General features: G+C 40.5%; 10 protein-coding genes and 4 pseudogenes across 21 annotated transcripts in view; 11 read left to right on the forward strand and 3 right to left on the reverse strand.

Moving 5' to 3' along the window:
• Positions 1–18, forward strand: part of LOC115664545 (pheromone-processing carboxypeptidase KEX1-like) — a 2,930-nt gene extending 2,912 nt beyond the window's left edge. For all 3 annotated transcript variants that reach the window (XM_056311168.1, XM_056311170.1, XM_056311169.1), the window contains exon 4: positions 1–18. This exon is cut by the window's left edge and continues 423 nt beyond it. The gene's annotated coding sequence lies outside the window, so the exon portion shown is untranslated.
• Positions 19–556: 538 nt separating this feature from the next.
• Positions 557–3,860, reverse strand: LOC115678334 (uncharacterized). 2 transcript variants are annotated; one of them, XM_030601696.2, is made up of 7 exons: positions 3,566–3,860; positions 3,181–3,264; positions 2,945–3,069; positions 2,758–2,854; positions 2,048–2,157; positions 1,676–1,750; positions 557–927 (listed from the first exon to the last, which is right to left on the reverse strand). In XM_030601696.2, the coding sequence occupies exons 2-7, from the start codon at positions 3,236–3,238 to the stop codon at positions 877–879; spliced, it is 516 nt and encodes a 171-aa protein (XP_030457556.1). In that variant the 5' UTR covers positions 3,239–3,264; positions 3,566–3,860; the 3' UTR covers positions 557–876. The 2 variants fall into 2 exon arrangements, with proteins under 2 accessions (XP_030457556.1, XP_030457554.1); XM_030601694.2 differs by having other exon boundaries at positions 3,169–3,264; positions 3,566–3,852.
• Positions 3,861–7,274: 3,414 nt separating this feature from the next.
• Positions 7,275–9,860, forward strand: LOC115678333 (protein SRG1-like). Of its 3 annotated transcripts, none has more exons than XM_030601693.2 (5): positions 7,275–7,430; positions 7,620–7,945; positions 8,138–8,382; positions 8,920–9,241; positions 9,373–9,860. In XM_030601693.2, the coding sequence occupies exons 2-5, from the start codon at positions 7,661–7,663 to the stop codon at positions 9,607–9,609; spliced, it is 1,089 nt and encodes a 362-aa protein (XP_030457553.1). In that variant the 5' UTR covers positions 7,275–7,430; positions 7,620–7,660; the 3' UTR covers positions 9,610–9,860. The 3 variants fall into 3 exon arrangements, with proteins under 3 accessions (XP_030457553.1, XP_056167565.1, XP_056167566.1); XM_056311590.1 differs by having other exon boundaries at positions 7,284–7,430; positions 7,539–7,945; XM_056311591.1 differs by lacking the exon at positions 7,275–7,430 and having other exon boundaries at positions 7,437–7,945.
• A 510-nt stretch (positions 9,861–10,370) lies between these two features.
• Positions 10,371–16,520, reverse strand: LOC115678336 (pyrophosphate-energized vacuolar membrane proton pump-like; annotated as a pseudogene).
• A 5,147-nt stretch (positions 16,521–21,667) lies between these two features.
• On the reverse strand, positions 21,668–35,367 carry LOC115678516 (flotillin-like protein 2; annotated as a pseudogene).
• Positions 35,368–44,408: 9,041 nt separating this feature from the next.
• Positions 44,409–51,531, forward strand: LOC115678433 (disease resistance protein RUN1-like). Of its 3 annotated transcripts, none has more exons than XM_056311841.1 (5): positions 44,409–44,620; positions 46,468–47,030; positions 48,025–49,138; positions 49,485–49,766; positions 49,867–51,531. In XM_056311841.1, exons 2-5 carry the CDS (start codon positions 46,513–46,515, stop codon positions 51,394–51,396), a joined length of 3,444 nt encoding a protein of 1,147 aa, XP_056167816.1. In that variant the 5' UTR covers positions 44,409–44,620; positions 46,468–46,512; the 3' UTR covers positions 51,397–51,531. The 3 variants fall into 3 exon arrangements, with proteins under 3 accessions (XP_056167816.1, XP_030457691.1, XP_056167817.1); XM_056311842.1 differs by lacking the exon at positions 44,409–44,620 and having other exon boundaries at positions 46,582–46,723; positions 46,947–47,030; XM_030601831.2 differs by lacking the exon at positions 44,409–44,620 and having other exon boundaries at positions 45,181–47,030.
• Positions 51,532–64,572: 13,041 nt separating this feature from the next.
• LOC115678432 (disease resistance protein RPV1-like) lies at positions 64,573–70,651 on the forward strand. The gene is made up of 4 exons (XM_030601827.2): positions 64,573–65,277; positions 66,878–67,991; positions 68,380–68,661; positions 68,753–70,651. The coding sequence occupies exons 1-4, from the start codon at positions 64,760–64,762 to the stop codon at positions 70,304–70,306; spliced, it is 3,468 nt and encodes a 1,155-aa protein (XP_030457687.1). The 5' UTR covers positions 64,573–64,759; the 3' UTR covers positions 70,307–70,651.
• Positions 70,652–72,566: 1,915 nt separating this feature from the next.
• LOC115678515 (disease resistance protein Roq1-like) lies at positions 72,567–75,131 on the forward strand. The gene is made up of 3 exons (XM_030601910.2): positions 72,567–73,355; positions 74,091–74,890; positions 75,091–75,131. Exons 1-3 carry the CDS (start codon positions 72,838–72,840, stop codon positions 75,129–75,131), a joined length of 1,359 nt encoding a protein of 452 aa, XP_030457770.2. The 5' UTR covers positions 72,567–72,837.
• An 828-nt stretch (positions 75,132–75,959) lies between these two features.
• Positions 75,960–77,496, forward strand: LOC115678514 (uncharacterized). The gene has a single exon (XM_030601909.2). The coding sequence runs from the start codon at positions 75,985–75,987 to the stop codon at positions 77,494–77,496; it is 1,512 nt and encodes a 503-aa protein (XP_030457769.2). The 5' UTR covers positions 75,960–75,984.
• Positions 77,497–80,866: 3,370 nt separating this feature from the next.
• On the forward strand, positions 80,867–86,319 carry LOC115678437 (disease resistance protein L6-like). 5 transcript variants are annotated; one of them, XM_030601839.2, is made up of 4 exons: positions 80,867–81,551; positions 82,549–83,356; positions 83,557–83,662; positions 85,988–86,319. In XM_030601839.2, exons 1-3 carry the CDS (start codon positions 81,034–81,036, stop codon positions 83,611–83,613), a joined length of 1,383 nt encoding a protein of 460 aa, XP_030457699.1. In that variant the 5' UTR covers positions 80,867–81,033; the 3' UTR covers positions 83,614–83,662; positions 85,988–86,319. The 5 variants fall into 5 exon arrangements, with proteins under 5 accessions (XP_030457699.1, XP_030457694.1, XP_056167819.1 ...); XM_056311844.1 differs by lacking the exon at positions 80,867–81,551 and adding an exon at positions 84,112–84,393 and having other exon boundaries at positions 83,215–83,356; positions 84,486–86,319; XM_030601834.2 differs by lacking the exon at positions 85,988–86,319 and having other exon boundaries at positions 83,557–84,048.
• Positions 86,320–92,611: 6,292 nt separating this feature from the next.
• Positions 92,612–93,955, forward strand: LOC115678513 (disease resistance protein RPV1-like). The gene has a single exon (XM_030601908.2). It carries the CDS (start codon positions 92,612–92,614, stop codon positions 93,518–93,520), a length of 909 nt encoding a protein of 302 aa, XP_030457768.2. The 3' UTR covers positions 93,521–93,955.
• An 8,017-nt stretch (positions 93,956–101,972) lies between these two features.
• On the forward strand, positions 101,973–104,439 carry LOC115678512 (disease resistance protein L6-like). Its single transcript, XM_030601907.2, has 3 exons — positions 101,973–102,490; positions 103,405–104,209; positions 104,410–104,439. The coding sequence occupies exons 1-3, from the start codon at positions 101,973–101,975 to the stop codon at positions 104,437–104,439; spliced, it is 1,353 nt and encodes a 450-aa protein (XP_030457767.2).
• A 991-nt stretch (positions 104,440–105,430) lies between these two features.
• Positions 105,431–106,843, forward strand: LOC115678434 (plant intracellular Ras-group-related LRR protein 4-like; annotated as a pseudogene).
• A 3,720-nt stretch (positions 106,844–110,563) lies between these two features.
• LOC115678511 (uncharacterized) lies at positions 110,564–111,933 on the forward strand (annotated as a pseudogene).
• The last annotated feature ends 9,963 nt before the right edge of the window (positions 111,934–121,896 follow it).

The following is a 121,896-nucleotide window of genomic DNA, read 5'->3' on the forward strand; positions in this document are numbered from 1 at the left end:
GGTCTCAGAAATTATATACATGGATTTATCTGAGATATCTCCAGTTGTTCTTTACCTTTTTGACCAACCATTCAAGCGGTTCTTTCTTTTCATAAAGTAGACTTGCATATACATTCCCCAGTCTCCATCCAAAGACGATCGTCCTTTATCTATGTTTGACCATGGAATTTCATAAATTACCATCATGACCATTTAACATAAAAGTTTTCTGGCTTAGCTTTCATTTTCGTAAGATGTCGTACCACGCAAATGACTATTCTCGAAAATTTTCAAGTACTTTGTGTGTATGATTTGACACTAAAGAAGTTGGGTGATGCGCGGTGGTGGCAAGAAATGAAGACCACAGATGGGCCCTAGCATTCATACTCTTGATGATGCTCATTCTTATGTTTAACTAGAAGGGTTTCTGACAAATTCGAATTGCTTCCGTCGACCTCTCATGCCCAAAAGACCATCATGGATAAGGAAAGAACGAAAATGACATCAAGAACAGTACACGCTCAAACAATGCAGAAATGAGAATGCCACCAAGAGTAGTAAGAAGGTGCCAACCCAATAAACAAACAAAAATTGCAGCATTAACTTGTAGCTATCCGAATCTGTTTCTGGATTGGATCAACCCATGTCCATACATGAGAGAGGAGCAAAATCTAGAGACAAAATATTTGTTGTTTTGTCCAATATTACATTCTAAGGGAGCAGATTTTATTTCAATATACATCTTTCCTATTTGCTTATTCCCCACTCTGGGCACAAGCAGAGAGAGAAATGAAGCGCCATCTCTTCCTGGTTCATGTTTGCTATTCCCATGGGAACCTCGACGGGTGGCATTTTGGTGTAGCATATTTTCCAGAGCAGGATGACATGTACCGCCCCTCAGTCAACTGGTACTTCGACCTCCATTTTTAGTTCGGAGTTTCCAAAAACCTGAATCATGTCAAAGAGAAGTGATATATTGGTGATGACAGAGATCAAATGCAACACGAAAAAAAAGAAGAGCATCAAAGTTTAGTTCAAAGTTTGTCAAGCATGGATCAGCTGACGTGCTAAGAATATCCATGCTTAAGCCATCATAAAGAAGATAAAGATACAGAAAAGGATTCCCAGTATGATGGGCAATTGGGCAATAATGTTCGACCGCTCGTTTGTCCATCACGGGGCAGGTAAGTACATCACGATATCCAATACTATATCTTGATCATTAGAAGGCACAAAACCATGAGTCGATGCAATCAATTTGAAATTGGATATGCATTCTTACAGACTTTCAATACACAATTAAGGATATTTCATTAGGATTGCATCAAAATTGCAAGCATCACTTCTATGAAGATGGTACGGGAGAAACTATGCAACAAATACTCTTTTCTCGAGAAAAATAGAGTATCCTAGAACTTCCACCGTTCTTTTAGTTAACTCCAGTGATGACAGACGAGACTCAATTATTTGCTTTGAGAAAAATCATGCATACAATATTTTGACATTAAATTATCATGTAGAAACAACTTAGCCGTATCTCAATCCATTTCGATGATGATTTTATCTTCTTTAGAATGGAAGGGGTCAAAACTTATCACTGGTCCATAGTACTATAATGATCAATGCGAAGCCACACTATCAATTGGTTGTTTCTAGCATTAACCTTCACCATCAGTATAAAAGGAGCGACTCATACCTTAACGAAGTCATCCAACAATAAATAGGATTCCCTTGTGTAACCAGCTTCCTTCAACACTTGAACCAAGACTTGCTATAGAAAATGTTTAAGGCACCAATTAGCTCAAAAGTACACAAGCAAGTAGATGAGAGCCATAAAGCCATCAACCTTACAAAAGAATAAGCAAGATGCACTATAAAATGTTGCTTTGGACACTATCCAAATCCACAGGGACAATCACAAATGAGAAGTGGACGTATGAGGTTTGACCAACACATCTATACCATATTGGAGGATGCCTAAATACAAGCTAACAATGTCCTATACAAAATCTTGTCATAGACAGACTGACAATATTGAAGTGAGAACCTCCAGTCCATTGGTAAGTACCTCTCTTTGTCCATCTGACATAAATGGACCCGATAAATCCCGCAAAACTTCCAAAATGTCATTGAAAGACACCTTTCCATTACAGTCTGAATCGTACACCTTGAAAATCACTGCAGGAAGGGAAAATTCACAACATGAGAGAGAGAGAGAGAGAGAGAGAGAGAGAGAGAGAGAGAGAGATTACGGATTTACAATACGATACTAGAACTGATTACGGATTTACAATACGATACTAGAACTGATTACGGATTTACAATACAATACTAGAACTGATAATATAATTTCAACCACAGACAATGCGGAGCAAACAGATGCTCTCAACCACCTGATTCGTTTCCTTATGCGGGTTCAAAACAGTTCGATTCTAATTGAACTCATTTACTGGTCTCGCCTCCAATTGGTTTCATTATTCCCACATCTAAAGAATTATTATACTTCCATGATTCAGTATCTCTAACTTACGAGGCACACCATTGCTGGTTTCCAACTTTTAGATTACTCAAATCTGAATATAATGCTAAGAGCTGCTTAAATAAGCCAATCAATATCGTTTACATGGATACCAACACCGCCTTGCTTCTCATCTTCTATGATTTTCAAAGAGTGGGGAAGTTTTTTCACAAATTAAACTGGTCCGACAAAGCTCCATCCAGAACAAAGTGTCGAAAGATGACAACTTTCACACAGGGTCACAATCTGAGTAAACTCACATTCAATCTTCTGCTGTTTGCTAGCTTTGGCACTAAAAGCGGACAAGAATGCCACAAAATCCTTAAAATTCAAGCCATCCACCATCTTAAGCAGCCTCTGTGTCAATAAAAAAAGAACGCATTATGAGCATCCCACTCAGAAATGAAATCTAACGCGTCTCCTCATAGCAACAATTATAGACACCACCTGAGAAAGTGGATTCATCGCAAACTCCGGAACCGATAAGAATTCATCGGCCGAGATAAACCCTTTTGCATTCCGGTCGAGTTGGCAAAATCTCTCGTACAATGACACAATCTCTTGCTGGGAAACTGAACCAACACCAAAAACAACATCGGTCGATGAATCCCGATTAATTAGAAAAGAACCAACTGAAGACGGATAAAACCATAATAGAAACAGAAACTCACAAAGATTATTACAGTGGTCTTGAACTTCTTCAATATCATACTGAGTCAGCATGGACGATGCATTCCCCATTGAATCCGCCAACGACAGCAAAGCACCTGAACGACGCAGACGATGAACATCGATAAATTCCTCAAACTATCAAGACCCATCAACCAAATCTCAATACTACAATTCACGCCCTGTTTGATCGCCGAGCAACTCTTTCATTTGTCTATAACTGATCGCCCATGGCGAGCTTCAGTAGACAATGCATCAGCGACAGCAAAGAGCCAGATTTACTAAAACTGCTCGAAATCTCCAGGGCACGTTAGAAACGAAATTCCTCAGGATTTCCTCCCACCGTAAAGCGCGGAAAAAGGGAAAGACGAGAGATGGGAAGAGAGACGAAAGACAGACCTGACAATCTAAGCCAAAGAGGGAAGACAGCGTGGGAGCGAATGCCGGGTGAGATGACGGATTGTAGCGAGCCGATCTCACCTCGTCATCATCGAAAGCATTTTCCGAGCGACGCTGTCGGATTTAGGATCCACGGAAGCAACCTATGCACTTCTTGTTTATTAAAATCAATTTCTTTTGCTAAAATTCTCTTTTTTTTTTTGTTCACTTAATTACACGATGATAACGCCAACATGGGCCGCCTGGAAGCGAATCGGAGGTTGGCCCAGGAAAAAGTACGAATGGGCTTGCTCCAGTTTTCTTTCTCTTTGTTCCCCCCCCCCCCCCCACGACGCCGGTAAGCGAATTGGAACCTCGACCAAGCCTGCTAAGCGCGCGGAACCGGGCTTCGATTCCAAGATTTTCGAACTGCGAATTTGACCGATTCGTTTGAAAATCAGTTCCATCGCTTGCGGTCGCTGTACCCTTTAGCACAAAAGCAATGAAATTTCCATCTCCAAGCGAATCGAGCCAAGAATCACAGGCGGGGGGACTCGATCCAACACGAAAACTACCGGATGATTACCAAGACAATGGAATAGGACGACCCAGAATTCCGTACTTTCGTTGCCATGATGATAGACCCAGAAGCAAGAGGAGGCGAAACTCTTAACAATTTATGACTACGATGGGCGACATCAGCTAAATTTCTGGGGCAGGGCAGGGCACGTTCATCTTCTGGCGAGCGAGAATGGAAAGTGATGAGAAGGCGTGAAGATATGGGTGGGGAGATGACACAAGAACGAGAGAGAGAGGGAGCCAGAGAAGCGAATGCTCCGTTGCGAGAGATGTTTGAGGGAGGGAGAGAGAGAGAGACAGAGAGAGAGAGACAGAGAGAGACCGAGGTACGAAATTAGCCGCTTAGTTTTAAGCTCTAACAATCACCTGCCTAGTGCCTACACCATTGAAAATTCGACCAAAATGAGAAGGACCCAATGCAATCTCAGGCCCCTAGAGACCACATATTCAGCGAGACAACTGATAGGGAACAATGTACTTGAGAGAGAGAGAGAGAGAGAGAGAGAGAGAGAGAGACGACGAACATAGCCTTACTTGACGACTGATCGGCGACGATCTTCACCGCCGGAGATGGCAGCGGCGAATGCGGTGGGGGCGTGAATGGAGCGTCTTGAGACTGGAAGTGGCGAGAGTCACGGAGAGTGAGGCTAAAGAGTGGTGAGGCGAAGAACTGAAGGAGAATTAAGAAGAAGATGGCCGTGCGTGAGAAGTGAGAACATAAATGATCCACAAACGTTATCCAACGTGCAATATGGTCCTGGACGTTTAATTTAATTAACATGGTCTCTGAATTTTAGCATAATAAGTAATATTATCCTTGAACTTTAACATTATTTAAGGTAGTCTTTGGACTTTTGGTATATGTTCAATTTAGTTCTGAACTATATTCAATGACTAAATTGAATATTTTCAGGGACTAAATTGAATATGAACCAAAAGTCCATGGATCACACTAAACAATTTTAAAGTTGGGACGATATTACATATTAAGTTAAAGTTCAGAGATTACGCTCATTAAATTAAAAGTTCAAGTACTATATTGCATATTGGGTTAAAGTTCATGAACTATTTATGTCATTTTCCCTTTAATTATAAATGGGTTAGGTGGGTTGTAATGGACCCATAAGGTCTCTTTATTTTGTAAATCCTTCATGCTGGCCGGCGAAATTTAGTATGGCCCATTTAAATAATTTTGCGTTATTAAATAGATTTTGGACCATAGGTCTACGATGAGAACGCACTTGGTCCTATAAGGGATAATGACACATATAGCCCTTGAATTTTGATCAAATATGCAATGTGGTTCCTGAACTTTTAATTTGTTCAATATAGTCCATAAACTTTAGCTTAATGTTCATTGTGGCCCATGAACTTTTAATTTGTTCAATGTGGTCCCTGAACTTTTGGTACATGTTCAATTTAATCCCTGAACTATATGAAAATATTCAATGTAGTCCCCGAACTTGAATTAATTGAAGGATTACATTAAACATCAGTGACCAAATTGAAGATGTACAAAAAATTCATGGACTACATTCAACAAATTAAAAGTTCAGGGACCACATTAGATTAAAGTTTAGGGATTACATTGAACAAATTAAAAGTTCAAGGACTATATTGCACATTGAGCAAAAGTTTATGGACTGTTTGTGTCATTTTCCCGTCCTGTAATATGTTTGAACATCCTCTTGGTAATTTAAACAGAATTTAATAAAGCTTATTTTTTGCCTGCCGAGATTAAAATAGTATCATTTTAAATGAAGTTTCGAAGAATACAATAGCATGTCCACCACAAAGAAAGAAATCAGCCAGCGAGTGACAATTTGATGGGTACCCCAGTCATAAATATACACGATCTTCATCTTCCACAAGGAAAGAAAGTTTATCATCCCCCAGCCATCAGGAAATTGAGATGGAAAGCATGAACTTGCACTCGTGTCTACCGAGTGATAAAACCGTAAACAGTAGTCTCAAGAAATTGAACGAGAGAAGAAAACAGCCGCAACAATGATACCCAAATGATGAATTTAGTGTCTCAGATAGTCGGATGTACCTGACCTTTTGCATCCAGAAAGTACATTGAGAAAGAGTTGTGTGAATTGGGTAGTAGTACAAAACTATCTCTAGAAAGGCTTTTTATCGAATGAATGGTATCGTGTTGTGTAACGTGATATCTCATGTAGACTTTCGCGTACAAAAACAAGTTTAGCTGTTTTAAAGACGATCCACGACGGATTGCTCACGCGGAGTCTCGAAGATTCTCTGCAAAGAATACCGTCCCGGTGTCCTGACTCCGAGAGATTATAGTGAATTGACAACCGAAACACTTTCACACTTCTAAAGATACGAAATGCTTGTCTTTTTACTATCTTATTCTTTTATCTATAATCCTGGATTCAAACCTCCACTTGTTGCATTACACAGATTCGGCATAATATTCAACGAGTACCTGCTGATAAGCATGTACAATTAAAAAAAGGAAAGTAGTCCAGAAATGACAGCTGAACAACAATCTGTTGTGGTCGATGATGCCCTCCTAACAAAACAATAAATCAAAGACGTTTCACGCTTGAGGCAATAGCACTCGTCGCCGACGACGCCCCAAGATACCACATCGCTTTCATGGTCATCAGCTTCCACCATGAAAGGCACCTCCATAGAAAAATCCACGAGGAAGTCGGCGGATCATACAAGTCAGCGACGAAGACACTCGTTCATGAGAGCTACTCATGCCATTCAAGAATATTCTGTTACCTCATGCCTCGGTAGCGCGGGTACAATCGATTGCCATAAGGTTTCATATCCGCTACAAAATGTTTGGTCTGAATCATAGGTACTCCGCATCACTGGCGACCTAGTGTCGAGGTTGGCAAGCTGTCACTGCAGCCCCATCAAGATCCCATTGGTCAGGATGTTTCTTCGCTCAAGATATACAGTAGCTAGTAATATGGTCTGAGTCATTCGAAGGAACGCTCAAGATGTGAATCGAACTTGTAACATCATGGAAGACAAGTAGCCGCTTTCTCACCAGGCCAACCACTTTGGGAGAAAGGCTCGTATCTGTTCACGAGAAAGTTATCCTAACCAAGCTTCAAAAATTAAAGATGAATAGTTGAGTGAATTATCGAGCGTAGAAGATATAGTTTCCCCCTCCAAAATGAGCATGGGTGGTCATGGTTTGATCCGTGCAGAATTACTCTCAAGATATCGACAAAATTCGATTGTGCGGGTATATGTAAGTGGCCATTTCTATGTCTTTGTCGATCATAGCAGCCTTCAATAATCAGACTCAAGATCACTTACTCTCGTAAGCCTCCCTCCCTCTCTCTCTCTCTCTCTCTTCGATAGCCACAGAATTCCTTGTATATGCAATCCAATTATTGCTCTGTATCATACAATTCAGCTGTTGTGACAGTATAAGTAAGCAATAAGTATATGCACGAGAAGAGTTCAGCACCAGCAACTATCAAAGTGCTTCTCTTGGTCATTCTTCCAGTTAAACAAAGACCCGAATCGAGCTCCGGAGACATACAAAACATGGCTGAAGCTGCCGACTCACTCCCGCCTGCGGAGGTCTTGCTTTCCAAACGTGTGCAAGAAATGGTGATCAACCAAGAAGAGCCGCCCCATCTCTACATCTGCAGGAAAAGTGGTGAAGCGGCTGGCGAAGAGCAAGAAGAAGGAGATGTTTCTTCTGATCCGCTATCTCAAATTCCTCTGATAGACCTTTCCATCCTCTCATCATCATCATCTCCATCGTCCGAACACGACGGAGAGCTACAGAAGCTCAGATTAGCCCTTTCCTCATGGGGCTGCTTCCTGGTCTGATTGAAAATCTTTCTCGTTTTCCTTTTCAGAGCAGATCTCTGACCTTTTCGGCTTTAGTTTCATTCAACTAGATGTTTCCTGATGCAAAAAGAAAAGAAATGTTTAGCTTGATGCAACAAGGAGATTCAGTTAACGTGTTCGCTACTCCAAACTCATTTATCTATTTTAATGATTATGTATTTGCAGGCAACAGGCCATGGAATCCCAAGTTCTTTCCTGGATGAAATAGTTCGAGTCTCGCGAGAATTTTTCGAACAACCGATGGAAGAGAAGAGGAAATATGAGAAAGGAGTGGAGGAGTTTGAAGGGTATGGTGCTGATCCTGTTCCTGATAAAGGCCAGCCCTTGGACTGGTCCGACCGGCTTTTCCTCGATGTATATCCAGAGGATCGGAGGAAGCTGAAATTCTGGCCAGAAAATCCATCTTTCAGGTTTTCCAACATCCCTCTCCCGTGCTATTGAACCTCTCTCTCTCTCTCTCTCTCTCTGACACTTCCTGCATGTCCATCCAACTCTTACGTCACATGTGGATAGTGTTGATCTCCCTTATCTTCGAATTCTTCTAGATATTTGTATAATGGTGGGTATGCTAATGATTCACAAAATTGATATACCGCATCCAACATTATCTTATTGATACAGCAATACCTGCAAAAGTTATCCTTATCGACAGTGTATGATTAAAGACATGTACACATTCGAAGTCTAGACAGAGAGAAGTGTACTGTGGGGACCATCTATGGAGATAAGATAACTGTTCGTCTGGGAGAGCGAATTTGCTATCGAATTATGGCTTAAATCTCTCCAGATTTAAAATTTAATATACATAATTACAGTCAAAAGATCACATGAACAATCAAAATGCTGTGGCCTTGACCCTTCTCATGTTTTAGCTTCAATGTAAGTTGCAGTCATTGAAGCCACAGAGAAATCTTTCTTTCTCAAACGATTGGCCAAATAAAATGCAGAGATGTTCTGCAAGAGTACACCGTGAAGATGAGGATGATGACAGAAGCCGTTTCAAAGGGCATGGCAAAGTCACTGGACTTACAAGAGGACTGCTTCCTAAATCAGTTTGGCAAAAAAGCGCCTCTTCAGGCGAGATTCAATTACTATTCCAGGTGTCTGAGACCCGATCTCGTCCTTGGCTTGAAACCGCATGCAGATGGATCAGGGTATACCATAATCTTGCAAGATGTTGAAGGTCTTCAGGTTCTCAAAGGCGACAAGTGGTTCACAGTACCAACCATGTCCGGTGCTCTTCTTGTCCTCATGGCTGATCAAATGGAGGTACACTGATAAATCAATATTTACAGTCATTTTGCAAGTTATTTGCGCACTTCTAAAACACAATGTCGCTTTTTTCATGCTACACCTGGTTTCATTCTGTTCATGGCTATTATATTATGTATGATTAACAGATAATGACCAATGGAGTGTTCAAGAGTCCAGTGCACAGGGTGCTCAGCAGTTCAGAGAGAGACAGAATCTCTGTGGCTGTTTTCTACACACCAGAAGCCAACAAAGAGATAGGACCAGAAGAGGATTTGATCAGTGAGGAAAGACCAAAAGCTTACAAGACAGTGAAAGATTACGCCAAAGTGCACTGGGACTACTACCAACAAGGCTCGAGAGCCATTCATGTAGCTAAAGTTTAGAAGCTCTTGCAGCTTTCTTGATCAGCTATACTTAAATACCAGAAGTACCTGAACAATGGTGAATTGTCGAGGTGCGACTGTCTGTTAGGTCCCAAAACTTTTGAGTTCAGAATGGCTTGTGACTGAACAGCTTGCCTTGATATATAAGCTCCTGCTCTTTTTAAAGCTGCCAAAGAACTCTGTCCCTTGCTTTGTTAAACCATCCCAGAATATCCCTCACCACTTCAATAAAGATTACAGTTAAGTCAGCATTGAATGAGTGTAGGATGGAATGGTTCCATACTCTACCGGACTCACATCCTCACCTGATGCTCTTGCTCAGCCTTATTTTGATATGTGGTCCAATTCTGGTTTTGTGTTTTAGGTTTAAACATTTCAAATGGTGCCAATATCAAAACCGTATCAATTAAAATACAGAAGAAACTGAACATACTAGGTTTTCAAGAAGCAAATTCTGAAAATGCGAGAGACATCTTTATGTGGTGTCCAAAGAGAAAGTTCTTTAGATGTTGCGACCTGATCAAGTTGCATGTTGATTTTAGTTTCAACGGGGCTTTGCTCATGCCAAAAGAAAACAACTTCAAGAATATTACAACATAAACTGTTAAAAGCCATTTCTTATATTTACCTCTGCAAAATCAAATAAAAAAGAAAAGCTTTCTCAATACAAAAGATATTAATGATCAAAATAAGGCAATGCATGCAACATAACTAGTCAGAAATGCGTTCTGTAGGTAAGGCAAAAAAGTACCCGAATGATGTTTGTTGCCAAATCCAAGAAATTTGGAGATTTAACAAAATACCGGCAGATATACATTCAACCAGCATTCTGCCAATTTGTCGAGTTCTTTAACATCTAACTGTCCAAACTATCATCACAATCCACCAAAATCTAAGCTTGCTAAGCTACCAGTTTGAAACCCCACAATGTGGGATTTTTGAGGAGGTGCAGTCAAAAGTTGATTGGATATATATAATGCTAGGCTGCTAGAAAAGGAGGACCTCAGAAAATCTTGAAAAGAAGGCCGCCATGAGTGGCAAAGAAGAGCACAAACATGAGTGACTCCACTGCCATAAGCTTGATGAAGATGTTCAGAGATGGGCCTGAGGTATCTTTAAGAGGGTCACCAATGGTATCTCCGATAACAGCTGCCTTGTGCGGCTCCGAACCCTTTGGACCGAGAGTCCTTGCATGCTCAGAAGCACCGGCCTAACGTAAAGAGCACATTACAAAACACCTTTTTAAAAAAAGAATACACAGTCCTGTAGATATTAGGGTGTATTCAGAAAATTGCACAGATATAGCCAGTATATTGAGGTACCTCGATATACTGCTTGGCATTGTCCCACGCACCACCTGTATTTGATGCGGATATAGCTATCTGTGACGAGAAAATGACATCATCAGCTTATCTCTAACAGACTCTGCTCTTGAAGATTTTCCTTAATCTTTTTTCAAGAAATGAACAGGCATCCTAAAAAAAATCACCTGAACACCAGAAACAAGAGAGCCAGCAAGAACACCGGACAAAGTTTCCACACCAAGAAACATCCCTACAATGAGTGGGGTGAGCATGACAAGGGCATCGGGTGGAATCATCTCTCTGATTGACGCATCAGTGGAGATTTTGACGCAAGTAGCATAGTCAGGTTTTGCACGGCCATCCATGGGGCCAGGGATGGTGTTGAACTGTCTGCGAACCTCCTCAACCATCTTCAGCACTGCGCTTCCAACACTCTTCATGGTCATGGCAGAAACCAGTAAGGAAGCATCGCACCCACAATGAGACCAATGAAAGCCTTTGGGGTCAAGACATCAACAGTAGAAATTGCTGCACGGCTCACAAAAGCTCCAAACAGGGCCAGAGACCCAAGAGCTGCCGATTTAATGGCAAATCCCTTCAAATATAGATAATTAAGTCATATTAGTCCAACAATTGGCAAAAGTTGACAGCAATTTTACTTTTTGGCCCTTTTCCAGAAGCAAAAGAGTGGCTAAGCATTGAAATCAGAAAGGAAACACCACGAAAGAAATGGTACTATTGTTTTACTTTTCCAATTGCAGCAATTGTGTTCCCAGCAGCATCGAGCGCGTCGGTTCTCTCACGAATACGTTGACCCATTCCAGCCATCTCGGCAATACCTCCAGCATTGTCGCTGATAGGACCATAAGCATCGATGGCTAATCCAGTAGCAATAGTACTCAGCATTCCCAGAGCAGCCACTGCAATACCGTACAGTGCAGCAAAACTGAAACTAACATAAATGCTTATTGCAATAGCAAAAAATCGAAATAATAACTGATTTATATCCCAAGGCAAGACCGAAGATAACATTGGTAGCAGCTCCAGTTCTGCAGGAATCAGCAACATCTTGCACAGGACTGCAAAATAATTATTGGCAATCAGTGTTTTTCTGTTAAGAAGAAACCAACTGTACCATTCTCGCTTATACCTGTAGGCATTGCTGGTGAAATATTCAGTAACAAACCCAATTATCAGTCCAGCCCAAAGGCCAACACTGACGCACAAGAATAGCTGCCTGCAAAGCCACAGCATCAGAGCAACTCCCTCAACCCCAGTATACCTGGGAGCAATGAAGACTTACAGCCCAGCTATGGGACAACCACGGTAGTAATTCATGTCACATGAAATTTAACGTTTACATCTTATTCCATCAACTCAAGGTACAAACTAATTATGGAATCACAAAACCACGGAACAAGAAAGTCCATGATCCTTGATAGTTAGTTGAGTAGCTAAAGCGTGAGAGGAAGAAAGGATAACTACAGGATACCCAAAACAGAGGTGCCTCCAGAACCTCAAACAGGAGCAAGACACAACACCAGAATTAAAATCACTCGCTTCCTAAAAGTGCCAGTACAAAAATAACAACGTAAGAATGGATGATGCAGCGCATTTCAAGCATTAAGTATAAAATGATAAAAAAAGCTTACCAATTCTTCACAACTTTCTGTTCCCCAAAGTTGAAAATCGTGAAAGATGATGGAAGTGCAATCCAAGAGACTATAGCAATTCCCACAGTCATCATGGCAGTCGAGATGATGAGTTGCCTCTTCAATGCTGGCTCAATTTCTTTCACAGACTTAATTTCATAAAAGTCGGTGGCAAAAAATGTCGTGACCAAGTAGACAAGGATGCCTACAGAACTAATTAACAGGGGATAATACACTGCAGTAAAATCGTGGTTAATCCGAAAAGAGGAGATGGACGCAACAACAAGTGCAGCACAGGAAGATTCAGCATATGAGCCAAAAAGATCAGACCCCATTCCAGCAATATCGCCAACGTTATCACCAACATTGTCAGCAATTACCTACATAGAAAAATTGCTTCACTTTACAATTTTAGAACTGGATCTGGAACGCAAACTTCTATATAGACCTAGACCTGACAACCAGACTGATAGCCCTACCAGAACCCAAATAAGTGATATGACTTACATCTGGGTTTCTTGGATCTTCTTCGGGTATGTTTCTCCCAACCTTCCCAACAAGATCAGCGCCAACATCGGCAGCCTTGGTGTAAATGCCACCACCAACTCTTCCAAATAGAGCCATGGAAGATCCACCAAGACCGTAGCCAGTAATAGCCTCAAAAAGACCTTCCCAATCATCACCATAATACAGCTTGAAGAGATTGATGGTGACAAGAAGGACCAAAAGACCATTGGAAGCAAGTAGAAAGCCCATTACTGCACCAGACCTGAAAGCGGTAATAAAGGCTTTCCCAACACCTTTTCTTGCTTCCAAAGTCGTCCTTGCATTTAGAATAAGTCGCAATCTTCATTCCAAGGAAGCCAGATAGGATTGAGGTGAAAGCACCAAGCAAGAACGATACTGTACTGAAGATGGTAGTGTTTAGTGCAGGCTTGCACATCCTCGATGGGTCAAGAGTGCAAGGCTGGCTCTTAGTACTGAAGCCCTCAACAGAACCAAGAAACAGGAAGATCAAAATTGCAAAGGCAATCATGAAAACTCCAACATACTGATACTCGGTAAAAAGAAAAGAAGTTACACCTGTAACATCCACATGCCCAAAAGTCTATCATTTTTCAGTTGCATTTGCTTAGAAATGTCCTTTTAATGATCGAGTTGATAATACCAATGTATCTCCATCAAAAAAGAGGAAAAGGCAGGATAGCAGAGATGGAGAAGACAAACAAAGATCTAAAAGCATGACATATGTGATGATTAGAATGGCTAGCTCCCACATAATAACTGCTCATAGTGATCATTGTGGATTTATGCCATCGCGGCGTCAAAATACGTATATAAGAATTCTTCGTCATTTCTTCCTGGCACAAGCGGCTGCGTTGGCTTGCGCTCTTGTCCCCCCACGAAGGGATCAGAGTTCGAACCTCAGCGTAGTCGTTAGGGATTCTTAAGTGTGGCGCCGTGATGGTGGGTCCTACGCTAGCGTCACCCCAGGTTTACTCCTCCGGCTGTCGGCCGTGCGGGGGTTCCTGGGTTATCCAAAAAAAAAAAAAAAAATCAAAAAAAAAAAAAGATTTGCAGAAGCTTTGAAAGACGCTCGCGAAATTCTCAAACAACAACAAATAATGGTAAGGACTATACAGAACCATTTTTGGCATTGGAAAGGACTATAAAGTATAAGTACCAAGAATTTTCTCCTATGTAACTGTGAAGAAAAATGGATCAACTATGAAAGCATTTCCTTCATGTTCTAAATATAGACAATACTTTAAACACCAAAAAAGCCGTAATGCAGCAAAGTCTAAAAGCTAAGTAAGCATTACCTAAAGAATTCTTCGAAGTAGATTGTACACAGGCAGATTCAGATAAGATATGATTTCTCCTTATAGAAATTTAACTCTTGCAATGGCCTTAACCTATCTTGGTGTACCAACCGTGGCTTTCTATTTTACTTCATTTCAAAGGTAAGAGCCACGTATTACACACTGGATTTTGATTTAAAGCATGTGAAGCGACTAACACTTTAGGCTTACTTCATTTTAGCCCGAAATCTGCATAGCTTTCTTGTTTGGAGATCAGCCCCTTCAGTATTGTAGTTTAGACTGTTCACACAGGAAATTCGTCAAGAGCAGCAATTACATCCTCGAAAGCATGTATAGTGCACATTGTATACTCATGGTCGCCACTTTTCTCGTGATAAAGACCACCCGTGTTTGATGTGAGAAATTTACGCATCTTCAAAGCTAGGAGGTGAGTCGACATCCCGTGCACATCAACACATTCCATAATTTTGAGAGGGGAAACATCGTAATGGTTCGTTTTATAAAGATCGTTCTGTTATGCAACAAACTTTACATAAACAACTTAGAGAATTCTAATGAGACCATTTTGACAATTCTGCTAAGAAGGGAACCAAAGTTAAACAGAGTCATCAAGGTGGCTTCCAACCAAGTTGGTGAGCTGATCGAGTTTTGGAAAATGACTAAGTTGTAGCTGAAGCCATTTCCTGAACCTGTAGCATTCACGTGCAAGTCACGTGCATTCAGTTCTACAGAGATAAGAACGACTTCATAAGACGAAAATGATAAACGCCAGCCCATTTTTCTATGCCCAGAAGAAATAAATAAAAAGGGCTACACTACACCGCTTGGCGCTTGCTACGGTGTTCCATTTGCTTTTCAAAAAAGGGTCGATAAAAATAGGGATAACGACATAAACAGTCCCTGAACTTTGACCCAATATGCAATTTGGTCCATGAACTTTTAATTTGTTCAATGTAGTCCCTGAACTTTAGCCTAATGTTCAATTTGGTCCTTGAACTTTTAATCTGTTCAATGTGGTCCCTGAACTTTTAGCACATGTTCAATTTAGTCCCTGAACTATATGAAAATGTTCAATGTAGTCCTTGCACTTGAATTAATAGAAGGACTACATTGAACATTTTCAAATAGTTCAGGGACTAAATTGAACACATACTAAAAGTTCAGGGACCACATTGAACAAATTAAAAGTTCAGGGACCAAATTGAATATCAGACTAAAGTTCAGGGACTACATTGAATAAATTAAAAGTTCAGGGATCAAATTGCACATTGGGTCAAAGTTCAGGGACTGTTTGTGTCATTTTCCCATAAAAATATTCAGCACTAGCCTTATCTTATGTATAAAAAAAATCAAAACCTCAAAAATCATGTTTTCTGCAGCTTGAGCGGCTCCAAAAACCCTAACGAAAACTCTCCGAGGCTGTAAAAGCCCGACCTTTGGCACGAGTCGGTCGCTAAAAGGCGTTAAAGACTGAAACTTTTCGTTTCGCCCATATCATTTGTTCACCTCAAAGTCTCAATCATTTTCGAATTAGAACACAATCTGAGTTAGTCTAAAAGAACACCCACAAGAACACACTTCCTTCTTTTACGCTTCCATCGTTCAAGAAACCAAACATAAGCTGAGAGTCTCGACTCAAACAGAGGACAGAAACTATAAGCTTCAGGAATTTTTTAGAGCAGAGCACTAAAATTTTCAACTTTCAATGTAACAAGAGAATAGAAAACGCACGACCAGAGAATCTCAAAAGAGGCTAGAAGATGAAATAAAAAAAGAACGGCACGTAAAACCAGACAGCAAGCACCTTGACCGAGCTAGAAAAACAAAGAAGACCCAACAACCGAAAAGCCTCAATCTCACCTTCCGAGATGGCACTCTGTATGGCAGCGCACCTGGAGACTACGTTGTGCTCGTTGATGCTCTCTTCTTCTTCAATGAGGCTGCCGCCGAAGTCATTCTTCCGGACGTCACTGTCGCTGGGCGGTGTGCGCCACGCGGGACACCAGGAACCACTGGACCAAAGAGAACACTATCCCAACGACGGCACAGGCAGGGATGACTATCTCCGTCGCCGGTGCCGAGAGCAACGCCATTCCTTCTTGCTATCTCGTCGCAACAGCCGATGTGGAGAGACACAGAGAGACAGAGGGTGATGGGTTTTAGTGCGATTTATGTTTGCTCTTGTAGTGTACGAAGTACGAGAGGATGAAACGTGCACAGATGAATCGGCGAAGAAGACCAAAGAGGCGCCACCGGAGGTCTTAAGTACGAGAGATCAGTCTAGGACGGTTGACCGTTGTTAGTTAGTTGCTCTCGTTCTTGCTTATCAAATTATGTAATGAGAGGAGAATTATATATGTTAGAAAGGATCAAACCAATCACTTTTGCAAGAAGGACAGAAATTCAAGTTGGATTTAATTATAAGATAACTGGGATTCTTTGATACGTCAAGTGTGCAAAATAGACAATACATGAAGTAAATAAGGTGCAATCTAAATATAATTAAGAGCATGAAAAGAAATTTATGTTACTATGAAATTTGACAATGCAAAACCCATGCAAAGCACGATTATATTACTCGTGTTATAGTATGCAAAGGGGAAAAGTGCCAAAAAAGTCTTAAAACTGTTGCATTGATGTCAATTTAGTCCTAAACCTTTTTTTTGTGCCAATTCAGTTTAAAACCTTTTGCATTAGGGCCAATTTAGTCCTAAACTTTTTTTTGGTGCCAATTCAGTCTTAAACCTTTTGCATTGGTACCAATTCAATCCTAAACCTTTTGTCTTTGTGCCAATTCAGTCATTTCGACTAATTTTGGTCGGATTTTGCTGACGTGGACGCCGGTCGATCACCGGCGCTGATGTGGACAACTTTAATAATATTTTAATATATATATTTCTTTTTTTTTTCCCTTCCCTTTCTCCTTCCTTCAGGTCCGGCGACCGGCCAGAGGCTAGAGGCCGGCGCTGGCGAGGCTCGCCCTCGCCGGCCATTGGCGAGGTCGACCTCGCCGACCACTAGTGAGGCTCGTCCTCGCTAGCGACGGCGAAGGCGAGCCTCGCCATGGCTGGGCAAGGCCTGACCTCGCCAGATCTGGCGAGGTCGTGCCACCCATTGGCGAGGCTCGAGCCCTCGCTAGCAGCCTCCGGTGAGGGCTCGAGCCTCGCCATGGCTGGGCGAGGTCCGACCTCGCCGGATCTGGCGAGATCATGTCAAATATCTAAATTCGATTTTATCAACGATGCAAGAAAGTAATGGAAAATCGCACAATACAAGAATTTACGTGGTTCAGCAGGGGAGATGTTCCGCCTACCTACGTCCACGGGGAGAAGAGATCCGTTTCACTAATAACGTAGAAAAGTGTACAGCCACTCTTTCTCACCCCCTGCCTCTATTCTAGAGACCCGTTTCGCCCTAGATATATATAACGAAACCCTACATGGCACAAATTACAAAATTGCCCACATAGCCTAAAATATTTAGCTTTCCCATATAAATCCTTCTATGACTGAACATAAAACCCCGTGCTGTCCAGTTGTCAGGGGACCTTTCGGAATCGCCTCATAATCTCTTGGATAACAGAATACAAGACATCAACCTCAACAGGTCGAGGCTCGCCAGCGGTTGGGCGAGGCTCGCCTTCGTAGTTGCTGGCGAGGGCGAGCCTCACCAGCGGTTGGGCGAGGCTGCCCTCGCCAGTGGCCTGTCGCCGGTCCGGCGATCGGCTGGAGGAAGGAGGAAGGGGAGGGGGAAAAAAAGAAAAGAAAAAAAGAAAAAAAAGTCAAAAAAATATTAAAATATTATTAAAGTTGTCCACGTCTGGCCGGTCGGCGTCCACGTTAGCAAAATCCGGCTTAAATTAATCGGAAGGACTGAATTGGCACAAAAATAAAAAGTTTACGATTGAATTGGCACCAATACAAAAAATTTAGGATTGAATTGACACCATAAAAAGGTTTAGGACTGAATTGGCACCAATGCAAAAGGTTTAGGACTGAATTGACACAAAAAAAAGGTTTAGGACTAAATTGGCACCAATACAAAAAGTTTAGGATTTTTTTGGCACCTTTCCTGTACACAAAGGTTTTATAGCATAATGACAGCAAAACTTTCTGGAATTTATAGTATAATACATCGATGAATAAATTGCAGATCAAACTAATGATGACCATTTCAATCACCAGATTTCAAATCTCGAGCGTGCGAAGTGCTCTTGCAAGATGGTTTGCAGGGATTCAAGTTATCTTGTTTCAAAGGATAGCGGGTGCGTTTGGTTCGGTTTAACCATATCCATGGTGCCTATACTTGGTTTGAGACTCAAAATTATATCTCTACTTTTTTTAAAAAAAATTTAAAATAGTCATTGATTCTTTTGAAAAATGTCATCGTTCATCGTTACGTTGTTTCGGTGAAATTTTTTTTTGATGTGGGTATGGCGCCATTAAAAATAGCTGATGTGGTTATATCATTTTAAAGAAATGCTGCGTGGATTGGATATGGGGATCTTTTTTTTTACATTTTTGAAAGTGGTCTCTATATTGGCAAAAAACAGAGTGGTCTCTCACACACAAATTATGTACTAGAGCAAGCAATAGTGGTATGTTTCTTGCTAGGCCATGAGATAAGTGAGGTTCCCAAAAAGAAAAGTAGCCGAGCGACAATCTTAAGGGTCACCGGTCCAAGTCAACATCTGAATAGGCTGTTAACTTCAATGTAGAATGAGCAGAAAGTGAAGGCAATGAAACAACGTACCCTAAACATAGAGAAGAATACGAAGAACTGCAGAAAAGTGAGTCATACGGGGTGCGATCATATACTGACTGACAATATAAACAGCATAAGCAACCTTAGGGCAAGTAAATTTGAGATATAAAAGACTTTTGAATAGCTGTCGATAGAGGATAGGATTCGAAAGAAGGGTCTCATCACTGGTATCAAATTTGGCATTGGTCTTAAGAGGAGTCGTAGTTGTCGCGACCTAACCCCGAGAGGCCGCCCTCGAGGAATAAATTTAGAGGTAATTGTCCAAGAGACTTTTCACATTGCGCATCCCAAAAAGACGGCTCGAACACATCATCTTTAAGGTCGTCCGTCAATCGAGGACGTGGACTCTCCCAAGTCCATATCTCGCGTGACACGGGATTTGTAAATTCAGATTTATCCTAAAAATTCTGTGCAAGGAGTTGCCATTAGCCATTTGAGTTGCCTAGAAACCAAGTTAGGTATGGGAGGATACCTCACTTCCTATGGAACCAGAGATTTAGGGTTAGAGACTTGATTACACTAATTGTCTAACTAATGCCAATCTAAACTTGATCGTTTGTTTACTAAAGTGACTGGGCAATCTTTTTATCAATTACAAGTCTTAAAGTTTCCATCCACTAAGTGTCCATGCAATGTTTTAGTCCACTATGATCCTAATGATTTAACCTAACCATGCTAAAAATGAAAATAACAATCAATGTATTGAAAATGCGCAATCAAGTAAAATCGAAATAGAATTATGCAAACAACGACCTAATTTTTGTCTCTAAAAGAAAACGGCATTAAAAAATTCTTATGGTAAAGCCCTAAGAGTTTATTCAATTTCGAATAAAATTTTTGCCATAAACCTAAAATGTTTATAAAAATCCTAAACTATGTGAATTCTAATTATGAGAATCTAAAACTAATTCTAAACTAAAAAATCTAACAAAACTAATCAAAATCTAATGTTTGACTTTTTTTTACTTCATCAAATTTTTTTCTGATTATTTTTTATTTTTTATTCTGTAAAATGGGACTCGGATTGGATTGGATCGTATCAGGGGCTCAGTCCAAATCCGGATTAAGCTTGCAATTCGGACTGGCCGCTAGGCCCAGACCATCCTTAGGTAAAAGTCTCTACGGTGGCAGCACTAGGAGATGGACGAGGAAGAGGACCTTGGTTGCGAGGCTGATTAGCCGATCCCGTGGATTGCGTGGATCGTAGCCGATAACAATTAGATGACAGATGATTATGCTGGGGATAATGGTTGCCAAATGGTTTGCGCAAGGAGGAAGAACTCGACGTGGCAAGTACCGCATTTGTAGGTGTGGAGACGACAGAGTGCATTGCACTTTAAAGGTAGCCAGTTGAGTCTCCTTAGTTAATTATTTTGATACAAACGTTTCAATAAAAGGAAAAGGATGTCCATATAGAAGGGAGGCCCTCGTGGGTTCAAACTTATCATTCAGGGCCATAAAAAATTACATGACACGAATACGATCACGATATTCAGTAGCTTTGCGAGCATCCAAGCGTGATTGACAAGGTTAACTGATCCCAAATATCATGCATAAATTATAGAAAATCATTAATGGATTGAATTGACTCTTGAGAGCCAATACTTATGGGAAACATCCAAATTGGAATAACAATGGGCAACATCCAAACAGGAATTGGAGTGAAAGCAAGGCTCTCATTTGGGAATACGGGGAAGAAGAGGGGGGAGAATGAAATGTGTTACTGCCTTTTTGCACTGCGGTCAATTATTATTAGTGCCCTGCTTGTTTGTTTGATGGTTGTTTCGTATGTCTAAATTGCATGTCTAATTTTGTGGGATCAAGTCCAAGCAGGGCATGAGTGAAACCGCAAATGGAAGTACATGGGACAAGATGCGATCAAGGTTTCTGTTGGTAAGAACTAAAAATGAAAATCCAACGTCGCGCGAGGTGTAGGTTTGAAAGAGCCTGCGCCTAATTGAGTGCTGTCGACCTGTCATTAGGCAATACCCCTAAACCTCGTTAGGCAATACCTCGAGGTCGTGACACTTCCCTGTTTCGTTTAATTGGAGAACTCTTTTAGTTGCATTTTATTGGTGAATTTATCTGCCCACTTCTGCTCGTTTTCATCAAAAACTAAAAAGGACATTGTCTTCTCAAGCAATGTTAACAAACAAAATCCATAAAGCTATAAGGTATTTGCGATAAGCCGGATTTTCTTAAAATTATTAGTGTTTTGGGTTCGACAATATGCTTGGAACCATGCCTAAATCAATTCTTGGCTAATTTATGAGGTGGTCATTTTGGTAGGACACTATCAAGATCTTAAATGACCTCACCGCCAAGAAAAACCTATTAAGGGGGAATTAGCAGGACAAGTTTCATTGGTCCAACAAAAGAAAACAAAAGATGCAATCATAACTTTGGGGGAGAAATGAGTGAACGCGCGCAACTCGTTGCACGTGGTCCGCACGTTTCTCGTCTTCATCCATGTTTTATTCATTTTGCAATCCGCCGGATAGAAAGAAAGTGCTAGTTAACCAGTAGCAACAGCATCAGTCAAAGTGTCGAGCACAGCACGTGAAAGCAGTCCCACCTGTTCATGCAGAGCCTCGAACGTTGGCGGCAACATTCCACTCCCACCAGCCACATCCTTCTTCCCGCCACCTACACCTCCTCCCTTCCTCAATGGCTTTCCAGCTTGACCAGATGCTGACTTCGGCACAGGCCCCTTCTCAGCTCCTGGACTGAACTTGGGCAGCTCTTGCAACCCACCTGGTCTGAGCATCAGGTAGTCCTTCATTGCTCCATAGTCGCCACGGAATTGCTTCACAAGCATCGCCAGGTACTCGCCCTCTGCCTGTGCTAGAGCCTTTCCTACTTGCTGGCGCGTATATGAGGTTGCGTCAGCTGTTGCCTTTTGCGCTTCGGCCTTCTTCAAGTTCTCATAGAGGACTGCATCGGCAGCTTTTTGTTTATTGTAGAGTTCGCCATTTGCTGCTTGCATCTACAATGAAGAAAAGCTTTTTTTATGAAGGAGAAATTAAGGCCAATCATTAACGATACAAATGCTCTGTTGTCGGCTATGTTCGCATACTAGAAATTGAAATCAAATGTCAAGGAAACTAACCTGAAAGCAGTGCAAACAAATAAGCAAAATGTTGATCCGAGCCCAACGAAATAACGTCGTGTCCTTAAGACGAATTTGACCCCTCAATCAGTACCCGAGGATATTGAACAATCGTCTCCCAGGATAGAACGGATCTCGTTCCTCCGAAGCGGTACGTATCCGGAGGACTCCTTCGAACGCAATTTTGCAGAACAATCGCACAAAATGATGAAGTGAAAAATGTCTAGAGTGCGTCGTGAAAATGTCTCGCGGGAATATATAAAATGCCACGAAGAGTCACTTTCCAAACTAACTGTTCTGTCATATCTTACTGGCGAAAATGAAGAGTTACGAGAGTTCGTGAACAACAACGAAGGTTCACTTGAACCGGTTAGGTTCGTGAACAGTCGCGAAGGGCTTCGGTTTTCGTTCGGGCGAACCGAACCTCACGAACAGACATGTTTGTTTTTCCAAAAATAAATAAATAAATAATTTCTAAACAATGTGTTTGTTCGGAAAAAATAAAAACCGATAGAGGGTGGACCCCGAACCGAACCGAGCCGGACGGCGGCGGCGCGCGCGCGGGGACCGACCTAGCTTGGCGTAGGTCCTCTCTCTTCCACAAAAGTGGGGTACCCCTTGGGGCCCAAACCCATTTGTGAGGCTCAACTATTTGAACCCATCTCCCATCTCTCTTCTATTCAATGTGGGACACTTTCAACCACACACTTTTCATTCAATTCTATGGGATTTAGATGCCAAAATCCCAATAATCCCCCACATGAATGAAAAGTTCTGATATCATGACTCTTCGTGTATGCATGAGATGCAAAGTGCGATTATTCCATGAGAAAACGTTGCATCAGGATAAGTAGTCTGAGACTTTGAACTTTCCTTAGTGAAATCTATCGGACTTACTCAGTCAATCAGTAGGCTTGATGTCTTTGAACTGTCGACCTTTGGTGTAAGCCTAGACAATAGAAATCACACAACTGTTTCTCGAACAAAATTGGTTCTCACTGTTGTGTTCGTTTTGGCCATGAACACCGCCTGGTCTCATGAGTGTTTTAGAGAATTCGACCTTTTCAATTCTCACAGAAGCGGCCCTCACTTCACACTCACATAGGTGATTTCTGAACATATAGTATATCACATACTCAAGTCAGAATCATTAAAAGCTTTTGCTTAACCTTTACATATTAGTACTGTCTTCATCCGGGAATGAGTAAAAAATTTGACAGTACTCTACACTGTCTTCATAACTTAGTTGTCCCTTTGAACCTAGATCTTGGGATCTCCAGTCAACTAGGTAGGGTTTCCGCTATGATGACTTGTTTATAGGCCTTAAACCCATTCCCTTTGATGTTTTCGCAACCATCTCTCTAGTTAGGCCTTTTGTTAATGGATCCGCAATATTATCTTTTGACTTCACATAGTCAATGGTGATAATTCCACTAGAGAGAAGTTGTCTTACTGTGTCATGTCTTCGACGTATGTGTCGAGACTTACCGTTATACATGACATTCCTTGCTCTTCCTATTGCCGCTTGACTGTCACAATGTATACATACATCGGGCACTGGTTTAGGCCAATTAGGAATATCTTCCAAGAAATTTCGAAGCCACTCTGCTTCTTCACCGGCTTTATCCAAAGCAATGAATTCTGATTCCATAATGGATCTAGCAATACAAGTTTGTTTGGATGATTTCCAAGACACTGCTACTCCCCCAAGTGTGAATACATATCCACTTGTCGATTTTGTGTCTTTAGTGCCGGTTATCCAATTTGCATCACAATATCCTTCAAGTACCGCTGGATATTCTGTGTAATGCAAAGCATAATCTTGAGTATGCTTTAAGTAGCCCAATAAACGTTTCATTGCTTTCCAATGATTTTCATTTGGACTAACTGTAAATCGACTTAGCTTGCTCACAGCACAAGCTATGTCCGGCCTAGTATAGTTCATGACATACATTAAACTGCCTAGTATACTAGCATACTCATTTTGAGCCTTACTTTCACCAGTATTCTTTGAAAGATGTAAATTAACATCTATCGGAGTCTTTACTGGTACAATATCTAGATTCTTGCACTTTCCAAGAATCGTCTCAATATAATGGGATTGTGATAGAGCTAATCCTCCAGATGTCTTATGGATTTTAACTTGTAAAATAACATCCGCAACCCCCATATCTTTCATATCAAATTTACTTGTGAGCATGCGTTTGGTCGCCTTAACAACATCGCTATCGCTGCCCATTATAAGCATGTCGTCTACATATAAGCACAAAATGGCAAAACCATTATGAGTGTTCTTAACATATACACACTCATTAATCTTAAAACCATTCAACAACATGACTTGGTCGAATTTAGCATGCCATTGTTTTGGTGCTTGTTTCAATCCATAGAGTGACTTGATAAGCCGACATACTTTCTTCTCTTGTCCTGGAACAATGAACCCTTCGGGTTGTTCCAAATATATTTCTTCTTCCAAATCCCCGTTTACGAAGGCCGTCTTAACATCCATTTGATGGATTTCAAGCTTATACACCGCTGCTATGGCAATTAGCATCCTTATAGATGTAATTCTAGTAACAGGTGAATAAGTATCAAAATAATCAAGACCTTCTCATTGCTTGTATCCTTTTACTACAAGCCTAGCCTTATATTTATCAATAGCACCATCCGCTTTCATTTTCCTCTTGAAAATCCACTTACATTGTAGTGGTTTATTACCAGGAGGAAGGTCAATCAATTCCCATGTATAGTTTGACAATATGGATTCAACTTCACTATTGATAGCTTCTTTCCAGAACGGGGCTTCTGGTGAAGTCACAACTTCTTTGAATGTCCGAGGCTCATTCTCTAACAGATACGTTAAGAAATCAGGTCCAAAAGATGTGGAAGTCCTTTGTCTTTTACTACGTCTAGGTTCATTCTCCATTGGATCACTTCTAGATATAGTATCTCGAGACCTCTTATTATTATCAATTGGCTCATATACTATGTTATACGGAAATATATTTTCAAAGAACGAAGCGTCCCTTGATTCAATAATCGTATTAACATTTATATCTGGGATCTCTGACTTGTGAACAAGAAAACGATATGCATTACTATTTTGAGCATATCCGATAAAAACACAGTCAAGTCTTTGATCCTATCTTAACCTTTTTAGGCTTAGGAATCGCAACTTAGCCAAACACCCCCACACTTTGAGATAATTCAAGTTAGGCATTCTGCCTTTCCATTTCTCATAGGGAGTTTGTTGTGTTTTTCTGTGGGGCACTCTATTTAAAATAAAATTCACCGTCAAAACAGCTTCCCCCCACAAATTCTGTGGTAAACCGGAACTATTCAACAATGCATTCATTGTTTCCTTTAAAGACCGGTTTTTTCTTTCCGCCACTCCATTAGATTGCGGCGTATAAGGAGGAGTCATTTGGTGAACGATACCAAATTCAGTACAAATTTCCTCAAAAGGAAATTCATATTCACCTCCTCTGTCACTTCTTATCATTTTAACTTTCTTATTCAACTGAGTTTCAACTTCGGATTTATAAATTCTAAAAGCATTCACAGCCTCATCTTTGCTACTAAGCAAATAAACATAACAATACCTCGAGCAGTCATCTATAAATGTGATAAAATACTTATTACCACCTCTTGACGGTATTGATTTCATATCGCATATATTTGTGTGTATCAAATCTAAAGGTTCTGAGACTCTATTGTCTACAGAATGAGAAGGAGGCTTAGAAAATTTAGATTCAACACACATTTGGCATTTCTCACTTGAACAATCAAATTTCGGCAACAGTCCCATATCCATTAATTTCTTTATCGACTTATAGTTAACGTGTCCTAATTTAGCATGCCATAAATTAGGAGACTCAAGCACATAAGCAGAAACAACTTTATTCATAACATCATTGGGTACAACAGTCATTACATTCAACTTGAAAAGACCATCACTAAGGTAACCCTTTCCTACATACATCTCATTCTTGGAGAGTACAAACTTATCGGATACAAAAACCAACATGAAGCCATTCTTGCTAAGAAGAGATCCGGACACTAAATTCTTGCGTATGTCTGGCACATGTAGCACATTATTTAGTGTCACAACTTTCCCAGATGTCATCTTTAGAGCAACCTTTCCAACACCTTTAACCTTAGAAGTTGATGAATTACCCATATAAAGTTTTTCATCACGCCCCACAGTTGTGTAGGTCGAGAACATCGATCTGTTTGCACAGATATGACGAGTTGCTCCAGTATCCATCCACCACTCCTTGGGGTTTCCCACCATATTACACTCCGATATCATAGCAGTTAGATTGATATCATCAACACCATTGGAAATTTCTTCCACCACATTAGCCTGAGTTTTCTGTCTTTTCTTGGCTCTGCAGTCTTTGGCTCGATGTCCAGACTTGCCACAGTTGAAGCGCTTGCCAACGAACTTCTTCAGGCCTTGGGTGAATCCCTCTCCAGACTTGCTAGGCATTTTCCTCTTCTTGTTGGGTTTTGATCCTTCTTCAACAACATTGGCCCTTGAGACCGCCAGATTGCTGCCAACTTTCTTCTCGGAATTCCTATTGTCTTCCTCAATCCTCAACCGAACAATCAAGTCTTCAAGTGACAACTCCTTTCTCTTGTGTTTGAGATAATTTTTGAAATCTCTCTAGGATGGTGGCAATTTTTCAATGAATGCAGCCACTTGAAATGTCTCACTTAGAGTCATTCCTTCAGCATGAATATCATGCATAATCACTTGAAGCTCTTGAACCTGACTTAAGACGGTCTTTGAATCAACCATCTTGAAGTCCAGAAATTTACCGACAATGAATTTCTTCAATTCGGCATCTTCGGTTTTGTATTTCTTGTCCAGACTATCCCATAACTCTTTAGATTGTTGTCGGCTATGTTCGCATACTAGAAATTGAAATCAAATGTCAAGGAAACTAACCTGAAAGCAGTGCAAACAAATAAGCAAAATGTTGATCCGAGCCCAACGAAATAACGTCGTGTCCTTAAGACGAATTTGACCCCTCAATCAGTACTCGAGGATATTGGACAATCGTCTCCCAGGATAGAACGGATCTCGTTCCTCCGAAGCGGTACGAACAGACATGTTAGTGGCGAAAATGACGAGTTACGACGGTTCGCGAACAGCAGCGAAGGTTCACTTGAACCGGTTAGGTTCGTGAACAGTCGCGAAGGGCTTCGATTTTTGTTCGGGCGAACCGAACCTCACGAATAGACATGTTTGTTTGTCCAAAAATAAATAAATAAATAATTTCTAAACAATGTGTCTGTTCGGAAAAAATAAAAACCGATAGAGGGTGGACCCGGAACTGAGCTGGCCGGACGGCGGCGGTGGGGGGACCGACCTAGCTTGGCGTAGGTCCTCTCTCTTCCACAAAAGTGGGGTACCCCTTGGGGCCCAAACCCATTTGTGAGGCTCAACTATTTGAATCCATCTCCCATCTCTCTTCTATTCAATGTGGGACACTTTCAACCACACACTTTTCATTCAATTCTATGGGATTTAGATGCCAAAATCCCAACATGCTCCTCCTGTAGTACAGGCCCTCATGAATATGTAACATTGGCATGTTCGGCCTTTTATTGTCCTTGCGCGAAGACAAGCATCTAGCTTCTCTATGTTGAGATCATTGCCTTTAAGATATTCCACAAAAGTAGCTCAACAAGAGGTCGAAATCAACTTACCTTAACCTCATACTGCACGATAGCCTCACTCAGGAGCTGTGCCCTGAGCTTCTCAGTCTGAATCAATGTCTTCTGTTTCTCGACCTGGAGTTGCAACTCCGCCTCCCTAAGAGCCACCTGCTTTGCCGCCTCCACCTTGGCCAGGTCAGTCGACTGAGACCATGCGACCTTCTTTGTGGCTAGCTCTGTGTTCGCTTTGGCCAATTCAGCTTCCTTTTGGTTCTCCAAGATCTTCACTGCTGTCCTGACCATTATCTCCTCTTTCTGCCCCTCTCCTTGCCATCGGGTTGCTATGATTTTGGTCTCAGCATCTATTTTCGCAGCATTTTGTTTGGTCTGTCCAGCACAGAGCATAGATCCGACTTTACCCTTCATCTTGGCCTCAGCAACATCTACCTGTCATAAGGAAATTCGGTCACGATAGTCACTCATGCATATAACTAAGGAAATAAATATAGCATCGTGAAATAATGAAATAATGAAATTCGTCATAAACATCACAGTAACTAGAACAACTATATGCACCGAAGGAAAATCTAAACAGATACATGTCAAAGCAACAAAAAATGGTTGTAAAAATTATTGTAGAAAAAAGAACTTTTTGTTAACAAAATTAATTGTTGTTCATTATACGCGTGTTTGTATGTACATATAAAGTAAAGTTGTTTGACAAACCTGAAATGAGTGATCCGAATTTGACGTTTGATCCGAGCCCAACGAATTCACGTTGTGTCCTTAAGACAATTTGTCCCCTCTACCGGTACCCGAAGGTCGTTGAACAATTGCCTCCCAGGATAGAACGGATCGCCTTTCCTATGAAGCGGTACTTCTTCAAAGGAAATCTTCGAACGCAACTTTGCAGAATAATCGCACAAAAGATGACAGCGATGAAGAATGAGAGTGTAGCAGAAAGCCGCGAAAAAATGAAATGCCAAGAGTACTTCGTTCGGTCATGTGTGAATGAATAGTCACCAAGGAATTTCGGATATAGAAGGATGAAACCGAAGAGTCACCAACCGAACAATTTCGTTCGGTCATGTGTGAACAGTCACGAGCCGAGCCTTAAACCGGTTTGGTTCGTGAACAGGCGCGAAGGGCTTTGGTTTTCGTTTGGGCGAACCGAACCTCACGAACAGACATGTTTGTTTGTCCAAAAATAAATAAATAAATAAATAATTTCTAAACAACGTGTCTGTTCGAAAAATAAAAAATAAAAAACCGATAGAGAGTGGACCCGGAACCGAACCGAGCCGAGCCGGCCGGACGGACGGCGGCGGCGGCGCGCGCGGGGGGTGGACCGAACTAGCTAGACGTAGGTCCTCTCTCTTCCACAAAAGCGGGGTACCCCTTGGGGCCCAAACCCATTTGTGAGGCTCAACTATTTGAACCCATCTCCTATCTCTCTTCACCCTATGTGGGACACTTTCAACCACACACTTCTCATTCAATTCTATGGTATTTTGTGCCAAAATCCCAACAATCCCCCACATGAATGAGAAGTTCAGATATCATGACTCTGCGTGTATGCATGAGATGCAAGGTGCGATTATTCCATGAGAAAACGTTGCATCAGGATAAGTAGTCTGAGACTTTGAACTTTCCTTAGTGAAACCTATCGGACTTACTCAGTCAATCAGTAGACTTGATGTCTTTGAACTGTCGACCTTTGGTGTAAGCCTAGACAATAGAAATCACACAATTTTTTCTCGAACAAAATTGGTTCTCACTGTTGTGTTCGTTTTGGCCATGAACACCGCCTGGTCTCATGAGTGTTTTAGAGAATTCAGCCTTTTCAATTCTCATAGAAGCGGTCCTCACTTCACACTCACATATGTGATTTCTGAACATATAGTATATCACATACTCAATTTAGAATCATTAAAAGCTTTTGCTTAACCTTCACATATTAGTACTGTCTTCATCCGGGAATGAGTAAAAATTTGACAGTACTCTACACTGTCTTCATAACTTAGTTGTCCCTTTGAACCTAGATCTTGGGATCTCCAATCAACTAGGTAGGGTTTCCGCTATGATGACTTGTTTATAGGCCTTAAACCCATTCCCCTTGATGTTTTTGCAACCATCTCTCTAGTTAGGCCTTTTGTCAATGGATCCGCAATATTATCTTTTGACTTCACATAGTCAACGGTGATAATTCCACTAGAAAGAAGTTGTCTTACTGTGTCATGTCTTCGACGTATGTGTCGAGACTTACCGTTATACATGACATTCCTTGCCCTTCCTATTGCCGCTTGACTGTCACAATGTATACAAACAGCGGGCACTGGTTTAGGCCAATTAGGAATGTCTTCCAAGAAATTTCGAAGCCACTCTGCTTCTTCACCGGCTTTATCCAAAGCAATAAATTCTGATTCCATAGTGGATCTAGCAATACAAGTTTGTTTGGATGATTTCCAAGACACTGCCGCTCCCCCAATTGTGAATACATATCCACTTGTCGATTTTGTGTCTTTAGTGCCGGTTATCCAATTTGCATCACAGTATCCTTCAAGTACCGCTGGATATTCTGTGTAATGCAAAGCATAATCTTGAGTATGCTTTAAGTAGCCCAATAAACGTTTCATTGCTTTCCAATGATTTTCATTTGGACTAACTGTAAATCGACTTAGCTTGCTAACCGCACAAGCTATGTCCGGCCTAGTACAGTTCATGACATACATTAAACTGCCTAGTATACTAGCATACTCATTTTGAGCCTTACTTTCACCAGTATTCTTCGAAAGATGTAAATTAACATCTATCGGAGTCTTTACCGGTACAATATCTAGATTCTTGCACTTTCCAAGAATCGTCTCAATATAATGGGATTGTGATAGAGCTAATCCTCCATATGTTTTATGGATTTTAACTCCTAAAATAACATCTGCAACCCCCATATCTTTCATATCAAATTTGCTTGTGAGCATGCGTTTGGTCACCTTAACAACCTCACTATCGCTGCCCATTATAAGCATGTCGTCTACATATAAGCACAAAATGGCAAAACCATTATGAGTGTTCTTAACATATACACATTTATCACACTCATTGATCTTGAAACCATTCGACAACATGACTTGGTCGAATTTAGCATGCCATTGTTTCGGTGCTTGTTTCAATCCATAGAGTGACTTGATAAGCCGACATACTTTCTTCTCTTGACTTGGAACAATGAACCCTTCGGGTTGTTCGAAATATATTTCTTCTTCCAAATCCCCGTTTAAGAAGGCCGTCTTAACATCCATTTGATGGATTTCAAGCTTATACACCGCTGCTATGGCAATTAGCATCCTTATAGATGTAATTCTAGTAACAGGTGAGTAAGTATCAAAATAATCAAGACCTTCTCATTGCTTGTATCCTTTTACTACAAGCCTAGCCTTATATTTATCAATAGCACCATCCGCTTTCATTTTCCTCTTGAAAATCCACTTACATTGTAGTGGTTTATTCCCAGGAGGAAGGTCAACCAATTCCCATGTATGGTTTGACAAGATGGATTCAACTTCACTATTGATAGCTTCTTTCCAGAACGGGGCTTCTGGCGAAGTCACAGCTTCTTTGAATGTCCGAGGCTCATTCTCTAACAGATACGTTAAGAAATCAGGTCCAAAAGACGTGGAAGTCCTTTGTCTTTTACTACGTCTAGGTTCATCCTCCATTGGATCACTTCTAGATATAGTATCTCGAGGCCTCTTGTTATTATCAATTGGCTCATATACTATGTTATACGGAAATATATTTTCAAAGAACGAAACGTCCCTTGATTCAATAATCGTATTAACATGTATATCTGGGATCTCTGACTTGTGAACAAGAAAACGATATGCATTGCTATTCTGAGCATATCCAATAAAGACACAGTCAATAGTCTTTGGTCCTATCTTAACCTTTTTAGGCTTAGGAACCGCAACTTTAGCCAAACACCCCCACACTTTGAGATAATTCAAGTTAGGCATTCTGCCTTTCCATTTCTCATAAGGAGTTTGTTGTGTCTTTCTGTGGGGTACTCTATTTAAAATAAAATTCGCCGTCAAAACAGCTTCCCCCCACAAATTCTGTGGTAAACCGGAACTATTCAACAATGCATTCATTGTTTCCTTTAAAGACCGGTTTTTCCTTTCCGCCACTCCATTAGATTGCGGCGTATAAGGAGGAGTCATTTGGTGAACGATACCAAACTCAGCACAAATTTCCTCAAAAGGAAATTCATATTCACCTCCTCTGTCACTTCATATCATTTTAACTTTCTTATTCAACTGAGTTTCAACTTCGGACTTATAAATTCTAAAAGCATTCACAGCCTCATCTTTGCTACTAAGCAAATAAACATAACAATACCTCGAGCAGTCATCTATAAATGTGATAAAATACTTATTACCACCTCTTGACGGTATTGATTTCATATCACATATATCTGTGTGTATTAAATCTAAAGGTTCTGAGACTCTATTGTCTATAGAATGAAACGGAGGCTTAGAAAATTTAGATTCAACACACACTTGGCATTTCTCACTTGAACAATCGAATTTTGGCAATAAACCCATGTTCATTAACTTCTTTATCGACTTATAGTTAACGTGTCCTAATCTAGCATGCCATAAATTAGGAGACTCAAGCACATAAGTGGAAACAACTTTATTCATAACATCATTGGGTACAACAGTCATTACATTCAACTTGAAAAGACCATCACTAAGATAACCCTTTTCTACATACATCTCATTCTTAGAGAGTACAAACTTATCAGACACAAACACCAACTTGAAACCATTCTTGCTGAGAAGAGATCCGGACACTAAATTCTTGCGTATGTCTGGCACATGTAGCACATTGTTTAGAGTCACAACTTTCCCAGAGGTCATCTTTAGAGCAATCTTTCTGACACCTTCAACCTTAGAGGTTGATGAATTACCCATATAGAGTTTTTCATCACCTTCCATAGGCATGTAAGATGAGAACATTGATTTATTGGCGCAAATATGACGAGTTGCTCCAGTATCAATCCACCATTCTTTGGGGTTTCCCACCATGTTGCACTTGGATATCATAGCAGTTAGATTGATATCATCAACACCATTGGAAATTTGTTCCACCACATTAGCCTGAGTTTTCTGTCTTTTCTTGGCTCTGTAGTCTTTGGCTCGATGTCCAGACTTGCCACAGTTGAAGCACTTGCCAACGAACTTCTTCAGGCCTTGGGTGAATCCCTCTCCAGACTTGCTAGGCATTTTCCTCTTCTTGTTGGGTTTTGATCCTTCTTCAACAACATTGGCTCTTGAGACCGCCAAATTGCTGCCAACTTTCTTCTCGGAATTCCTATTGTCTTCCTCTATCCTCAATCGAACAATTAAATCTTCAAGTGATAATTCCTTTCTCTTGTGTTTGAGATAATTCTTGAAATCTTTCCAAGACGGCGGTAACTTTTCAATGAAAGCAGCCACTTGAAATGATTCACTAATCATCATACCTTCAGCATGAATGTCATGCGTGATCACTTGAAGTTCTTGAACTTGACTTAAGACAGTTTTAGAATCTACCATCTTGAAGTCCAGAAATTTGCCGACGATGAATTTCTTCAATCCAGCATCTTCCGTTTTGTATTTCTTGTCCAAACTCTCCCACAACTCCTTAGCCGTTTTTAGCGGACTATAAACGTTGTAGAGGGAATTGTCTAGACCATTGAGGACGTAGTTGCGACACAGAAAATCAGAATGTTTCCATGCATCAATAGCAGCAACCTTTTCCTTGTTTGTCTCTCCTTCATCCAACTTCGGAGCATCCTCCGTGAGGAACCTTGCCAAGTTCAATGTAGTGAGGTAGAACAATATCTTCTGTTGCCATCTCTTAAAATCAGCCCCATTGAACTTTTCTGGCTTCTCTCCATGAGTTGGAACAGACGCAACAGGCGTCATCGATGTTGTAGCCATTTCTGACACGAAGACAGAAATGATTGAGAATGTAACTTAACAAACACGATAATAAGGCAAATTGTCTTAAGATTGTTGTTCATTATACGCGTGTTTGTATGTACATATAAAGTAAAGTTGTTTGACAAACCTGAAATGAGTGATCCGAATTTGACGTTTGATCCGAGCCCAACGAATTCACGTTGTGTCCTTAAGACAATTTGTCCCCTCTACCGGTACCCAAAGGTCGTTGAACAATTGCCTCCCAGGATAGAACGGATCGCCTTTCCTATGAAGCGGTACTTCTTCAAAGGAAATCTTCGAACGCAACTTTGCAGAATAATCGCACAAAAGATGACAGCGATGAAGAATGAGAGTGCAGCAGAAAGCCGCGAAAAAATGAAATGCCAAGAGTACTTCGTTCGGTCATGTGTGAATGAATAGTCACCAAGGAATTTCGGATATAGAAGGACGAAACCGAAGAGTCACCAACCGATAGAGAGTGGACCCGGAACCGAACCGAGCCGGCCGGACGGACGGCGGCGGCGCGCGCGGGGGGTGGACCGAACTAGCTAGACGTAGGTCCTCTCTCTTCCACAAAAGTGGGGTACCCCTTGGGGCCCAAACCCATTTGTGAGGCTCAACTATTTGAACCCATCTCCTATCTCTCTTCACCCTATGTGGGACACTTTCAACCACACACTTCTCATTCAATTCTATGGTATTTTGTGCCAAAATCCCAACATTAATTCCCAACAAATTTGTCTGTCAACACTCAGTTTACGGAACAAATTCGTATCAAACCAGCCTACATAGACCTAAATACTACCCATCATAAGCGCTACCAACCTTACAACTTTAAGCGCGAACAAGAATGTATGCGCTCACTTAGGGGAAAAAGACCGACCTTGACTTGGTTTGTGGCCTCGATTTGCGGCTTCTGGCCGAGATTTGAGAAATACTCGTGGCCCGCCACATCGACGAGCTGCTTCACATTGGCTTTGTAGACGAGCTGCTTCACATTGACTTTGTAGATCACGAGCCCAAATTGGTTGAGCTCCAACTGGAGCTTCTCCAAGAGCTCCCTCTTGAACTCCTCGGTACCATTGAATATCTGATCCATGGTCATGGAGGCAGCGATGACAATCTCGCTCTCAATGATGTCCTGGACGAGGGCCTGGGGTTCGAAAGGTTGTCGTGGGGGGTGATGATGAGCTTGGCATAGAGGAGGCTCTCGTCGTCAGTGACGCAGGGGCCAATGGTGAAGACGGTGTCGAGGATGAAGGGGAGCTTCTCGGCGCTCATGGCGTGCACCTCAAAGGTGTAGTTGACCGGCGAGATGTCGAAGTTGACGTGAGTCGGCCATATCAATGGCCTCTGGTCACGGCGAGGTTCTCCGAGTGACCTGGGACCTGCCACATTTTGTTTCTGATTATCGATAGGAGGAGGAGGAGGAGGGGATTTATAATGCCGAACCATATATGGCATTGGAGAGAAAAAGGAAAAGAAAGATATAATACAAATACGCTGCTGGAGGAGGAGGGGATCTATTGTTTCGTTTTTTGTTTTTTTATATGTTTAATGACAATTATTATAGTAACTTATTATAAGTGATTATCATATAAGTTGTGCGATAGAAGTGGGTTTATCCAATACGGAAGCTGTGAATGGGAAACACAACATCATTTGCATTCGAATGCTGTGGCTTAATTCAATGTTCGCAAAAGAGTCGATGTGCAGAGAGAGAGATGGAGGGTGATGGGTTTTAGTGGGATTTATGTTTGCTTCTATGGTGTACGAAGTAGGAGAGGATAAAACGTGCACGGATGAATCGATGAAGAAGACCGAAGAGGCGCCACCGAGATCAGTTTAGGACGGTTGACCGTTGTTAGTTGCTCTCGTTCTTGCTAATCAAATTATGTAACGAGAGGAGAATTATATTTTAGAAAGGATCAAACCAATCACTTTTTCAAGAAGAACAGAAATCCAAGTTAGATTTAATTATAAAAAGGGTTAATATTGAGAAAAACTCCGTACTAGCACATTTGTCAAATTTACCCCTAACTAATTTTTTGAACATAAAAAATCCCAAACTGGTACCCGTGATCAATTTACCTTCCGTTAGTTTCCGTTAAATTTTACCGGTAAATTGTTGAGTTGAATGACTAGTGGCTATTAACGGGTGTATCGATTTTGGGGTTTGACCCTCTGTTTGTCACAGGTGTACCACTTTGTGATTTTTTGTGCTATTAATCCAATTTGACGGAAACTAATGGAGGGTAAATTTATCACTAGTGTGCCAGTTTGGAGTTTTTGGTGGTTGAAAAATTAGTTTAGGGTAAACTTGTCGTACTAGTTTGTAGTTTTTGGTGGCAAAAAATTAGTTTGAGGTAAATTTGTCACAAGTATACCGGTATCCATTATAAAATAACTAGGTTTCCTTGATACTTCAAGCGTGAAAAGTAGACAATACATGAAGTAAATAAAGTGCAACCTAGATATAATTAGGAGAGTGAAAAGTAATTTAAGTTACTATGAACTTTAACAATGCAAAACCCTTGCAAAGCATGATTATATTACTCGTATTATATACGTAGAGGTTCTATAGCACAACTATAGCAAAGCTTTCTAGAATTTATAGTATAATTTCATCGTTAAAAGTAGCTGATGTGGTTATTTGTTTTTAAAGAACTGCTGCCATGGATTGCATAAGGGGAATGAAAGTGATTGCCGTGAACAACTTATTGCCACAATTAAAGAATTGACGTCCTCGAGCGTCCGCCATATAACTCATCAATCACTCCTCATCCCTGTTGGACTGAGTATAGACATAGTCTATTCATGAACCACACATTTACTCTTGAGCCACGTATTAATTATTGGAGAAGATCCCTGCTTTGAAACCATTGCTAGCGAATCGGCCCGTAAAATGAGTAGTCTAAATGACCACATCAGATGGTGATAGTTTTTTTTTTTTAATCGGGCAGATGGTGATACTTTGAAGTGGGTGCTAAGTGATGTATCACTTAACAGGGCATTATATCAGATGTGGAAATTTGGGATACAGTGCATGAAAGATACATGAAATTATGCAAGATGAAAAGCAAACTAGCCCTTCATTTCCCTACTAGTTCCTTTTTCTAACCCCACCAAACTCGAGCAGAGCCTATTCCCAAGTCAAACTCCATAATTTTCTACGTTAAGCTTGGAAAATGGAGTTCATGGGAAATTCTCGTTTTATTTCCCTAAACTCTCTTTTCTTACACGTTGAACATTAAATTTTGTATCTTTTCATTGTATCCCCCGAACTCTCACTCTCTTACTTGTAAAACTCTATACACTAGATCATGACACTGTACCCTGAACTCACACTCTCTTGTACGTTAAACCTTGTACTTTAAATCCTCACACATTACAATCAATCATTACATAAACATTGCAAAATACTTCTCTTTTTTGGTCGGGAAAAACTTTGTAAAAATACTTAAAAGCATAGAAAATCATCCGGTACCCTCTTTTCATGTCACGCCCCGTACCCTACGAGCACGTAATATCCCGCCGCGGTCGTTAAGAATGCAACTCCCAGGATTCGTCGCCGACCCGTTACCATCGAATAAGAGAATATACGCGGAAGCCAAACGAACACTCCATTCAACAAACATTCAAACGGGATAATAGAGAGAGACAATTTAAACAAACCAACAAACTATTTTATAAACTTAACGTCACATACAGCGATAACATATACAAGCCTTCCTAAAGGCAACAAACTCAGACCACGCATACTCAAAAAGAGATAGGGTGGTCGATCTGTTCCACTACTCTATTCATAAGTGGAGTTCCAAAAAGATAGAGATTTCTAACCCTATCAAAAACCTCCACAGCATCCTGGCGGTGCTCCTGGCGAAGTTGGGTCAGATGCCTCGCTATAAGAACCAGGCAACAAAGGCTCCGGTTCAGGGTCTGACTCCTCGGACCACGCCTGGGGTTCTGTAACCATCGGTTCGGACTCAGGATTAACAACAGCTCCATCAGGGGGATCAATCTCCATAAGATCCCACTCTCCTAAACCATCGTCAGGGGGAATATCAAATCCCCGGAGAGGACCAAAAGTCTGAACTCCATCCCGCAGAAACCATGCCATATACTTATGAGCTGTCAAGTACTGCTCACTATCATCGACCCAAACTGTACTCTCGTACTTCTGATACTCCCTATCCTCACCAGCTGGGTACTCAGTCACCCAATGCTCTGTTTCCGTTGGTACACCGAAACGTAGCGGAGGCTCAGTTATAATCAAGGTCGAGGGACTGAAATGTTTAACAACGGGGAAACGGGAATGAGATAAAATCTCAATAAGTAAACTACCTAAGCCTCGACTAAGGCAATACGTACCTCCGGCACCCTAATCATGCAATTCTAACCAATAGGGTAAGTTCCTATCAAACGAACAATGGTACCACATACTATGCAAAGTCTCGAATTGCATCCCAACCATGGCATACTATCAATATGCATAACATCAATAATAATAATCCAGACATACTCAATCATTCACACGAGTCTCGATTATAAGATGAAATCACTTCGGCCCGTCCCATACCATGCCTCACGATTTTATCCCATAATCAAGCGCAAAGCATGCCATGTGCACATAACACTCAAAGTTGTTCAGATTATTAACGACCCACCATAGGTCACACCGAACTCCCGCCGGTCTTCCGGCATAGCCAGGCATCACCCTACTACTTTGGGCGTGGCAACGTCCGGGATCGAACCCCCCCGGACAAGTCGGGTACCGGACGGCATTCCATTTAGGAGCATCGATCCGGCCTCCACCGCGATCGGCAATGTCTGAGATCGAACCCCCCTGACAAGTCGGGTACCAGACAGCATCCGAACTTCTACCGGGCATCGTCTATAACTCGTCTTAGACGGAACTCATCATGGCCATACACATAAACAGCCACGCATTGCCAATTTTGATCTTTCTTAATTAGCCAATGCAAGTGTTTATGACGTGCAATTTACTACGAATAAATATGCCATGAATCGCACTCGTTTTCGTATCAAATATCAATATATGATCACGATATGCCATGCCAAGCCAACAATAGCCATAATTAACCACACGATCCACTTTTAATGTAACGCCCCCACCTTGGGGTCATTAACGTGACGTCCCGTTCATTATTATCTTTCGTTACACACGAGCGGAAGCATTTCTCAGGACAATCACAATCAATATACTCAACGGAAGTAAGACAAGAAGCATCGTGAGCAAACCTTATGTTTACAATGCATACAAATATGTTTTAACAAAGCCCTTCGGGCCATGGCAAACAACACATATTTCATAGCCGACTATAAATAGCAAATCTTGACTTGGGTTATCCTACACCCACTACGGCTTCTCGCTACTCGCTTCTTCACCTCCACCCCGGTCCCGTCCGCCTGGCCATCTCACATCCCACCCGTGGCTTTATCCCGGAGCCGGCCCGCCCTGAGGCACCAAGTCCGTTAGGCCCTCATCGAATATCACAAGCGTCGTGATTCGGCGATAGGCGCGGTCTTCTCTAACATCTATCACGGTGAGCACTTCGGCTCTCTGCTCCACGGGATTGCCAACGCGGGCTGGGGGAGATGCCATCCTACGGACCTGAAAAAGGGGAAACAACGGGGGATGAGTCGGGGAGACTCAGCAAGTGAAAACACTAATATCAATCGAGGACGAGACAATCGTCGTTCACACAAGTCAATTCTTACCGTACCGGTATCAATGGCATTTCAAATAGCAAAGTCATGCTACGAAACCAATAAAACAAACATCAAACGTGAGTATCACACGCGAACATCATTAGATGAGAAATAACGAACAACCATGAAACCAAGAAACGGGCCAACCAACCCATGTTACAACGTATCGCAACTTCCTTTCCCGGTATTAGGGAATTCACTTACACAACGACAAACAAAACTAGAGAACGGGAGTCGAGACGGGCGAGCTCGGGAAATTTCGGGCTTTTTCCTTGCTTCCTTCTTGCTTGGCCGAGCAAATCTAGGCCAACGAAGGCCAAACCGTGGGCTCTTGGGTAGGAACGAGAAGAGACACGGGCCGGTTCGGGATTGTTTTGGGCGTGAGCTTCTCGGCCAAAGTGAGAAAAACAAGAAACAAAGGAAGAAGAAGATGATGGCGAGGTTGGCGTGAGAGAGGAGAAGAGGGGGGGGGGGGGATTTCACGTGAGGTTTCTTGCTTCCTTATAGCCAAATAGGCTTGGAGAAGAAGCCAAGTATTAATGTGCACAATAGTCAAAAGTTATGATGGCTTGTATTTAATGCCATTAAAAGCTATTAATGGACTAAAATGATGAAGAGGCTAACATTATCTCTTCCTCATTGGTTCTCCTCTCTCTCTCTCTCTCTCTCTCTCTCTCTCTCTCCTCTCACGGCTACTCCCTCTCTTTCTCTCTTGGCCGAATGGCCTCTTTCAATTTATCAAACCCCAAACTTGCTCCTCACTCAAGACTATTAATGCTTGTCATGATGAACAGGCCTCCAAAGTCTAAGGTCATGATGGATAGCATTAAAGTTCATTAATGAACTATAGCCAAAGGATCACGATGAAGAGAGCACAATGAATCCAAGCCACTAATGATTTCTCTCTTCCTTTCCCTCTCTCGGCTCTCTCTCGGCTCACTCTCATTTTCCCCCTGAGATGGCCTCCAATCAAAGCATAAAATATCTCATTTGAAAGCTCAAAACGTATGCTTTAAGTCACCAGAAGACACCAAGTCCAAATTCCAACGTTCTCGTATAGAAAATGCTGAATCTTTGAAATCTGACAAAACCGGACAGCTTTGCACTGTTCACGAAATTGGACTTGAAAATATAGTAAATGGACTCCCAAAATTCTCAAATTTGAATATGTCATAAACAAGGCCTTAACAAACATTTTTCATGAGAATAAAAAATCTAAATCTCTCTGTAAACACTATTTTTAGTAGCTCAAAGACAGACTAAAAACAGTTCGCTGGAACAGACTTCTTGTTTCTCAAAGTAAGCTCTGTTCAGAATCCAAATCATCTCGAAAAATTCCCAAATTTATATATGTTATAGAAAAGGATGTTCTCAACAACTTTTATGAAGGAAACTTTTCCAAAATCAGCCTAGAAAAGCTTGTAGACAATAAATACGGTGTGAACATCACCGAAATACCCATTCTGGGCAGTTTCACACGGTCCGAAAATCAGGCCATTGTACCACTCATATCAACTCCAAAAATTCTGAAATTAAAGTATGTAAAACTTCAAGATGTTTGGAACAACTTTCAAGAAGGAAGTATTTAGAAATTCGGATCACAAAAGTCTCCCCAAAATAACAAAATGAAGGGGTACAAAGGATCCGAAATAGGGTTTTCCAAAACAAGAGTAAAAATTTTAGTACCCATTGGAAAACCACAAAACTTAAACCATAACCATTTTCCAGGGACTGAAATTGAGGATGTGACATTTAAAATCCTACGATTATTCATCAAGTGCAAGATCAACCATGAAACATCAATTTCAACCATACGATCTTCGTTCTAGGCCACGAAATCATCATTCCAACCACACGATCAAGCCATAGTCAATTACTCAGCCATGATCAAATAAATTAACCATACGATTAAACAATTTAACCATGCGATCAACATTAAACAACTAATCCACCACACGATCGTCATTAAACCTTTAATCGGTACATAATCGACTAATTAGCCATGCGATTGTCAATCAAAGCCACACGATCAACTTCAAATCTCTACTAAGCCATATGATCAAATTTTATCACATCCTAATTTAATTTAAACCGTACGATCAAAATTAGCACATAATCATGTTAATTAAGCCCTAAAATTAACATTAACCAATCTAGAATCAATGGGGGCCATATGATCAATATCCAAATCATCCAATTCAGCCACTACCACATGATTATTGCAGCCACAAGACTAACATACGAATTTAATTAAAACAACCAATAAACAATCATAATTAGCCAAATTAAGCACAATTAGCAACATTAAACATATGCTCAAGCTCAAGTCACATAATCTACCTATCTTAACATTCAAATCAGCCATATAATCATCAAATCCAGCCACCAACAAATCCTCAATTCAGCATCTACCATAAACCCTAAATTAACTCCTAAAATAACCCATAAATTACTCTAACAACCCCTAAACACTATCCAATGATAACCTACTAACCTAATCAAGGTTTAGGGAGTTACTTACCACTAATTTAAGCTAAGAACCAAGCCAAAACCAGTAGCACCAGTCCCGGCCAAGCCAAGAGCTCCGGCGAACGGCGGCGGCCCAAATGGCGATCCGGCGAACGGCAGCTGCTCCGGGTGTGAACGGCGGCTTGGGGGCGGCTCACGGTGGTCCACGGCGGTCCAGGGGTGGTGGTGTGAGGGTGCAAGGGTGGTGGACGGCGCTGGTGAGTGTCTTGGCCAAGGGGGGAGGGAGAGAGAAAGAGAAAAATGAAGAGAGAGAGAGAAAGCAAGGGAGAAAGTGAGGAGAGAGAGAGAGGGCTGAACATATCTCTCAAAATGGAGGGCTAGGATGAGTCCTTGGTGCCCAAGTATTGATTTAAGGGCTAGGAATGCATCTAGAAAAAGGGTTTCTAGAAGGGCAATTATGTAAATAACCAAAAAGGGCAAGGGCAAAGTTGTCCAAGAGGATTTTCGGCCACTAGGGGAAAAAGACCAACATGTCCTTCCACTCAACAAATAAACTCTAGAACACACATGGGTAAAATCGTCTTTTCCAATTTCCGAGCCAATTTTCACTTTTTCGAGAATTTCTGGGTAAACCGATAACAAAGCGAGCTTAACGCGGCGACGTCCAATATAATAATTTTGACATCCTTGAAAGTTCGATACCTAAGTTCGGATTCCAATTCGTGGCCAAAATCGATCAAGCGCGACTTTCGTGTATCTTAAACTAACGGGCGGCTTTTAGGGTTTACGCGTGTCGACCTGTGGTTGATTTGATATCAATCCACGTTTAAGTTTATTCGAGCCATGGTGACTTCGATTGTCATGTAATTACGAGGGTCAATCACTAGTTCCGAATGACACGATCATTAGAAATTGATTTTGGAACGTTCGGAATGCATACAACGATTAAACGGAATCACCCGTGACTCAATTGTATAACATTGTTAAATTGTTCCATAATCATTCTTGGATCGGCCTATAATGGCCCAAAATATCCCATTGTCAATCCTTATGGTCGAAGTGTCGATCCGGATTCGAGTTCTTGGGTCGTGCGTACCGAAATCCGAACTAGTCATTCCCTAACGGTTAGTATTCTCAAGAATGGCCAATTCCGAGTGAGATATAACAGAAAGTGCATTGATGATAATATCATTTCATAAATCCCGAAAGTGGGTCGAAATTCAGAATGTCACATTTCACGTGTGTAAAATACTCTACTAAATATGATATAGATGCTTACTATTGTAATTAATTAAACAAAAATAATTTATCAGTACCTACTTATGCCCCTTAAAAAGAAGACAATCTAGCATGGCGACATTACAAGACATAAATCAAAGGACACCTGTTGGTCTAGGTCCTTCCTTTGTTTTCTTCTTGTTTTTTTTCGCTCCTCGTTCTTTTATTGGTAATAAGGTTAGGAACGACCACCCTAAGCAACTTTCTTGGTACTATCATAGTAGCTTGACACTAGCGAGGGGATGCTTGACTTGACTTGAATAATAGCTATTGCTAATTTGAGCAAACCCATCAACATTGTACCCCCACGGTGCTAGATAGGGGTGATCGGTTTCCGATTCGGTTCGAAAGGATCGGTTCCCAAAATTGAGAATCGGGGACCGAACTGGTTGGTCTTAGAACCGGGAATCGGACCGAACCAATGGAACCGATCACTTTTTTTTCCCCCATTATTTGATGCCATATTTTCGTGTTGAATTAAGTGATATGTATGTAATGATTCTCAAATCGAAAAAACGAATAAAAAAATGTGTTTCACTTAGGATTTAGTTCGCATTTTGCTAATTTTTTTAAAGAAATAAAAGATAAAAGAAAAGTGTATATAGTAGATCCGGTTCCCGATTTCAGTCCCTTTGGAATCGGGAATCAGACCGCCGGAACACCGATTCCACTTTTAGGAACTGGGAATTTGACCGACACTCTCGAGAACCGGACAAAATCGGGCGGTCCAATCTAGTCCGGATGGTTCCCGATTTGGGCGGTTCGTTTTGCACATCCCTAGTGCTAGAGGGAGCAAGCCGAGTAATCCTGTGCTACGACATGACCGAACTTATCCTGCAATCAAATTAAGGCTTCTTGAAGTCGAGGAGCGACCGGAAGGGTTTCGAACCTATACATTTAAGGAGTAATCCCTTCATCATTCGACGATCTTTTTGTTAAAATATTCACTTCAATCCATGGTATCCTTCCCGATAACAACACATAAAGAACGACATGAATGAAACGAACTTGAAGTGATGGAAAACAAAGGGCTCCTGGCAAAGTCAAGTCCTGAAGAAAAGGTATAAAACTCAAAATGCTTTTGTGCTATCAGTATCATTTGGCTTTCCGGAGAAATACAAGAGGACTTCCCCCTTTCAATCAAAAGGACTTCTCACGCTTCCCTTTGGCTCTCGCGGGCTTCTCACGCCTCTCTTCCCTCACGCCCGCGCTCGCCTCTCTTTCCCGGGTGAGATTTCTCTGTTCATGGGCTTGATGCTCTATGTGTTTCCCTCCTTTTTACGATCGTAGTTAGTTTCAATTTGCGTCTAGCTAGGGGTGCAATTGGTTTTGGGCGATGAGGGGGGGTCTTTAGTTTCATTGGAAATTCGGGCCTTGTGGGTTGTGGATTGTCGTTGCTGTCGCCTAGCTGGAGCAGCTCGTGATTCGGGCTTGTCGGCGCGTTTGGGATGGGAAGATTTTTTCTGTCCGAGGCGTTTCTTGGGGGGAGTACTCCGAGTTTGATGGTCAAGAAAATGAAATGAAGTGCGTGGAGCTATATCTTGATTCTGGCTACGCAGCGAGGAGGAAGGCTATTCCGTGTGTCGGTCTTCTCTCGACAAATTTAGGTGCCTTGGAAGCTGGTTTTCTGTTGCAATTGTTTGTTCTTCCTGGGTTGTGCCTTCGAAGTAGGGCAGAGCTGTGCAAAGTTTTTCTGATCGATTGAGCTTTGGTCTAGCTTTTCCTTGGAAGATGCCACAAATTGTATGCCAAGTGGTATGTTCTGCTTTCTTGTCCCGCTGCTTGTCCTTCCTGCCCACAATTGCGTTTTTGAAATTTTCTTGATAGATCTGCACTCTTGTGAAGGCTGTGTCTCAGGAATGGTTTCACCGTGGCTGTGCATGTGTCGATCTTTCAAAGGAAATTGAGTTCGTATGACTTTGTCGATGTTGTGATTGTAAAAGCTGCTTTAGCAAGTTGCTTGTTGTTCATGTTTATGGTTTGACCTTGACATTGTTCATTTGCATTGAAATTAAAAAACTTAAATTGGTCACACCAAAGGACTTTCCAAATATATGTTTACCAAACAGCATTTCTCTTATAGTTGCTTTCCGAGGCACTTTTCGATTACAGTTTACCAAACAGTCTTTGCATTTCCCCAAAGCCCTTTAGGCTAAAAGCCTTTGCATTTCTCCAAAGGCTTTCCCCAAAAGCCGAACCAAATGCTCCCCAAGAGTACACTTACCTTTTTATTTCTTTTGATACCAAAACACCTAATCTCAACTTTTCTTTTCATTCGAAATGTCTTCTTTTGCTAATGGAATTTTATCTTTTTGTTTTATTTTGCGCTGTCAATCATGTGATAGTGTGAGCAAGTGCCAAAGCGACTTAAGCAAACATTTAATAGCAAGAAGCGATGTGGATGTTGATCAACTCTTCCAACAAGGATGAAACAATATAGGTTATTCTGAAATTAAAAAAAAATGATGATAAACTCAAGCAAATCTATTTAGTGTATAACTACACTAACTGATGAAAAATATTAAAATGACAACACCTATAATTAAAGTAGATTTTTTATAATTTGAAATGTACCTCTTAGTTACGTCGGTAAGTTCTATAGACATACACGCGAAGAATAAGCTAGGAAACTCTGCATGAGAGAGTTTCTCGCTTACACGCTCAAAACAGAAGGTTGTAACGTGTGATGGCATTGATGGAGCACAGTCAATCTTGCAGAGCCACTCACCATGGTTAGATTCTTTCATTTTGGGCTGTCTAGCAGCTCCCAGGGGCTGATTGTGAACACGAGAAATTATCTTTGGTGTGTGAAAAATGCTGGCCCCAAAATCCGGGTCCGTGATTGTATGTCTTCTCTGAGACATTATTGCCTTTCTGAAATTTCTCCTTCAAAAGTTGGGATTACTAGTCCCACCAAGATTCAAAGTCTTTCTTTGATGTACTGTTACACGCGTGATTGCTCCGACTTCTTTTTGAAATATGCAAAAAGTGCCATGAAATGCCAGGAAAAAGGAGCAAAACTGATTTACTACGCCTTTTTACTCTTTCATAAACTCTCCAAGGATTGCTCATCAGACTAGGAAGAATCGTGCACACCAGAAGTAGTTCATCTCAGTGAATATGAAGAGAAAAAGGGACTCGGACACAGCAACGTCGCCCTCCACGGGTGAAGCTAGTGAGTCACTGGGAGCTGAATTTGAGGTGTTCTTGAATTTTAGAGGGCCGGACACCCGCCTCAGTTTCACTGATCACCTCTATCACTCCCTTGATGGAGCTGGGATTTGCGTCTTCTTAGACGATTCAGAGATCCGAGAAGGCGAAAAGATTGGAGGCGAGCTTCTACGTGCAATCAAGGACTCCAGAATTTATGTGCCCATCTTCTCCCGAGACTATGCATCTAGCGCATTGTGTCTTTGCGAGCTTGCCCACATGGTGGAATGCTCAAGAAGATCGACGGACAAAGTGATCCTTCCCATTTTCTTCGACGTTGATCCGTACGATGTTAAACTTAGAACTGAATTATACGTCGATGCCTTGAAAAAACACGAGGACAGGTTTGGCGCAGATGAAATGCAACGGTGGAAGGATGCTCTAAAAGAGGTCGCTTCGATCAAAGGATGGCACTGCAAAGATAGAGGGTAAGAGAGTTTCTAGAGGTTTTTACTATAGACTATATACTTCACTCCTTTTTCATGTCTTCAGATATAAATACAATAACCCTAGAGAGACCAATAAAAACTATTGGCTTAAAAGTTGATATATACTGCTGCACAATTACGAAAAGAATTTGTGGGGTTCTTCACGGAGATCTGGACGTGAAGTGGGCAACAAATTAAAGTGGTTTGATTTGTTTCAGAGGTTACTTTTTGGGGTGATAAATTCAGAATAGCCGATATACTTTTTTCTGGTAAATTGTGGTTACTTAACATTCTTGACCGACTCGCTATGAGGCCCATGGTTTCTGAAGTGATGATGCCATACATGGATCTGTGCATGGGGAGATATAGCATGGGGGTTCGTTGGCCATACTAAAAGTTTAACGACTTCCCTCGAAACTTTTTTGAGGATTGATGTTTAGCAGATCTTGAGAATGATGACACTGTTTTGATACGTACTAACTATATTTTGAGGAACAAATATTTTCCAAATCTTTGACTTTCCGCGAAACAAAAGCATCGGACAAAGTTATATCCTGTTTCGAGTACGCAACGGAAGAGTTGTTATGAATAATTTGATATTTATTTTAGGCTGTTTAAATTTCCAGTAATTCGTTCTTTCGCAGCATAAACATGATATTTGCATAATTCAATGACCACAGTGTAATTCTCTGAGGTTGTTTTGCCGTGATTGTGTTGACATTCTCAGGTTCAACATTTCAAAGCATGGGCGTTAGTTTTTTATTGTTGTGTTTTTAAACCTGGTAGTTTTGCTAGCAATCTTCTACTCTCTTTCTGTGTGCATAATTTCGTTCCTTTCTCTTTCTATGTGCGTGTTTAAAATAGATATCTTAGCCTTAATTTGCTTCGGTCGGCTAATAAAATTTTCTGTTGTGAATGGTGGATTAACATTTACAAAATCTTGGAAGTTGATGTTCTCTGTGTTGTTACTCAATCTGAATTTCTTGTATGGCAGCCAAGGGGAACTCATAAAACTTGTTACCAATGAGGTTTCAAGGAAACTGGCAAGAGCAGCTCGAATAGTGCCTGATCATTTGGTTGGAATTGATCGTCAAGTGAAAACCGTGATGGATTTATTAGGCAAAGACTCTCTCGATATACGGTTTGTTGTAATACATGGAATGGGCGGAATCGGTAAGACAACTCTTGCCAAAGTTGTTTTCAACCAAATCGCTTCTCAGTTTGATGGTTGCAGCTTCCTGTCAGACATTCGAGAACTTTCACAGCAGGGTAAAATTGTAAAATTGCAAAACAGATTATTGTCTGACATCCTCAACTCTACGTCCATAAAGATTCATGATACTGACTGTGGGGTCAACATGATTAAGGGAAGATGCCGCCACAAGAAAGTCCTAATTGTTCTTGATAATTTGGATAATAGGGACCAACTCATGAAGCTAGTGGAAAAGTGTGATTGGTTCAGTCCAGGGAGTAGAATTATTGTGACAACTAGGGACATCAGTTTTTTGAAAAAGAACAAGAATAATGCTTCAATGCATCCTAAAGTGTATTACTTCTACGAAATGGAGGAGATGCATAATTCTTATGCTATTCAACTTTTTAGTAGATATGCATTTGAGAGCGATGCTCCTCCACTTAAATATGATAGAATAACAAGAGAAATTGTGAAAATCACTGGTGGACTTCCGCTGGCTCTTGTGGTTATTGGATCCTCACTAGACTGTGAGAGTGAAGAAGTATGGGAGGATGTATTAGCCAAGACGAACAAGATGCTTCACGAAGAAGTTCAGGACGTATTGAAGGTAAGTTATGACATGTTGGAATATGAGCAGAAAGAAATTTTCCTTGACATTGCATGTCACATGGCCGATGAACAAAGAAGCGATGCAATTTTTATGTGGAGATCTTGTGAATTTTTTCCCATTGAAGCCATCACAGTTCTTGTTAATCTGTCTTTGATAAAGATTATGAATGACCGCATTTGGATGCATGACCAACTCAGAGATTTAGGGAGGGAACTTGTTCGCAAGGAGAGCATAGAACATCCTGGAGAGCGTAGTAGAATATGGTGTCCCACCGTAGCCATGGATGTTATACAAAGAAAAGAGGTACGTATTCACTAAAGTTCTACTTTTCACTTTGTGTAGAAAATAGAGTAGGTCTTTACTGTGTTAAATTACCACAGAGCATGGTAGCTCAGTGTTTAAGAGGTCACACTATCTTCCATAAGATTATAAGTTCGAGCCATGGCGTGAGAGAACCATTGGCCAGCTTATGCATTAGACATTTGTTACCTTATGTGGAGAGTTTTCTTGATTTCCAGTGGGGCTGTACGCTGTTCGCCTCTCCCCAGCCTTTTATTGAGAAAAAGGAAAGATATTTTGTTATATTCACGGGTCTTTTTCTCATGTTCACCTAAGCTGGGGCTTATTGAGCTATAATTGCTTTTACTAGGGAACAAAGAAAATAGTAGCTCTCAAACTAGGTGGGCAATCTCAAGTGTGCAATATTACACGTGAAGACATTTTAAGGCTGTTGAAGTTAAGGTTCCTTGAATTGGGTGGAGGAAACTTTGTAGGCGACTTCCAAAATGTCCTTTTGGAGCTAAGATGGCTGTCCTGGCAAAATTGTCCGTCAGAGTTTCAAGCTACTAACTTCTCTCCAAGCAATCTAGTTGTCCTCAAAATTTCAGAATCCGACATTACAAATGATTGGGGTGGATGGAGCCAAATCATGGTACGATATCTCGTAATATAACCAATTTACATCTACTCTTTTTCTTTGTGCACAGTGAATTTGACGATCCTTGTACATTGTTGTACGATTAATTCTACAGGGAAATGGTAGGTTAAAAGTTCTGCATCTCGTGAGTTGTAGAAGGTTGATCAAGACGCCTAACTTCTCTACATGCTTGACTTTGGAGAGACTCATAGTGAAGGATTGTGATAGGCTGGTTGAAATTGACCCATCCATTACTATGTTGAAGCATTTGAAGCACTTGGAAATTGAGGGGTGTATTGGTTTGAAGGTGCTTAAAGGAGCTCCAACAGTACTGAATCGAGCCATGGCATGTCAATCATGGCCAGACTTATTGGGTAATCTAAAGCGTCTATCAACTCTAAAGATGGAAAATATGGAACTCCTTGAACTTCCGGATTCAATAGGAGAGATGGCTGGTCTTCAAAAGTTGTCTTTAAGAAATTCATCTGTGAATCAACTTCCAGAGTCAATTGGGAAACTAAAATCTCTAGTCAAGTTGAATCTATCTTGCACGAACATTGGAGAGCTGCCCGATTCGATTGGAGAGCTTAAGAGATTGGAGAAGCTAGACATTGGAGAATGTAAATTAAGAAAGCTACCTGAGGCGATAGGGAAGTTGGAGAAGCTTGCACATTTAAGTGTTAGCGAGTGCAGATTTATGGAGGGAGAAATTCCGGTGGAAATTGGGGCGCTATCATCTTTGAAAGAACTAGACTTATCAGGAACCCGTATTTCTAAAGTGCCATCAAGTATTAGTCGGCTTTCTCAACTTCAAATTTTGGATTTGCTTGATTGTCATGAGCTTCAAGAATTGCCAGAGCTTCCTACAAGTTTGGCACGTTTGCACATTTCATCTTCAGCATTACAGAGGATTCCAGATCTGTCAAACCTGACCAACTTAAGTTTTCTGTGGTTATCTGATCATGGTCATCGTAGATATCTTAGTATGCCTCATGCACCTCCAAATGCATGCCAATCTCAAGATTTGCAGGGGATTGGGAGGTTAACTAAGTTGATTTGGTTGGCATTGGACCTTGTAGACATGACCATGTTACCTGCTGACTTTTGTGCCCTTACTGACCTCGAATTTCTCGAATTACCTGACTCCACCTTTCGATCTCTCGAGTGGATTCCACCCGAAATTAAGTTCTTGAGGTTCTATGATCTTGAGTCCACAGATAGATGGTCATGCCTTCACACCTTGAAATATTTGTCCAGAATAGATGTATGCAGGTCATGCTTAACGGAAATTCCACTGGATGTGCTTGGACAGTTGGAGAACCTTCGAGAATTGCATGTATTGCACTGTCTATTCCTTAAGAGACTATCCCATATACAAAGCTTGAGAAAGCTAGCGGTTTTGGAGGTTAGTCATTGCCCTCTGCTAGTTGAGATTCGAGGTCTGGAACAATCGGAATCAGTGGAGAGTTTAACAATTTCTTCCTGCCCGTCCTTAAAAGAGCTACTAGATTTTTTCTGCTTACAGAATATAAAGAAGTTGGATATATCTCATTGCGACTCCTTGGGAAGTTTGCCTGTTGTAGCCAACAAGGAAACATGTGAGTTATTTTCTTTCAAATGCAGGATGCTGCCTTTCGTTTACTAGTCCAGCATTTGAATGGCATGCTGAGAAGCTATTGTCCACGTCTGATTGATTTTGTTCACTCATCGTCTTCTCTATTTGTAGCTTGTGTATACATAAATGTTCTTGCCCTTATACTGATATTGAAAAGTTGCTACACTTAGCTCTCTTTTAATTCTTGTATGTAAGACGCGATGAGACTCAATTCTTTTTGCTGCTAATTATTTGGGTCATTTGCCACCAAAGAATTCCTAAATCGCATTGCAAAGGTCTCCACGTCCTCATCAATGAAGAAACGAGGGAGCTCCTTAGCCTGTGAATTGGTGGCCACCACAATAACCTCGTCGGATTTTGAACTTCGTTTTTCTCCAATATGTGTTTGTTTTTCCTCTCTTCATGTTTGCGCTAATATTACACGGGTCAGAGAAATGCCAGGCATGCCATGTTGATTGTCACTTGAGATCAGAAACTTCGACGCAGCCGGGGTCTTTATGCATTACACAGACGACCTGACAATCGAGAAAGAAACACAGACTCAATCTTAGGTCTTGAAGTCAATGTCTAGAATTTTGGAACACCCAAGCCTCGGCTGGTGAGGGCAGCCATCGCTGAGGCTGACGAGGCCGTTGCCGGTGGCTGGTGATCTCCGCGCAACCCGGTGATGGCCGGTGGAGGGAAAAAAGAAAAGTAAAGGAAAAAGTTTCAAAAAACCGCTTATCCGGACCACTCGAACCGGACCGGTACATACATACACACATATATTTATTTTATGTTGAAAATTTCAAAAAACCGTAACTTGGCGAAGACGTCAATTTTACGCGTCCTCTCTCGCATTTCCTCCACATTGCTGCCACTGTATTCTCCGTCTCTCTGCTTCATTCTCCTCTCCAGATTTCGCTCTCTTTCTGAACAACCAATCTCTCTCTCTCTCTCTCTCTCTCTCAAGATCCACCATTTCCATCATCACCCACTGAGAACTTTCCCGAGAAACCCACAAGCCCCAACACTTTCCCGAGAAGAAGGAAAGATATCGCACTCCCACAGCGACAACATCCCTCTCCACGCCTCCTCTCAGCCCGACATCGATGAGAACGAGAACCTCATCAATGCCAGTCCAATCTGGCCTCACCACCGTCCTCCTGGCCCTCGCCCATATCCCCGTCCCCTCCACAAGTTGCCGCAGAAGCTCTCCAACCAGAAGTTCCTGCCGGCTTTTGCGGCGGCGGCGGCGGCAGCCTCATCCCTGGCCCGTTTAAGGCATATTTCCAGGTTTAAGGCATACTTGCAGTGGAGATTAGGGAGTCTTGGAAGGCACGGCCGGTCCGCGGGTGGGTTCATGGAACCAGTGAGCGTTCCCAGTTCCCATTTTATAGTACCGGCCTTTAGTGGGCGGTTCCTGGTTCCAGGGTGAGAACCGCCTACACTGGATCACCCTACTTATGTCCCACAAAGATAAGTCACTCTAACATGGAAACATTAGAGGACATAAATCAAAGGACAATAGTTAAAGGTCCTTCCATGTTTTCCTTTTTCTGTTTTACCGGTTCCTCTTTCTTTTATTGGTAAAATAGTAGGAAAAACTAGAATTTGATAACTTCCTTAGTGTTAACATAGGAGTTTGACATAGTAGGGAAATGTACAAAAAAAGTCCTAAACCTAGTGCATTGGTACCGATTTAGTTTTAAATCTTTTAATTAGACAAATTTAATCATAAACTTTTTCACATTAATATCAATTAAGTCAATCTGGCCAATTTAGTTTAGAAATTGCTAATGTGGATGCCGATCGTCTTACATGGCATGGCAGGCCCTGACGTGGACAATCTTTTTAAAATTTTAAATATTTTTTGAAATTTTGTATGAATTTTTTTTCTTTTTCCTTTCCTTTTTTCTTATTTCCTTATTTCCCTTTGCTAGCTTCTACGATGGCCGGTGACCTCAGCCAGCTGCCGGCTAGGGCGAGGGCGTCCCGGTCCTCGCCGGCTAGGGCTTTGGCGAGGGCTCGGCGAGGCTGTCCCTTGCCAGATCCGGCAATAGTTGGGATGCCCTCGTTGGTCTCGTCATTGCTAGAGGTAGGTGAGGTCCCTCGCCCAGCTTTGCCAGAGGCCAACTTGCTTGGGCGAGGGTCTGGCGAGGGGCCAGCCCTGACCTGCGGCTGATGACCTCCATCGGCCATCACGAAGGCTGGCGGAGGGAAATAAGGAAAAAAGAAAATAGAGAAACGAAAAAAAGGAAAGAAGTAAAAGAAAAAAGGAAAAAAATTAATAAAAAATTTGAAAATTTATTAAAAAATTTAGAAAATTGTTTACATTAGTGCTAGCTGTGCCATATAGGACGGCCAGCGTTCATGTTAGCAATTTTAGGCCTAAATTGGCTAGATGGATTTAATTGGCACCAATGTAAAACGATTTAGGACTAAATTGGTCTAATTGAAAGGTTTAAGACTAAATTGTTACTAATGTAATAGATTTAGGACCTTTTTGGTACTTTTTCGACATCAACGACATGTTCGATTTGAATTATATCTACTACTTATTTGGGGAAAATTGTTCAAAAAGTCCTAAGCTTAATCGCGCTTTTATCAATTCAATCATAAACCTTTCAATTTTGTCAATTGAGTACTAAACCTTTTTATATTTTGCCAGTTGAGTCCATTTGATCAATTTTAACCAGAGATCGTTGATGTAGACGCTGGTAGTGCCACGTAAGACGGTCAACACTAATGTGGACAATTTTATAATTTTTTTACCAAGTCCAGTAAGAAAAAGAAAAAAAAAAGAGAAAACAATAAAAAATCATAAAAAATCAATTTTTTTAAAAAAAATTATAAAAAATTGTCAATGTTAGCGCCTACCATCCTATGTGGCACTACCGGCGTCCACGTTAGCGATTTCCGACTAAAATTTGCCAGAAGGACTCAATAGGCAAAATTAAAAGGTTTAGGACTTAAGAGTCAAAAATGCAATTGATTTATAACTTTTTGGACAATTTTTCTATTTGTATGATCCATTAGATATATGGAGAAATTAACACACATCTGGATTTATGTCGAGCTTTTGGTCTTAAAGTGATTGTATGACCCTCACTCAATAGTTCGTATGTTCGGTTCAGATTTAGTCAATCCCGCACTTAAATCACAATGTCTCTTTTTAAGAGTAATCCCGGGGCTATGCTCGACATCCATTGAGATTACACATACTGAACACTGGTGGATCGGTCGAAATTTAAATAGATGGCCCCAACACGAAGCTCTTGGTTCTGTTTTAGTGTTTCTTGATATCCTTCATGACATGATGGATCAATCCATAGGGGAAAAAAACATGGGAGACGGATAAAGACCGGTTCGAGATTGAAGTCGAAAAGCCACATGTTTTTCTTGCCCCAATTAGGAGTTAGTTATTGCGGAGGCTAGCTGACAGATTGTCAATGGAAGGGTGGAAAAGAGTTGACAGCAATTTATGCTGGCATTCGGTCAGATTGATCGAAAACACAATGTATTGCTCGCGCGACACATGCACCCACGTTAAGTGCTGCACTAATCTGATACAAACACTTATAATAATCCCTAAACCTGTCCCCTTTCTTCTCTCCAATACTAGACTCTCGGTAGCTAAAATAATGGGAATTATTGCCGACAACTGCAGGAAAAGGGCTGCAGCAGAAACCCAATCGATTCGATTTTTATAATGAAGAATCACATGCAGATTTGGTGGAACAACCGAGGTGCGCATGGGTTGCTTAGGATAGGATCTGAATGTTCCCTCTATTAAAAGCTTTTGATGGGGGTTGGTGGTCATATGATGTCTGATGCATTTCCTTCTTTTGTTCCTCTTTTTCTTTTCTGTTGACGTCGACGAGAACAGATTTCGTAATTTGGACGATTCCCAGTTAAGTCCATCATTTGATTAACAGATATTGGTCCCCAATCACCTTCTAAGACACTGGACCCTCAAACAGATTTTCCACCTATGATGCCATGTGCATGTTGTTTTTCACCTTAGCTATTTGATTTTGGTTGGCATTAGCACGTGAACTGGGGTAAAAAATTCCTCTGTTAGGTACTTGTATTAACCGTTGATTTGCGATACTAAAGCTTACGGGGCATGTGTAAAGTTTGATTAATGAAAAAGTTGTCGTGACTGTGGAGCCTAAATCTGCACGTCGATATTTGTACGATTTTGAATGGTTTTAAATGAGGGCTTCATGCGATGTAAAAACTCAATCTATGTGAGCCGTAAAATGTGAAATAATAAAAAGTGAAAAGCGGAACCCGTTTCGAGCAACCTATGTTAACAATACAAGTACACATACTATTTTCAAATTGCAAGTATAAGATTAAGCAAAATTCTGTGTTACATTTTATTTGTGGACCCTATCTGGCCTTTTTCAGATACTTGAAGTGTGTCAATTTAATCATATGAAAATATAGGGATTTCGCTCCGAGAATGCATTTCGTGCCTCAGTATACCATGTGATGCTGACTCGTGAAAAACAAGTCGATCAAAGACCAGATTTACCAAGAACTAAAAAAGAGAAGTAACCGATGCCCTGTGGGTACGATGATTAGCTCATCTCATTGTTAGTGGTCTGCCCTAGGAATCAATCAATGTTAATACTCTAATATTAGTTGTGGATTAGGTTGTGTCGGAAAACCGATCTTCACTATACTTAGGTAGTCATAATGTGTTGCTAGAGACCGCTTATGACTTGTGGGCCAAAAGAGTTTTGGGCACACTGCTAATGTTTAGTGAACCTACAGGGTCGCACACAATAGTGAACGGACTTAATATTGTCTATGCGCCTTGATCTACTTAAGAAGTAGATTTTAATTTATTCTCCTATTTAAATTATCTATGCGGTCGTTTGCGTTATGAGATAACGATTAAACGTACGATTGAAGGTGGACAGTTTGGCGGGCCCAAATAGCCCGGCCCACTTCTTTTAATTCCGCTAGATAATGAGGCTGTATAAATAGATAGAGAATCGTTCTCTGTCTAGGGTTTTTCGACAGAGTATCGAAAATCAAAAGGCGTTCAAGAAAAGGAACTTCAAGATCTTTCGCTAGCACGTGGATCGTTGGAGAATTCCGTTCGTGTGTGTGGATACCGGTAGAGGCGCAACACTTGGGGCGCTCATCCAGACACAATCAGTTGCTGATTTATCTTCGATATGCAAAAGGTACGTATCGAAATTCCTTTTCGATTTCAATATACACATGGATCCTGTCTAGGGTTCTATATTCCGCTGCGTTGTTTTTCGTTGATGAACCCTACAGTGGTATCAGAGCTGCTTGTGATATATTGAAGTTGAATTGGAAACCCTAATTGTTGATACATATGATGTATGCCTGAAGTGAGTCTCAATTAGGGTTAGATGAATTTGAAATACGAATTGATATGATCAATTGAGAAGGAACGAAGCAGGGATGGGTCGATCCTATTCCGCTCACGTCGAGGCAGAGACGGCGTCGCGCCTGGGTTGTTGCCCGAGGCGGAGACCGCGGGCGAAGACGGCGGGCGGAAACGGCGTCGCGCCTGGGTTGTTACCCGAGGCGGAGACGGCGGGCGGAGACGGCGACGTGTCTGGGCCTGTTGCCCGAGGCGGAGACGGCCGGCGAAGAAGACGGCGCGTTTGGGTCTGCTGCCCGAGGCAGAGACGGCAGCGCGCCTAGTCATCCGGCGCGTCAAGGACTCGAGGCGTCCGTGCACGGGAGGCGGCAGCAACGGATAGTCTCCCGAGAACACAGAATTGAGAATTCTGTCTAGTTTTCGGGGGCTCTCCTCAGACCACCGCAAGGGGCTCTGCCCCTTGACCCCGATGGCGCCGCCTCGACCCAGAGGGGGGCAGCCTTGACCCTGCATGGAATTGTTCGTTCCCATATATATGATTGATATACCTTTGTTATGATAAGTGATGCTTTGTTTTTGTTCATAACATGTATATATTCATCGCTAAATAAACATTAAGAGTCCCTAATAAAATTAAGTAATAATATGATGCCTTTCCAATCATACACCTATTAAGACTTGAATCGTCAATAGATGAGCCTGCCAAAGCAGGATGTCTTTAACTATTTGAGTAAAATAGGATGGATAATGGTTATCCATAAGTCAAGATTGGTTTACTTAACGAGGCTATCAAAACGGTTTTGGGCCTTGAGGCATAGTGTTTGGGGATAAGATATGAGATGTCAACCCCAATAACCAAGACTTGTATTCGATACAATTGACAAATAGTTGTCTACCTAAATAACTTAGTCTTGAGCGGTAAGCCAAAGTTTACTCGAGTCTTGGTAAAATATGGATCTTGGTCCACTATACTTATTGGGACACATGTTATAAAAGTATAGTTGGAGTTTATTATTTATATTAGTAATGAACAATTCACTTTGCATATTTGTTGTAGATAATGGCAAATAGCTCTGCATCACACTTTTCACTGCGATCTGTCCTTAAGAAGGACAAATTGAATGGTTCGAATTTTTTGGACTGGTATAGAAGCTTGAGAATTGTTCTCAAGCAAGAGAAAAAGGAATATGTCCTGGAGAAACCACTCCCTCAGAAGGCACCTCCTTCCAATGCTCCCCATGCTGAAAGGAATGCTTATCAGAAGCATAAAGATGATGCATTGGATGCATCATGTCTAATGTTAGCTACTATGAACTCAGACCTTCAGAAGCAGTTTGAGAACGTGGATGCCTATGATATGATCATGAACCTGAAAAATTTGTTTCAGGAGCAGGCACGCACTGAAAGATACCAAACGGTAAAGACCTTAATTGAGTGCGAGCTAGCAAGTGGGAGCTCAGTTAGCCCACATGTCATAAAGATGATAGGTTATATTGAAAACTTGGAGCGACTGGGCTCTCCCATTAGCCAAGAGTTGGCTACTGACATTATTCTTCAGTCATTGCCTCAAGATTATGACACGTTTGTTATGAACTATAACATGCATAATCTGAATAAGTCTTTGACTGAACTGCATGGGATGCTCAAAACTGCTGAGCAGAATATCAAGAAGGACCCTACCCCTAATGTTCTCATGGTTCAAAAGGGGAAAGGCTTTAAGAAGCCAGGTAAGGTCAAGGGTAAGAGCAAGGGCACTAAGCCTAAACCCAAATCCAAGACCAAACCGGGTCCGACTGCTGATGCTGTATGCTTCCATTGTGGGGAGAATGGACATTGGAAGAGGAATTGCAAGAAATATTTGGAGGATTTGAAGAAAAAGGGAAGTGAGACTTCCGATTCAGGTATTTATGTTATAGAAGTAAATGTTACTACTAGTTCTACTTCATGGGTATTGGATACCGGTTGTGGTACTCACATTTGTATGAATGTGCAGGGACTAAAACGAGTAGAGCACTTACAAAAGGTGAAGTGGAGCTACGTGTTGGGAATGGAGCAAGAGTTGCTGCATTAGCCGTAGGAACATATGATGTAGCTTTATCTTCTGGCATGTTTTTAGAACTGAATAATTGCTACTATGTACCTGCTATACGCAGGAATATTATTTCTGTTTCTTGTTTGGACAAGGAAGGTTTCTATTTTGATATAAAGAACAATAGTTGTTCGTTTTATCTTAATGGATTATTTTATGGTAGCGCCCATATTGTGGATGGGATATATGTTCTAAGTCTTGATGTGCCAATCTATAATATAAATACAAAAAGGTTTAAATCTAATGATTTGAATCAAACCTACGTATGGCATTGTCGATTAGGCCACATAAACGAGAAACGAATTCACAAGCTTCATAGTGATGGACTATTAAATTCATTTGATTTTGAATCATTTGATACATGTGAATCTTGTTTAATTGGAAAAATGACAAAAGTTCCTTTTACTAATCAAAGTGAGAGGACAAAAGAATTATTGGCCCTTATACATACGATGTGTGTGGACCACTAAGTTCTACACCAGAGGAGGTTATCGTACTTCATTACATTTCTCGATGATTTCGGTAGATATGGATATGTTTACTTGATGAAACATAAATCTGACTCCTTTGAAAAGTTCAAGGAATTTCAGAATGAAGTACAAAATCAACTTGGCAAGAATATCAAGGCTCTTCGATCTGATCGAGGAGGAGAATATTTAAGCCAAGAGTTCAATGACCATCTCAAAGAGTGTGGAATTGTTTCACAGCTCACTCCCCCTGGAACACCACAGTGGAATGGTGTCTCTGAGAGGAGAAATCGAATTTTGTTAGACATGGTTCGATCAATGATGAGTCATTCAGATCTTCCATTATCTTTACGGGGATATGCACTCGAGACAGCTGCGTTTACACTAAATAGAAGTCCATCAAAAGTGTAGAGAAGACACCATATGAGATGTGGACAGGAAAAGTTCCTAGTATGTCTTTTCTAAAGATTTGGGGTTGTGAAGCCTATGTAAAACGTTTACTTTCTGATAAGCTTGGACCCAAATCTGATAAATGCTTCTTTGTCGGATATCCTAAAGAAACGAAAGGATATTACTTTTACAATCCATCAGAGAACAAAGTGTTTGTTGCTCGAAATGGTGTCTTTTTAGAGAAAGAGTTTCTTACTAAAGGAACCAGTGGGAGTAAGGTAAACCTCGAAGAAGTTATTGTGCCACAAGAGGGTGTTCCAGTTCATGAGGAACCTCAATTAGATCTACAAAGAGTTGTAGAGTCTACTCCAGTGGCACCAATAGTTCGTAGGTCTGAAAGAACACATCGTGAGCCTATGAGATATGGTTTTCACGTGACAGAACACCGTCATCTATTGTTAATAGAAAATGACGAACCTACGACCTATACAGAAGCTATGATGGGCCCAGACTCCGATAAATGGCTTCAGGCCATGAAATCCGAAATGGACTCAATGTATCAAAACAAAGTTTGGATTTTGATTGATCCACCTGAAGGTGTCAAACCTATAGGGTGCAAGTGGGTTTTCAAGAAGAAAACTGATATGGATGGAAATGTTCACATCTATAAAGCACGGCTAATAGCTAAAGGTTTCAAACAAACTCATGGTATTGACTATGATGAGACCTTTTCGCCAGTGGCCATGCTTAAGTCCATTCGGATTATCTTAGCGTTTGCTGCATATTATGACTATGAGATATGGCAAATGGATGTAAAGACAGCTTTCCTTAATGGAAATCTTGAGGAGGATGTGTATATGACACAACCTGAAGGCTTTACATCACCAGATAACACTGGGAAGATATGCAAGCTTCAACGTTCTATTTATGGATTGAAGCAGGCATCACGGAGCTGGAATATTCGTTTCGATGAAACTGTCAAAGAGTTTGGCTTCATCAGAAACAAAGAAGAAGCTTGTGTATACAAGAAGTCTAGTGGGAGTGCAATTGTGTTTCTAGTGTTGTATGTGGATGACATACTACTCATTGGAAACGACATTCCTATGCTTCAGTCAGTTAAGACATCGCTAGGAAAATTTTTCTCCATGAAGGACATGGGAGAAGCAAACTATATCTTGGGGATCAGGATCTATAGAGATAGATCTAAGAGACTTATTGGACTGAGTCAAAGTACATATGTTGACAAAGTCATCAATAGGTTTAATATGCAAGATTCCAAGAAAGGTTTTCTCCCAATGACACATGGCATAAGTCTTAGCAAGACTCAGTGTCCTTCAACACAAGATGAGCGAGACCGCATGAGTAGGATTCCTTATGCATCAGTTGTGGGATCCATCATGTATGCTATGTTATGCACTCGTCCTGACGTTGCTTATGCATTGAGCATGACAAGTAGATACCAGTCGAGATCCAGGGGAACCTCACTGGATTCTTTGTCAAGAATATCCTTAAGTACTTGAGAAGAACTAAGGATTTATTCTTAGTCTATGGAGGTGAGGAACAGATCACTGTAAATGGTTACACGATGCTAGTTTCCAAACCGACAAAGACGACCTTCGATCGATCGAGTTTTGTCTTTTGCGTGAATGGTGGAGCGGTGTCTTGGAAAAGTTCCAAGGGAAACTCTTGCGGATTCTACGACGAAGGCGAGTATATTCTTGCTTGAAGCATCAAAGGAAGCTGTTTGGATTCGAAAGTTCATAGAAGAACTGGGAATCAGTCCCACTAGTTCGATTCCAGTAGACCTCTATTGTGACAGCAATGGGGCCATAGCTTTGGGTAAAGAGCCTAGGTCTCACCAGAAGACCAAACACATACTCAGGAAGTATCATCTCATTCGAGAATTCATTGAAAGAGGTGATGTCAAGTTGTGCAAAGTTGCAACGGAGTTGAATACAGCTGATCCGTTAACAAAGGCTCTTCCACAACCTAAGCATGAGCGTCATTGTAACGCTTTAGGCCTTAGACACATTAGTGATTGGTCTTGATGTGAGTGGGAGTATATGTGATATACATTTTCATTGTTCATTAATAAAATATATATATTATATTTGATTTCGATTTAATTTGAGTATATAATTGAATGCGAAATCTTTATCCCCTGAATATTGAATATCCTTAATAGATAATCAAATACGTGATTTGATCGTGAAACTCTATTAATAGAGTGGATATTAATGTTCTAAATGTCCCTAGTCAATTGCCATTGTGCATTGGGACGCAAATGGCATTTGAGACTAGCATGTGAGTCAACTGATGACCAAGTTTCACGGGTCATGAATATAGAGATATAAAGTTGATCACATGGAATACATGTTGGAGAACATTGTATTGGACTGACCCGCTATGAGAATACTGTAGGATTGTTATATAATATCATCAGTATTTCTCATCACAGCTATAGAGTATAGTCCTTTGACCTGAGTCTGCCATGGTTTCCTAGACGTGGATTGGCGTGCTTTAACATTGCCAAACGTCAGCCGTAACAGGTGATTATAAAGGTAATGGCTGGGTATGTCATGAAGCGTGCTGAGTGATGTGAGTAGACAAGATGGGATTTGTCCCTCTCATATAACGAGGGTATGATTTCCTGACCTCCCGTAGAGTTGAGACTGTGAAATGCATGGCCATGCTCAAGTGAGTTGAAGAGTCAACTACTTGTTTTGACAGTCTAACTGCGGTATCAGGAAAATGAGTTTAAGCTATATAAGGATGACACTTGTCCTGCCTTATGCTTAACTCGGAAATCAAGTGACAAAAGAGACTTTGTTTATATGATTGGTTCTAGTGCAAGTGGGAGATTGTTAGTGGTCTGCCCTAGGAATCAATCAATGTTGATACTCTAATATTAGTTGTGGATTAGGTTGTATCGAAAAACCGATCTTCACTATACTTAGGTAGTCATAATGTGTTGCTAGAGACCGCTTATGACTTGTGGGCCAAAAGAGTTTTGGGCACACTGCTAATGTTTAGTGAACCTACAGGGTCGCACACAATAGCGAACGGACTTAATATTGTCTATGCGCCTTGATCTACTTAAGAAGTAGATTTTAATTTATTCTCCTATTTAAATTATCTATGCGGTCGTTTGCGTTATGAGATAACGATTAAACGTACGATTGAAGGTGGACAGTTTGGCGGGCCCAAATAGCCCGGCCCACTTCTTTTAATTCCGCTAGATAATGAGGCTGTATAAATAGATAGAGAATCGTTCTCTGTCTAGGGTTTTTCGATAGAGTATCAAAAATCAAAAGGCGTTCAAGAAAAGGAACTTCAAGATCTTTCGCTAGCACGTGGATCGTTGGAGAATTCCGTTCGTGTGTGTGGATACCGGTAGAGGCGCAACACTTGGGGCGCTCATCCAGACACAATCAGTTGCTGATTTATCTTCGATATGCAAAAGGTACGTATCGAAATTCCTTTTCGATTTCAATATACACATGGATCCTGTCTAGGGTTCTATATTCCGCTGCGTTGTTTTTCGTTGATGAACCCTTCACTCATCACGTTATATAGGGACACGATATTGAAAAGAGTATCTTCCCAACTCTATGCAAATTCTTCAAGCAGTGTTTACCTTCTTTATCTTGCATTTCCTGGGAAGGACCACTCCACTCGTCGATTATAAAATCTGATTGTTGTCATTGACTCTCAAACCTCTTATGCAGAGGTACCCTATCTCATTTACATTGTACGAAAAAACCCTCTTATTGTCATTTACATTGTACGTAAAACTCGATCATAGGTACCCTATCTCATTTAGTCTCCTTTATTTTACAAAACTCAATTATAGGTACTCGACCTAATTTATTGTGCATAGACACACACACACATGTATGAAAATTTTAGATAGTGCCATTGGTATACTTGTTAAGGGTTATTAATTGTGCTCTGGTAATATGAAAATCTATATTTTTAAAGCATATTGCTCTCCTAAGACATGTTCTTGTTCAATTTTCAAAGCAAGTTGACATGCCCTTTTATTATTATTTTTATTGGTCTTAATTAGTACCCTAGGGCACTTTTTTAGAAGATCCATATACATATAGCCAATTATATGTTAGCATTGACTTAGTGGCCGGCCCACCTAATATTTTCTCATTCCAAGTGTAAGCATCACCTCATTTATTGTACAAAACTCAATCATAGGCACCTTATCTAATTTATATTATAAAATAATCATTTATATAGATATGTATTTATGAAAAATCACTTAACTTATTCTTATCATTGACTCTCAAACCCCTTATCCTTCAATTTTACATAACTCAATTATAGGCACTCTGCCTCATTTACTGTACGACAACCCTATATATCAGATTGCAGATTTTCATCCTCTGGTACCATTTGACACCCAACCACACACACTGTGCACTTTCTCACACAAGTACCAAGACACCCAAATCACTCTGACACTCCGCTGAGAGTAGAAAAGAATTTGCATGGAACATAAACAGGATAAATCAGTTCATTTGGATCACTGGTTACATAGACTTCATCATAAAACCTACGTTATTAATAATTTAGATTATATCAATTTAAGTGGACACAGACACAGACACAGACGCACACACGCAGAATTAGCTAGACCACTGTACATGAGAGAGTTTATCGCTTTACAAGCTCAAACGAGAAGGTTGTGAACGTGTGATGGCATTTATAGAGCACGGTCAATCTTGCAGATCTACTCACCTTAGAGTTTTTCACTTTGTGGCTTTCAAGAATCTCCGTGTGGCGTGTGAAAAACGCTCACCACCAAAAACCGGGTCCGCGATGGTACGTCTTTCGACACATCTGAAACGCTCACCACTTATCCCCCGATTCAAAGTCTTTCTCTGTGGTACTGTTAGCACGTGCGATTGCTATCGTTTCCTTCGGGAAACGTAAAAAGTGCCAAGAAAATGGAATAAAAATGCCGCGTAAAAAGAACGCAAGAGTGATGTGCTACACTTTTTAGCTCTTTTACAAACAACATCCTCTCCTGGAATCGTATACGCCAGAAGTAATTCAACTCAGCACTTGGCGTTGGTGACGATGAAGAGAAAGAGGGACTCGGACACAGCAGCATCATCCTCGACGGGTGAAGATAGTGAGTCACTGGGAGCTGAATTTGATGTGTTCTTGAATTTCAGAGGGCCGGACACTCGCCTCAACTTTACCGATCACCTCTATCACTCCTTGGATAGAGCTGGGATTCGCGTCTTCTTAGATGATGCAGAGATCCGAAAAGGTGAAAAAATTGGAGGTGAGCTTCTACATGCGATCAACAACTCCAGAATTTTCGTGCCCATCTTCTCTAGAGACTATGCATCTAGTGCATGGTGTCTTCGCGAGCTTGCCCACATGGTGGAATGCTTGAGAAGATCGACGGACAAAGTGATTCTTCCCATTTTCTTCGACGTTGATCCTTACGATGTTAAGCTCAGAACTGGACTATACGCTGATGCCTTGAAAAGGCATGAGGACAGGTTCGGCTACGATGAATTGGAACGGTGGAAGGAGGCTCTAACAGAGGTGGCTTCGATCAAAGGATGGGACTGCAGAGATAGAGGGTAAGAGAGTTTCGGGTGCTTTTCTTCACTCCTTTTTCATGTCTTCAAATATGAATCCAATAACCCTAGAGCGACAAATAAAGATTATTGGCTTAAAAGTTGAGTTTCGAAAGTACTGTGAGAAACTCTCGTATTTAGATAAGTAAGTGATTGCGAGATGCATATGTTTGAAGGAATTTAATGACTGCTGTCGGTATATCAAACAACAGATTGATTTATACTGCTGCATAATTGCGGAAAGAATTTGTGCTTCTTCGCAACATATGAAAGTGAGGTTATCCTTATGGATTTTGCTGTGATTGGTGTAATTAGCTTCAGTGGTGACTTTTTCGGGTAATCAACTCAGATCAGCCGATTTCTTACTGTTTTTCCCTTTTTTTGTGCAAAGAATAAATCTTATGTGATTCGAGGATAAGAAACCTTTTTGAATTTTTGTGTTCATTTTCTGGTAATTTGTAGTTACTTAACATTCTAGTAGACCCCTTCTCTATGAGGTGTTAGAAAGTGATGTCAGAGTATAGTTTCTGAAGTGATAATCCGATACATCGAAATTTATATTGAGGGTCGATGTTTAGCAGATCTTGAGGATGACCACACTCAGTGTCAAAGGGTTAGAGTGTAATTTATGGGACTTTTCAAAAAGGAAAGAAAAAATGATTTCTGGTTTGCTGGAGTTGATATTCATGTATAGATATTAGCTACAAGTGATTAATAATTGTGCCAGGGACTATGATTAGTACAGTTTTTCAAATGTCTTAGAGATGCTTGGATGTTTGTTATGTTTTCCAAGATTAAGATTTAGCCGGTTGCATATACAAGGAAAGAATGTTTAGCTGTTTGTGGAGGCTTTCACTTAAATTTGGTAAGAGAATTAATCTAGATGCGCAGAAAGTCAATGACGATTTAGAAAATATTTTCCTAAAAGATAATTGTTAATATAGTTTATGACAATGAATTAACGCAAAATACTTTTATCATGAACGAAAATATTTAAGCATAAATTGTTGTTGATAATGAAAATATTATCATTCCACTGATCTTTCTAAGTGATACATACTTACGATTATTTTTAGGAAATAATATTTACCAACGAGTAATTTTCTGCGAAATAAACACATCGCTTGCAAGACAGTTATATCCTATTCCGATTATCCAACAAAAGAGTAGTGTTATTGGCTAATTCGGTGTTAACTTTTAGGTGGTTTGAGAATTAGTTCTTTCAAAGCATAAACGTGATGCTTGCATAATTCAAGGATGACAGTGAATTTCTCTGTGGTTATTTTGCCGTGAATGTGTTGTTTTCTCTGGTTCAAGGTTCCACGCCATGGGCGTTGACTTTTGATTGTTGTGTTTTTGACTTGATAGTTTTGCTACAGATCTTCTTCTCTCTTTCTGTTTGCGTAACTTTTTTCCTTTCTCATTGTAAAAAGATGTGATACATGTGCGTGTTTAAAATAGATATCTTGGCCTTGATTTGCTTTGGCTGCTAAATAAACTTTTCAATTTCCGCCACTGATGTGAATGCCAAATTCAAATTTATAAAATCCTGGAACTTGATGTTCTTTATGTTGTTACTCAATCTGAATTTCTTGTCCGGCAGCCAAGGGGAACTGATAAAACTTCTTACTGATGAGGTTTCAAGGAAACTATCAAAAGGAATTCGAGTAGTGCCTGATCATTTAATTGGAATCGATGATCATGTGCAAGCTGTGATGGATTTGTTAGGCAAAGACTCTCTCGATGTACGGTTTGTCGTAATACATGGAATGAGCGGAGTCGGTAAGACAACTCTTGCCAAAGTTGTTTTCAACCAAATCGCTTCTCAATTTCAAGGTTGTAGCTTCTTGTCAGACATTCGAGAACTTTCACAGCAGGGTAAAATTGTGAAATTGCAAAACAGATTATTGTCTGACATCCTCAAGTCTCAATCCATAAAGGTTCATGATACTGACTCTGCGATCAACATGATTAGAGGAAGATGTCGCTACAAGAAAGTTTTGATTGTTCTTGATAATTTGGATAAAAGGGACCAGCTTATGAAGCTAGCTGAAAAATGTGATTGGTTCGGCCCGGGAAGTAGAATTATTGTGACAACTAGGGACATCAGTTTTTTGAAAACTAACAAGAATAATGCCTCAATGCATCCTAAAGTGTATCACTTCTACGAAATGGAGGAGATGCATGACTCTTTTGCCATTCGACTTTTCAGTAGATATGCATTTGAGAGAGATACTCCTCCACTTGAATATGATAAAATAACAAGAGACATTGTGAAAATCACTGGTGGACTTCCGTTGGCCCTTGTGGTTATCGGATCCTCACTATGCTGCGAGAGCGAAGAAGTATGGGATGATGTATTAGCCAAGTTGAAGAAAATGCCACACAAAGAAGTTCGGGACATATTGAAGGTAAGTTATGACATGTTGGCATATGAGCAGAAAGAAATATTCCTTGACATTGCATGTCACATGGCTGGTGAAAAAAGAAGCGATGCAATTTCTATGTGGAGAGCTTGTGATTTTTATCCCTACGAAGCCATCTCAGTGCTTGTTAAAATGTCTCTGATACAAATTATAGTTGACGACATTTGGATGCATGACCAACTCAGAGATTTAGGGAGGGAACTAGTTCGCAAGGAGAGCATCGAACATCCTGGAGAGCGTAGTAGAATATGGAGTTCCACTGTAGCCATGGATGTTATACAAAGAAAAGAGGTATGTATTGACTAAAGTTCTACTTTTCATTTTGTTTAGAAAACATAATAGGTCAGTACCATGTTAACTTACAACTGAGCGTGGTAGCTCAATGGTAAAGGGGTCATACGGCCATGTTGTAAGCGAACCTTTCACCAGCTTGTGCTTTGGGCATTTACTAACTCATGTGAGAGATTTCTTGCCTTCTGCTAGGCTGGTTGGGTTGTGGTAACGGGCTCATATACTTACGGATGGACTGCGTAATATGGCTTGTGAGTCAAAGAGATAGTTACGATGATCACCTTTTTCCGTTCTTTAACCAACAAAAAGAAAATATATTGTTTTAAATTTATGAGCCTTTTTTTTTATGTCAAGCATAGGGCTAATTTAGCTGTATTTCCTTTACTAGGGGACAGAAAAAATAGTGGCACTCAAATTAGGGGGACAATCTCAAGTGTGCAACATTACACGTGAAGACATTTTGGAGCTGGTAAAGTTAAGGTTCCTTGAATTCGATGGGGGAAACTTTGTTGGGGACTTCCAAAATCTCCTTTTGGAGTTAAGATGGCTATCTTGGCAAAATTGTCCGTCAAATTTTCAAGCTACTAACTTCTCCCCAAGCAATTTGGTTGTCCTCAAAATTTCGGAATCTGACGTTACAACTGATTGGGGTGGATGGAGCCAAATCATGGTACGGTATTATGCAATATTAGGAATTTACATTACTTTTTTTCTTTGTGCATAGTGAATATGACGTCTGACTTGTATGAATAATTTTACAGGGAAACTGTAGGTTAGAAGTTCTGCATCTCGTGAGTTGTAGAAGGTTGATCAAGACGCCTAACTTCTCTACATGCTTGACTTTGGAGAGACTTGTTGTGAAGGATTGTGGAAGGCTGGTTGAAATTGACCCATCCATTAGCATGCTGCAGGATTTGAAGCACTTGGAAATTAATGGGTGTAATGGTTTGAGGATGCTTAAAGGAGCTCCAGCCACACTCAATCTAGGCTCCGTACGTCAATCATGGCCAGACTCATTAGGTAATCTAAAGCATCTAACAACGCTAAGGATGAAAAAGTTGGAGCTCATTGAACTTCCGGATTCAATAGGAGAGATATCTAGTCTTCGAGAGTTGTCTTTGAGTGATTCATCTGTGGAGAAACTTCCGGAGTCAATTGGGAAACTGAAATCTCTAGTCGAGTTGAATCTATCTCACACAAACATTATAGAGCTGCCCGATTCGATTGGAGAGCTTATCAGATTGGAGGTATTACTCATGGAAAGTTGTAAATTGAGAAAGCTACCTAAGACAATAGGAATGTTGGAGAAGCTTGAATATTTAGAAGCCAGTGATTGCAAATTTTTGGAGGGAGAAATTCCGATGGAAATTGGGGCACTATCATCTTTGAAAATCCTAAGCTTAAATAATACGTGTATTTCTGAAGTGCCACCAACTATTAGTCAACTTTCTCGACTTCACGAGTTGGGCATGCACGGTTGTCATGAGCTTCAACAATTGCCAGAGGTTCCTACAAGTTTGGAATCTTTGAACATTTCATCTTCAGCTTTACGGAGGATTCCGGATTTGTCAAACCTGACCAACTTAGAAAATCTGAATTTATCTGATTGGGGTCGTTCTAGATATCTTAATATGCCTCATGCACCACCAAACGCATGCCAAGCTCAAGATTTGCAGTGGATTGGGAGGTTAACTAAGTTGACGTATTTGAGATTGGATCTATTAGACATGACCATGTTGCCTGCTGACTTTAGTACCCTTACCGAACTCCAAAATCTCGAATTACCAGGCTCCACCTTTCAATTTCTTGAGGGGGTTCCGCCCAATATTGGTGGGTTGAGGTTCTATGATCTTGAGTCCACAGATGGATGGTCATGCCTTCACACCTTCAAGTATTTGTCCAGAATAGACGTATGCAGGTCATGCTTGACAGAAATTCCACTGGACGTGCTTGAACAGTTGGAGAACCTTCGCCAATTGCAGGTATTGGACTGTCAATTCCTTGAGAGACTATCTCACATACAAAGCTTACCAAAGCTATGGTTTTTGGGGGTTACTAATTGCCCGGGGCTAGTTGAGATTCAAGGTCTCGAACAATCAGAATCAGTGGAGCATATTTCTATTGATTCCTGCCCGTCCTTGAAAGAGCTACCAGATCTTTCCGGCTTACAGAACCTGGAAACTTTGTATTTATGTCATTGTGACTCGTTGGAAAGTTTGCCTGTTGTGGCGAATACGGAAACATGTCGCATGATTGTTTTCTCATGCAGGATGCTACCTCGCGTTTCATGTCCCCCGTCAGCTTTTGGATTATGAAGGTTATGATGGGCAGCTTACAATCCACAACCAGAAGTGGCGGCATTCGAATGCCTTGCTCAGATTAATCTTCATCTTTTCTATTTATGGGTTGTGTATACATAACTTTCTTGCCCTTGTATTGAGATTGAGAAGTAGCTACACTTAGCTTTATTTTTTAGTCTTGTAAGATGTGATGAGACTCAATCTTTTCGCTGCTAGTTATTTGGGTCATTTGTCACAAAAAATTTCTAAGTCACCTTGCAAAGGCCTCCACGTTCTCAGCAATGAAGAAATGAAGGAGCTCCTCCGCCTGTAAATTGACGGTTGCCACAATTACAATGCTGGACTTTGAACTTCGCCTTTCTCGAATGTGTTTTCTTTTCCATCTCTTCGTGTTCAAGCTAGAATTACACGAGTCTGAAAAATGCAAGTCGTGCCAGGTTGATTGTGGCTTCACTTCAACAGATCAGAACCTTCGGCGCAATTGCAGTCCTCATGCATTAAGCAAGCGAAAGATGATTGAGAAATGAAGAAGAAATCGATCTCAGGTCTTTAAGTCGAGGTCTAGAACAGACTCGAATACTCAATTGCGGGCTCTGGTTGTTGATGGCAGGAGATCTCAAAGAAGTAGTTTGGTTTTGACTACATTGAAGCAAGTTACTAAGAAAGTAGTGCAAGAATAAGAAATATGCCATTATTTGATAAAGAGATTAATATGTGGTTTGGGGAACCACTTACAAAGCCTATTTATAGACCAATACAAAGGAAACTTCTAGTCAGACACAACACATATAGCAAAGGGCACAACAACAAACATTAATGGATGTAAACATCTCTCTAAAATGTAAGATTTTATCTACTTGGGAAACAAGTTATGGAGTCAACCCAGTAATTGTCTCAGTCAGCGGGCAAACAAAAGTAATACTAGTCAAAATATTCCAGACTTCGGATTTTACGGTGCAAATGCTACAGAGAACTGTCGGCTTCATCTGCATTTATAGATAACAGCAACATGTGTTAGTCTTGCGTCTCTCTTAAAAAATTCAACATAGGTAAAGAAATCGTGGAATTAACCTCACTTAATTAATAAAACTCTTATTTAACAATTAATAGAAGCGTCATATTTATATTTACACATGACTACTAAAGTTTTCACTTTTTTTTTGTTCTAATTAATATAAAGAGAAACTTTATTGGAAAACAGTCTGTCACACTTATAAAGTTTTCACTCTTATTTAATAATGAATAGAAATGAACTCGGCTTAAAAGCACTAGCAAGAAACTTTGTTGGAAGACACTCTGTCACATTTATAGTATTGGGATGCCAGCGAGAGAAAGAGAAGAAGAGAATACAGTATGACACAAGTACCATTTCATGTATTCTTCTATCGAGTTGTTATATTGTCGCAACATAAAATATTAATTTTTATTTTCTTATATAGTTTTGAAACAAACAATAGAACTCATTTGATGGCGGGACGCCAGCGGCAGCATTCCATGGTTATCATTTTTTTGGCCGGGCATCACCAGAAAATTTAACAAACTAATTAGTCGGTGCAAGAAAGATTAAACAAAGGACTAAGGACAGCATAGGTTTTTTTTAAAAGAAGGCAAATGTTGACCCATGTCTTCTATAGTTTCTAGGAAATGTCTAGGTTAATCCGCCTGAAAAGACAGCATTATTTGGGTATTGTCGGGACATCAGTGTAGGGTCCAGGAGAGCACAACAGCACAACCCACGTATGGACATATGCATAAAAAGACGAACTCTATTGCTATGATGAGCTGTATAGCCTGGCTGGATTGATTGAACTAATACCCATAAAGAATCTCCTCTTGTAAATTTCAAAATCTGATTTAAGTTTATTCTTATTAATTCTAGGATTACAAAATTTAATTATGAGTATTAAATGGCAAACCTCCTACGCAGGCATCACCTCATGTATTCCACAAAATTCTATATTTTCTATGACTTTTTCAAATACTATTTTTCAGTTGGACCGCCAATTTCACAATCCCCATGAATATTTGTAAAAATGAAAAATACAAAAATACCGTTTACCGAATTGAGTAAATTATCAAAAGAGTGTACTCTTACCTTTTTTTTTTTTATTTCTTTCACGACCAAATAATTTAGCTCAACTTTCCTTTTGGTTCTAAATGTGTTATTTTGTTGACACAAGTTTATCCTTGTGTTTCGATTCTGCGATTTTGTGGGTCTCAACTCTGTCATGTGATGACGTGAGGCAAGCACCAAAGTGACTAAAACAATATTTTATAGCAAGGAGCGACGTTCACGGCGATCAAGTGTTACCATAAGCACGATAATGATAATTAATAATATTATGATCGTACTGTTAGCACGCCTGATTGCCATTATTTTCTTTGGGAATCTTGTCCGACCAAGAATCAATGTCTTTCTCTGACCTACCGTTGGGACGCGTGATTTCCCAAGCTCTGCAGCTCTTTCACAAACTGCATCCTCTCGATGAATCGCTGATCAGACCAGGAAGAGTCGTGCACACCAGAAGTAGTTTAGCTCAGAGAGGATGAAGAGAAAATCGGACTCGGAGACAGCAACATCGTCATCGACGGGTGGAGGTAGTGAGTCACTGGGAGCTGAATTTGATGTGTTCTTGAATTTCAGAAGGCCGGACACTCGCCTCAATTTCACCGATCACCTCTATCACTCCCTGGATGGAGCTGGGATTCGCGTCTTCTTGGATGACGAAGATATCCGAAAAGGCGAAAAGATTGAAGGCGAGCTTCTACACGCGATCAACAACTCCAAGTTTTACGTGCCCATCTTCTCTAGAGACTTTGCATCCAGTGCATGGTGTCTTCGCAAGCTCGCCCATATGGTGGAATGCTCAAGAAGATCAACGGAGAAAGTGATTCTTCCCATTTTTTTTGATGTCGATCCTTACGATGTTAAGCTCCGAACTGGATTATACGTTGATGCCTTGAAAAGACACGAGGAAAGGTGCGGCTACGATGAAGTGCAACGGTGGAAGAAGGCTTTAACGGAGGTCGCGTCGATCAATGGATGGGACTGCAAAGATACAGGGTAAGAGAGTAAATTGATTTAGCCGATTGCATATTTAAGGAAAAAAGTTATTTTTGGTGAAGTTAATTTTGGTTAGAGAATCAATTGAGATGGCTCGTTTTTTTTTCTTTCAGAAAATTGATGATGATTTAGAATATATATTTCCAATAATTGACAATATGATATAGGAAAATTAATCAATAAAAAATATCTTTATCATCGATAAAAATGTTTAGATATAGATTATAGTTGATAACAAAGATATTGTAAGTCGACTAATCTTTCTGAATACATTTCAAATCGTTGCTATTTCACAAAACAAAATCATCCTCTCTAGCAAGACAAAGCTATATCCCGTCGCGTGCTTATGTGGCGAAATTGGTAGTGTTACAACTAATTCAATTTATATTTTTAGCATATTTCTCTGTGGTTATTTTATCGTGAATGTGTTGTCAATTTTTGGGTTCAAAGTTCCATGCCAAGGGGCGTTAACTTCTGACTGTTGAGTTTTGAACTTGGTAGCTTTGCTAGCAATCTCGTACTCTCTTCCTGTGTGCGTAATTTTGTTCCTTTCTCATTGTAAAAAGATATGATCCATGTGTGTGTTTAAAATATATATCTTGCCTTAATTTGCTTCAGCTGCTTACTAAGATTTTCTATTTCTGCCACTGTTGTGGACTCCGACTTCACATTCAGAATATCCTGGAACTTGATGTCCTTTGTGTTGTTACTCAATCTCAATTTCTTGTATGGCAGCCAAGGGAAACTTATAAAACTTTTCACCGACGAGGTTTCAATGAGATTGGGGAGAGGAGTTCGAGTACTACCTGATCATTTGGTTGGAATTGATATTCATGTGCAAAACGTGATGCTTATGTTAGGAAAAGGCACTCTTGATGTACGGTTTATCATAATACACGGAATGGGCGGAATCGGTAAGACAACTCTTGCCAAGGTTGTTTTCAACCGAATCGCTTCTCAATTTGATGGTTGCAGCTTCCTGTCAGACATTCCACAATTTTCACAGCAGAATAAAATCGTGAAATTGCAAAAAAGATTATTGTCTGACATCCTCAAGTCTAAATCCATAAAGGTCCATGATACTGACTTTGGGATCAACATGATTAGAGGGAGATGTCGCAACAAGAAAGTCCTTATTGTTCTTGATAATTTGGATAGAAGGGACCAGCTTGGGAAGCTAGCAGAGAAGTGCGAATGGTTCGGTTCAGGAAGTAGAATTATTGTGACAACTAGGGATATCGGTATCTTCAAAATTAACAACAATAATGCCTCCATGCAAGTGTATCACTTCTACGGAATGAAAAAGATGGATGAGCATTATGCTATCCAACTTTTCAGTAGATATGCATTTGAGAGCGATGCTCCTCCACGCGAATATGATAAAATAACAAGAGAAATTGTAAAAATCACTGACAGACTTCCGTTGTCTCTTGTGGTCATTGGATCTTCACTTTACTGTGAAAGCGAAGAAGTATGGGATGATGTATTAGCCAAGCTGAAGAAAATGCCTCCCAAAGAAGTCCGGGAGGTATTGAAGATAAGTTATGACATGTTGGAAGACGAGCAGAAAGAAATTTTCCTTGACATTGCATGCCACATGGCCGGTGAACAAAGAAACTATGCAATATCTATGTGGACAGCTTGTGAATTTTTTCCCAATCAAGCCATCAGAGTTCTTGTTAATATGTCTCTTATAAAAATTACGAATGACTTCATTTGGATGCACGACCAACTCAGAGATTTAGGGAGGGAACTTGTTCGCAAAGAGAGTATTGAACATCCCGGAGAGCGTAGTAGAATTTGGAGTTCCACCGAAGCCATGGATGTTATACAAAGAAAAGAGGTACGTATTGACTAAAGTTCTACTTTTAATTTGGTGTAGAAAATAGAACAGATCGTATTGTGTTAAATTATCACTGAGCATGGTAGCTCAACTATGAAAGGGTCACACTATCTTCCATGTGGCTACAAGTTCTAGTTATGTCGCAAGCGAATTTCTATTCGAATTATGTTCTAGGCATTTACTATCTTGTTTGGAGATATTTCTTTAATTCCGTGAGGCCGCTGAGGCTACGGTGATTGCCCCACCCCCAGCCTTTTACATAGAAAGAAAAGATACTGTGTTAAATTTACTAGCCTTTTTCTTATGTTCACGAAAGATGAGACTAATTGAGCCATCATATACTTTACTAGGGAACCGAAAAAATAAAAGCACTCAAACTAGGGGGACAATCTCAAGTGTGCAATATTACAAGCGAAGACATTTCAAGGCTGGTAGAGTTACGATTCCTTGAATTGGATGGAGTAAACTTTGTAGGGGACTTCCAAAATCTCCTCTTGAAGCTAAGATGGCTTTCTTGGCAAAACTGTCCTTCAGAGTTTCAAGCTACCAACTTCTCTCCAAGCAATTTAGTTGTCCTCAAAATTTCAGAATCTGACGTTACAAATGATTGGGGTGGATGGAGCCAAATTATGGTACGATATCATATAATACAAGCAATTTACATTTACTCTTTTTCTTTGCGCATAGTAAATTTGACAATCTTTGTACTTTCTTGTATGAGTGATTTTACAGGGAGAAAGTAGTTTAAAAGTTCTATATCTCGTGAGTTGCGGAAGGTTGACCAAGATGCCTAACTTCTCTACATGCTTGACTTTGGAGAGACTTGTCGTGAAGGATTGTGATAGGCTGGTTGAAATTGACCCATCCATTACTATGCTGCAGTATTTGAAGCACGTAGAAATTAAGGGGTGTATAGGTTTGAGGGTGCTTAAAGGAGCTCCAACAACCCTCAATTTAGGCATGGTACATCATTCGTGGCTAGACTCTCTTGGTAATCTACAGCGTCTATCAACACTAAGGATGGAAAATCTGGAACTCCTTGAACTTCCTGATTCAATAGGGGAGATACCTGGTCTTCAAGTGTTGTCTTTATGTGATTCATCTGTGGAGAAACTTCCGGAGTCGATTGGGAAACTGGAATCTCTTGTCAACTTGAATATATCTTCCACGAACATTATAGAGCTGCCTGATTCGATCGGAAAACTTAAGAGATTGGAGACTCTAGGCATGAGAAGTTGTAAATTAAGAAAGCTTCCTAAGGCGATAGGAATGTTGGAGAAGCTTGAATCTTTAGATGCTTCATCTTGCATATTTTTGGAAGGAGAAATTCCAATGGAAATCGGGGCACTATCATCTCTGCAAGAACTATTCTTAAATGGGACCCGTATTTCTGAAGTCCCACCGACTATTAGTCGGCTTTGTAAACTTAAGAGGTTGGGTTTGTGTGATTGTGAGGAGCTTCGACGATTGCCGGAGCTTCCTTCAAGTTTGGGACATTTGGACATTAAGTCTACATCATTACAGAGGATTCCTGATCTATCGAACCTGAGCAACTTAAATTTTCTGCAATTATCCGATTATGGTCGGCGTGGATATGTTGATATGCCTCATGCACCACCGAACGCATGCCAAGCTCAAGATTTGCAGTGTATTGGGAGGTTAACCAGGTTGTCATGGTTGGCATTGGACCTTTCAGAGGGGACCGTGTTGCCTGCTGACTTTGGTACCCTTACCGAACTCAAAATGCTCGAATTACCAGGCTCCACCATTAAATCTCTAGAGCGGATTCCACCCCAAGTTGAGACATTGACGTGGTATGATTTTGAGTCTACAGATGGATGGTCAAACCTTCACACCTTCAAATATTTGTCCAGTTTAAAAATAGTCAGGTCGTGCTTAACCGAAATTCCAATGGATGTGCTTGGACAGCTGGAGAACCTCCTGGATCTGTTTGTATTGGAGTGTCAATTCCTTGAGAGACTACCCCATTTATCAAGCTTAAGAAAGCTCCAGGCTTTGACTGTTTATGAGAGTCCACGGCTAATTGAGATTCGAGGTCTCGAACAATCAGAATCACTAGAAGAATTGTATATTTGTTATTGTCCGTCCTTAAAAGAGCTACCGAATCTTTCCAGCTTACAGAATCTGCGCAAGTTGAATTTATTAGGTTGCGACTCATTGGAAAGTTTGCCTGTTGTGGCGAATAAGGAAACATGTCATGTGAATGTTGTCAGATGCAAGATGCTGCCATATGGTTCCGGTGTGACAATTGAATGGGCTTGCATAGAAGCGCCATAGAAGCCCCCTTCTAGTACATATACCGTTAGCGGGAACTTTGCTTTCTGATCAACTTCGTTCCTTCATCATCTCCTCCATTTATAGGTTGCGTATACATAATGTTCTTGCCCTTGTACCGAGATTGAAAAGTAGATACACTGGGCTCTCTTTTAATTCTTGTATGTATGACGTGATGAGACTCGATCTTTTTGTCGTTGGTTATTATTCATCTTTTTACGAAAATAAGAAAATAATAATAATAAATAGATGCAATAGATTTAGGATCGAATTGGCCAAAATGCAATATGTTTATGACTTTTTGGACAATTTTCCTCATTCTAAGCAGCTTGATGACTTTCTAATTTAACTTGCATGGTTTTGTGGAATGAATCTATTATAAGCTTCTGGTGATGGAATCAATGTAAAAAAATCCGCGGTCTTAAAATTTTCCCAGGAGCGCGTTTTCATAGTCAGATTGCGGTCTCAAGCACAAGCCTATTATAGGGGAAAGGAACGATGGCGTCATCCGCACCGCCTGCAAAAAAGAAGTCGACTTGATTTGGAAAAAAATTTAGGAGTTAATTTCCGAATTTGCCGTCTATCCTCAGAAACAATCTGCGAACAATCTTTTCAGACAACACCAAAGAGAAAGCAAATGCCCTCTGCCTTAAGTTGGTTTAGATCGAGATTTCAAACTGACATTTTTTCTCTTCCTTTCGCTAAGAAATTCGCACACGAGTTTTCACGAACCGGTTTGGGAGATTCCTTTGAACACTATGTTCATTCAAGTTATTTCCACGGTAAAACCGAACCCGAAATTTGCCTTGGGTAATACCACATCACTTTGCAACAAAAATTGGATGAATTCGTCCATAGGAGAGACTGTCAGTATGCTACCAATACAGATCTAGCTTGATGTGATTTTCAAGTAGAATGCGCATGAGAAGAAACGAAAAACAGATTGTTACCATATAATACAAGCGCAACCGTGATATGATGATGGTAGAAATAAACTAGGCTTAAAAGCACTAGCAAGAAATTTTGTTGGAAGACACTCTTTCACACTTATAGTAGTTGGATGCCAGCGAGAGAGAGAAAAGAAGAAAATATAGTATGGCACAAGTATGATTTTATGTATCCTTCTGTGTGTTGTTATATTGTCGTGATATAAAATATTAATTTTTCTCTTCTTATATTGTCTTTAATTAAACAATAGGACTCATTTGATGGTGGGACATCACCTGCAGCATTCCATGGTCATCATTTGTTTGGCCGGGCATCACCAGGAAATTAACAAACTAATTAGTCGGTGCAAGAAAGATTAAACAAAGGACTAAGGACAGAATAGGTTTTTTTTTTAAAAGAAGACAAATGTTGACCCGTGTCTTCTATAGTTTCTAGGAAATGTCTAGGTTAATTCGCCCGAAAAGACACGTTATTTGGGTATAGTAGATTAGTAGGGACATCGATGTGGGGTTAAGGAGAGCACAACAGCACAACCCCCGTATGGGGTTAAGGCGATACTGAAATGCTTGGTGGGTTGGTCTTGTTCTTTCTTTGTTCTTCTTTTGTGGGCCTCTTTAACTTTTGCTTCTGAGGTAAAAGCAAAACTCGCAGTACGTCCCAGAGGGTAGGTTGACCCGATGACCCGGTGAAAGTTTTCGGACAAGCTGTTCTTGACTTTTGCCTCGAAATTGTCACTGTTCCAAATGATAAAGCAATTCCACAGATCGAAAGAAAAGGGGGAAATGGGAAAAAAAAACAATGCCAAAACCGTAAATTCATAAAAAGAAAACTTCAATTTATACCCCCTATTTTCTATAATGGTTCGACTCCCAAGAGAATGCTAAATGTGAGATGAGAGAAAATCAAGGATGATATAAGTTAGGGATTTATTTATTTATTTATTTCAAATATAAGATGTCTCTTTATTTTAGCTGGATGGGGATAACAAAAATGGAAGAAAAGAAAAGAAAGAGATTGATACAGGCATGAATGGATGGGATAGCAAAAATTGGAGAATTATCATGACATAGATATTCTCATATATCTCTTTATTTTAGTTGGACATAATTAGGTTATTGACCACAAATTTTTATTATTTTTTCGTCCAATTTACGTTATAACAAGCCAATTCCTCCCTATCAGCTTTTTAATCATTCATTAACAATATCAAAATATGTAAAGGTGAATTATATTTAGATACAATGTGGCTAAGAAACATCAACTATCAGTACTGCCCATCATTCACCATACATAGATAATTATAGATTATAGATTTATTACCTACAAATATTCTTCCTTTTTGTTTAAGATTCTCCTTTTCCACCTTTTACATTTACCACATTCCAATAGTGGAAGATAGTACATTTCAACCATCATTAATATACCCATAAAGACTTCCTTATTTGCCCTTTATTGCCTTTTTTTGTTGCAAAGCTTTTTTATAACAGTCAGATGGTGCAAATTTTTTTTTTTTTTTGATGACCCAGGGAACCCCCGCACGGCCGACAGCCGGGAGGTAAACCCTGGGGGCGACACGTGCTAGCCACTACACACGTGCACCGGTTAAGTCACCCTGCGGCACCCGGGATTCGAACACTCAACCTTTTGCGAGAGGAAGAGTGCGCGCTCCAGCAGCGCCACCCAGGCGGGTGGTAAAATTTTTTTATCATCATTAATGTCACAAACTCATTTTCATATTTATAATTAATTTTTTGGTCAGTTATTTATAATTAATTTACGTGCCCGGGCTTTTTGCAGATTCATGGAAGAAGATTTACTTCAATACATAAAATACCATTGTTGAAAAAGGAATACTCGTGAAAGAATCACAAATAATAAAAACAACAAAGTTATTTTTTTTCCGTCTGTAAGTATCTAAAAAAGAACTAGAAGAGGCATGTTTTTAAAGAATCTCCGCTTGTTAATTTTAATATCTGACTCGAGCTTATTCTTATTAATTCTAGGATTACAAAATTTAATTATTGGTATTAAATGGAAAACCTCCTACGTAGGCATCACCTCATGTATTCTACAAAATTCTATATTTTCCACGACTTTTTCAAATTCTATCATTCAGTTAGACTGTGAATTTCACAATCTCCATGACTATTTGTAAAAATGAAAAATGCAAAAATACCCTCTATCGAATTATGTAAATAATCAAAAGAGTGTAATCTTACCTTTTCTTAATTTCTTTCACGACCAAATAATTTAGCTCAACTTTCATTTTGGTTCTAAATGTCTTATTTTGTTAATATTAAGGAGCGACGTACACGGTGATCAAGTCTTACCACAAGGACGATAACGATAATTAATAAAATTATGATAATAAACTCAAGGAAGTCTTTCTCTGACTTACTGTTAGCACGCGTGATTGCCAATATATTCTTGGGGAATCTTGTCCGACCAAGAATCAAAGTCTTTCTCTAACCTACCGTCGGGACGGGTGATTTACTACGCTCTGTAGCTCTTTCACAAACGGCATCCTCTCGATGAATCGCCGATCAGACCAGGAAGAGTCGTGCACACCAGAAGTAGTTTAACTCAGAGAAAATGAAGAGAAAATGGGACTCGGATACAGCAACGTCGTCGGCGACGGGTGGAGCTAGTGAGTCACTGGGAGCTGAATTTGATGTGTTCTTGAATTTCAGAGGGCCGGATACTCGCCTCAATTTCACCGATCTCCTCTATCACTCCCTCGATGGAGCTGGGATTCGCGTCTTCTTAGACAATGAAGAGATCCGGAAAGGCGAGAAGATTGGAGGCGAGCTTCTACACGCGATCAACGACTCCAGATTTTATGTGCCCATCTTCTCCAAAAACTATACATCCAGCGCATGGTGTCTTCGCGAGCTCGCCCACATGGTGGAATGCTCGAGAAGATCAACGGAGAAAGTGATTCTTCCCATTTTCTTTGATGTCGATCCTTACGATGTTAAGCTCAGAACTGAATTATACGCTGATGCCTTGAAAAAGCATGAGGACAGGTTCAGTTCCGATGAAATCCAACGGTGGAAAAAGGCTCTAACAGAGGTCGCTTCGATCAAAGGATGGCACTGCAAAGATAGAGGGTAAGAGAATGTCGAGAGCTTTTCACTACATACTTATACTTCACTCCTTTTTCATGTCTTTAGATATATACACACACACACACAGTTACCCTAGAGCGATCAATAGCTTAAAACTTGATTTATACTGCTGCAATCATGAAAAGAATTTGTGGTTCTTCACGGAGATCTGGACATGGAGTGGGCAAGAAATTAAAGTGGTTTGATTTGTTTCAGTGGTTACCTTTTCGTGTGATATTTCAGATTAGCCGATTTACTTTTTCTGGTAAATTGTGGTTACTTAACATTCTCGACCCCCTCGCTATGAGCCCCATGATTTCTGAAGTGATGATGCGATCCATGAATCTGAGTTTGGGGAGATATAGCATGGGGGTTCGTTGGCCATACCGGAAGTTGTACGACTTCCATCAAAACTTTTTCGGGGATTGATGTTTAGCAGATCTTGAGGATGATGACACAGTGTTTTGATACATGCCAACTATTTTTTTAGGAACAATTTTCCAAATCTTTGATTTTTCGCGAAACCAATGCATCAGATAAAGTTATATCCCGTTCTGAGTACGCAATGGAAAAGTAATGTTATGACAAATTTGATATTTATTTTTAGGCAGTATAAATTTCCAGGAATGAGTTCTTTTGCGGAATAAACGTGATGCTTGCATTAGTCAAGGATGACAGTGTATTTCAGTGTGGATATTTTGCCGTGAATCTGTTGATACTCAGGTTCGGCGTTCCAAGCCACGATGTTAACTATTGATTGTTGTGTTTCTTAACTTGTTAATTTTGCTAGCAGTCTTGTACTCTCTTTCTGTGTGCGTAATTTTGTTCCTTTCTCTTTTTGTGTGCGTGTTTAAAGTAGATATCTAAGCCTTAATTTACTTCGGTCGCCTAATTAAATTTTCTGTTTCTGCCATTGATGTGAACGGCGAATTCACATTTAGAAAATCCTGGAAGTTGATGTTCTCTCTGTTGGACTCAATCTGAATTCCTTGTATGGCAGGCAAGGGGAGCTTATAAAACTTGTTACCGATGAGGTTTCGAGGAAATTGGCAAGAGGAGTTCGAATTGTGCCAGATCATTTGATTGGAATCGATCGTCAAGTGAAAACCGTGATGGATTTGTTAGGCAAAGACTCTCTCGATGTACGGTTTGTCGTAATACATGGAATGGGCGGAATTGGTAAGACAACTCTTGCCAAAGTTGTTTTCAACAAAATTGCTTCTCAGTTTGATGGTTGTAGCTTCCTGTCAGACATTCGAGAATTTTCACAGCAAGGTAAGATTGTGAAATTGCAAAATAGATTATTGTCTGACATCCTCAAGTCTACCTCCATAAAGATTCATGATACCGATTTTGGGATCAATATGATTAGAGGAAGATGTTGCCACAAGAAAGTTCTGATTGTTCTTGATAATTTGGATAAAAGGGACCAACTTGTGAAGCTAGCGGAAAAGTGTGATTGGTTCGGTCCGGGGAGTAGAATTATTGTGACTACTAGGGACATTAGTCTTTTCAAAATTAACAAGAATAATGCCTCAATGCATCCTAAAGTGTATCACTTCTATGAAGTGGAGAAGATGCATGATTCTGATGCTATTCGACTTTTTAGTAGATATGCATTTGAGAGCGATGCTCCTCCACTTGAATATGATAGAATAACAAGAGAAATTGTAAAAATCACGGGGGGACTTCCACTGGCTCTTGTGGTTACCGGATCTTCACTTTTCTGCGAGAGCGAAGAAGTGTGGGAAGATGTATTAGCCAAGTTGAAGAAAATGCCACACAAAGACGTTCGGGAAATATTAAAGGTAAGTTATGACATGCTGGAATATGAGCAGAGAGAAATTTTCCTTGACATTGCATGTCACATGGCTGGTGAAAACAGAAGCGATGCAATTTCTATGTGGAGAGCTTGTGAATTTTTTCCCTATGAAGCCATATCAGTTCTTGTTAAAATGTCTCTGATAAAAATTATGAATGATGATATTTTGATGCATGACCAACTCAGAGATTTAGGGAGGGAACTAGTTCGCAAGGAGAGCATCGAACATCCTGGAGAGCGTAGTAGAATATGGAGTTCCACTGTGGCCATGGATGTTATACAAAGAAAAGAGGTAAGTTTTGACTGAAGTTCTACTTTTCACTTTACATAGAAAATAGAATAGGTTGGTATTGTGTTAAATTACCACAGAGCGTGGTACCTCAATGGTAAATGGGCTACACTATATTTCATGAGTTCATAAATTTGAGTCATGCCTTGAGCAAACCTCTAGCCAACTTGTCATTTATGTCTTTGCTACCATGTGTGGAGATTCGGCTTCTAGCAGGCTAGTAGGGCTGTGGTAACGGGCTCGTTACCTATGGGTGGATGAATAATTATGGCTAAAATCAAACATTCCACATATGATGTGAGACCTTATGTTAACACCCAAAGAGGTAGTTACGCCAGTTGTCCCTCCCGGGCTTTTTACCAATAAAATGCAAAGATACTGTCTTACATTCACGAGCCTTTTCTTATGTTCACCTGAGTCGAGACTAATTGAGGTACAATTTCCTTTACTAGGGTACCAAAAAAATAGTGGCACTCAAACTAGGGGCACAATCTCAAGTGTGCAATATTACGCATGAAGATGTTTCAAGGCTGGTAAAGTTAAGGTTCCTTGAATTGGATGGAGGAAACTTTGTAGGAGACTTCCAAAATCTCCTCTTGGAGCTAAGATGGCTCTCTTGGCAAAATTGTGCTTCGGAGTTTCAAGCTACTAACTTCTCTCCACGCAATCTAGTTGTCCTCAAAATTTCAGAATCTGACATTACAAATGATTGGAGTGGATGGAGCCAAATCATGGTATGCTATCATGTAATATAAGCAATTTACATTTTTTTTGTGAATAGTGAATTTGACGATTTTTCTATATTTTTGTATGAGTAATTTTACAGGAAAAAAGTAGGTTAAAAGTTCTGCATCTTGTGAGTTGTAGAAGCTTGATCAAGACGCCTAACTTCTCTACATGCTTGGATTTGGAGAGACTCGTTGTGAAGGAATGTGATAGGCTGGTAGAAATCGATCCATCCATTACTATGCTGCAGCATTTGAAGCACTTGGAAATTAAGGGGTGTATTGGTTTGAGGGTGCTTAAAGGAGCTCCAACCGCGCTCAATCTAGGCATGGTACGTCAATCATGGCTAGACTCATTGGGTAATCTAAAGCGTCTATCAACACTAAGGATGGAAAATCTCGAACTCCTTGAACTTCCGGATTCAATAGGAGAGATAGCTGGTCTTCAAGTGTTGTCTTTAGGTAATTCATCTGTGGAAAAACTTCCGGAGTCGATTGGGAAACTAAAATCTCTAGTCAAGTTGAATATATCTTCCACGAACATCATAGAGATGCCTGATTCGATAGGAGAGCTTAAGAGATTAGAAATTCTAGACATAAAAAGTTGTAAATTAAGAAAGCTTCCTAAGGCGATAGGGATGTTGGAGAAGCTTGAAAAATTAGATGCTACACTTTGCAAATTTTTGGAGGGAGAACTTCCCATGGAAATTGGGCAACTATCATCTTTGAAAGACCTAATCTTTGGTGGAAGCCGTATTTCTGAAGTGCCACCAAGTATTAGTCGGCTTTCTCAACTTACGAGTTTGGGTTTGCAACATTGTGAGGAGCTTCGACAACTACCAGAGCTTCCTACAAGTTTGGCATATTTGGATGTTATGTTTTCGGCATTAAAGAGGATTCCAGATTTGTCAAACCTAACCAACTTAAGTTCTCTGCATTTATCCGACTATGGTCGTCGTGGATATGTTAATATGCCTCATGCACCACTAGCCGCATGCCAAGCTCAAGATTTGCAGTGTATTGGGAGGTTAACTAGGCTGTCAGCGTTGACATTGGACCTTTTAGACATGACCGCGTTGCCTGCTGACTTTACAAATACCCTTACCGAACTCAAGCATCTCCACTTACGAGGCTCCACCTTTCAATCTCTTGAGTGGAATCCACCCAAAATTGAGAGATTGAGGTTCTATGATCTCGAGTCCACAGATGGATGGTCAAACCTTCACACCTTCAAATATTTGTCCACTTTGGAAATATGCAGGTCGTGCTTAAACGAAATTCCAGTGGATGTGCTTGGACAGCTGGAGAGCCTTCGATATTTGAATGTATTAGAGTGTCAATTCCTTGAAAGACTATCCCATTTACCAAGCTTAAGAAAGCTATGGGTTTTGGCTGTTAATAGGTGCCCACGTCTAGTTGAGATTCAAGGTCTTGAACAATTAGAATCACTGGAACAATTATTTATTAGTTACTGCCCGTCTTTGACAGAGCTACCAGATCTTTCCAGCTTACAGAACCTGAGCGAGTTGAATTTATCTGATTGCGACTCATTGAAAAGTTTGCCTGTTGTGAATAAGGAAACATGTTGTTTGAATGTTTTTAGATGCAAGATGCTGCCTCACGTATCGAGTCCATAATTTGAATGGGTTGCAGAGGGAATCGCTTTCAGTGGGTATACTGTTAGTGGTAACTTCGCTTTTTGATCAACTTCATCCATTCACCATCACCTCTATTCATAGGTTGTCTACATAATGATCATGCCCCTGTATTGAGATTGAAAAGTAGCTACACTTAGCTCTTTTTTTAATTCTTGTATGTAAGACTTGATGAGACTCGATCTTTTTGCCGCTAGTTACTGTTATTTTGAGTATGTTCTATTTTCCTGTAAGGCCGCCTTATCTTCTTTGAATTAGTAATAAAGTTGCTATTTTCCCATTACGATTGCGGTTCTTTCATGTATATGAGCATCAACACTTCAAACCTACAATTTCCAGCGGAAGATACGAATGTAGTCTGAAATGTTCTCTCTTCAAGGAGTGAAACTTTTCTCCCGTTTATTGGGCATCTAAAAATACCAATCCTTCTCAAATGCGTAAAGAAGAAAGTACATTATTGACAAAAAAAGAAGAAGAAGAAAGTACATTTTTTCGAGTTACTTTGGCCTAAAACATTATCTCATGAACTTAAGCACTTAGAAAATATATAATCCCAAAGTCTCACATTAGATGAGGGGTTTGGCCCATGTAAAACAGGTCATATCGCATAACATTGGTATAAGAGCAACACCCCGCGAAGTGGATATAGGGTTCGTGGATGGACTAGACCTATAACTGATTGACGAGCGATGAAAGTGATCGTTGGGGGCGAAAGAGGGCTCAGACAAGGTGTTGTCCTATTTAAAATATTGATGTCCACTGCTGTATTGGTCCAAATTTCTCAACAATCACTCCTTACCGTTGTAGGATTGAGTATAAACCTAGTCTATTTATAAACAACCCGCTACTTATCGGAGGACATGATGCTCTGAAACCATTTGTAGCAATCCGAATCACAAAAGGAGTATTCAAAGTGATGACATCACGTGGTAATAATTCAGAGTGGGTGTTCATGGAGAAAAGTACCAAAAAAGTCTTAAACATATTGTATCGGTACCAATTCAGTCATAAATCTTTCAATTGGACCAATTTAGTCCTAAACATTTTCGCATTGGTACCAATTCAGTTCATCCGATCAATTTATGCCGGAAATCGCTAACGTGAACGCCGGTCGTCCTACATGGCACAATTAGCGCTAACATGGATATTTCAAAATAATTTTTATTAATTTTTCTTTTATTTTCTCTTTTCTTTTTTTCTTTCTTTCCTCTTCCCTCCGCTAGCTTCCATGATGACCGGCGGAGGCCAGCGAGGGCCAAGGCCAGGATGCCCTTGCCAGCCTCAGTGGAGGCCGGCCCTCGCCAAATCTGGCGAAGAGACCCTTGCCCAATCCTCACATGCCCTCGCCATTGCCAAAGGCTGGCAAGGCCCCTCGCCAGATTCGGTGAGGGGACCCTCGCCAGAGGCCGGCAAAGGCTAGGATGCCCTTGTTGGCCTCGTCCAGTCCTTGTGACAAAGTTTAGGACTGATTGTGAGGGCTAGACGAGGCCGGTGAGGGTCCCCTTGCTAGATTTGGCGAGGGGCCTCATCGGCCTCTAGCGATGGCGAGGGACCTCGTCCAGGCAAGGCCAGCCTCACCAGAGGCCGGTGAGGGTTGGGCGAGGGTCCCCTTGTCGGATCTGGCGAGGGGCGGCCTCATCCAGCCCTTGCCGGCCCCCCTTGCCAAAGGCCGGTGAGGGTGTCCCGGCCCTCGCCCTCGCCAGTGGCCTTCGCCGGTCATTGTGGAGGCTGGCGACTGGCGGAGCGAAGAGAAAGGAAAGAAAAAAAAAAGAAAAGAAAGTAAAAGAAGAAAAAAAGAAAACGGAAAATAAAAGAAAAAATTAATAAAAAAATTCGAAAAATTATTTAAAAATATCCACGTTAGCACCGGTTGTGCCAAGTAGGACGGTTGATGTCCACGTCAGCAATTTTTAACCTAAATTGGTCAGATGGATTGAATTGGTACCAATGTAAAAATGTTTATAACTAAATTGGTCTAATTGAAAGATTTAGAACTGAATTGGTACCGATGTAATAAGTTTAAGACTTTTTTGGTACTTTCCCATTTTTCATGTGATGTCGAAAATTTGCATACTTAGGAAGAAGATATGTCACGCCCCGAACCCCCATCGAGTATGCGACATCCCTCTTTGGTCGAATTAGTGCGACGTCCCAGGAAACGTCGCCGACCCAAATCGAACCCATCAGAGTTTAATCGCAGCGGAAACAACAAACACCCAGACAATGATTAACCAGGGGTACTAGGGAAAATAATTGCCAAACCACCAAACCTTATACTATACCTCGATTTAAGTACGATATCCATTTACAATATAAACTTACGCCACAACCGCCATTTACAAACCACAAAGCAAAATATGCACACTGAACTACCAAACTGCAAACCACCGATATCACAAAAAGATCAGTAGCCTGGGTAAGCACTACAACAAAATGGAACACTTCCAAACTCTTCCTCAGCTCCAAAACTAATCCCTATGCCCTCTAGATGGCGTCCACTCTGACTCACTCTCTTCGGAATCCTCATTCGAATCTTCATCAGGCACATGCTCATCCGATGACTCCGAATCAGCCTCAATCTCGATCGAGTATTCTACAACATCATGATCAGTGTGCATAACAATCCCAAAACGCTGCGGCGGCGGCGACGGAAGGTTCATGGCTCGGGCGGGTGCTCTGAAATGGTTTAGTTGATACAACCATGAGACACTTCTCAATAAGTACACAACCTAAACCTTACCTAGGCTACCACGTATTCCAGACAAGTCCAGACACCGAATCAAGCAACATACAAACAACGTCCACACAATCGTACTTACCTGGTTTTTAATACACGCAACCTGCACGTTAGTCTTATATTCACATTTACAAATCACATGCACTTTCCAACCCAATCTCATGCTCGAAGGCACATGTCAAACACACCATATTTCCGAACTCCACAATTCACACTTGTTCACGCACCACCACATCATTTTCATTTAACTTGCCACATCGCACCATCTCGTGCTCAATCACTTTCCTCAGCCCGCGTAAACACGCATCAGGCCTACATGATCGCGACCCGCGTAAACACGCCTCAGGCCCGATCCCATTCTCACTTTCTTTCCTCAGCCCGCGTAAATACGCATCAGGCCTACATGATCGCGACCCGAGCATAACACGCCTCGGTTCGATCCCATTCTCACTTTCTTTCCTCAGCCCACGTAAATACGCATCAGGCCTACATGATCGCGACCCGAGCATAACACGCCTCGGTCCGATCCCATTCTCACTTTCTTTCCTCAGCTCAGCCCGCGTAAACACGCATCAGGCCTACATGATCGCGACCCGAGCATAACACGCCTCGGTCTGATCCCACAGTCGTATCACGACCCGTGTAAACACGCCTCAGGCCGATTCAATTCCCCGCGTAAACACGCCTCAGGGATTTAGTGATCACACGAACATACCAACACACCGTATTTTATCTGTAACCCGGGTAAACACGCCTCAGGGCTTTTTAGTGATCACACGCACATCACACGCCTCAAATCTCACACGTTCACATACTCGAACATTAATTAAATGCACCCAATTCAACCATTTCAATTCAGCCCACATACAAACACACATCAAGCATCAATTCCAGTCACGAGGGCAGTAACTATTCAACCTCGACACCCTCACCATTCCGCTCATAAAAATGAACATTCATAGAATCAGGGTAAATCCGGGCAGTTTACACAGTGACCGAAATCACATCAAAATAAATAATAAACGAACTCCAAAAAACATCTTGATAAACATTTCTTATGAAGAACACGAAATTCGGTTCAATCTACAACCAAGCCTTTTTGTCCCTCGAAATCAGACCAAAATCAATTCGCTCTAATAGACTATTTTGTTCTCAAAATACATTTCTTTCAACACACAAATCACCTTGAAAAGCTTTGAAATGTTTATATGTCATAGAAAATAAAGTCGCCAACAACTTTTGTGAAGAAAGTTTATTGAAAATAGATCTGGAAAATTTTATAAAAATTCAGCAAGACAAGAAGGTCGGGATGAACAGTGTTCCGGGCAGTTTTAAGACGGTCTGAAAATGGGTTTTCGTGCGACCCAAATGGCCTCCAAAAATTCCAAATTTAAAATATGTTATACTTCAAGATGTTGGGAGAAACTTTCATGAAGAAAACGTCCTCAAATTCGGCCCACAAAATTCTCCACAAAAATAGAAAACCGGACGGGTACAGTAGTCACGAATCCGAGTTTTGAACTAAACAACCAAGATTCAAGTTTTAGCTCACACCCATGGATCTCCAACCCACAAAACTCATTCCCAAATATCTAATCCAACATGCAACAGCCACTAACAGCCATGATCAGCCACCAACAACCACGATCAGCACCCTAATCAACTCCTAAACTACCCTAAACCGCGTCTAAACGAGTCTGATAAATACCGATGTCCTAGACAACGGTTAGATTGCGACTTACTTGGAAATTTCCAAGCAAAATCAACCTATCCAAGGTTGACTAGGCGGTTGGAACGCGGCGGCTATGGCGGTGACCTTGCAGTGGCGACGATCGGCAACGGCGGTGGCGCGACCAAGGGGAGAGGGGCAATCGGCGGTGAGGGAGAGGAGAGTTGCCGAGAGAGAGGGAGAGAAATGAGAGGGGGAGAGAGAGAAATTGGTTTAAAAATCAATAATTGAACCCCTTTATGCAAAATGACCATCTTGCCCCTCTCTCTACTTTTCAATCAACGGCCGAGATTCGTTCTTATCTTGAGATCGACGGCCGAGATTGAATCTTTTCCAAAAATATCCAAAGGTAATTTGAAAATTTCATAAAATTCCAAGGGCAAAATTGTCCAAAAATTGTCATTTCTAAAGTTAGGGCGAAATGACCAAAATGCCCTTCCCCAATAACACTTGCCCTTAACAAAGCTCCAGGGGTAAAACGGTCATTTTTCATCCTTCGCCGAAATTCAATTTTTCTGAAGGATTCGAACAATTCCAAGACTGAACATTCCAATAACAACGTCGTCCAAATGTCCTGTAGTGACTTCCTAAATTTTTGATGCCCAATTTGGTCTCTAATTAATAACTGAATTTTATATAACGTAACTTGAGCGTGTCTCAGACTAACGGGCCGCTTTTGGAGAAATTCGCATATTCGACCCGTGACTGATACTAAATCAAGTTACGTGCAAGTTCATTCGGATCGTGACGACCTCGGTTGTCAATGTAATCGCGAGGATCGATCGCTAGTTCTGACGGGCGCGATCATTCGGTATAGGTTCTGGATCGTTCGTCAACTCACCTCGTGGTCAAACGGAATCACCCGTGATCCACTCATATGACAATGACGAACCGGCCCATAACTATCCTAAGATCGGCCTACATTAGCTCAAAATGTCACCTCGACGATTCTATGGTCGAAAGTCAGTTCACGACCGAATTTCTTCAGTCGCACGAATTTAAATCCCTAATTAGCCCTTCCCTAACGGTTAGTATCCCAGGAATGATCAGTTTCGAGCGAGACCTAACTATAAGTACGTTCATAAAACCACTCAATTCATAAATCCCAAATCGGCAAATTTCAGGATGTCACGGGATACATAAAACTGCTTAAGATGAAAACAACCTAGCCATTCATTTCCTCGCTTGCTTTTTCAAACCCCACCAAACACAAGCCGAGCCTATTCTCAAAGTCTACTCCATAATTTTCTTCGTTAAACTTGGAAAATGAAGTATATGGAAGTTTTCACTTTAACCCCCTGAACTCTAATTGTCTTACTTCTTAAAATCTAAACTTAAAATTTTTTTCATTAGATCCCCTGAATTCTCACTCTTTCACACATAAGACCATATACTCTAAATCATTACAGTATACCCCCTAACTCTCACTCTCCTGTACATTAAACCCTGTGCTTTACATCCTCACATTTTACTCCGCCTAACTTATAGTCAAAGTGATCACTCTTTTCTCCTCATATACAACTTACAGATAATGGAAATTATCTCTTACATAAGGCCTTTTTTTTTTACAGTCCCAAGCTTTTCTCAGAAAAGATATTGTGTCAAATTTCATGAGCCCGTATCTTATGTTCACCAAAGCTTTGTCTAATTGAGCTATAATTTCCTTTACTAGGGAACAAGAAAAATAGTAGCACTCAAACTAGGGGGACAATCTCAAGTGTGCAATATCACACGCCAAGACATTTTAAGGCTGGTAAAGTCAAGGTTCCTTGAATTGGATGGAGGAAACTTTGTAGGGGACTTCCGAAATCTCCTTTTGAAGTTAAGATGGCTCCCTTGGCAAAATTGTCCATCAGAGTTTCAAGCTACTAACTTCTCCAAGCAATCTAGTTGTCCTCAAAATTTCAGAATCTGACATTACAAATGATTGGAGTGGATGGAGCCAAATCTTGGTACGATATTATGTAATAAAAGCAATTTACATTTACTCTTTTTCTTTGTGCATAGTAAATTTGACGATCCATGTAGTTTCTTGTATGAGTAATTTTACAGGGAGAAAGTAGTTTAAAAGTTTTGCATCTCGTGAGTTGTAGAAGGTTGACCAAGATGCCCAACTTCTCTACATGCTTGACTTTGGAGGGACGCGTTGTGAAGGATTGTGATAGGCTGGTTGAAATTGACCCATCCATTACCATGCTGCGGCATTTGAAGCACTTGGAAATTAAGGGCTGTATTGGTTTGAGGGTGCTTAAAGGAGCTCCCACAACGCTCAATCTAGGCATGGTACGTCAATCATGGCTAGATTCATTGGGTAATCTAAAGTGTCTATCAATGCTAAGGATGGAAAATCTGGAACTCCTTGAACTTCCGGATTCAATAGGGGAGATAGCCGGTCTTCAAGTATTGTCTTTGCATGATTCATTGGTAAATAAACTTCCAGAGTCAATTGAGAAATTGAAATCTCTAGTCAAGTTGAGCATATCTTCCACAAACATTATAGAACTGCCTGATTCGATTGGAGAGCTTAAGAGATTGGAGATTTTAGACATGGAAAGGTGTAAATTAAGAAAGCTTCCTAAGGCAACAGGGATGTTGGAGAAGCTTGAAGAATTATTCGCTATGCATTGCAAATTTTTGGAGGGAGAAATTCCGACGGAAATTGGGGCACTATCATCTCTGAAAATCTTAAACTTGATGGGAACCTATATTTCTGAAGTGCCACCAAGTATTAGTTGGCTTTCTCAACTTACGAGTTTGGATTTGCGTTATTGTGAGGAGCTTCGACAACTGCCAAAGCTTCCTACAAGGTTGGCATATTTGGTCATTTCGTCATCAACATTACAGAGGATACCGGATCTGTCAAACCTGACCAACTTAAGTTTTCTGCATTTATCCGATTATGGTCGTCGTAGATATGTTAATATGCCTCGTGCACCACTAACCGCATGCCAAGCTCAAGATTTGCAATGTATTGGGAGGTTAACTAGGTTGTCAGCGTTGACATTGGACCTTTAGACACGACCGCGTTGCCGGCTGACTTTGCAAATACCCTTACGGAACTCAGCCATCTCGACTTACCAGGCTCCACCTTTCAATCTCTCGAGTGGACTCCACCCAAACTTCAGGGGTTGGGTTTCTTTGATCTTGAGTCCACAGATGGATGGTCAAACCTTCACACCTTCAAATGTTTGTATAGACTAGAAATATGCAGGTCGTGCTTAACCGAAATTCCACTGGATGTGCTTGGACAGCTGGAGAACCTTCGCTTTTTGCATATATTGGAATGCCAATTCCTTGAGAGACTATCCCATTCACCAAGCTTAAGAAAGCCATGGGTTTGACTGTTTATGAGTGCCCACGGCTAATTGAGATTTAAGGTCTCGAACAATCAGAATCATTGGAAGAATTATTTATTAGTTACTGTCTGTCCTTAAAAGAGTTACCAGATCTTTCCAGCTTACAGAACTTGAGCAAGTTGTATTTATCAGATTGCGACTCATTGGAATGTTTGCCTATTGTGAATAAGGAAACATGTCATTTGAATGTTTTCAGATGCAAGATGCTGCCTAACGATTCAAGTCCAGAAATTTGAATGGTTTGTTGAGCAAGTCGCTTCCATTAGGTATGTTATAGGTGGGAACTTTGCTTTTTGATCAACTTTATTCGCGCATCATCTCCTCTATTTATAGGTTGTGTATACATAACGTTCTTGCCCTTGTGCCGAGATTGAAAAGTAGCTATACTTAGGCTATGTTTGATTTTTAGCAAGGATAGAACTGGTTATGATAATATAAAAAATCTTGGGATTTTGTTACATCTTATCCACTATTTGGTGAATTGAAGTATTAAGCCGGATACTTTCCATATCCTATCATATACATAATTTGGTATGAACGACATATTGATGTAAATGAATCTGAAAATGCACAAACATAAATGGTAAGAATCACTCATGATTCACTGCTAAAAAACCACAAATGCACAAACGAAGACAACCTCCATCAATCAATTCATAATTATTATACGTTCTACGTCTTAAATAGAAAAAGAGCTCATTGCAACAATCCACAGCCACAGATTCAACAATGACAAGAGATGTAAATGGGTTAGAGCAACATCGACAAGGTAGGTTAGCCATCGAACGCCAAATATAGTAAAAGAGAGAAAACATAATTAGTCACCTTCGCTTTTCCAAAAAGTATAGTGCTTGACTCTCTTGCCATTTTCGTGATACTTACAACATAAACTATAAAGTTACGAAAAAGATGACTTTAGACTCTTTTGTTGCTTTCGTGAACTTTTGATGTGAACCAAAGAGCTACAGAGGAGAAAAAACTTCGATTCTCTATTTTCGTGGAGCTTCGACATGAAACAAAACAATTACAGAGGAGTCGTGAAGCTTCAACGTGAACAAAAAATTACAGAGGAGTGGTGAAGCTTCAACATGAATCAGAGAAACGGAGAAGAAGGAGACAGAGTGAATTAGAAAGATCCATTTAAAGTTTCAATAAAAAAATATTAGAGCAATTTAGGCACAGACAGTGCCAGGTCAACGCCGGTCATGCCACGTAGGACGACCGGCGTCTAGATCAACGATTCTGGCCAAAATTGGTCGGATGGATTTAATTGGCAAAATTCGAAAAATTTTATGACTCAATTGGCACAATTAAAAGTTTTAGGACTGAATTGATAAAAGTGTAATAAATTTATGACTTTTCGGATAATTTTTCCTACAAAAGGTTATTAGAGCGTGGCTTTCTAAAGTATGGTTTGTGAACTAGGCCCAAACCCGATTCGACAAGCGACGGAAGCGATTCTGGGGCGACAGTGCTAAAATAAGGTGTAACCCCACTTAAAAAAATTAATGTCCTCTTGAGAATTGGCCCATATTGCTCAGCAATCGCTCCCTACCTCATAGGTTTGAGTATAGACTCTTCTATTTGTTTTTTTTGGTCAAGATAAACTCTTCTATTCACGAACCACACATTTACTCATGAACCACACATTAATTACTAGAGAAGATCCTATCTGGATAGCAATCCGGCCCACAAAACAACCTGCGAACAATTTCTTGACAGCACCAAAGAGAAAGCAAATGCCCTCTGCTCAAGTTAGTTTCCATCAAGATTTCAAACTGACATTTTTCTCTTCCTTTCCCTAAGAAATTCACGCACAGATTTTCATGAACGGGTTCAGGGAATTCCTTGAACACTGCGATCATTCAAGTTATTCCCCCAGTAAAACCGAACTCGTAATACGCCTTACATAAATCCAGGTCACTTTGCAACAAAAGCCAGATGAATTTGTCCGTGGTAGAAACTGGTTAGTATACTGCCAGTACACGACTCGCGTGATGTGATTTCAAGTGGAATGCACGTTAGAAGAAACGAAAAAAGACGCATAATTTGTTAAGAAGAGGGACATCACCTGAAAATTAACAAACTAATTAGTCGGTGAAATAAAGGTTAAACAAAGGACTAAGGACGCATGGGTTTTTAAAAGAAGATAGATGTTTGTCGTGTCTTCTAAGTTTCTAGGAACTGTTCAGGTTATTTCGCCTAAAAAGACGAATTATTTGTGAATGCCTAAAAAGACGAATTATTTGTGAATGAGAGGGACATCGACGTGGGTTTTAGGAGTTAAACATTGGGTGACCCATCTCAATCAAAACGAGATCAGTGGACATGTAGGATAGTGACAACCAAAATCAAGTGGAGCACACGGCATCACAACCCATATATAGACAGATAATTAAACAAGACGAACTATATTACAACGATGACGATGTAGTTTGGCCGGATTGGTTGAGTTAAAATCTTTTGTCAATGCTGAAATGCTTGGTAGTTGTTCTTTCTTTGTTCTTCTTTTGTGAGCCTTCTTTTCTTTATGAGGTACAAGTAAAACTCGCTGAACGCCCCAGAGGGTTGACCCGATGACCCGGCAAAGTTTTTGGATAAGGTGTTTTTGATTTCTGCCTAGAATTTGTCTCTTTATCATACAATAAAGCAATTCCACAGATAAGGGAAATTGTAATAACCAAAACCACAAAATTTACATTAATAATTTTATTTTACTAAAATAGCTTCAAATTACGCCCTTTATTATTTTTTAATTGCTCGACTTCCTAGATGTGAAGCGAAATTTCAAAAAGTCTTGAGATGCAAAGAAAAAAGAGGGAAAATAAAAGTTAGAGAGTGCTTAAGGTAAGATGAGAGAAAATTGGGGATGGAATATGTTATTTTTGTTTCAATTATATGATGTCTCTTTATTTTAGTTGGATGGAAATAAAAATAATAAAAGAAAAGGAAAAAGAAGAAGAGATTATCTTAATTATGGACATGAACAGCTGGATGTAGATAACAAAAATTGAAGAATGCATCATAACACAACTAATATTTTATGTCTTTTCATTTTAGCTGGACATGATTAGGTTATTAACCACAATTTTTTTTACCTTTAGGTTGAATTGATTTATAATAGCCAAATTCCTTCTGATCAACTTTTTTTTTAATCATTCTTTAAACAAATTAAAATATGCAAAGCCCGATTATATTTGGATACAATGACCAAAATAAATCAATTATCAGTAATGCGCAGAATTCACATTTGCATAGATAATTATAAAAATATGGAGTTTTTACCTACAAATATTATCCTTTTTTGTTTTAGATTCTCCGTATCCACCTTTTACATATGTCACATTCGAATAGTGGAAGAAAGTACATAATAAGTCTCTTCTTATCAATTCTAGGATTACATAACTAATTATTATTGTGTTTCTCAAGCATCAGGCATCACCTCATTTGTTGTACAAAATAAGATATTGTCCAAAACTTTCTCAAATTCCATGTTTGGGTTAGACTATAATTTTCCCTTAAAGCTCATTCACAAACTCCATGAATATTCTTAAATATTACAAGGACAATAATACCCTCTACCCAATTGAGGAAGTTATGGAAAGAGTTTAAACTTACCGTTTTTTTTTAATTTCTTTCACGACCAAAAGACCTAGCTCAACTTTCCTTTTTGTTCTAAATGTCTTACTTGTTGACACAATTTTATCTTTTTGTTTTATTTTTGTGTTTTTTCGGTTCTCCATCACGTGATAGTGTGAGCCAAAGTACGTAGACAGAGATTCAGTATTACAACAAGGATGATACCAGTATAGGTTATTCTGAAACTAACAATATTATGATGATAAACTCATAGAAATCTTTATAATTTATAACTACAATAATTGGTAAGAAATTAAAATAACAACAAAGATAATCACGAGTAGATTACACATGTATATATTTTGAAATATACCTTACTTAATTACATTGGTAAATTCAAAAGACCATGTTACAAGACACGCAGACACACACGTAGAATAAGCTTAGACCCCTCTGCATGAGAGAGTTTCTCGGTTACACGCTCGAAAGAGAACGTTGTGAACGTGTGATGGCGTTTACGGAGCACGGTCAATCTTTACTGAGCCATTCACGTTACATTTTCTTTTTTTGGCTATCAAGAAGTTCCCTCTGGCTGATAGTGTACCCGAGAAATTACCTTTAAAGTGTGAAAAACGTTGCCCGTAAAATCCGGGTCCGTGTTGGTATATCTCCTGGAAAAGTTGGGATGCTTGTCCCACCACGACTCAAAGTCTTTCTCTGTACTGTTTGCGCGCGTGATTGCCGTTATTTTCTTTGGGATATGTAAAAGGTGCCAAGGCGATACCACGAAAAGAAAAGTCCAAAGTGGTTTACTACAGTACAAACGACATCCTCTCCTGGAATCGCTGATCAAACTAAGGAAGAATCACACACACCAGAAGTAGTTCAACTCAGCAAATGGCGATGGTGACGATGAAGAGAAAAAGGGACTCGAACACAGCATCAGCGTCGTCAACGGGTGGAGGTAGTGAGTCACTGGGAGCTGAATTTGAAGATGAACTATATTACAATGATGATGATGTGGCTTGGCCGGATTGATTGAGCTTTAAATTGTTGTCAATACTGAAATGCTTGGTGGCTGTTCTTTCTTCGTCCTTCTTTTGTGAGCCTTCTTTTGTTTATGAGGTGAAAGAAAAGCTGGCAGAACTTCCAAGAGGGTTGACCCGATGACCCGGCGAAAGGACGAGCGAGTTCTGAAAGTATTTCTCAAATTGACGACATTCCGAAAGCATCTCACCGGATAAAATGTTGTGAAACGGACTGCAAAAAGAGTCTCGGGATTTACAAAGACAAAATCAAATTGCAAATACACGCGGCGCCAATAAGGGCGATGCTGTCCAGGAAATCCAACTACAAAACTTGAAAGTCATGGCCCAATACAAAAGGTTTTGCTTTTTCAAGTATAGATAATGACACAAATAATTTTTAAATTTTAATATAATATGTAATATATTTTTAAAATTTTTAATTTATTCACTGTAATTTATAAATTTTAATTTAATATATAATATAATTTTTAAATTTTTAATTTGTTTAATATTATTTTTCTGTCGATAATCTTGATAAATTGCCCTCAAAGTGGGAAAATCGTTCCACACACAAAATCCGGGTCCGTGTTGGTGGGCGATATATTTTATCCCTTCTTTGAAATTTTTCCTTGAAAAGTTGGGATGCTTGTCCCCTCCTAGACTCAAAAGTCTTTCTCTGACGTACTGTTTGTTGGCACGCGTGATTGCTATCATTTTCTTCGGGATAGTAAAAAGTGCCAAGACGATGATGCCACGAAAAAGAAAAGCAGAAGTGATTTACTTCACTGCAAACGACGTCCTCTCCAGGAATCGCTGATCGAACTAAGAAGAATAGCACACGCCAGCCTATTCTTTTAGACAGCACCGAAGAGAAAGCAAATGGCCTCTGCCTTGAGTTAGTTTCGGTCGACATTTCAAACTGACACTTTTCTTTTCCTTTCCCTAATAAATTCACACGCAAATTTTCATGAACCGGCTCAGGGTATCCCTTGAACGCTGTGCTCATTCGAGTCATTTCCTCAGTAGAACCGAACCTGGAATTTGCCTATGTAATACTAATACCACATCACTTTGCAACGAAAGCTGGATGAATTCGTCCGTAGTAGAAACTGATTAGTTTATTACCAGTATGAGACACGCTTGATGCGATTTCAAGCGGATTGCACATGAGAAGGAACGAAAAAAGATGATTACCGGGTTTTAAGCACAACCGTTGATACGGTAAAAACAAACGAGGCTTGATAGCACTACCAAGAAACTCTATTGGAAGACGCTCCTAGTGTTCGGATGCTAGCGACAGAAAAGATAAGACCAGAATGTGTTCTGACTCACGTATCATTTTATGTATTCTTCTATGAGTTGTTTTATCATTATATCATTTTGAAATAAACAATCAAACTCATTCTTTGGCGGGAAATCACCAGCAGCATTCCATGAGATTAGTGTCATTGATGTTGCTTTTTTTTTTTATCGTATAGTCATGATCTATTTGGCAATCATAACGAGAAAATTAACAAACTAATTAGTCGGTGAAAAAAAGGTTAAACAAAGGACTAAGGACGCATAGGTTTTTAAAACAAGACAAATGTTTGCCGTGTCTTCTAAGTTTCTAGGAAATGTCCAGGTCATTTCTCCAGAAAAGCAACATTAATTGAAAATAAGAAGGATATCAATGTGGGGCTTAGGAGTTAAACGTTGGATTACCCACCTTAATTACAGTGAGACCAGCGGACAGATGGGATAGCGACAACCAAAATCAAATGGAGCACATGAAATCACGACCCATGTATGGACAAATAAACAGAGCCGAACTCTAGGGCAATGATGACGGAGTAGCTTGGCTGGATCGGTCGAACTAAATTATATCGTCAATATTTAATTACTCGGTGGTTGTTCTTTGTCTGTTCTTCTTTGGACCCGATGACCCGGTGAAAGTTTTTTCGATGAGGTCTTCTTGAGTTTTGCCTCGAAATTGTTATTCTAAATTATGAAGCAATTCCACGATCGAAACCACAAATTTTACATTAAGAAATTTTTTCAAAAGCAAAACTTCAAGTTACGCCCTCCATCTTCTATAATTGCTCGACTCCCAAGGTACGAAGTGAAGGTAGAGAATGCTAATGTGAGATGACAGAAAGTTTGGGGATGTTATATATTAATTTTTTTTTGGTTGTTTAAAATATAAGATGTCTTAATTTTACCCAGATGGGAATATAAAAAGTAAAAGAAGAGAGGGTTAATTCCAAAAATAAGCATCAATTTTACCTTGAGCGATAATTTTGACACGAACTCTTTTTTGTCTAATAAAAAATCAATAACTTTTATTTAAATCTCAAATATGGCCAGAACAATTTGAAAATTTCACATCACGGGAGCCAGATTTGGGATTCGAGTAAAAGTTAGTGCTTTTTATCGAGACAAAAAAAATTTCGTGTCAGAATTATCACTCAAGATAAAATTAGTGCTTCTTTTGGAAATTAGTCCAAAGAAAAGAAAAGGAAGATATTATCTTAATTACAGGCATGAATAAATGGCTGGGGATAAAAAAAATCGGAGAATGCGTTATGAGACAAATATCGGTTTGTGTCTCTTTACTGTAGGTGGACATGATTAGGTTATTGACCCCAAGTTTTTCACTTTACGTCCGATTGACGTTATAACCGATCAACTTTACAAACAATATCAAGAATCCATAGCTCAAACATAATCAACTATTAGTAATATGGACTTTTTACCTACAAATATTCTTCTTTTTTTGTTGGAGTTTCTCCTTATCCTCCTTTTACATTTACCAGATTCCCATAGTGGAAGATGGTACATTTCAATTGTCATTAATATACCCAAAAGACTTTCCTTATTCGCCTTTTATTGCCTTTTTCTAACATTCAGACGCGGCTTCGACAAAAAAAAAAACATTCAGATGGGGCAAAATAAAAATCATCTTCAATGTCGCAAACTCACTTTAATATACATAATGAATTTGCATGCCCGGGCTTTTTGCAGATTCATGGAACAATATTCACTTAAAAAATTATCGAAAAAAATACCAGTAAAAAAATCGCAAATAGTTAAAAACAATAATGTTGTCTTTTTCCGTCTCCAAATATCTAAAAAAAGAAGTGGCATGTTTATAAAGAATCTCGACCAAATAATTGTCAAATCTGATTTAAGTCTTTTCTTATTAATTCTAGGATTACATAATTGATTGCTGTTAATTATGTCTCTCAAACATCCTATGTGGGCATTACCTCAACTTTCCTTTTCGTTCTGATTGTCTTCTTATGTTAACAGAACTTTATCTTCTTTTGTCAGCACGTGATTTGCTATTATTTTCTTTAGGAATCTAGTCCCACTTAGATTCAAATTTTTTCTCTGACGTACTATTACCACGCATGATTTATAGCTCTATAACAAACGACATCCTCTCCAGGAATCGCTCTGATCAGACTACGACGGATTGTAAACACGAGAAATTGTTCGACTCAGCAAATGGCGTTGGTGACGATGAAGAGAAAAAGGGACTCGGACACAGCACCGTCCTCGTCGACGAGTGGAGGTAACGAGTCACTGGGAGCTGAATTTGACGTGTTCTTGAATTTCAGAGGACCAGACACTCGCCTTAATTTTACCGATCACCTCTATCACTCCCTGGATGGAGCTGGAATTCGCGTCTTCATAGACAACGAAGAGATCCAAAAAGGTGAAAAGATTGGAGGTGAGCTTCAACATGCTATCAATGTCTCCAGAATTTACGTGCCCATCTTCTCCAGAGACTATGCATCTAGTGCATGGTGTCTTCGCGAGCTCACTCACATGGTGGAATGCTGGAGAAGATCAATGGACAAAGTGATTCTTCCCATTTTCTTTGATGTCGATCCTTCCGATGTTAAGCTCAGAACTGGATTATACGTTGATGCCTTGAAAGGGCATGAGGACAGGTTTGGCTTCGATAAAGTTCAACCATGGAAGGAGGCTCTAATAGAGGTCGCTTCGATCGATGGATGGGACTGCAAAGATAGACGGTAAGAGAGTTTCGAGAGCTTTTCACTAAGGCTATATAATTCACTCCTCTTGCATATCTTCCCAAAGAAACGAGAATTTTTTTTTTCTGATTTCCTGGAGTTGATATTTATGTAAAACTATTAGCTACAAAGTGATCAACGACTGTGATAGGGACTATGATTAGTACAATTTTTGAAATATCTAGGAAATACTCGTATGTTTATTTTGATTTAGAAAATATTTTCTTAGAAATATTGTTACGATGGCTAATGGACATGAGTCAATAGAAAATAATTTTATCATCAATGAAAAAAATTTCAGACATGGATAACCATTGATAATGAATATATTGTCCGCCAACTAATCTTTCTAAGTGATATGTACTAACAAATATTTTTAGAAAATAAGATTTTTCTAATCGATTATTTTTTGCAAAACAAACACATCCATAAAAGACAAAGTTGTATCCTACTCCGAGTACGCAATGAAAAGGTGTTATGACTAATTCAATATTTACTTTTAGGTGGTTTAAATTTCCATGAATTCGTTTTATTCACAGCATAAACGCGATGCTTGCATTAGTCAAGGATGACAGTGTATTTCAGTGTGGTTATTTTGTCGTGATTGTGTTGTCATTTTTCGGGTTCAAGATTCCATGCCGTGGGCGTTAACTTCTTGGTTGTGTTTTTAACTTGGTAGCTTTGCTAGCAATCTTGTTCTCTCTTTCTGTGTGCGTAATTATGTTCCTTTTTCATTGTAAAAGGATACAATGCATGTGTGTGTTTAAAATAGATATCTTGGCCTTAATTTGCTTCGGCCGCTTACTAAAATTTTCCATTTCTGCCACTGTTGTGAACTCCGATTTCACATTCAGATTATCGTGGAACTTGATGTCCCTTATGTTGTTACTCAATCTCAATTTCTTGTATGGCAGGCAAGGGGAACTTATAAAACTTATTACCGAGGAGGTTTGGATGAGATTGGCTAGAGGAGTTCGAGTAGTGCCTCATCATTTGGTTGGAATCGATCATCATGTGCGAAAAGTGATGTATATGTTAGGCAAAGACTCTCTCAATGTACGGTTTGTCGCAATACATGGAATGGGGGGAATTGGTAAGACAACTCTTGCCAACGTTATTTTCAACCAAATCGCTTCTCAATTTGATGGTTGCAGCTTCCTGTCAGACATTCGAGAACTATCACAACAGGGTAAAATTCTGAAATTGCAAAACAGATTATTATCTGACATCCTGAAGTCTAAATCCATAAAGGCTCCTAATACCGACTTTGGAATCAACATGATTAGAGAAAGATGTCGCCACAAGAAAGTGCTTATTGTTCTTGATAATTTGGATAGAAGGGACCAGCTTGTGAAGCTAGCAAAGTGCGGATGGTTCGGTCCAGGAAGTAGAATTATTGTGACGACTAGGGACATCAGTATTTTCGAAATTAACAAGAATAATGCCTCATTGCATCCTAAAGTGTATCACTTCTACGAAATGAAGGAGATGCGTGAGTATCATGCTATTCAACTCTTCAGTCGACATGCTTTTGAGAGCGAGGCTCCTCCTTATGAATATGGTAGAATAATGAGAGAAATTGTGAATAACACTGGCAGACTTCCGCTGGCACTTGTCGTCATCGGATCCTCACTTTACGGCAAGAGTGAAGCAGTATGGGATGATGTATTAACGAAGCTGAAGGAAAGGCCTCACAAAGAAGTTCAGGAGGTATTGAAGGCAAGTTATGACATGTTGGAATATGAGCAGAAAGAAATTTTCCTTGACATTGCATGTCACATGGCTGGTGAAGGAATAAGGGATGCAATTTATATGTGGAGTGCTTGTAAATTTTATCCCAATGAAGCCATCCCAGTTCTTATTAATAAGTCTCTGATAAAAATAAAGAATGACCGCATTTGGATGCATGACCAACTCAGAGACTTAGGGAGAGAACTTGTTCGTCGTGAGAGCATCAAACATCCTGGAGAGCATAGTAGAATATGGTGTACCACCGTAGCCATGAATGTTATACGAAAGAAAGAGGTACGTATTGATTAAAGTTCTACTTTTCCCTTTGTGTAGAAATAGAGTAGGTCAGTATTGTGTTAAATTACTGCAGAGTATGGTAGCTCAATAGTAAAGTGGTCACATTATCTTTCATAAGGGCACAAGTTCGAATCATATCGTAAGCAAACCCTTGCTGGCTTGTGCATTGGGCATTTGCTATCATGATGTGCTCGTACACCTGCGGGTGTACTCTATAACTATGACTCAAACCAGATATTACATAGAGGGCGTGAGATCCTTATGCCAATGTCCAGAGAGGTAGCTACATTATTTCGCCTCCCTGCCTTTTATCAAAGGAAAAGAAATATTTTTTGTTGAATTCATGGGCCTTTTTCTTATGTTCACCAAAGCTCAGGCTAATTGAGAAATAATTTCCTTTACTAGGGAACCAAAAACATAGTAGCCCTCAAACTAGGGGGACAATCTCAAGTGTGCAATATCACAAGCGAAGACATTTCAAGGCTGGTAGAGTTAAGGTTCCTTGAATTGGATGGGGGAAACTTTGTAGGGGACTTCCAAAATCTCCTCTCAGAGCTAAGATGGTTTTCTTGGCAAAATTGTCTTTCAGAGTTTCAAGCTACTAACTTCTCTCCAAGCAATCTAGTTGTCCTCAAAATTTCAGAATCTGACATTACAGATGATTGGGGTGGATGGAGCCAAATCATGGTACGATATCATATAATACAAGCAATTTACATCTACTCTTTTCCTATGTGCATATTAAATTTGACCATCTTTATAACTATTCTTGTATGAGTAATTTTACAGGGAGAAAGTAGATTAAAAGTTCTGCATCTCATGCGTTGTAGAAGGTTGACCAAGACGCCTAACTTCTCTACATGCTTGACTTTGGAGAGACTCGTCATGAAGGATTGTGATAGGCGGGTTGAAATTGACCCATCCATTATTATGCTGCAGTATTTGAAGCACTTGAAAATTAAGGGGGGCAGTGATTTGAGGGTGCTTGAAGGAGCTCCAACAACGCTCAATCTAGGCATGGCAAGTCAATTATTGCCAAACTCATTGGGTAATCTAAAGCATCTATCGACGCTATGGTTGGAAAATCTAGAACTCCTTGAACTTCCGGATTCAATAGGAGAGTTAGCTGGTCTTCAAGTGTTATCTTTAAGTGAATCACTGGTAAATAAACTTCCAGAGTCGATTGGGAAACTAAAATCTCTATTCATGTTGGATATATCTTATACGGACATTATAGAGCTGCCTAATTCGATCGGAGAGCTTAAGAGATTAGAGATTCTAAACATGGAAAGTTGTAAATTAAGAAAGCTACCTAAGGCAATAGGGATGTTGGAGAAGCTTGAATATTTAGGAGCTAGCGATTGCGTGTTTTTGGAGGGAGAAATTCCGATTGAAATTTGGGCATTATCATCTTTGAAAGACCTAATTTTAGGTGGAGGCCAAATTTCTGAAGTGCCACCAAGTATTAGTCAGCTTTCTCAACTTATGAGTTTGTGGTTGCATAGTTGTGAGGAGCTTCAACAACTGCCAGAGCTTCCTACAAGTTTGGAATCTTTGAGCATTATGTCTTCAGCAATACCAGGGATTTCGAATCTGTCAAACCTGACCAACTTAGAATATCTGTATTTATCTGATTATGGTCGTCCTAGATATGCCAATATGCCTCATGCACCACCAAACGCTTGCCAAGCTCAAGATTTGCAGTGTATTGGTAGGTTAACTAAGTTGCGGTCGCTGAAATTGGACCTTGCTGACATGACCACGTTGCCTGCTGACTTTACAAATACCCTTACCGAGCTCAAATATCTCCACTTGCCAGTCTCCACCTTTCAATCTCTCAAGTGGATCCCACCCGAAATTGATTTGTTGAGGTTATATGATCTTCAGTCCACAGATGGATTGTCATGCCTTCACACCTTCAAATATTTGTCCAATTTGGGAATATACAGGTCTTGCTTAACCGAAATTCCATTGGATGTGCTTGGACAGCTAGAGAACCTTTGCCATTTGGATGTATCGGAGTGTCAATTCCTTGAGAGGCTATCCCATTTACCGAGCATAAGAAAGCCATGGGGTTTGAGTGTTAATCAGTGCCCACGGCTAGTTGAGATTCAAGGGCTCGAACAATCAAAATCACTGGAAAAATTATCTATTTTTCGTTGCCTGTCTTTAAAAGAGCTACCGGATCTTTCGAGCTTGCAGAACTTGACAAATTTGGGTTTATATTCTTGCGACTCATTGGAAATTTTGCCTGTTGTTAATAAGGAGACATGTAGTTTGTATATTATCAAATGAAAGATTCTGCCTCATGAATCAAGTCCATAATTGGGTTTATATCCTCTCTTGTACGTTAAACCCTATACTTTAAACCCTTGCACTTTACTACGCGGAACTTATAGTAAAAGTGATCACTTTTTTCTTCTCATACACAAATTCCAAATAATGTATATTATGTTCTATATAAGGCCCGGTTTACGGTCCCAAGCTTTTCTATAGGAAGAATTTGCGGTGTGCCTTGTCAATCGTCTAATGTGGGGAAACTATCCAATCAGTCTTAAACCTATTGAATGGATGCTAATTCAGTTTTAAACTTTTCAATTTTGCCAATTTAGCTCTAAGTCTTTGCGCAAAATTTTAATATAGTCCTTCCGGTCAATTTTTGCAAGAAATCACTAACTCGATAGTGCACCACGTAGGACGGCCGGTGATGACTGGACCGTCATTCTAAGCTCCTTGATGACTTTCTAATTTAACTCTCATGGCTTTGTGGGGGTTAGTAATATGACATTTTCGTATCAATTAATCTACTATAGAGCTTCTGGTGATGGAATCAATGTCAAAATCCGCGGTCTTAAAATAATCCCAGGAACGCGTTTTTCTAGTCATATTGTTGTCTCAAGCACAATCCTTTCGTAGGGGAAATAAACAATGGCGTCATCCGCACCGCCTGCAAAAAAGAAGTCAACTTGGCTTGGAAAAAATATTTAGGTGTCAATTTCAGACTTTGCCACCCATCCTCGGAAACAACCTGCGAACAATTTCTTCGACAATACCAAAGAGAAAGCAAATGCCCTCTGCCTTAAGTTAGTGTCAATCGAGATTTCAAACTGACATTTTTCTCGTCCTTTCACTAGGAAATTGACACTCAAAATTTCATGAACCGGTTCAGGGAACTCCTTCAACACAGTGATCATTCAAGTTATTCCTACAGTAAAACCGAACCCGAAATACGCCTTTAAATCCACATCACTTTGCAACAAAAATTGGATGAATTCGTCCATAGCAGAAACTGGGAAGAAGGTAGAAACAGAAAAAAGATGATTACTGTGTTTTAAGGGGAACTGTCAATATGATGATAGAAACAAATTAAGAGATGAAATAATTAAATATTGAACCGCGTTGTCATTAAGCTTGAAAACACTACCAAGAAACTCTATTAGAAGACACTCCTAGTGCTAGGATGCTAGCGAGAGAAAAGACGAGGAGAATGCGCTATGACTTACATATCGATTTATGTGTTCTACTATGAATTTTTATATTATATAGAAATACACAATTGAACTCATACTTTGGCGGGACATCATTGGAAAATTAGCAAACCATTAGTTGGTGAAAAAAAGGTTAAACAAAGGACTAAAGTCACATAGGATTTTATTAGAAGATAGATGTTCGAAGTGTCTTCTAAGTTTCTAGGAAATGTCTAGGTTACTTCGCATGAAAGGACGCGTTATTTGTGAATAAGAGGGACATTAATGTGGTGTTAGGAGTTAAACATTGGTGACCCATCTCAATCACAGCGAAATCAGTGGACAGGTGGGGTAGTGACAACCAAAATCAAGTGGAGCACACAGCATCACGACGCATGTATAGACAAATAAACAAAACCATATTACAATGATGACGATGTAGCTTGGCCGGATTGGTTGAGCTAAAATCTATTGTCAATACTGAAATGCTTGGTGGTTGTTCTTTCTTTGTTCTTCTTTTGTGAGCCTTCTTTTGTTTATGAGGTGAAAGAAAAACTCGCAGCACGCCCAAGAGGGTTGACCCGATGACTCGGTGAAATTTTTTGGATAAGGTGTTCTTGAGTTTTGCCAGGAGAGAGTGATGGCATCACAGCCACTGTCATTACTAGGAACGACGGTGGCGTCTGAATCACAATAATCTTACACCAAGAGAAGGCAACTGATTTAGTAAGTTAAGGCCATCACTAACTAAGAAAGGAAAAGAAAAGTTAAATGGAGAAACAAATGATCTGTCCAATTCTAAACAAGAAAAGGGGGAAAAATTCAATGGCGTCACATTTAATCCGCCCCTTTTTGGATAATAAAAAAGTAAATCATGAAAAGTACATACCAGTCCAGACAAACGACATCGGATAGGCTACGAGATTTTAGGTGGATTCAGGGATGTGTATGGATATATATGTCCCCCCAAGATTCAAAGTCTTTCTCTGACGTACTGCTAGCTCGCGTAATTTACTACTCTTTAGCTCTTTCACAAACGACAATCCTCTCCAGGAATTGCTGATCAGACTAGGAAGAATCGTAAACACCAGAAGTAGTTCAACTCAGCAAATGGCGTTGGTGACGATGAAGAGAAAAAGGGACTTGGACACAGCAACGTCCTCGACGAGTGGAAGTGATGAGTCACTGAGATCTGAATTTGAGGTGTTCTTGAATTTCAGAGGGTCAGACACTCACCTTTATTTCACCGATCACCTCTATTACTCCCCAACATTGCAGAGGGCCAGATCTCTTCATTTTCCTTGACATTGCATGTCACATGGCCGGTGAACGAAGAGGGGATGCAATTTTTATGTGGAGTGCTTGTGAATTTTATCCCAATGAAGCCATCCCAGTTGTTATTAATATGTCTCTGATAAAATAAGTAATGACCGCATTTGGATGCATGACCAACTCAGAGACTTAGGCAAGGAACTTGTTCGTAGTGAGAGCTTCAAACATCTCGGAGAGCGTAGTAGGGTATGGTGTACCACCGTAGCTATGGATGTTATACGAAAGAAAGAGGTACGTATTGATTAAAGTTCTACTTTCCTTTTGTGAAGAAAATAGAGTAGGTCGTTATTGTGTTTAATTACCACAGAGTATGGTAACTCAATGGTAAAGTGGTCATACTATCTTCCATAAGGTCACAAGTTCGAGTCATATAGCGAGCAAACCTCTGCCAGTTTGTGCATTAGGCATTTGCTATCATGATGAGCTGGTACACCTACGGGTGGACTGAATAACTATGACTCAAATCAGACATTACATAGAGAGCGTGAGACCCTTATGCTAACACCCGGAAAGGTAGCTACACTATTGCGCCTCCCTACCTTTTACCAAAGAAAAAGAAATATTTTTGGTTGAATTCATGGACCTTTTTCTTATGTTCACCAAAGCTCAGGCTAATTGAGCTATAATTTCCTTTACTAGGGAACCAAAAACATAGTAGCCCTCAAACTAGGGGGACAATCTCAAGTGTGCAATCTCACAAGCGAAGACATTTCAAGGCTGGTAGAGTTAAGGTTCCTTGAATTGGATGGAGGAAACTTTGTAGGGGACTTCCAAAATCTCCTCTTGGAGCTAAGGTGGCTCTATTGGAAAAATTGTCCTTCGGAGTTTCAAGCTACTAACTTCTCTCCAAACAATCTAGTTGTCCTCAAAATTTCAGAATCTGACATTACAGATGATTGGGGTGCATGGAGCCAAATCATTGTACGATATCATGTAATAAAAGCAATTTACATCTACTATTTTCCTGTGTGCATAAATTTGACCATCTTTATAACTATTCTTGTATGAGTAATTTTAGAGGGAGAAAGTACATTAAAAGTTCTGCATCTCGTGCGTTGTAGAAGGTTGACCAAGACGCCTAACTTCCCTACATGCTTAACTTTGGAGAGACTCGTCATGAAGGATTGTGATAGGCGGGTTAAAATTGACCCATCCATTACTATGCTGCAACATTTGAAGCACTTGAAAACTAGGGGGTATTGATTTGAGGGTGCTTGAAGGAGCTCCAACAATGCCCAATCTAGGCATGGCACGTCAGTCATTGCCAAACTCATTGGGTAACTAAAGCATCTATCCACGCTGAGGTTAGAAAATCTGGAACTCCTTGAACTTCCGGATTCAATAGGAGAGATAGCTGGTCGTCAAGTGTTGTCTTTAAGGAAGTCTTTGGTAAATAAACTTCCAGAGTCAATTGCGAAACTAAAATCTCTAGTCAAGTTGAATATATCTTATACGAACGTTATAGAGTTGCCTAATTTGATCGTAGAGCTTAAGAGATGGGAGATTCTATTCATGCATGGTAGTTAATTAAGAAAGCTACCTAAGGCAATAGGGATGTTGGAGAAGCTTGAATATTTGATAGCTAGCAGTTGCATATTTTTGGAGGAAATTCCGATGGAAATTGGGGCATTATCATCTTTGAAAGATCTAACTTTAGGTGGAGGTTGTATTTCTGAAATGCCACCAAGTATTAGTCAGCTTGCTTGACTTATGAGTTTGGGTTTGCATCGTTGTGAGGAGCTTTGACAACTGTCAAGGCTTCCTACAAGTTAGGAAATTTTGAATATTTCGCCTTCAGCATCACTGGGGATTCCGAATCTGTCAAACCTGACCAACATAGAATATTTGTCTTTATCTGATTATGATCATCCTAGATATCATAATATGCCTCATGCATCACCAAACGCATGCCAAGCTCTAGATTTGCAGTGGATTGGGAGGTTAACTAAATTGTGGTCGTTGCAATTGGACCTTTCAGGCTTGACCACGTTGCCTGCTCACTTGTCTAATACCCTTACCGAGCTCAAATATCTCCAGTTGCCAGTCTCCACCTTTCAGTCTCTCGAGTGGACCCCACCTGAAATTCATGGGTCGACGTTCTTTGATCTTGAGTCCACAGATGGATTGTCATGCCTTCACACCTTCAAATATTTGTCCAGTTTTGGAATATACAGGTCTTGATTAACCGAAATTCCACTTGATGCGCTTGGACAACTAGAGAACCTTTGCCATTTAAATGTAGTGGAGTGTCAATTCCTGGAGAGGCTATCCCGTTTACCGAGCTTAAGAAAGCCATGGGATTTGAGTGTTAATCGGTGCCCACGGCTAGTTGAGATTCAAGGTCTCAAACAATCAGAATCACTGGAAAAATTATCTATTTTTCGCTGCCCGTCCTTAAAAGAGCTACCAGATCTTTCGAGCTTGCAGAACCTGATAGATTTGAGTTTATACTCTTGCGACTCGTTGGAAAGTTTGCCTATTGTTAATAAGGAAACATGTAGTTTGCATATTATCAGATGAAAGATTCTGCCTCACGTATCGAGTCCATGATTTGAATGGGTTGCTGAGGTACTCGCTTTTAGTAGGTATATTGTCGGTGGGAACTTTACTTTTTGATCAACTTCGTTCACGCATCATCTCTTCTATTTATAGGTTGTGTATACATAACGTTCTTGCCCTTTTGTACCGAGATTGAAAAGTATCTACACTTTAGCTCTTTTTTAATTCTTGTACGTAAGATGTGATGAGACTCATCTTTCGCGGCTAGTTATTGTTTTACACCCAATTTTTTGTCGATAGGAGAACTAGGAATCTTTTTCCGCAAAAATAAAAACAATAAATAAAAGAAAAGGGAACAGAAATAAGCAAATAAATATATGAAAGAGAAGAAAGAAAAAGAATCCGGCCCAGCTCGTGTCGCCCAAAATCAGCGATTCAGATCTAGTAAAGCAGGGACCCATTTTGCTTCATATTTTCGAAGTTGGATTCGATCCATTAACCCAAGCTCAGAGCCCACCCACAAGAGCTCATTAAGCCCACCCATTTCTTTAGGAAGCCCATCAAATGAGGTTCAATAAGAGAAAGAAAGAAAGGCCCACTGAGTACAAAAAACAAAGGGGAGCCCATCAAGAAAGACTCAGCCCATTCTCCATTTCTCTCTCTCCCTTCTCTCTCTCGACGTCTTCTGGAATCTGCGCGAACATCACGAGCGCGCGAGATACTAAGCGAAGCAACTCAGCGCCATGGAGCTTCTGGAGGATTCCAGAATGCTGAGCTTGGAGACGCTTGTAACAAAATCATTTTTTGCATCAATATATGCGCATTGGACACGATACACAATAATATACATATCTTGATTGACTGGCAACTTGACTAAAAAGTAGAACCAATTTAAATAATTAGTAAGACTCTTATTGAATGATGAATACAAACATCATGTTTCAATTTATACATGAACAATAAATGCAAAAGCAAATGAATATCCAATCATGAATTTAATATGATATATCGTCTATACTGATATTAGAGTAGGCGGGATAATAAAGATAGTTTCTCTTTTTTCATTCTGATTAAGGTAGGGAATATTGTCGTTCTAATCATGTGCCTAGCCCAATTCGACAGACACAAACTTAAGTCCAACATGTCTTAAGTCTTGGGAGGATTTTCCAAGTCACACAATTGCGCCCTCATCGACATGTCATATACAAGGATCGAGGACCAGGAGAGATTATGGATGCACAACCAACTTAGAGACCTTGGAAGATGAATCATTTGTTGAAATACTATCTGCCATCTGGTTTCCTGGCAAGTGTAGCAAGCAGTGGTGTGCAAAGTTGGCGACGAACGGACGTGGTACATGAAAAGGAGGGTGAGGACGAAATTTGGACTCCTACTTTTATGCAGAACTAAAACACGGAATGCATATATCATGTGTTAAAGAGTTCATTTTGCACTATCTTTTGCTCGTCAAAGCTCGTGCTTGTTTACCATGAATTCTCGAAGCTAGAAAACCTAAGGTTCCTTGAGTTAAGATGGAAGAAACTTTCGTTGGAGACTTCGAGCTAAGATGGCTTTCTTTTCGTCATTGTTCGACAGAATTCCCAAGCTACTAACTTCTCTCCAAGCAATCTAGTTAAAATTGCAGGAAATGACATTATAAATAAGTGGGGTGGATGGAGTCAAATCATGGTATGATATGATACATTACATGCAATTTTCTTTGCCCTATTTTTCCTAGAGATGCAATTGCATTCTTATATTGAGTAATTTCACAGGGAAAAGGTAAGTTGAAAATTCTGCAACTCACAAGTTGTACAAGCTTGATCAAGACACCCGACTTTTCTGCATGTCTGACTATGGAGAGACTTGTTTTAAAGGATGGTTTGAGCTTGGTTGAAATTTACCTATCCATTGGTGATGCTACAACAATTGAAGCATTTGGAATTTAACAAGTGGTAATGGTCTGAGGATGCTTAAAGGAGCTTCAACCCAACTCAATCTCTGCGTAGAACCTCAACTATTGCCAGATTCTATCGGAGAGCTGGCGACTCTTCAATGCTTGCGTTCACATGATTGTTTAGTAAGTTACGATTTGAAATGCACCGGGGACTTAAAAATCACCAAGTTGAGTTGTCACTACATCACATGAAAATTATAGACTCACCTAGTGTAACAGGGGAGCTTAGAAGTTACATGAGGCGATAGGGACATTGGAGAAGTTTGAAGAGTTAACTGCTTTTGGAGGGAGAAAATCCAACTTGCGGCACTCTAATCTTGAGAATCCTGTAATTAGTCAGGACAAACATCTGTACGGTGCCAAAATCAATCAATCGGCTTTCCAAACTCAAAACTCTGTGCTTGTACACTTTCCCAGAAATTTTATAATCAAAGAGTTTTCGTTTGCGACACTAGAGATGATTCCGGATTTCTCAAACTTGCCCAAATGAGTCTATAAGGGCTTAGCCGATGAAAGTCATGCTCCAGATTTGCGGCCAGTTGAGGGCACTATACAAAACCTTTCAAATAAGACTCTTAAATTATATTAGAATTACTATTTAGGGTTAAATTAATTGTAATTTACATTAAATATACTTGAGTCTAATTGTACTCACTGTATATATAGACACACACACACTTTTCTATTGGCAATATACAAGATTATATTTTTTTCTTTTCCACGACAAATCTCAATCGTGTTGGCTGCTGAGTTTAATTCCCTTATTGGTCTCATGCGACCTTTGTCCAATCTTTAGGGGCAGAGGAGAATTGTCACACCATTGCAACTTATAAAAATTGTGTTCCTTGGCTAACAGAAGTTCCATTGGATGGTCTTCGGACAGTTTGAGAATCTTAGTCATTTGTGTGTGTTTGGGTTGATGGAGTGGTGGAAAATAAGGGAAATAGAAACCTAGAGAAATGGTTCTTGTTTGGTTAGATTGAGTGGAAAAAGATGGAAGGGATGAATTTCCACTGCGCCCCCAATAGGAGGAAACGGAGGGAAATGCGACATAAGCTCCTTTTATCAATTTATGTTCCCTTGATTTCTTTTTAACTTCCACGCACATACCAAAAACACAAACAAAAAAATTCCCTTTTGTTCCCTTCAATTCCTTCTTAACTTGAATTGCCATACATACCATGGCTAGTCTAATGTTTGAAAAACTCAACTAAATGCCCAAGTTGTGCATCTCATGAGCATCAGGCCGTATACTGCGAAGAATCGATCAGAGTAATAAATGTAATGTGATTTGGTCTTGATGGGGCCTATTCAATCCCAATTAGAGTCCAATTCAAACAAACATCTAATGATCTTCACAGAGGAGCAGCAATAAGAACCACCCTAAAGGAAGATTGCGCTGTAAGATGAAGTATAAACATATATTATCTAACCTATAGAAAAACATGTCTTCTTGCAACGCTGTCTAAAAGATTAGTAACTAAGCAGTAAGGTGTGTGCCAGTCATTTAACCGAAGAAAGGAACAGAAGTGTTGTTGTTCAAAATGTGAGTTTTGATGGCTGAGAGAAAAGTGCCGTTAACAGGCACAATCCATCAATGACCGGGCTGAGATATGTTTGCTGCTTATCACATTGATAAAACGTATTAGAAGTGGCATTCCACTATTGCCACAGTGTTAGCGCCTAAACCGTGAAAAAGAAGAGCAATTAATCGAGTCTTCACAGCTTTTAAGGTGCATCTCAGAAAAGATCCATGTCTAGTTTTGTTCGTCTTTCCCTGAAATGATTCTCGAATGACCCAAGTCACTCAACGACCTGGGAAATCATCTGAACATATCGAGAGGCATTTGAATATAGTGTAAATGCAAGTAAAAGAACACATCCCAAACAGTAAAGTAAATGCGCACTGTGAATTCAAGGAGAGAAAAGTTTAGGGAGATCATATCTATGAAACACTTCCCGACCTCAAGGAGATTGTCTTCTCATGCGACCGTAATTAACAAACAAGATCTGCGAAAGCTATAAGATGGAAGTCGGATTTTCTTAAAATTATCAGTCCTTTTGGTTTGAGAAGGGTAGTTGATTCATAAAGCAGTTCTGGCCTTCGTGGTCTCAGCTTTAGGTTTGATGAGTAATGCTATGCATTTGGAAAAGGCAAACAAACTACTTGGTATAATAATGTGGATATGATGGTCGTTTAGAGAAGTGGATGCACGGCATGTGGTGGTGGATTTACCTAATAGTCCATACAGGCCCATCAAATTAACTAGTAAATCAAATTTGGTAGATTGTCTTAGTATTGCATTTCCATACCTTGCATTACTCATATTTAACAGTGAAGTTGGATCCATAGCCCAGGGCTGGTTCTCTTTGGGTTGCCTGGATTTATCATATCCTTTGGCAAGAAGTAGCTTATGGTCTGTTTCAGCCTGTGCTAATTCCACTTTTGCTTGGAGAAAGCTTTTAAGTTTAGATCTTACCTTAAACTTGTCATTAAATGTATCATTGGAAATAATGATTCCACATACTTATGGGTACATACTTGGGTAGTTCATATGATTTCAGTTGACCCATTAGATAATACTGCTGAGGTTCCGGATGTTATCTTAAACCCTAATTGGCACTGGCCGCATGCCATATCAGATGAGTCGGTGGCTATTCGTGTGACATCTACGATTTTGGCTATACGGAATGGCTAAAGAAATATCGTGCAGATTGTGGGAGAAATCAACCATGGACCAAGTCAATGATAGGTCATGGATTGATCAACCCGATCAGAAAGGTAACCAAGGTATCAACCATGGCTTGATTGAAGGATCGGCCTGGGAATGATCAAGGGATCGGTAGTGAATCAATCCAATGACCATACAAGTAACCCAAGCTAATTCGGCCATGGATCGATTTCTTGACCATAAGGGTTGGTCGTGGGACGGTCTTGTACCACCACGGATCGGTGGATGATCATGGATTGATTCTGCGCAGTCTTATTCCGATCACGGGTGATTCTGCACGGTCATGTATCGATTGCGGACGATCATGGATCGATCCGTGCGACCGTGTGTGGTCACGAAACGATCGGTTCCACACAACTACATGACAACCTAGGATCGTCCACGAACCAAGTATACTTGGCCACGAACTGGCCATAGGACACTTGGACGGGTCACGGACCAGCCGTGGATCGATCGCGGATTGGTTCAATGACCTTGCCGAATGGGTCATGTGCCTAAGTCATGTGCCAGGTCATGTGCAGGGCCACGAGCCGGCCATGTGCCTGACTTGGACCCTTCCGTAAGGCTAAAGGCCAGCCTAAGCGCCGACCATGTGTCGTCCGGCCTATGGACGCTGTGGATGGACTGCGCGCCAAGTCGCGCACCGGCCATGTGCCAGGTCTACAAGGGTCATGCGCCCGGTCTGCACGAGCCGTGTGCTCGGTTTGCCAGGCCACGCGCTCGATCAGTGCCGGCCATTATACCCACGACATGGGCCACCGACCTAGTCATCTAACATAAGTTTAGCCAAGACCCTCCACTTCCGATGGTGACTTGGCTACGAACCTCGGTTAGGTAGGCATGGTCGATCATGGATGGACACGAGGAACTCATACCCGACCAAGTTAGCACTTCATTTGGCCTAGTTCTCATGTTAGCCTTATTCCTTGAAAAATAGACAAAATAAAATATTCTAGAGAGAAGAGCTTGTCTTGGTGAGCAAGTATTGGATAAGATCAAATTCAAAGTCCATGATTACACCAAATCTAAGCATTAAATGAAAAATGGTGAGTCACCTAGCTTAGTTGTCCAATGCATCATTACACTTCATTAATGTTAAGATGATTCACACCCTAAGTGCCCCAATGAGAAGAAAGCAAATGTGCACCTAATGCTTAGACTTGCCACACCATCAAAATAGGCTTGCTACTTCAAGGAATTTTATTGGTCCAAATAGAAGAGTAATGATGAGATTGAGGCCTATAAATAGAAGAGCCCCCTCTTGCATTTCCATCGATTGGCTCACATTTTCACCATCACCACTCTCTCTCTCCCTCACGTCACTCACTCTCTAAGCCGCCCTCTCTCCTCATGGCTGCGTCCTTGCTCGCGCCCGTGCCCGTGCCGCGCCGTGTTGCTCGGTTCACCATTAGGCCACCACCAATCCCCATCTTGGAGGTAGTAACTAGGCTTACTAAACTTTGGCTAGAGTGTCGAGTTACGTTGTTGGGCAAGTCATGTTCTTGTTGTACTTTTGTGTGGTATAGTAAGTAGACTTACTAAACCTTGATTAGGGTATCGTGTTACGTTGTTAGGCGAGTCGTGTTCTTATTGGACTTGCGTAATTTTCGTTGTTTGTGGAATGCTTGTTATAGCTTGCCATGTATGTTTATGCATTTTGTAAGGTTTGCTAATGTAAGAATGCACGCCCTGGGCCATGGACGAGTCTCGCTTGGTTCGGATCGGCATTGAGGCGTGTCGGGACGAGTCTTGCTTGGAGGGTCGGCATTGAGGCGTACCGATCCAAGCCTTGCTTGGTGTAGGTCGGCGCCATGACCGGTCAATTCGGATCATGAACTTGGTTTCGTGCCAGGCATAACGTGAGATTTTAAAGGTTACATTGTATGGTACGCACTTCACGTGAAGTACTCATGGTAGCATGATGCTTGTTGGCATAGTCGCACGAGGGAAAAGAATAGCCATCGCCCTTGATTTGGGACGTTGCCCGATTAAGTTTGGATGAATAGCCGTCGCCCTTGATTAGGGGACTTTGCCCAATTACGTTCGAATGAATAGCCATCACTCTTGGATTAGGGAACGTTGCCCGGAGAATTTCCGGAAGAACCGTACCAACGGTTGAGATAATGAATCTCTCGTATGTATGCTTTTGGTTGAGATGTTGTTGCTTGAATAGAACGGCAAGTTGATATCAGCTTATGCACAAAAAAGAATGTGTTTGAAGCATCTTTGCTGTCACGTCCCGACTCGGAATCACTTTCGATTCTTCATGACCAATCATGATCCGAACGGGACCGTGACTTACGAAAATGCATTAGTGCATCCCGTTCATTTTAATCAATGCGCAAGCGGAAGCAAATAGAAATAAACAAGACAACATGAGTAATATAAGCAAACATTGCACGTTGTATTTACATGATCTGTGCTTATTTTGACGGGCCCCTCTTTCGGGCCTTTGCTAACCACACTTATATTTCACATGCCAATTTCAAAGGCGGTTCCGCACACGAGCCAACTATGGACAATCAAAACTTTGGCTTGGTGATCATACTCCCACTACTTCTTATGGCTACTTGCCCCTCGCTCCACGCTCGTCTCCTCCCTGTATCCCGTCCGTCTGGTTTTCTTACACCCCGCCTGTGGCCTGCCCTGGAGCCGATTCGCCTGTTCCGCCAAACGGCCTGTTGAACCCACGTAGGGGTCCAACCCAATCTCCGTTCGCGAGGCGATACCACGCCACGTACGGGTGAGGAATCAAGTCCTCATGGCCTTCATCTATCATAACATAAGTTGTGATCCGATGATAGGCGCGATCTTCTTGAGCATCTATCACCGTGAGCAACTCAGCTCTCATTCCCACGGGGTTACAAAACCGGGTTGAGGGAGACGCCATCCTACGGACCTGAAAAGAAAAAAACAACGGGGAGTGAGTCGGGGAGACTCAATAAATGAAAACGCTAACATCAAGCGAGGATGAAACAGTCGCCGTTCACATAAGTCGGCTCTTACCGTACCGGCATCAATGACAAATCAATAGCAAGATTCATGCTACGAAACAACAAAAGAACATCAAGCATGATTGTCACGCGTGACATCACTAGCCAAAGAAAGAACAAGCTATAATCGACAAAGTAGCTGAGAAACGGCCCAAGCAAACCATGTTACCATGCATCACAACTTCCTTTCCTGATATTAGGGAATTCACTTACTCAACATAACACTAGAACACGTGAACAAAATAGAGAAAGCAAGAGGCGTGTGGCTTGAGCATGTGAAAGGCGGGGTCTCGGGCGTGATTTCTCCTAATGGCCGAATAACAAGGAGGAAGAAGAAGGTTGGTTGGTGTGTGTATGTGTAGGCGTGATAGAGGACTTCTTCACGAGGGGGCTTCTCCATTTATAGAGAGCCAAGCTTGAAGAAGAAGTAAAGCAATAATTGTAATGCCCCTAAAGTCAAGTGACCATAAAAGGTATTAATGAACTATGACCAAAAGACATGATGAAGTGCCATTAAGGGATTTTAATATGGCCTTATCCCTTCTTGGTCTCTCTCTTTTCTCGGGTTCTTCCTCTCTTTCTTGGCCGACTCTCTCTCTCGGCTCCCTCTTCCTTGGCCAATCATCTCCCTTGTTTTATGTGCATTAATGGTGACCATGAGTCACCTTACTACATTAATAGAGCTGGACAACTCAGCTGATCAGTCATAAAGAAGGGGGACACCTAAGCTTGGGGTTCAATTATTGGTGTTTTCTAGAGAGAACTTGACTTGGTCAACAATTTTGTCCTCTTGTTCTCTCAATATCTGAACCGTGAAACCTTGTCTAGACCATATGAGCATGCTGGTTTCACTCACAAACTACTCGGGTCAATCGGTTTACACAAAATCGACTAATCAATACTTAATTCGCAACCCTGCATCATATTTATTCCACTAGTTTTCCGAGGGTTTTCCACGCTTGGTATACCTGTTCGATCCGAGGTTCGGAGTAGAAAAACCTCCACATATGGCCAAGTATGACTAAGCATGACCAAGCAAAGGTCTAAGTCCATTGGTGTCAATTCGGGCTAGCCGGGTTGCCTAGGCGTGTAGCCTGTCTGATTGGGCATGACTGGGTGCATGGCCTGGCACGGTGCCAGGCACATTGCCGGGCGCGTGGCCAAGCGCACGGGCGCAGTGCCGGGCTGCACAAGCGACGCGCCGAGCACAATGCCGACCTGCACGAGCAGGGGGCCGGTTCATGGGTCTAACACATGCATTGGCTCATGCATGGGCATAATGCATGGCTCATGGCCAAGTCCATTGGGTACGAGACTATATTGGAACCGGATCTGACGGGCACGTTGCCTGGCACAAGGGTCAGGCACAATGACTGGCACATGACCGGGCACATAACCGGTTTGTGGCCTAGCTGACGAGCACATTGGCCGGTCATGTCCGGGTACAAGACTTGGCCGGTGCGGCTGGCACATAGCCTAGCCCGGCTCGTGGCCTGGCACATGGCTCATCCATGGCCTACTCGACTCGACGCGACGATCCGTGGCCGATTTGCGATTGATCCACGTTCGAGTATCAACGATCTATGATCGACCCTCGGTTGTCATGTAGCCTCGTGAAATCCAGTATCCCGAAATTAACTTATGGTTATCCACGATCGATGCATAATCGTGCAAAATCACCTACGACTGACACATGCCGACACCGGACTGATCCACAGCTATTCCAGACCGTTCCACTAACGGCTCTTATGGTCAAAGGGTGAATCCACAGTCATATCACTCTAATCGTGTTGTGCGATCATGGAGTCATTCCACTATCGATCCCTAGGCCAATTCATGGATAATCTTTCGATCGAACCATGACCAACCCTCAGTACACTCGTTCCGACCATATTGTCCGTTCCATTATCGACCCTCGGCCTAAATTACCTGCTCATTCTTTTATCACTTGCCCTCGGCTCCTCGGTCCAAATTCGGGGATATCACATTTGCTATTGATCTGCTATTAATTGATGTGGCTATGACATGTGCTTTGTTCGATGGCGATGCGTCCTCCTATCTGGAGTTTAGTGGGTTTTACTTAATGAGTCCTTGACTCACTTCGTTGTTTTTCAAATTTGTAGGCATGGAAGTCTCACACTAGTTTTAGGAGCTATAGTCACGCTAGAGGAGATAGGAATTTCCCCAGTCTATGCGGATACGTGTAGTGTGTTGAAAAGGAAAAAAAAACCTGTAGAAAGGGACTTGTAAAATTCACGCATGTAATATAAGAAGTAGTGTATTGCAAAGTTGTTTTTTTCCTAATTGCTTGTTGTCGTCTGGGTATTTGTTGTATGCTTCCGCATGCTCTTAATAAGAAGATAAAATAAATGGGACGATGATGCGCCTGAAACGTCTT

This window comes from Syzygium oleosum, unplaced genomic scaffold (assembly GCF_021117445.2).
Source record: "Syzygium oleosum isolate NSW1041296 unplaced genomic scaffold, Sole_v2.1 Sole_v2.05, whole genome shotgun sequence".
Classification (NCBI taxonomy): domain Eukaryota; kingdom Viridiplantae; phylum Streptophyta; class Magnoliopsida; order Myrtales; family Myrtaceae; genus Syzygium; species Syzygium oleosum.

What these genes read in the sequence shown, in the direction of transcription:
- LOC115678334 (XM_030601694.2), bottom strand. Translation starts at nt 3,238, where the DNA reads ATGGGGAATGCATCGTCCATGCTGACTCAGTATGATATTGAAGAAGTT. An exon ending in TGTCAGATGGACAAAGAGAG is followed by an intron (nt 1,751 to 2,047) that starts GTACTTACCAAT and finishes CATTTTCTATAG; the next exon opens with CAAGTCTTGGTTCAAGTGTT. An exon ending in TGTTGGATGACTTCGTTAAG is followed by an intron (nt 928 to 1,675) that starts GTATGAGTCGCT and finishes GACATGATTCAG; the next exon opens with GTTTTTGGAAACTCCGAACT.
- LOC115678333 (XM_056311590.1), top strand. Translation starts at nt 7,559, where the DNA reads ATGCACGAGAAGAGTTCAGCACCAGCAACTATCAAAGTGCTTCTCTTG. An exon ending in CCTCATGGGGCTGCTTCCTG is followed by an intron (nt 7,946 to 8,137) that starts GTCTGATTGAAA and finishes ATGTATTTGCAG; the next exon opens with GCAACAGGCCATGGAATCCC. An exon ending in TCATGGCTGATCAAATGGAG is followed by an intron (nt 9,242 to 9,372) that starts GTACACTGATAA and finishes TATGATTAACAG; the next exon opens with ATAATGACCAATGGAGTGTT.
- LOC115678433 (XM_056311841.1), top strand. Translation starts at nt 46,513, where the DNA reads ATGAAGAGAAAAAGGGACTCGGACACAGCAACGTCGCCCTCCACGGGT. An exon ending in TGGCACTGCAAAGATAGAGG is followed by an intron (nt 47,031 to 48,024) that starts GTAAGAGAGTTT and finishes CTTGTATGGCAG; the next exon opens with CCAAGGGGAACTCATAAAAC. An exon ending in GTGGATGGAGCCAAATCATG is followed by an intron (nt 49,767 to 49,866) that starts GTACGATATCTC and finishes TTAATTCTACAG; the next exon opens with GGAAATGGTAGGTTAAAAGT.
- LOC115678432 (XM_030601827.2), top strand. Translation starts at nt 64,760, where the DNA reads ATGAAGAGAAAGAGGGACTCGGACACAGCAGCATCATCCTCGACGGGT. An exon ending in ATGTTATACAAAGAAAAGAG is followed by an intron (nt 67,992 to 68,379) that starts GTATGTATTGAC and finishes TTCCTTTACTAG; the next exon opens with GGGACAGAAAAAATAGTGGC. An exon ending in GTGGATGGAGCCAAATCATG is followed by an intron (nt 68,662 to 68,752) that starts GTACGGTATTAT and finishes ATAATTTTACAG; the next exon opens with GGAAACTGTAGGTTAGAAGT.
- LOC115678515 (XM_030601910.2), top strand. Translation starts at nt 72,838, where the DNA reads ATGAAGAGAAAATCGGACTCGGAGACAGCAACATCGTCATCGACGGGT. An exon ending in TGGGACTGCAAAGATACAGG is followed by an intron (nt 73,356 to 74,090) that starts GTAAGAGAGTAA and finishes CTTGTATGGCAG; the next exon opens with CCAAGGGAAACTTATAAAAC. An exon ending in AGAAGTCCGGGAGGTATTGA is followed by an intron (nt 74,891 to 75,090) that starts AGATAAGTTATG and finishes CACGACCAACTC; the next exon opens with AGAGATTTAGGGAGGGAACT.
- LOC115678514 (XM_030601909.2), top strand. Translation starts at nt 75,985, where the DNA reads ATGCCTAACTTCTCTACATGCTTGACTTTGGAGAGACTTGTCGTGAAG.
- LOC115678437 (XM_056311843.1), top strand. Translation starts at nt 83,369, where the DNA reads ATGCTGGAATATGAGCAGAGAGAAATTTTCCTTGACATTGCATGTCAC. An exon ending in ATGTTATACAAAGAAAAGAG is followed by an intron (nt 83,663 to 84,111) that starts GTAAGTTTTGAC and finishes TTCCTTTACTAG; the next exon opens with GGTACCAAAAAAATAGTGGC. An exon ending in GTGGATGGAGCCAAATCATG is followed by an intron (nt 84,394 to 84,485) that starts GTATGCTATCAT and finishes GTAATTTTACAG; the next exon opens with GAAAAAAGTAGGTTAAAAGT.
- LOC115678513 (XM_030601908.2), top strand. Translation starts at nt 92,612, where the DNA reads ATGCCCAACTTCTCTACATGCTTGACTTTGGAGGGACGCGTTGTGAAG.
- LOC115678512 (XM_030601907.2), top strand. Translation starts at nt 101,973, where the DNA reads ATGAAGAGAAAAAGGGACTCGGACACAGCACCGTCCTCGTCGACGAGT. An exon ending in TGGGACTGCAAAGATAGACG is followed by an intron (nt 102,491 to 103,404) that starts GTAAGAGAGTTT and finishes CTTGTATGGCAG; the next exon opens with GCAAGGGGAACTTATAAAAC. An exon ending in AAGTTCAGGAGGTATTGAAG is followed by an intron (nt 104,210 to 104,409) that starts GCAAGTTATGAC and finishes TGACCAACTCAG; the next exon opens with AGACTTAGGGAGAGAACTTG.